This window comes from Oncorhynchus clarkii, chromosome 4 (assembly GCF_045791955.1).
Source record: "Oncorhynchus clarkii lewisi isolate Uvic-CL-2024 chromosome 4, UVic_Ocla_1.0, whole genome shotgun sequence".
Lineage (NCBI taxonomy): Eukaryota > Metazoa > Chordata > Actinopteri > Salmoniformes > Salmonidae > Oncorhynchus > Oncorhynchus clarkii.
The window spans coordinates 53,513,196-53,657,374 of NC_092150.1; the positions used below are offsets into that span (position 1 = coordinate 53,513,196).

General features: G+C 42.4%; 3 protein-coding genes across 10 annotated transcripts; all 3 read left to right on the forward strand.

The window, feature by feature from the left end:
* Positions 1-55,663: 55,663 nt before the first annotated feature.
* On the forward strand, positions 55,664-87,758 carry LOC139407723 (papilin-like). Of its 2 annotated transcripts, XM_071151572.1 has the most exons (12): positions 55,664-55,720; positions 56,123-56,232; positions 56,325-56,385; positions 56,482-56,584; positions 58,515-58,645; positions 65,629-65,937; positions 73,065-73,241; positions 79,016-79,166; positions 80,781-80,852; positions 84,151-84,298; positions 84,559-84,637; positions 87,369-87,758. In XM_071151572.1, exons 1-12 carry the CDS (start codon positions 55,664-55,666, stop codon positions 87,645-87,647), a joined length of 1,677 nt encoding a protein of 558 aa, XP_071007673.1. In that variant the 3' UTR covers positions 87,648-87,758. The 2 variants fall into 2 exon arrangements, with proteins under 2 accessions (XP_071007673.1, XP_071007674.1); XM_071151573.1 differs by lacking the exon at positions 80,781-80,852.
* Positions 87,759-88,528: 770 nt separating this feature from the next.
* LOC139407724 (enhancer of rudimentary homolog) lies at positions 88,529-94,388 on the forward strand. Its single transcript, XM_071151575.1, has 4 exons — positions 88,529-88,642; positions 92,204-92,291; positions 92,808-92,928; positions 93,435-94,388. The coding sequence occupies exons 1-4, from the start codon at positions 88,640-88,642 to the stop codon at positions 93,535-93,537; spliced, it is 315 nt and encodes a 104-aa protein (XP_071007676.1). The 5' UTR covers positions 88,529-88,639; the 3' UTR covers positions 93,538-94,388.
* A 2,774-nt stretch (positions 94,389-97,162) lies between these two features.
* On the forward strand, positions 97,163-117,894 carry LOC139406944 (serine/threonine-protein phosphatase 4 regulatory subunit 3-like). Of its 7 annotated transcripts, none has more exons than XM_071150131.1 (16): positions 97,172-98,206; positions 99,001-99,056; positions 99,257-99,355; positions 99,649-100,269; positions 101,827-101,904; positions 104,889-105,005; positions 105,270-105,386; positions 108,999-109,130; positions 109,539-109,641; positions 110,006-110,164; positions 110,463-110,629; positions 110,857-110,999; positions 111,987-112,201; positions 112,471-112,667; positions 112,907-112,940; positions 116,483-117,654. In XM_071150131.1, the coding sequence occupies exons 1-16, from the start codon at positions 98,056-98,058 to the stop codon at positions 116,506-116,508; spliced, it is 2,415 nt and encodes an 804-aa protein (XP_071006232.1). In that variant the 5' UTR covers positions 97,172-98,055; the 3' UTR covers positions 116,509-117,654. The 7 variants fall into 7 exon arrangements, with proteins under 7 accessions (XP_071006230.1, XP_071006228.1, XP_071006225.1 ...); XM_071150130.1 differs by having other exon boundaries at positions 110,463-110,632; positions 116,483-116,813; XM_071150129.1 differs by lacking the exon at positions 112,907-112,940 and having other exon boundaries at positions 97,163-98,197; positions 116,483-117,894.
* Positions 117,895-144,179: the final 26,285 nt, after the last annotated feature.

A 144,179-nucleotide genomic window follows, 5' to 3' on the forward strand; every position in this document is an offset into this window, starting at 1 on the left:
CATGCATAACTGTCCAAATCAAACCTAGGTGGTACCTGGAGAAGGCTAGGCCTGCTATGTTGGTCAGATGGGCATTTTAATTAAATCATTGATTAGTTCGTCGTCTGTGCCTCCTGCTCTGTTTGACGCAAATACTGCCCCCACATTCTAAACTCTCACTCAACTCCTCCCAAAATATTGCTAGCTATCGGTGGTAGCTAGAAACAAGACGGCGAAAATGTGCTTGCCAAAGTGTATTGGTTTACAAATTCATCATGGCCCGTTATGGTATTGCTTTTGATATAGCTAGGTAATTTAGTTGCTACAAACATTGTTCCTACTTTGTGAATTTTTACTCTGTCAATTTTGTGGCAAAGTCACAATTCTAGCAATGCTAGCTAACGTTATAGCTGCTAGTTAGCTTTGGCAAAAAACTCTAGCAAAGCAATAAGTTAGCTTTAGTCAGCTATCTAGTGGTACATATTTACTCAATATTTCAGTTTTTCAAATGAAATTGTCCTTGTTAAACACTACACTTTCATTCTGTTGTGAAAACTTGGTGATGGTCTATGCCAATGCAAGTCAACAAGACAACGATGTTGTGGTCATTCATCTACAACGCTGAATGCCGCACCATCCTAATAGAGAAATATTATTCTGAAGGAGAAAAAAACTGTTGTCAAGGTGAGACTAGTTAATGCAGGTGTTCTTTCAAACGGACCTAGCTACCTGCTCAGGACAGCAGCACTGACAAGAGGCCCATAGTAAGGGTTCTCTCTCATTGGCCATTGTGGATGTTATTGTTCCATGTTCTTTTGATCATTCCAGCAAATGTTGTTTTGCCTTTCAGTTACTTTTCACAAAGATGTTATTCAGTTGCTTGTTAATTAACTCCATGTTCTCCCCTTGCTAGTGTTCTGCAGAGCTGGAGGTTGTACACCCATCCAATACAGCCATAGAGCTGGAAAGGTGGATCGAAGAGATGAGGAGAAACGAGGCTTTGCCGGAGAGGTTCAATGTGAGTGTCTATCAGTAGCTAGTGCCAGTGCCCTGACTGATAGAAACCAATATCACACAAAGGTAAACACCATCTGTTGATATGCGTCTCTGTTTGAGTTAAAACGGAAGCCTTTTACACTTACCATATTCTTAAGCATTTATCTGAATGATCGATGGTGTATAGTTTTCAGTAGAGGCTTTATTACATACAAAGCAGAACCCATACAAACACACTGAATTGGTTACCTTTAGATTTTCCTAATGTCTTTGGCTGCATTGAGGCCTCACCTATATCACGTGACATGTCTAATTCGTTATAAAAAGTTTAGGAGGACAGGAGAAAGGCCAAACAGAGCGTGGCAAAACCAAAAGCAGTTATTCAGCTCATATCACCGACTTGTCGGACCAGTGGGATAGCCTCACCATCACTTTAATGAACCAGATGCCAACTCAGGTGTGTCTCCTATGAAGCTCACTAGGGGGAGACATTGCACTTCTTCTGACTCTTGCTACTGTAACCAGTGCCTGCAACCGGGTTCAGGTTATCAGTCAACCTACCAGGGGAGTTACAAACAGACAGGAATGAAATCTATTGATCACATATTTATTAAGGCTGCAGAAATGAGCTTGAAAGCAGTATCCAAACCTGGATATAGTAGCCATATCCAAGGTTGGGGAGTAACAGATTACAGAGTTGCAAAGAAAAAGCCATATCTCAGACGGGCAAATAAAAATATTAAATTAAGATGGGCAAAAGAACACAGACAGACACTGAACAGAGGAACTGTGCCTAGAAGGCCAACATCCCGGAGTTGGCTCTTCACTGTTTTTATTTCTTTCTTTTATTTCACCTTTATTTAACCGGGTAGGCAAGTTGAACAAGTTCTCATTTACAATTGCGACCTGGCCAAGATAAAGCAAAGCAGTTCGACACATACAACGACACAGAGTTACACATGGAGTAAACAAACATACAGTCAATAATACAGTAGAAACAAGTCTATATACAATGTGAGCAAATTAGGTGAGAAGGGAGGTAAAGGGAAAAAATGGCCATGGTGGCAAAGTAAATACAATATAGCAAGTAAAACACTGGAATGGTAGTTTTGAAGTGGAAGAATGTGCAGAGTAGAAATAAAAATAATGGGGTGCAAAGGAGCAAAACAAATAAATACAGTAGGGAAAGAGGTATTTGTTTGGGCTAAATTATAGGTGGGCTATGTACAGGTGCAGTAATCTGTGAGCTGTTCTGATGTTGACTCTGTTGACATGGAGACTGGTGTTTTGTGGGTACTATTTAATGAAGCTGCCAGTTGAGGACGTGTGAGGCGTCTGTTTCTCAAATTAGACACTCTAATGCACTTGTCCTCTTGTTCAGTTGTGCACCAGGGCCTCCCACTCCTATTTCTATTCTAGTTAGAGACAGTTTGCGCTGTTCTGTGAAGGGAGTAGTACACAGCGCTGTATGAGAGCTTCAGTTTCTTGGCAATTTCTCACATGGAATAGCCTTCATTTCTCAGAACAAGAATAGGCTGACGAGTTTCAGAAGAAAGTCCTTTGTTTCCTGCCATTTTGAGCCAGTAATTGAACCCACACATGCTGATGCTCCAGATACTCAACTAGTCTAAGAAAGGCCAGTTTTATTGCTTCTTTAATCAGCACAACAGTTTTCAGCTGTACTAACATAATTGTGAAAGGGTTTTCTAATGATCAATTAGCCTTTTAAAACCATAAACTTGGATTAGCTAACACAACATGTCATTGGAACACAGGAGTGATGGTTGCTGATAATGGGCCTCTGTACGCATATGTTGATATTCCATAAAAAATCTGCCGTTTCCAGCTACAATCGACATTTACAACATTAACAATGTCTACACTGTATTTCTGATAAATTGTTTGATATTTTAATGGACAAAAAAAAAAGCTTTTCTTTTAAAAACAAGGACATTTTTAAATGACCCCAAACTTTTGAACGGTAGTGTGTGTGTGTGTGTGTGTGTGTGTGTGTGTGTGTGTATATACAGTGGGTCAAAAAAGTATTTAGTCAGCCACCAATTGTTCAAGTTCTCCCACTTAAAAAGATGAGAGGCCTGTAATTTTCATCATAGGTACACTTCAAATATGACAGACAAAATGAGAAAAAAAAATCCAGAAAATCACATTGTAGGATTTTTATGAATTTATTTGCAAATTATGGTGGGAAAATAAGTATTTGGTCAATAACAAAAGTTTATCTCAATACTTTGTTATATACCCTTTGTTGGCAATGACAGAGTTCAAACGTTTTCTGTAAGTCTTCACAAGGTTTTCACACACTGTTGCTGGTATTTTGGCCCATTCCTCCATGCAGATCTCCTCTAGAGCAGTGATGTTTTGGGGCTGTTACTGGGCAACACGGACTTTCAACTCCCTCCAAAGATTTTCTATGGGGTTGAGATCTGGAGACTGGCTAGGCCACTCCAGGACCTTGAAATGCTTCTTACAAAGCCACTCCTTCGTTGCCCGGGCGGTGTGTTTGGGATCATTGTCATGTTGAAAGACCCAGCCACGTTTCATCTTCAATGCCCTTGCTGATGGAAGGAGGTTTTCACTCAAAATCTCACAATACATGGCCCAATTAATTATTTCCTTTACACAGATCAGTCGTCCTGGTCCCTTTGCAGAAAAACAGCCCCAAAGCATAATGTTTCCACCCCAATGCTTCACAGTAGGTATGGTGTTCTTTGGATGCAACTCAGCATTCTTTGTCCTCCAAACATGACGAGTTGTTTTTACCAAAAAGTTATATTTTGGTTTCATCTGACCATATGACATTCTCCCAATCTTCTTCTGGATCATCCATATGCTCTCTAGCAAACTTCAGATGGGCCTGGACATGTACTGGCTTAAGCAGGGGGACACGTCTGGCACTGCAGGATTTGAGTCCCTGGCGGCGTAGTGTGTTACTGATGGTAGGCTTTGTTACTTTGGTCCCAGCTCTCTGCAGGTCCTTCACTAGGTCCCCCCGTGTGGTTCTGGGATGTTTGCTCACCGTTCTTGTGATCATTTTGACCCCACGGGGTGAGATCTTGCGTGGAGCCCCAGATCGAGGGAGATTATCAGTGGTCTTGTATGTCTTCCATTTCCTAATAATTGCTCCCACAGTTGATTTCTTCAAACCAAGCTGCTTACCTATTGCAGATTCAGTCTTCCCATCTTGGTGCAGGTCTACAATTTGTTTCTGGTGTCCTTTGACAGCTCTTTGGTCTTGGCCATAGTGGAGTTTGGAGTGTGGCTGTTTGAGGTTGTGGATAGGTGTCTTTTATACTGATAACAAGTTCAAACAGGTGCCATTAATACGGGTAACGAGTGGAGGACAGACGAGCCTCTTAAAGAAGAAGTTACAGGTCTGTGAGAGCCAGAAATCTTGCTTGTTTGTAGGTGACCAAATACTTTTTTCCCACCATAATTTGCAAATAAATTCATTAAAAATCCTACAACGTGATTTTCTGTATTTTTTTCCCTCATTTTGTCTGTCATAGTTGAAGTGTACCTATGATGAAAATTACAGGCCTCTCATCTTTTTAAGTGGGAGAACTTGCACAATTGGTGGCTGACTTAAATACTTTTTTGCCCCACTGTGTGTGTATATGCGTGTGTGTATATTTATGTATTTATATATATATATATATATATATATATATATACTGCTCAAAAAAATAAAGGGAACACTTAAACAACACAATGTAACTCCAAGTCAATCACACTTCTGTGAAATCAAACTGTCCACTTAGGAAGTAACACTGATTGACAATAAATTTCACATGCTGTTGTGCAAATGGAATAGCCAACAGGTCGAAATTATAGGCAATTAGCAAGACACCCCCAATAAAGCAGGTGGTTCTGCAGGTGGTGACCACAGACCACTTCTCAGTTCCTATGCTTCCTGGCTGATGTTTTGGTCACTTTTGAATGCTGGCGGTGCTTTCACTCTAGACCAAAAAGCTCTATTTTTGTCTCATCAGACCACATGACCTTCTCCTATTCCTCTTCTGGATCATCCAGATGGTCATTGGCAAACTTCAGATGGACATGCGCTGGCTTGAGCAGGGGGACCTTGCGTGCGCTGCAGGATTTTAATCCATGACGGCGTAGTGTGTTACTAATGGTTTTCTTTGAGACTGTGGTCCCAGCTCTCTTCAGGTCATTGACCAGGTCCTGCCGTGTAGTTCTGGGCTGATCCCTCACCTTCCTCGTGATCATTGATGCCCCACGAGGTGAGATCTTGCATGGAGCCCCAGACCGAGGGTGATTGACCGTCATCTTGAACTTCTTCCATTTTCTAATAATTGCGCCAACAGGTGTTGCCTTCTCACCAAGCTGCATGCCTGTCCTGTAGCCCATCCCAGCCTGCTGCAGGTCTACAATTTTATCCCTGATGTCCTTACACAGTTCTCTAGTCTTGGCCATTGTGGAGAGGTTGGAGTGTATTTGATTGAGTGTGTGGACAGGTTTTTTTTTATACAGGTAACGAGTTCAAACAGGTGCAGTTAATACAGGTAATGAGTGGAGAACAGGGGGGCTTCTTAAAGAAAAATTAACAGTTCTGTGAGATCCGGAATTCTTACTGGTTGGTAGGTGATCAAATACTTATGTCATGCAATAAAATGCAAATTAATTACTTAAAAAAAAAACTATGATAAAAATTACAGACCTCTACATGCATTGCAAGTAGGAAAACCTACAAAATCGGCAGTGTATCAAATACTTGTTCTCCCCACTGTATATATACTACATTCTACACACAGTACTACACAGAGCCATGACTACATGGAACTCTATTCCACATCAGGTAACTGATGCAAGCAGTAGAATCAGATTTTAAAAGCAGGTAAAAATACTGTTACGTGTATTTTAACCTGCTATTTAATTCTGATTCTACTGCTTGCATCAGTTACCTGATGTGGAATAGAGTTCCATGTAGTCATGGCTCTATGTAGTACCCTGCGCCTTCCATGGTCTGTTCTGGACTTGGGGATGATGAGAGACCTCTGGTGGCATGTCTTGCGGGGTATGAATGGGTGTCCGAGCTGTGTGCTAGTATTTTAAACAGATTGCTCGGTACCTTCAGCATGTCAACACCTCTTACAAAAACAAGTAATGAGTAAGTCAATCTCTCTTCCACTTTGAGGCATGAGAGATTGACATACATGTCATTAATGTTAGTTCTCCGTGTACTTTTAAGGGCCAGCCGTGCTGCCCTGTTGTGAGCCAACTGCAATTTTCCCAAGTCCCTCTTTGTGGCACATGACCGCACAACTGAACAGTAGTCCAGGTGCCTTGTTGCTAGTGTTGTTAAGAAGGCAGAGCAGTGCTTTATTATGGACTTCTCCCCATCTTAGCTACTGTTGTATCAATATGTTTTGACCATGACAGTTTACAATCCAGGGTTACTCCAAGCAGTTTAGTCACCTCAACTTGCTCAATTTACACATTATTCATTACGAGATGTAGTTGAGGTTTAGGGTTTAGTAAATGATTTGTCCCAAATACAATGCTTTTAGTTTAGGAAATATTTAGGACTAACTTATTCCTTGCTACCAATTCTGATTCTAACTGCAGCTCTTTAGGTGTTGCAGTCATTTCAGTCGCTGTAATAGCTGACGTATATAGTGTTGACACACTGGCCTTACTCAAAGCCAGTGGCATGTCATTAGTAAAGATTGTGAAAAGCAAGGGGCCTAAACAGCTACCCTGGGGAAATCCTGCTTCTACCTGGATTATGTTTGTGTAGGCTTCCATTAAAGAACACCCTCTGTGTTATGTTAGACAAGTAACACTTTATCCACATTATAGCAGGGGGTGTAAAGCCATAACACATACATTTTTCCAGCAGCAGACTATGATCGATAACTTCTTTGTGACTGGGGGGCAGTATTGAGTAGCTTGGATAAAAAGGTGCCCAGAGTAAACTGCCTGCTACTCAGGCCTTTAAGCTAGAATATGCATATAATTAGTAGATTTGGATAGAAAACACGCTGAAGTTTCTAAAACTGTTTGAATGATGTCTGTGAGTATAACAGAACTCATACGGCAGGGAACAACCTGAGAAAAAATCCAACCAGGAAGTGGGAAATCTGAGGTTTGTAGTTTTTCAAGTCATTGCCCATCGAATATACAGTGTTTATGGGGTCATATTGCACTTCCTACGGCTTCCACTAGATGTCAACAGTCTTTAGAATCTTGTTTCAGGATTCTACTATGAAGGAGGAGGGAATGAGAGCTGTTTCAACCAGGTGTCTGACAGAAGGCCATGAGCTCAATCAGGCGCGCTCCCATGAGAGTGACCTGCGTTCCATTGCAATTTAAAGACAAAGGAATTCTCTGGTTGGAACATTATTGAAGATTTATGTTAAAAACATCCCAAAGATTGATTCTATACATCGTTTGACATGTTTCTACGAACTGTAACGGAACTTTTCGCCTGGTCCTAGTGCTTGCGCCTACTGATTTTGGATTACTGGGCTAAACAAGCAAACAAAAAGGAGGTAATTGGATATAAATGATGGACTTTATCGAACAAAACAAACATTTATTGTGGAACTGGGATTCCTGGGAGTGCATTCTGATGAAGATCATCAAAGGTAAGTGAATATTTATAATACTATTTCTGACTTCTGTTGACTCCACAAAATGGCGGATATCTGTATGGCTTGTTTTTGTGTCTGAGCGCTGTACTCAGATTATTGCGTGGTGTGCTTTTTCCGTAAAGGTTCTTTGAAATCTGACACAGCGGTTACATTAAGGAGAAGTGGATCTAAAATTCCATGCATAACACTTGTATCTTTTATCAATGTTTATTATGAGTATTTCTGTAAATTGATGTGGCTCTCTGCAAAATCACTGGATGTTTTGGAACTCCTGAACATAACACTCCAATGTAAGCTGAGATTTTGGATATAAATATGAACTTTATCGAACAAAACATATATGTAACATGAAGTCCTATGAGTGTCATCTGATGAAGATCATCAAAGCTTAGTGATTAATTTGATCTCTTTCTGCTTTTTGTGACTCCTCTCTTTGGCTGGAAAAATGGCTATGTTCTTCTGTGACTAGGTGCTGACCTAATATAATCATTTGGTGTGCTTTCGTCGTAAAGCCTTTTTGAAATTGGACATTGTGGCTGGATTTACAACAAATGTATATTTTAAAATGGTGTAAAATACTTGTGTGTTTGAGGAATTTATCCTAGAGAGGATAATGTCAAAAGCTGCACTGAAGTCTAACAAAATAGCCCCCGCAATCAGTTTATAATCAATTTCTCTCAACCAATCATCAGTAATTTGTGTAAAAGCCGTGCTTGCTGTATTCCCTATATGCGTGCTGAAAGTCTGTTGTCATTTTGTTTACTGTGAAATAGCATTTTATCTGGTCAAACACCATTTTTTCCAGAAGTCTACCAGGGGTTGGTAACAGGCTGATTGGCCGGCTATTTGAGCCATTAAAGGGTGCTTTACTATTCTTGTGTAGCGGAATGACTTTAGATTCCATCCAGACCTGAGGTCACACACTTTCTAGGCTTAAATTGAAGATGTGGCAATATCGTCCGCTATTATCCTCAGTAATTTTCCATCCAGATTGTCAGTCTCCGGTGGCTTATTGTTGACAAACAACAAAAAAAATTAACCTCTTCCACACTCACTTTACGGAATTACATTTTGACAGATATACTTGGATGTGTAGTGTCAGCACTTGTTGCTGCCATGTTTGTTTATCTTGCCAATGAAAAAGTCATGAAAGTAGTTGGCTCATTTATCACAAAACTATTGCCGTCTGATTCAATGAATGACGGAGCCGATTTGGCTTGTTTCCCCAAAATTTCATTTAAGGTGCTCTAAAGCTTTTTACTATCATTATATCGTTTTTGCTTCATAGTGTAGTTTATTCTTGTTTTTGTTCAGTTTAGTCACATGATTTCTTAATTTGCAATACCTTTGCCAATTGGTTGTGCAGCCAGACTTATTTGCCATTCCTTTTACCTCATCCTTCTCAACCATACAGTTTTTCAATTCCTCGTCAATTCACCGGGATTTAACAGTTTTTATAGTCATTTTCCCTCCAACACCACTTCCAGCAGCATCTGGTCTCCCATCCAGGAACTGTCCAGGACCAACCCTGCTTAGCTTCAGAAGCAAGCCAGCAGTGGTATGCTGGGTGGTATGTTGCTGGCGGTAAACTACTTTAATAATTTTTTTAATCGGCAAGATTAGCAAACTTAGTCATGACATGCCAGCAACAAACGCTGACACTACACATTCAAGTATATCTGACCAAATTATGAAAGACAAGCATTGAATTAATAATAATTGCAATTTGTTCAGAACTTGGATGTACACAGAGAGCAAATATTAATAATATGCATGTCAGTCTCTCCTGGCGTGGAGAAGAGACTGACTTCATCACTACTTGTATTTATGAGAGGTATTGACATGTTGAATGCACTGAGCTGTCTGTTTGAACTACTGGCACACAGCACGGACACTCATGCATACCCCACAAGACATCCCACAACAGGTCTATTCACAGTCGACAAGTCCAGAACAGACCATGGGATGCACACAGTACTACATGGAGCCATGACTACATGGAACTCTATACAATATCAAGTAACTGACGCAAGCAGTAGAATCAGAATTAAAAAGGTTAAAATACACCTTATGGAACCGCGGGATCTGTGAATCAACACAAACATAGGCATGCACAGGATAACATACCCAAATCATGAAATTATTTGAAATTCAATCAAATAAGACTGAGAAAGATTAATAAAAAGTTGACATGGATTAATTCCAGAATAATTCCAGAATTTTATTCATTCCATCCTAACAATACAGGCAGCCATTTCTAACTAAAGGGTGACAGCCATGGGTGATAATTTAGCAATTTAGGATAGTTTGTATACAGTATCACTATTGTTATTCCCATTAGTATCTCTACAAGTGGGGTGACATGTCACATGCAATTTCCCATCTGATGATCAATAAAGTTTTGTCATTTATTTATTCATTCATGCATTGGTTTATTCAATGCACCATCCAATATCCACTCTCCTATGTGTCATATAGAGAAGAACACCCGTTCGGTGGCAAAGCAGTCCAAAGGAGACAAAAGGCATCCCAAATCAGAGGATCAAGGGCTGCCTGGAGAAGTATGAAGAGGAGGAGGAGAATAGACATTTAGAGGAAGAGAGGCAGCTGATGAAATGCACTATTTGAGGTATGTGCTTTTACCAACACTGGTCAGAACTGTTGTATACTACTGTAGTTTATTGACAAGTTTATCTTGCCTTATGTTAGTTGAACCCATAACTTTGGTTTTGCTCAAGAAACAGAGGCAATCAAATAAAATCACCCCCTAACATTGACAAGGAAACTCCATCCCCTCACACAAGGATGAAGAAATAAGACCCTTGAAAAGGAAGCTGTGTAATGTACTAATGTGTGGTTGACATCAATGTTTGAGATCTGTAAAGCTTGGCTGTTCTGCTAATGTGTTTCCGGAAATGGAAACACATTCTATACAGCCCTGTGTGTCTGCTATAACACGAACATGTGTTTGTCAGCTTTCTGTCCTGACCTCAAACTGCAGTGATTTCTTTTCACCTTTTATAAGGTTCACTTTTTTAATGTGACTCTCATTAGGTGAAACTACTTTTGTTCATTATGACCTAGGCTGAGAGAACATTGACGTTCTCAATTTTTTTTAAACAATTCAAAACATCTACCCTTTGACATCATATCCTGTTTTAAATCCCTCTTGAACCTGCCTGCCATTGAGCTTCATGGGCTGTGTCCCAATCCAATAGTCCTCATCTGCTTCCTTTCCTCCGTGAGAAGTGGTATGCCAGAAGACAAGGTTAACACTATTAACTCCTTGTAGGAAAAGAGAGGGGGATATTTCAGACTTTCTCGACCCATATTCTAGTCATGTTTCTCTATACCAGCTGTCATTGCTGGACCAGCAATGAAGTGCAATGAAAACAGCATGTCAGCCACAAGGCTTAACTGCATAGCGCACTATCCCATTCTGAAGGGTAGGAGCTAGTGCTCTGCCACGTAGTGTAGTATATGCTAGGCTACTTTAGGGTCCCACAACTATATCATAGGGCCAGCAGCAGTAGTAGTAGGTATACACTATTGTAGAACCCACTGTTGATTGGTTGTTTGTATCCAATATTGTATTCAGTGTGTAGGCATTGATAACTTGATTATAATGCATTGGATTTGCAGCTAGTGCTGTTCTTGGTGCTCCTGGCGCTTTACATTGTATTGGGAGTACTTTCCTCGTCCACTGTTAATGTGAAGTACCCACCTGGATAATGCCATTGAATCCATTTTGTGCCAGAAATTTCACCATTAGGTCAGAGCGTAGAATTATTTTTATAGCAGTGAACAAAAACAATTGTTTCTTATTGGACAAGTTCACATAGTACCACCCCGTTTTACTCTGTTTTAGAGCATTTTCTTCTGTTTTGTCCCTTTTGAACACTGCCCAGCTAAAAGCAGACAAGGCCACCCCCGGAAAGCCTAAACACCCCACTTTAAGACACTTAAGTAACTGGCTTTGACAGTGGAATGGAAAAGAAGTTCAGGGATAGATGCTAATTATTCAACTGCAGCAGAGTTGCAATTTAGTACCCATGGTGATTGTGTAGTTTTGGACCATGCCCTCGGCTTGATCCCTTTGAAGGCACATTACTGCTGCAATCTGTTATTGCAAAATGTGTTGTCCAATTAATTCAATTGTGTTTACTATGCTTCAATTCACACAGTAGGCCTAGTGTTTTAGTTGTTGCACTCTGCTTGCTTGCATGTCTTTTGATATGATGCAATATACTGTTGGAAAACAATGAACAAATCATGCTGGCGGAGATTAATTCATTGGGTTGTCTGTTGCTGTTGCCTAGGCTGTGATTCCTAATTTGTACAGTTGGGTGTGCTGTTCCACTCAGAACAGGTTCTCTCCCCAACAGTTGTTTGAATTAGTCCAAGGCTATTCTACAGTTGTTGGTTTGAATTAGTCCAGGGCTTTTCTACAGTTGTTTGCTTGAATTAGTCCAGGGCTATTCTACAGTTGTTTGTTTAAATTAGTCCAGGGCTATTCTACAGCATTTGTTATATAACAGAACTTATGTAGCAGGCAAAACTCAGAGGACTAACCGTTCAGATTTTTTCAGTTCCTACCGCTTCCACTGGATGTCACCAGTCTTTGGAATTTGGTTGAGGTTATTCCTTTGTGCAATGAAGAAGTACGGCCATCTAGGAACTGGGTAACACTGTTGAAAGTTGCGCAAGACTTGAAAAGTAGCGTTGGTTTGTTGTCTTCCTGTATTGAACACAGATAGACCCGTCTTCAATTTGATCGATTATTAATGTTTAAAAATACCTAAAGTTGTATTACAAAAGTAGTTTGAAATGTTTTGGCAAAGTTTACAGGCAACTTTTGAGATATTTTGTAGTGACGTTGCACAAATTGGAAGCTGTTTTTTTCTGGATCAAACGCGCCAAATAAATTGACATTTTGGATATATATGGACGGAATTAATCGAACAAAAGGACCAATTGTGATGTTTATGGGACATATTGGAGTGCCAACAAAAGAAGCTCGTCAAAGGTAAAGAATGTTTTATATTTTATTTCTGCATTTTGTGTAGCGCCTGCAGGGTTGAAATATGCTACTCTTTGTTTACTGTTGTGCTATCATCAGATAATAGCTTCTTATGCTTTCGCCGAAAATCCTTTTAGTATCTTACATGTGTGATTTAATGAAAGTTAGATTTTTATATCATTTTATTTGAATTTGCCGCGCTGCATTTTCTCTGGCTTTTGGCCTAGTGGAACGCAAGCGTCCCCTATCCTAGAGAGGTTAACATAGGTATGTAACAATTCACCAATAAGCATTTGCCCCCAGTTAGTATTTTTAAGATAGAAGTGCATCGGTCTGCGGGACCCCGAAACGATCAAAATGAAGCATGCATAGGTCAGAAAATCAATTCAAACACTACGAATCATTGGTTCACAAATGTTTTTTGCAAATTACTTTCTTTCTATCTCCTGAAAGTACCTAATCTTTTGTGACAACTGATGTGTCCTCTCCTTCAGTGTTGAACTAAGCAAGTAACTGTGTTGACACTCAGTCACTGAGCTACAAGTCATTTTGTATGTTGAACAACCCCAGGCAATATCAGTAGCCTAGTCAAACTGCACACTGTGTGCAGCTTTGTGTGAGGCTGTTGGGCGAGATGTATACCCCTGATTTTGCACATCTGCGCACCTTAAGCATTAAAAATGCTTGTAAATGACTTCTGCAAAATTAGGCTTTATTATTACAACCAATGTAATTTGATAAGTTACTGTTATTAAATGTGCTGTTGAAAATTGTGTTTTACCAGAGTAAAAGTAAGCTACTGAAGAAACAACTCATCTGACTATAGATGGGTTGGTTGTTTGGCAACAAAACCGAGGTGTGCGCAATTATGGTGCAAAACAGTGTCATGACGTTGGCCTGTGGTTAAGGTTTATGATCCCCCCCCCATAAATACCTTTCTCCCCTCTCTCTTGACTCGACTGAAGGACTCTTGAATAGCCTTTGTTAAACATAGAGAGTCTGGGAACATCAAACGGTGGGGGGAAGGGAACCATATTTCGGTAATAGAACCAGTTGAACATATGCGTTGGTACTTAATGAATATGATTTCAGTTCGGTTGTCATCTGAGACATTATGACTGATGACAGGATAACAAACTGTATCTGGGAAAGTCTACACATTCTAGTTATCAGAATCACATGGAATTGTTGTGCAATTTAAATGTTTGAATAGGAAACTATTTGTGAAAAGATTAAATGTAATTTTAGCTTCCAAATGAGAGAATTGGGTTTTCATAAGGTTAGAGCTCTGCTCAATCAGTGGCCCGCCCCTGTGAAGAGACATGGATTATAAACTATGAAACACACCCTTCTCTCCATCCACTATATAAGCCCTTGATGAAAATGTAACCTTCTGTTCCGAGGATGTGAGGACGACGGTCCCACGTTAAAAGGACTAACATGTCAACTACAGAACTAAGCCAAACTCAGCGTGAGCTTTGGTTTTGAATGGTATGAACTTTGAACTCTTATTCACTACAGAAGTGATACCTCCTAGCCGTTGAGTTAGCAGCAGCCGTTGTAAACGTGGGCTATTAAAGGACGGACGACGTCTTCAGTCTAACACACAACGACGATACTACAACGTATCCAATTTACCACCAGATACATTCTTCCGAGAACAGGAAGATCTTTGTTGGCCAGCATCTACGACCAACCTACCGAAGCGCAGCTTTATTGCATTTTCCTTTTTCAAATGGCCTTTAATTTAGAATGCACAAGATACTGTATTTACGATAGCATGGCTTCTCTCTTTGTTCCTCAGTCTTCCCGCTCTTTCACTCAAACCCAACCCCCTTTCCTTTGTGTAACCAGAAATTGTCGGCTCCGTCCACCAGGGATGTTTTCTCTATGACATAATTTGCATTCTGTGTATATGTAATTCTGTGTGATTAGTTAGGTATTTAGAAAATAAATACTTAAACCCAATGTTGTATTGCTGATTCAACTTGTTAGCACGGGGGTTCCTGAAGATAACCAAGATTTTACAACTTTCAGATGAGACTGAAATAAGGTGACAATTAAAATTTACTGCTATTGATGCAAAATATTACTAGGTCTTTCAGAGTTTATTCGGAAGATAACAGCTCTATAAATACTCTTTCGTGGTGCCCCGACTTTCTAGTTAATTACAATTACATGATTAGCTCAATCAGGTAATATTAATTACAGAGAAAGGATTTTATAGAATAGCATGTCATATCACTTAATCCGGCATAGCCAAAGACACGACAACAGACTGTTATGGCTTAGATTGTTGACATGTAAGCTATATGTTTATTGAAAACAAATACAATTGCACAATGAGCACTTGTCTCTCAAATACATCGTGACAGTTGTTGGTTCGCTAGCTAGCGAATTTTTGCCATTTTAACATAGACATGAAATCAGTCAAAAGAGGTTTTCCAATGCCTCGCACAGACGGGGACAGAATAAAAATATTCCAAAACATGCATCCTGTTTGCAAAAAGGCACTAAAGTAAACCTGCATAAAAGTTGTCCTGAATTCAAAGCATTATGTTTGGGGCAAATTCAACACAGCACATCACTGAGTACCACTTTATATTTTCAAGCATGGTGGTGGCTGCATCATATTATGGGTATGCTTGTCATCGGCAAGGGCTAGGGAGGTTTTTTAATGATAAAAAAGAAACGGAATAGAGCTATGCACAGGCAAAATACTAGAGGAAAACCTGGTTCAGTCTGCTTTCCAACAGACACTTGGAGACAAATTCACCATTTAGCAGGACAATAACCTAAAACACAAGGGCAATTGCTTATCCACTGCTGTCTTTAATTACTTGTGAATTTTGTATCTCTTATTCTTATCCGTATTTGTTTGAAACTGCACTGTTGGTTAGGGGCTCGTAAGTAAGCATTTCACTAACTATTGGCTGTATTGGTCCAAAAATCAAATCTAAAGAAGTAGCTTCTCATATGAACAAGCACGGATGAGGTAAATGAAACAAAAGCAATCTACTTGAAAGTAATTGTCTCTTATCTGTGTTCATACATTTTGGGTGGTGAAAAGGCATGACAGTAGTTTGTTTATCATGTGAAATATAATGGTACATTTCAGACGAATTCCAGACCAGCCATTGCATTAATAACAGCCGCTATTGCATTAGCTAGATGGCCTCTGACATTCATCCTAGCTTTACTATCAACTGGCTAGCTTTATCAGGCAGCTTTAGATGCGAGGGGAAAACAGAAAATACAGTGCCTTGGGAAAGTATTCAGAGCCATTGACTTTTTACACATTTTGTTACTTATTCTAAAATGGATTATATAAAATGCTTGACTCAGCAATCTACACACAATACCCCATAATAACAAAGTGAAAACAACTTTTTAGAATTTAAAAAAAATGTATTAAAAATAACAAAGTTACCTTATTTACTTAAGTATTCAGACCCTTTGCTATGAGACTCAATTGAGTTCAGGTGCATCCTGTTTCCATTGATCCATTTTTAAATGTTTTATGTAACCTTTATTTAACTAGGCAAGTCTGTTAAGGACAAATTCTTATTTACAATGACGGCCTGCACCGGCCAAACTCCGGCGAGGTAGTGGCTAAAAAAACTCTAGAAAAGCCAAACCCTAGGAAGAAACCTAGAGGAACCAGGCTATGAGGGGTGGTCAGTCCTCTTCTGGCTGTGCTGGGTGGAGATAACAGAACATGGCCAAGATGTTCAAAAGTTCATAAATGACCAGCATGGTCAAATGATAATAATCACAGTAGTTGTCAAGGGTGCAACACCTCAGGAGTAAATGTCAGTTGGCTTTTCATAGCCGATCATTAAGAGTATCGCTACCGCTCCTGCTGTCTCTAGAGAGTTGATAACAGCAGGTCTGGGACAGGTAGCACGTCCTGTGAACAGGTCAGGGTTCCATAGCCGCAGACAGAACAGTTGAAACTGGAGCAGCAGCAAGGCCAGGTACACTGGGGACAGCAAGGAGTCATCATGCCAGGTAGTCCTGAGGCATGGTCGTAGTGCTCAGGTCCCCCGAGGAGAGAGAATTAGAGAGAGCATACTTAAATTCACACAGGACACTGGAGAAATACTCCAGATATAACAGACTGACCCTAGCCCCCCGACACAAACTACTGCACCATAAATACTGGAGACACTGTGGCCCCATCTGATACCCCCGGACAGGGCCAAACAGGCAGGATATAACCCCACCCACTTTGCCAAGCACAGCCCCCACACCACTAGAGGGATATTTTCAACCACCAACTTACCATCCTGAGACAAGGCCGAGTATAGCCCACAAAGATCTCCGCCACGGCACAACAAATTGGAAATGGGAAATCATCCAATTTATTTTTACAAACTTCAGTTTAGGCTTAGGTCCACTCCATAGATAGTAGATGTCCATATCTTGGTCTTCTGGTGGAAAGGGTATCACTAGACTACAGTTTCAGTCAACAGAGCAAATGGAGTGAAGACGTATGGAACACACACTGTGTAGATAACTGATCCTTCAGAGAAGTAATAACGTTTTAACAAGAACGAAGCGTTGGTTGTTATTGAAACGCCTGATAAGAGTTGGAGTGTGTCTCTCCCAAAGTTAAACAAAACTGAAGATACACAACATGCTCTTAAACAAATAACTTTAATAAATATTTTTGAGTAAGTATGATTAAACTGAAATGTCTTACGGTGAGGAGCCACTTCCTCACATTAACCAAATTAGCCTGTTGGGCATTGGCTCCTACTGATCTTCATGGTAAATGTACATGTGGTTGAACTCTAAGGCGCAGGGAAATTCCAAAAGTACCCCAGTAAATGATTAAACCATTGGACATCTACAACTATCAACTATTTATAGTTTTAGTTTGTTCAGGGGCCTATAGGGCAGCACTCCAAGATAAACATTTTTGTCGGTGAACTATGAACTTAATGTTGACTTAACCTACTTTTATTGCTTTTAGTATCAAAATATAAAATAGACATCTGTGTCTACGGTTTAAAGGCTCAGTGCAGTCTCAATTCTGTTTTTTCCTGTGTTTTGTATCGTATTGTACAACAGCTGATGAAACTAAAACTGTAAACATGTGAACATTTTATCAGTGTTATTTTGTGATATTTGCTGGTTGAGAATACAATTTACACAAGACTTTCTAATCAGCAGCTTTTGTATTGGTGAAGTTTTGGCTTGCCTGGTGACATTACCAGGCAGCATAAGTTAATAGACCAATAAGAAAGAGTTCCAAACCTCTCTGCCAGCTTCAGGTTAAATGTCCCTCACTCAGATCACTCCCAGACGGTCCTAGGAATTCTATCATTTTTTAAAACCATTTTAATGGTAAACGATTACAGTAAGGTAGTTGATTGTTACCCAGAAATGATTTCATACAGAGATAGAAATGCCTTAATGAGATCTAGGTTTCCCTAATCAGAAAGACTGGTAAAGTAAATGGCAGAAAGTAACTATAAAGGGGTGGAAACTCGGTGTAAATCAGTGACTCCTCACAACACATCCAGCCAATTAAATGCCTTGCTTGGGCGGAGCTCCAAAGGTGCTCTCTAGATTAGTGCCATAGGATCAACTGTGGGAGCAATTATTAGGAAATGGAAGACATACAAGACCACTGATAATCTCCCTCGATCTGGGGCTCCACGCAAGATCTCACCCCGTGGGGTCAAAATAATCACAAGAACGGTGAGCAAAATCCCAGAACCACACGGGGGGACGTAGTGAATGACCTGCAGAGAGCTGGGACCAAAGTAACAAAGCCTACCATCAGTAACACACTACGCCGCCAGGGACTCAAATCCTGCAGTGCCAGACGTGTCCCCCTGCTTAAGCCAGTACATGTCCAGGCCCGTCTGAAGTTTGCTAGAGAGCATTTGGATGATCCAGAAGAAGATTGGGAGAATGTCATATGGTCAGATGAAACCAAAATAGAACTTTTTGGTAAAAACTCAACTCGTCGTGTTTGGAGGACAAAGAACACCATACCTACTGTGAAGCATGGGGGTGGAAACATCATGCTTTGGGGCTGTTTTTCTGCAAAGGGACCAGGACGACTGATCCGTGTAAAGGAAAGAATGAATGGGGCCATGTATCGTGAGATTTTGAGTGAAAACCTCCTTCCATCAGCAAGGGCATTGAAGATGAAACGTGCCTTAGGTCTTTCAGCATGACAATGATCCCAAACACACCGCCAGGGCAACGAAGGAGTGGCTTCGTAAGAAGCATTTCAAGGTCCTGGAGTTGCCTAGCCAGTCTCCAGATCTCAACCCCATAGAAAATCTTTGGAGGGAGTTGAAAGTCCGTGTGCCCAGCAACAGCCCCAAAACATCACTGCTCTAGAGGATATCTGCATGGAAGAATGGGCCAAAATACCAGCAACAGTGTGTGAAAACCTTGTGAAGACTTACAGAAAACGTTTGACCTCTGTCATTGCCAACAAAGGGTATTTAATTGAGAAACTTTTGTTATTGACCAAATACTTATTTTCCACCATAATTTGCAAATACATTCATTAAAAATCCTTCAATGTGATTTTCTGGATTTTTTTTTCTCATTTTGTCTGTCATAGTTGAAGTGTACCTATGATGAAAATTACAGGCCTCTCTCATCTTTTTAAGTGGGAGAACTTGCACAATTGGTGGCTGACTAAATACTTTTTTGCCCCACTGTATTTAGATGGCAAGTTGGTCAGGATGATATCTAAGAGGGTACCCATGGTTACGGATTTAGGGTTGTACTTGGGCGGTTCCTTGATAATTTGTGTGAGATTGATGGCATCTAGCTTAGATTGTTGGACAGCTGGGGTGTTAAGCATGTACCAGTTTAATTCACCTAACAGTACGAACTCTGAAGATAGATGCGAGACAATTAATTCACATATGGTGTCCAGGGCACAGCTGGGGGCTGACGGAGGTTATAACAAGCGGCAACGGTGATGGCCTACGGTGAGTGCCTACAATGACAGCCTACTCCATCCAAATCCTAACCCGGATGACGCTGGGCCAATTGTTCGCCGCTTTATGAGACTCCCAATCACAGCCGGTAAGTGATGTAATTTGCCAGGGAGATATGTATACTGTAGCTAAGAAAGTTATACTAAGTGTATGTTGTGTATTAAGCTATCGGTAGCCCATGTACCTCACCATAATAATTTGATCCCTTTCCCCTCAGAACTCAGCCTACTGTTCTGACATGGTGGTGCACATGTAGTCTATAGCCTGTTTTAGAGAAATGCCATCATTGAATATTGTAAGAGCTTTCATTGTCTGCTTATATGCCCCCTTTATTTAACCTATTGTTCTGACTTGGTGTACAGGGAGAATACAGCCCATGTTCTGAATTCTGTCACTGTACATTTCAAAGTGCTGAACAAATATTTATATTGACTCCCAATACACACATTGTCATAGCTGTAGTATAAATCTGCAGGTAGCTAAACAGCTAACCAACTAGGTGCAATGTTAGCTAGCTAACATTAGGCTATAACTAGCAATGCAAATTATATTACTACACAGATCATACATGTAACATTAGCTAGCGAGCCAGCAAGCTAATGTTCGCTAGCTAGCTAATAGTACGCTTTGACTTGATATGAAAATGACTTTCTGACAAAAATAGAAACATATACTATCTGTAAATGTATCTAGACTCTCATTTAACTCTGTTTTGGTTCACACTGACACTGACTGTGGCGTGTGCAGACTGTGGTGTGTGTAGCCCATCACTTTTAATATCTGATCTGTCGATAGCACCTGCTAAATTCAGGGCATCAATGTTGTTAAGAAAAGTAGCAAAATTGTTGTAGTCCTTGATGGCTAATGTTATATCTTTCAAAAATGTTGCAGTAGAAAGGACTTTCAATACATACTGAGATGATCACATTATAGACAGAAGCATGCTATATGGCAGACCAATTCAAACTTATCCCCTGGCATGTCCAGCCCTTCCATTATGTCAGCCAATCATGGCTAGCGGGAAGGTTCCTGGCCTTTTCCGTAACTTAACCAACTAGGCTTGTGATTTAACAATTGTATTTGTATTTATGGCTGGAATGCAAGTTTGGTACTAAGAGCACGTGCACATGTTCCAGAAGGCATTTCTACCAAATAAACACATTTTGATTAAAAATAAATGTTTACGTTCAAATGCCTCTCTGAATTAGTGACGTGCGACACATGCCTAGTTTCCTGAAACGAGTCACATATTAGCCCACACAGCTACAGGGATGGTCCATGCTATCCGGCATCCTTGGAACGTCGCTACCCCATTAACATGTAAAATGGTTAAGGTTAGGGTTCGGTAAGGGCTATGGTTAAGGTAAGGGTTGGGGTTAGGGTTCAGGGTAGGGACGTCCCAATGATCCTGGATAGCACTAACCCTACAAGGATGTACTTTCATGCAAGGGTTAGGACCTCATATTGAAGCTTATAGATAACAACTGTTCTGTAGATCAGTTGGGGTTTCTTTGGTTTAGACGCATGATGAAACATATAACACAACTTTGTGAATATCAGTTTGTTGGACCTAATTTGCTTACCATGTTATCCATGTGGTTTCTTTCTTCACAGACTATGAAATGATGACCTCTTCCTTAATATTTGGTCACATGAATGATTTTACAGTATATATAGTTTCCTACAAACAAGGGGTGGCTCAACTAGCCGAACTGTTGGCCCGACTTAACCCTAGTATTGTCTTAAGGGTCAAAAATGACCCGCCACTATGTTTAACAGCAGAGAAAACCCCCTAAATGATGTTTTTGACTGCCCGCTGGCCCCTGATCATCATCGATAACATCAATCAACTCTAATTAGCATATGTAGGACAATATGAAAGTGTGTGTGCATGGACTTTGCAGATGTGTTTCTCACATGTGCAGCACATAGAATTTGTTTTACAGTGCACATGTGAGAAACACATCTGCAAAGTTCATGCACACACACTTGCATACTGTCCTACATGTGCTAACTAGAGTTGATTGATTGTTCTTCTCATTATTGTTTTATATCTATAATATTTTATTATTATTTGTTTTTGTTGTTTATACACCTTGTGGGTGGGGGCAATGGTTAAAACTTTTTATTTTGTAGTTCCTCATTCCTCATTGTACAGTATATAAGAATAAATCACTATGTTGCCAAAAACGTTCAAGACTGTTATTGTTTCCCTATAAAATGCATTTAAAACTACTTTCTGCACATTTATGCTACTTTCCTGGGCTATATAAGTGATATCTCTTGCTAAAAAAAATTTGTTTACACCTATGCAGTACCTTTAGCAATAATAATAATAATAATAATAATAATAATAAACCTCTACTTTAGTAAAGAAAACAATTATGACAGGTGTGTTGTAATAAAAACAATTGGTGTCCACTGATTAAATGCAGTCTTTCAGCATTGTGAAGAGGGAAAACCCAGATATTCAAAGTTTGTGATGAATGACAGGTTGTTTCTTCATGCTAAATAGATTTGGGGTTTAAAATTCAATTATGCTGATTTATTTCAGGGGTTTAGTGAAGGCGGGTCATTTTTATACAGTACCCAGAATGTTAAGACTACACAAGGGTTAAGCAGTGGGAGAATACAGATAATACTGTGAAGGTACCTCTGGACTTCTCTTGTTTATCTTATTCTAGCATGATGCCCAGGGAGATGGACCGCCAAGGTCTTTGATTAAAAGTTTTCATCTGTGCTCTGGGTTTTCTATCCGAGCCGTAAATTAGTGTATACATGATACAATTGTGTTAATATATTTCCTGACTTCCCTCGTTCTAAATGGGGTTTTGTTTTGAGGAAATCTGTGTAGCTTATGTATATTTACATATATGTATCCTTTGTTAAGCTAGAATAGAGGCTACGTTTTCTAAACACATTTTCAGATACATACAGTATCTCCTATGATTAATACACCGGAAGCATGTCATGAATCTTTGGCAATAATTAAGGAATTAGGGTTGTTGTTGAAAAACAAGCAATTACAGCAAGACCGCCTCATCAGAACACTCATGTTACAAAACTGTAGATGTGAATTTGAATCTAAGAGGCACCCAAATATGAACAAGAAACTAGCTCTCTGGCGAAAGTGGCCTCAACATCGAGAAAACATTACAGACTGGCAAAAATGTTATGTACTATCTATACCAGTGACCAATTTTTGATTGAAACCTCTTAGGGGAAAAATGTAATTGCAATTAGAGGAAGCAATTTAGTGCTCCTCTTTACAGGAGATTATCTATAGTATATTCCGTTTAAAGGGGATTGCGTGACTAGCTACCTTGTTTCCCCTCTACACTGTCGCCTTCCATGTAGCCGCCTCGTTAATTTGATGGGTTATTATGTCGACACGTGTCTCCTCTCCGAGTAAATATAGATAGATTTATAACTCTTAATCTCTTTTCATTTATAATCTCAGGTTTAATGTTTCTCCATTTTAAATAATAAAACGCCAAACTACCTTAAACATTGACCCTCTAGTAGCGAGTGGGTGATTTTATTTTTCATTGTTATTTTGTCCTCTTGGCCCACAGTAAAAGAGTCTCTGCCAGCTTTGCATTGTTATTTTGTCCTCTTGGTCCATAGTAAAATACTCTCTGCAAGCTCTGCATTGTTATTTTGTCCTCTTGGCCCACAGTAAAAGAGTCTCTGCCAGCTTTGCATTGTTATTTTGTCCTCGGCCCACAGTAAAAGAGTCTCTGCCAGCTTTGCATTGTTATTTTGTCCTCTTGGCCCACAGTAAAATAGTCTCTGCCAGCTTTGCATTGTTATTTTGTCCTCTTGGCCAAGAGTAAAAGAGTCTCTGCCAGCATGATAAAGCATGATAAAGCACTACAGAATAGTAAAGACCACACAAATCCTTCTGTCAAATCTTCAACCTAAAGTATGTTGAAAGGAGATGATAGTATGTGTTGTGTTCTTAGGGTAAAATTCACCTTAAATCACAATTACATTTGTTTTATGATATGTCATTGTCTGGCTTTTAATAACAATATGGTATACTTACAACATATGAGGTGCAAAGTCACTTAACAACATTAAGTGACTGTTTGTGTGAAATATAATAATTCTGCCTCTTAATTGAATTGTTTTGGCCAGCGTTTACCTTGGGGCTTAATTTAATTGTTGTGCCCATTGTTTACCCACAGGCTTAGAATAAGCCCAGACATTTTTACAAAATTCCTTCAAACAACTGTACCTGGCTACTCCGGGTTAGTCGAAGACACAAGTTGAGCTTAAATGGTCATTTCTGTAGAGATATACATAAATTACTGGACCAAGCTCTGTTTAACATCTGTTGTCCCAGTTTTACATGGGTGTTCTTTAAATGGACTGTAGGACACTGCTTGGAAGTATGGTCCCTAGCCACACAGCATCCTGGTTTATCCTGTAGTGTGATTCAGTTTAGTGTTCCCTAGGTTTAGTGTTCCCTGGGGTCATGCAGGGACAGCCCCTAAGACCTTGGCTGGTGGAAGGGTGTGTTTGTGTGTGTGTGTGTGTTGGAAGCAAGATGTGTGAGAGTGTTGGGAGCAGGTTGTGTATCTTTGTAAGCAGATTGTGTTTGAAGCAAGTTGTGTGTGTGTGTGTGTGTGTTTTGTCTATTTCTGTTTGTCTCTGTTTGTGTGTGTGTGTGGGGGGGGGGGTGTTATTTATGTTTGTGTGCATGTTATCTCTGTGTGTGGGTGTGTGGTGGGTGTCATGTCTGTGTGTCATCTATGTGTGTGTTGTCTATTTCTGTTTGTCTCTGTTTGTGTGCATGTTATCTCTGTTTTGGTGTGTGGGGGGTGTCATGTCTGTGTGTCATCTATGTGTGTGTGTGTGTGTGTTGTCTATTTCTGTTTGTCTCTGTTTGTGTGCATGTTATCTCTGTGTGTGGGTGTGTGGTGGGTGTCATGTCTGTGTGTCATATGTGTGTGTGGCTTTGTGAACATGCTGCTGCTCTGTGCGGCTCTGTGTGTGACTTTGTGTGTATTGTGTTCACAGGCAGCGTTGGGATTGGGATTTCGATGCCTATAAACCATTCGTTTCCACCTCGACACCTGCAGAGTTTAGGGCCCTAAAGAGGAGGAAGGTCTAAGCATTAGCCAGCAATCTACTCACAAGATTATCAGGCTTACATAAAACCCACCCAGTGATTAAATATTGAAAAGAGCCCGTTCTGTGGTTCTCTCACAGAAATCAAAAGTGATTGCAAAGGCCTTGGTTGCCCCCTTACTTCAGCCAGCCTTCTCTGTCCTGTGTGGCTTAGTTGGTAGAGCGTGATGCTTGCAATGACAAAGTTGTGGGTTCAACTCCCATGGGGGACCAGTATGAAGAAAAGTATGAAAATGTACGCACTCACAACTGTAATCCACTTTGGATAAGAGTGTCTGCTAAATTACTAAAATGTATTGTATAAATAGGTTTCTTTTCACCAGCCCTTGCTATGGGTGACACTATGTGCAGATGAAACCGTTGCTACTGAGACACAATGTTCTAAGTGACTCAACTGAGGTTGTTTTGAGCGGATGTCAATTTGAGTTTACATTTTAGAGGCTTCTCAACTAGTGGATGTTGATGTGTATTGTATGCTGTTGCATAGACATTGTATCGCTAAGGGATGAGAGTTAAGAGTGAGAAGGACTCCCTGGAGAACAGTGGCAAGTGTTACTGAGTGGACTAGTATCCTGGCTAAATAAATTGAATTAAATGAGAAGTGTCTAGCTTGCATCACTTGGGGTCCAAGAAGACACTAACAGTTGAAAGAGACTAGGCGCCATGGCAATTTTCATTTAGTCATTGATCATCCTTGAGATGTTTCTACAGCTTGATTGGAGTCCACCTGTGTTAAATTCAATTGATTGGACATGATTTGGAAAGGCACACATATAGGGTCCCACAGTTGACAGTACATGTCAGAGAAAAAACCAAGCCATGAGGTTAAAGAAATTGTCCGTAGAGCTCAGAGGTAGAATTGCATCTAGGCAGAGATTTGGGGAATTGCAGCATTGAAGGTCCAAGAACACAGTAGCCTACATCATTCTCAAATTGAAGAAGTGTGGAACCACCAAGACTCTTCCTACAGCTGGCTGCCCGGCCAAACTGAGCAATTGAGGAGAAGGGTCTTGGTCAGGGAGGTGACCCAAGTACCCGATGGTCACTCTGACAGACCTCCAGAGTTCCTCTGTGGAGATGGGAGAACCTTCCAGAAAGACAACCATCTCTGCAGCACTCCACCAATCAGGTCTTTATGGCAGAGTGCCCAGACGGAAGCCACTCCTCAGTAAAAGGCACATGACAGCCTTTTTTTTTAGGAACTCCCCAAATACAGGTGTGCCAAGCTTGTAGCATCATACCCAAGAAGAGTCGAGGCTGTAATCACTGCCAAAGGTACTTCAACAAAGTACTGAGTAAAGGGTCTGAATACTTAAGTAAATGTGACCTGATTCAGGAAACTAGACATATGTCGCAAGTCACGACTTCACACGAGAGCCTTTTAAGAATAATCCTGACTAATTTGTTCGGAGATGACTGCAATTCATTTTTTTATTACCTTGGGGTGTACCAGGAAGAGCATGCATATTCTAAGTGGCTCTGAACAAGAGCTCCTGCCAATGACACCATTGCATTTTTACCCAGATATTTGGAGGTTCTTGCCAGAATCCTAATTTTATGGTTCACTTCTGAGAACTTTTTGTGCCATACGCTACCCTCTAGCACACATACAAGATAATTCATAGTATTTTGCTGTGACTACTAAGTCACCTACTAACACCTTAAAATCCAGGAATTTCCTCAGTTTCCCTTTGGATCCGAACAAGATGGACTCTGTTTTTCCAAGATGAAGTGACACCTTATTGTCATATAACCCTTTACTGGCATTCAGAAGTTCAGAGGGCTTTCTCAACCACATTGTTGGCTCTGTGGGGAAACCAACATTGCAGAATCATCTGCATAGAGGAAAAGATCACATGTACAGGCAGATTTCAGAAAGAAAACTGGACCCAGCACACTCCCTTGGGGTACCCCGCACACCCCCTTGGGGTACCCCGCTGTTCAAAATTTTAGGTGAAGACAGGGTCCCATCCACATCCACCATCTGTTTCTTCCTTGCAGATAAGAACTAACCCATTTTACGGCTAATTTGTTAAAGTCCATGTCTTTGAGTTTGATCTTACTTCTACCCCCTCCTTTTTCGAACATTCTGTTAAAAATCGCGCAACTTTTCAGCGTCCTGCTACTCATGCCAGGAATATAGTATATGCATATGATTAGTATGTGTGGATAGAAAACACTCTGAAGTTTCTAAAACTGGTTAAATCACGGCTGTGACTATAACAGATCGTGTGTTTCATTGAAAAACGCAAGAAAAACTGCTCTCTGAAAGCTAAAAATAATTTCCATAAGTCACTTCCATGGGTTGTTAAAAGGGGACAAAATTTAATATCGACCTGCATGCAATTCATACAAATTCCACACGATGTCGCCATTGTCGTCATTTTCAATTGAATTTTTTGTTGGAAAATCCAACTATCTGGCTTCCGTTTCTTCCAGTCTCCACCAGGATGCTGGGAATGTGGACATTGGCAGCCATTGATTTGCAGACGAGGAGCTATTGAATATACATCGCCCTGTAATCATTTTGATAGATTATAAACGTTTACTAATACCTAAAGTTGGATTACAAAAGGATTTCGAAGTGTTTTGTGAAAGTTTATCGTCAACTTTTTTAATTTTAAAAAATGACGCAGCGTTTAAAAACAATGTTTTTTCTGAATGACACAGCTTCCATAGAAAGCTATTTTGGGTATATATGGACCGATTTAAACGAAAAAAAGACCCAATAGTGATGTTTATGGGGCATATAGGAGTGCCAAGAAAGAAGCTCGTCAAAGGTAATGAATGTTTTATATTTTATTTCTGCGTTTTGTGCTGCGTCGGATAAGCAGAGTCTTTGTTTACGTCGCATTCAGGCATTTTGAGGTGTTGCATGCTTTCAGATAATACCTTCTCATGCTTTCGCCGAAAAGCATTTTAAAAATCTGACTTGTTGGCTAGGTTCACAACGAGTGTAGCTTTAATTCAATACCCTGCTTGTGAATTTTGATCAAGGTTTGAGTTTTAACGAGTACATTTAGCATTTAGCGTAGCGCATTTGCATTTCCAGGTGCCTACTTGAGACATATGCGTCTCAAGTAGAATCAAGAAGTTAACAGAATCTCACGATCCACTATATCAAATGCCTTTTGGAGATCTAACATAAGCATACCACAAAATGTCCCTCCATCTACTTCCTTCCTGACGTGGTCAGTTAGATATAGTAGACAAGTGTTGGTGGAATGGGATTTCTTAACTAACCTCCAAATGAGCTTCAATGCCATACAACACTCCTTCCGTGGCCTCCAACTAGCGTCACTACTCGCTGCCTGCACCCGCCTGCCCAACTAGCATACACAACCGTTCACTGCCCACACCCGCCTGCCCAACTAGCATCACTACTCTGGACGATTCTGACTTGTGGACAACTACAAATACCTAGGTGTCTGGCTAGACTGTAAACTCTCCTTCCAGACTCATATTAAGCATCTCCAATCCAAAATTAAATCTAGAATCGGCTTCCTATTTTGCAACAAAGCCTCCTTCACTCACGCCACCAAACGTACCCTCGTAAAACTGACTATCCTACTGATCCTCGAATTTGGCGATGTCATTTACAAAATAGCTTCCAACACTGCACTCAGCAAACTGGATGCAGTCTATCACAGTGGCATCTGTTTTGTCACCAAAGCCCCTTATACCACCCACCACTGCGACCTGTACTCTGTAGTCGGCTGGCCCTCGCTATATAGTCGGCGCCAGACCCACTGGCTCCAGGTCATCTATAAATCTATGCTAGGTAAAGCTCCGCCTTATCTCAGCTCACTGGTCACGATAACACCACCCACCCGTAGCACACGCTCCAGCAGGTATATCTCACTGGTCGTCCAAAACTTCCTTTGGCCTCCTTTCTTTCCAGGTCTTTGCTGCCAATGACTGGAACAAATTGAAAAAATCGCTGAAGCTGGAGACTTATATTTCCCTCTCTAACTTTAAACATCAGCTATCTGAGCAGCTAACCGATCGCTGCAGCTGTACATAGCCCATCTGTAAATAGCCCACCCAATCTACCTACCTCATCCCCAGATTGTTTTTATTTACTTTTCTGCTCTTTTGCACACCAGTATTTCTACTTGCACATCATCATCTGCTCATCTATCACTCCAGTGTTAATTTGCTAAACTGTAATTACTTTGCTACTATGGCCTATTTATTGCCTTACCTCCTCACGCCATTTGCACACACTGTATATAGACTTTATTATTTTTCCATTGTGTTATTGACTATACGCTTGTTTATTCCATGTGTAACTCCGTGTGGCATTTGTAAATGAGAACTTGTTCTCAACTAGCTTACCTGGTTAAAGGTGAAATAAAAAAATACTCTAATGTCAGTGACGCATACAAGGCCCTCCCCCACCCTCCTTTCGGCAAATCTGACCATGACTCCATTTTGATCTTCCCTTAATATAAGCAGAAACTCAAACAGGAAGTACCCGTGCTAAGGACTATTCAATGCTGGTCTGACCAATCGGAATTCACGCTTCAAGATTGTTTGGATCACACGGACTGGGATATGTTCCGGGTAGACTCCGAGAATAATATCAAAGTATACACTGATTCGGTGTATGAGTTTTTAAGGAAGTGTATAGCAAATGTTGTACCGACAGTGACTATTAAAACCTACCCTAACCAGAAACCGTGGATAGATTGTGGCATTCGCACAAAACTGAAAGCTTGAACCACTGCATTTAACCATGGAAAGATGACTGGGAATATGGCCGAATACAAACAGTGTAGTTATTTATTCCGCAAAGCAAACAAACAAGCAAAATGTCAGTATAGAGACAAAGTGGAGTCGTAATTCAACGGCTCAGACACAAGATGTATGTGGCAGGGTCTACAGACAATCACGGACTACAGTTGTGGCCAAAAGTTTTGAGAATGACACAAATATTAATTATCACAAAGTTGCTGCTTCAGTGTCTTTAGATATTTTTGTCAGATGTTACTATAGAATACTGAAGTATAATTACAAGCATTTCATAAGTGTCAAAGGCTTTTATTGTCAATTACATGAAGTTGATGCAAAGAGAAAGAGTCAACATTTGCAGTGTTGACCCTTCTTTTTCAAGACCTCTGCAATCCACCCTGGCATGCTGTCAATTAACTTCTGGGCCACATCCTGACTGATGGCAGCCCATTCTTGCATAATCAATCCTGGGATTTTGTCAGAATTTGTGGGGTTTTGTTTGTCCACCCCCGCCTCTTGAAGATTGACCACAAGTTCTCAATGGGATTAAGGTCTGGGGAGTTTCCTGGCCATAGACCCAAAATATTGATGTTTTGTTCCCCGAGCCACTTAGTTATCACTATTGCCTTATGGCAAGGTGCTCCATCATGCTGGAAAAGGCATTGTTCATCACCAAACTGTTCCTGGATGGTTGGGAGAAGTTGCTCTCGGAGGATGTGTTCTCAGGCAAAATTGTGAGTGAGCCCACTCTCTTGGCTGAGATGCAACCCCACACATGAATGGTCTCGGGATGCTTTACTGTTGGCATGACACAGGACTGATGGTAGTGCTCACCTTGTCTTCTCCGGACAAGCTTTTTTCTGGATGCCCCAAACAATCGCAAAGGGGATTCATCAGAGAAAATGACTTTACCCCAGTCCTCAGCTGCCCAATCCCTGTACCTTTTGCAGAATATCAGTCTGTCCCTGATGTTTTTCCTGGAGAGAAGTGGCTTCTTTACACCAGGCCATCCTCCAAAAGTATTCGCCTCACTGTGCATGCAGATGCACTCACACCTGCCTGCTGCCATTCCTGAGCAAGCTCTGTACTGGTGGTGCCCCGATCCCGCAGCTGAATCAACTTTAGGAGACGGTCCTGGCGCTTGCTGGACTTTCTTGGGTGCCCTGAAACCTTCTTCACAACAATTGAATCACTCTCCTTGAAGTTCGTGATGATCCGATAAATGGTTGATTTAGGGGCATTCTTACTGGCTGCAAAATCCTTGCCTGTGAAGCCCTTTTTTGCAAAGCAATGACAGCACGTGTCTCCTTGCAGGTAACCATGGCTGACAGAGGAAGAACAATGATTCCAAGCACCACCCTCCTTTTGAAGTTTCCAGTCTGTTATTCGAACTCAATCAGCATGACAGAGTGATCTCCAGCCTTGTCCTCGTCAACACTCACACCTGTGTTAACGAGAGAATCACTTGCATGATGTCAGTGATTCTGCAATGAATGATTCTGCAATTAATTGCAATTCATCTGATCACTCTTCATATCGTTCTGGAGTATATGCAAATTTCCTTCATAAAAACTGAGGCAACAGACTGAAAATTAATATTTGTGTCGTTCTCAAAACTTTTGGCCACGACTGTACAAAAGGAAAAGCAGCCATGTCATGGACATCGACGTCTTGCTTCCAGACAAACTAAACACCTTCTTTGAGGATAATACAGTGCCACCGACGCGGCCCACTACCAAGGACTGTGGGCTCTCCTTCTCTGTGGCTGACGTGAAACTGAGGCTGCCTGCCCAGACAACATCCCTAACTGCATCCTGAACACATGTGCAGACCAGCTGGCTGGTGTTTACAGACATATTCTCGCTATCCCAGTCTGCTGTTCCCACATGCTTCAAGATGGCCACCATTGTTCCTGTACCCAAGAATGCAAAGGTAACTGAACCAAATGACTATCACCCCATAGCACTCACTTCTTTCATCATGAAGTGCTTTGAGAGACTAGTCAAGGGTCATATCACCTCCACCTTACCTGTCACCCTAGACCCACTTCAATTTGCTTACCGCCCCAATAGGTCCACAGATGATGCAATCGCCATCACACTGCACACTGCCCTATCCCATCTGGACAAGAGGAATACATATGTAAGAATGCTGTTCATTGACACAGCATTCAACACCATAGTATCCTCAAGCTCATCATTAAGCTTGAGGCCCTGGGTCTCAACCCAGCCCTGTGCAGTAGGGTCTTGAACGTCAGGACGGCCTCCAACTCAATCATCAAGTTGACACTCAATTCTCCATTTATTATAACCTACTGCAGGCCTAAAACCTATGGGTTTAACCTTCTGAATTAGTAGCCTAGGTCTACTCCCAACCGGTCACGTTGTATATCGCCATATTTTCCTAATATTAAAAACAGTCAAATGCATTCCTGAATTCAATCGCATTTGCTGACATGTTGAGGTTTATTCATTGTTTAAATATGCAAGGCTCCCTTTGTTATTTTATAACTAAATTGCTTGAATGTTTTTAAAGACATGGATGACCTGCATGTTGTGTGATGACATGTTCAAATGAATGAGTGATTGATTGATATACTGTATATTGAAGTAGGTCTTTATGCTAATAGTAAGTTATGCTAAAACAGCTCCAGTAAACAGGACTCTAACACAGAACCCAAACCGGCTGTGCGCGAGCACCATCGTGGGCTATCGTGCATAAATGTATTTTGCCCCCCCCCCCCCCACACACACACACACACACACACACCAAACGTGATCACGACACGCAGGTTAAAATATCAAAACAAACTCTGAACCAATTACATTAATTTGGGGACAGATCGAAAAGCATTAAACATGTATGGAAATTTAGCTAGTTAGCTTGCAATTGTTAGCTAATGTTAATTTGTCCTATTTAGCTAGCTTGCTGTTGCTAGCTAATGTTAATTTGTCCTATTTAGCTAGCTTGCTGTTGCTAGATAATTTGTCCTGGGATATAAACATTGAGTTGTTATTTTACCTGAAATGCACAAGGACCTCCACTCCGACAATTAATCCACACATAAAACGGCCAACCGAATCGTTTCTAGTCATCTCTCCTCCTTCCAGGCTTTTTCATCTTTGAACTTATATGGTGATCACATCTAAACTTTCATTGTATTACCACGACAACCGGAAACAAAGATCGTCTTTCAATCACCCACGTGGGTATAACCAATGAGGAGATGGCACGTGGGTACTTGCTTCTATAAACCAATGAGGAGATGACTTTCAGCGCGATCTGAGTCAGAAATAGGAACGACTTCTATTTTAGCCCTTGGCGTCGTAGATGCTCGTAGGTGCGCGCGAGCAGTGTGGGTGCAATATTTGAATAACATGGATTTCTACATTTATTTTGCGAAGCTCGCGCACACGACGTGTCCGGTCTGGTCAGCATGTTAGGCCTACAGCTCCATGTCATTTCAATAACTTAACCTTCTCAAAGATGCCCTCTGGTGGTCAAACTAGCATTAACTAGCATTAATGGCTGACACTTAAGTAACGATATAAATTCTGCCATAGAATTCTGCGGCAACATGCAAGTTGTGCTGCAGTATGACGCAATTTTAAAGGAAGAATGACTGTAGATCATAGCTAGACAGCAATTTTCAAGTCTTGTCATAGATTTTCAAAACAGTAACTTGGCCACTCAGGAACATTCACTGTCTTCTTGGTAAGCAACTCCAGTGTAGATCTGGCCTCGTGTTGGTAGGTTATTGTCCTGCTGAAAGGTGAATTCCTCTTCCAATGTCAGGTGTAAAACAGATTGAAGCACATTTTCCTCTAGTCTTTCGCCTGTGCTTAGCTTCATCCCGTTTCTATTTATCGTGACAAACATCTTTGCCGATGTGAAGCATACTCATACCATGATGCAGACACCACCATGCTTTAAAATAGTTACTCCGTGATGTGTTTTGTTGGATTTGCCCCAATCATAAGGCTTGGCATTTTTGCCAAAAAGTGTATTCTTTTGCCGTGTTTGTTTTCTTCATTATTACTTTAGTGTCTTGTTGCATACAGGATGCAAGTTCTGGAATAATTTGATGCTGTATATTTGTATTATTTTCACTCTGTAAAGTAGGTAATTACTATGGAGTCACTAAAATATTGTTGATCCATCCTCAGTTTTCTCCTATCACAGCCATTGAACTATGTAGCTGTTTTAAAATCACCAATGGCCTCATGGTAAAATCCTGCAGCTCAGTTCAGAAAGACGACTGTCTCTTTGTGTCTGTGTGGGTTAAAACATCATCCACAGCGTAACTGTTAACTTGACCATGCTTAAGTAAATATTCAATGTCTGATTTGTTATTGTTACCCATCTACCAATCTCTGCCCTTCTTTATGAGGCTTATTAAAATCTCCATGGTCTTTGTAGTTGAATCTGTGCTTGAAATTCAATACTTGACGAAGGGACCTTACAGATGTTGTATGTATTAGGAACAGAGGATGGGGTAGTCATTCAAAAATCATGCCAACCCCTATTATTTCACACAGAGTGAGTCATATAACTTTATTATGTGATTTGTTAAGACTTGCCTAAACAAAGGGGGTGAATACTTATGCAACAACTATATTTTAGTTATTAAAAAAATATATACATTTGTAAAAATGTGAAGAATGTTCTTTTCAATTTGACATTATGGAGTATACAACAAAATGTGAACAAATCAAAGGGGGTTGATATGATCTTGTATTCAATGTGCAATTTAATGTGAAATGCCCCAAAATTCTAAAACCATATTCTTCATGTGAACTCCTTGCTTCAGTGAACATTATTAGGAAATGTGTCAGCCTGTAAACTGTTTTCAATGTTATTGTCCAATGTCGTGTCTGCAGTTTGCAAGAAACCCATTTCATGGCCCATGGAAAATACAATAAGGTAACAGCTGTCATACTCTGTAATATCTAATACATTTTCTCACTAAGATCAATGTTAAGATCAATCCTATTTCAGGGGGGGGGGGGGGTAGTTGCCACCCGTAACACCCCTCTGAAATAGCCCCTACATATACCCTGGCCCTACATCAAAGAGTTGCAATCTACGTCTCTGGGGGAACCTTCTTAACCTTCTCTAAGGCATTGTGGTTTACTGGTTTGATTGGTTTGGTTAGTCCTCCATACAATCCCTTGAGGGCTCTGAAAGGTCCACAAACCCTTATGTTAATGATCTTATGGCCTCCCACAATGCCCTGCTTGTGTTTGTGCCATGTTGTCCAACAAGGCAGTTTCTGCTGCAGCTACGGTGGAGTTCATCCCAATTGGTGAAGCAATGTCATCCTGATGACAAATGTTCCCTGCCCCCACCATTCATCTTTATAGGACAAAATGACTGAATATTTTTGGAGAATAATAATCAATGGAGAAATCCGGCCAGGATAAAAATGTCCCAGACTATTTCAACCCTTGTCTTACTCTGTTTTATTTTCAGCACACAACCAGACTAAACTGAAGTAACACTATTATTTGTGACAGGGAATGGATGAGTTGTGGTCTGAGAAGAGGCATTTTGTATTACTTTCTGTAAATAGGTGAATGATGAAAAAGGCATCGAACATTCACTTCTCATCTCTTTGTCTGGCAGTACCATTAGCGAACCAGGAAAATAAAGTTAATGAAAGGCGGTTTTGGGCAATATGTCTTGTCAGAACAACTATGCACTGAAACTCTACTTGAGGCCTGACGTTTCAGGACTGTAGGCTAGGATCAGCCCGACACAGGGTTGTGTCCAATATGACATCTGTCAAAGCCCAGAGTGAGCCCTTAGGGTCAGGTTTGTAAACAGTTTGGCACCACTGATGATAAGCTATTAGGTTTGCAGGTGGGTACTTTAGTTCAACATGCAACCATTTCTAGGCCTACAGAAAGGCAATGTGGTGTAATGATCAGCTTGACACTTGCTGGCTTGGAGTTTCACATGAGTGAACACTATGGATTGTGAAAATGTTTGTGGTTGTCTTTGCCATTTATGATTATTAACCTAAATGTAAAAAGCTATAATATAATACTATTCATAGTTCTTATTCTCAAATTAGATGTAGCAAATAAATAAAGTATGTGGGTTAGCTCATTACTACGTATTATTATAAGATTGGATTAATGGTGCTGTTTACAGTAAAGTTGTGACTGTGTTTTTCTGGTGTACAAACACCTCTGTATGAACATTTGACCTTATTTTGATAATACGTGGATACTTTCCATAAGTGTGGTATGTTGGTTCGCCACCTGCCATGAAAAATAATTCCACGTACCAACAAGCAATATAAAATTGAAAAGTAGCCTATTAAAGACAAAGCAATCTTTCAGAGTATTAAAGATTTGAAATAATAAGGGGCAACTCTATTTGATACTTGAACCAGTCATGGTAGAAGTGGGTAATAGTGCGAAAAACAAAATGTTCTTGAAATAAGCTCACAAAGCATCATCTTAAATCATTTTTTTCTAAATAACCTACTAGCCTATAGTGTAAAGAAATGACCAACAATAAAAAAACAATATTATTCTCAAAGGGTTTTATTTTGTCTCTTGATATAGGCTACGTATTGCACATGGGTATTGTAAAAAGGAGGCTACATTTGGCTACAACATCAACATAGGCCGGTGCGCATCATTTGACTCCTACTAAAAAGATCATAACGCAGTGAATCTTGCTTTGAATCAAGTTTATATGGACATACCTGAGAGGGACTACATGTGTTTTCCTCTGCCAATCCATTCATGATATCATCTTATCATTGGGACATAACCTAAAGGCCTAAAAATAGCCAGCATTTGTGGAACCTATTTTCGTATAAGTAGCTTAGTATTTGTGTATTAGTCCGTTATCCTTGAGAATATGGCCCAATGTAAACAACACATACATGCCTATAGCTCAATCCAGACGAGTCAAATTACTTAGTTAATTTCCTCAACAGTAGACAATCGGGTCACATTTGAACTGAAGATATAACCTATAGAAATGTTGTGATGCCAACAATCCAAATAACGGTGCCAAATTAAGGTATCATTTGGAATATTTTAATTATAATTTCCCCAAAGCGTTAATGCATTATAAGAATATATAGGCCCTACACAACACTTTGTATGGTGTCTAAAAATCATGTGCGCTCTGGACATGTGTAGTTTTGACTGAGGCATCCCCGTTGTCCATGGTAACCAGCTCCTCCAGGAAGTAAGATGACCCTTCCGTTATTAAATCAGAATCACGTTGTGCATCAGTAAAGGTAACGAGTCCCCACGTACCCTGGGCCTGGTCAGAGGTAGAGTCTGTGCGCAAAGCCTGTTGGTCTGCGTTTGGAGCCGCTGAGGCTTCCGTGAGCATCACTCTTGTTCGAGAAGAATCCATAGCTTGACTCTCTTGGATAGAATCCAGCCCATATCCTTCCAGCGATTCCTGTTGTACTCCAAACACCCACCACGTCTCTTCTTGGTCCCTGGCTGTGTGCGTCGGCAAGTTCGCTGGATCCTCTTGAGTGACACTTGGAGACGCGTCTCTGACTTCTGTCGGCGTGGCCAATTTGTTCTGTGTGGCTGCGTAGCTTTGTGCGGTGACGAAGTGTACTATTGTTGGTCCTTCAACCGCTGTTGTGGGCGTATTGCCGTCTGAGGGGACCGTGGGACTTTTACTACTACTATCCAACCACTGAAATGCATTGGTCCCGGCGGTATCTGTTTTTATTGTAACAAGTGATGCCATGGACCTGGACTCATCGCGTGTAAAAGTGTCCGTCTTCTGCGTACCTGTGTGTATGGTATAATTTGGTACACTGGTGGTATTGCTCGTAGTATTTGCCGTTACGGTGGTCACAGCATTGGGTCTCGAAAATGATGATGAGGAGGAGGCAGACGTTGGTTTCCATATTAGGCTGTAATATATGGCCAATATGATAGCCCCCAGAGACACGGACAACACGTATGCGAAAACAGTGGCCAGTCTCACCCACTTTTTGTTGGTCTTCGCAGCCATTTTAGCCTTCTTGTCCCCAGTGTATGTGGCGGGTTTTCCCCGTTCTACGTTGGGCATGAAGTCCTTGTCCCTCATATTTGCCTTCCTCCCTCTGTGCTCCGCCACACCGTCCGTCTTGAATGATTAGATGCTATACACCGTGCAATAGAAGATACGTAGCCTGTTGGATGCTTAACACACACAATGTGTCCTTCACTGACGCTCATCTTGGCTAGAACACGGGCTTATCGCGTAAAACAATTCCACCATTCTGGTATTTATGAGGCATTTACTAGGAAGATAACGAGATGGTGCGCTATAGTCTCCGTGGTCAACGGGCTTTCAGATACACTCACCGCAATTGTTTACCCTGCCGGTGAAAGCTCGAATAGGCGTTTATGGATAGTCTCTGAGGTCCGGGCAGCGAGGTGGTTATTTATTAAATGAGGTAATGTAGCATATAAGGGCGCCTTCTCTCTTGTCCAGCAAATGAAGTGGACGTTCTGGTCTCAAAACATGCCGGGAGGCGGATCCAGGAGCGATGCAAGCCAATGATTCATTTCACTGTCCTCAAATGTCACGATTTAAAGTATTCTTTATATACCTCATGAATAAGAACTCCACTGTTTCTCTCTCTCGTTGCAGTAGCCTATAATTATTGCAAATGTATAAGGCTAGATGATTGCATGAAAAACAGGGGTCTTTCATTTTTTGCTTCCATGTGAAAAAACACATCTAAAAACCTACAATACTGGTTAATGACCACATGCAACACATTTTTAATGTTACCTTTATTTAACTAGGCAAGTCAGTTAAGAACAACTTCTTATTTTCAATGACGGCCTAGGAACAGCCTGTTCAGGGGCAGAACGACAGATTTGTACCTTTGTACCTTGTCAGCTCGGGGGTTTAAACTTGCAACCTTCCGGTTACTAGTCCAAAGCTCTAACCACTAGGCTACCCTGCCGCCCCAGACCCCTATCCCACGGAAAAAAAACACGTCATGAATTCACTACACGACTGGTTGCATATCTACAATTAATGAATTCCCCCAGTACCTATTTTGATTACCTTTTTGTTATTGTTCAGTCATCGTCGAATATTTGAATTAACCGCGTAGTAAAACCATTGTGACATATACAGGTATGACGGTGCAGAAGTCAGTGTGTTGGCAATTGTGATTGTATACAGGATAGCCATCTTATTGAAATATTTTAAACTCCAAGGATCTTGAATCTCCCTGGCTATCGAAGGCTAATTTAATTACATTTGAACGATGGAGGAATTGCTTGATGATGCCCTTAAAGCATTGTGCCATGAACGGAGGTTGGTGACACCTTACTTGGGGAGGACGGTCTTGTGGTAATGGCTGAAGCAGAATAGGTGGAATGGTGTCAAATACATCAGACACATAATTTCCATTCCATTCGCGCTGTTCCAGGCATTATTATGAGCTGTCCTCCCCTCAGCAGCTTCCACTGGTGCCTATATCCGTGTAGCCTACTTTTTAGTTACAGGCCTACCACTTTAATTGAGGAAGATTTCTATTCTTACCCTTCTATTTAGAAGTTATTGCGAATTTTAGCTTAACCAAATAGAGACCTAACTATGCTTTTAACCTTCAAATACATGCTCAGATCAGATGCTAATATTTCCATGTCGGCCTAAAATGAAGCCATATCGTCAATACAAAACACAGGGCTGAAACCCAAACAAAAAGAGTGAGGAGTACCTCGAATAAATAACACACGCGCACAATGATTAACACACGGGACGTAATCATCTGCTCAATCCACAATGTCACGAAAGCAAAAACACACAGCACAGGTACTCACACGCACCAATGGACATAGTAACAATAATCAACAAGACCATGGTGAAAAAGGGCACACACACTGCTCAAAAAAAATAAAGGGGACAATAAAATAACACATCCTAGATCTGAATGAATGAAATATTCTTATTAAATACTTTTTTCTTTATATAGTTGAATGTGCTGACAACAAAATCACACGAAAATTATCAATGGGATTCAAATTTAGCAACCCACAGAGGTCTGGATTTGGAGTGACACTCAAAATTAAAGTGGCAAACCACACTACAGGCTGATCCAACTTTGATGTAATGTCCTTAAAACAAGTCAAAATGAGGCTCAGTAGTGTGTGTGGCCTCCACGTGCCTGTATGACCTCCCTACAATGCCTGGGCATGCTCCTGATGAGATGGCAGATGGTCTCCTGAGGGATCTCCTCCCAGACCTGGACTAAAGCATCCGCCAACTCCTGGACAGTCTGTGGTGCAACGTGGCGTTGGTGGATGGAGCGAGACATGATGTCCCAGATGTGCTCAATTGGATTCAGGTCTGGGGAACGGGCGGGCCAGTCCATAGCATCAATGCCTTCCTCTTGCAGGAACTGCTGACACACTCCAGCCACATGAGGTCTAGCATTGTCTTGCATTAGGAGGAACCCAGGGCCAACCGCACCAGCATATGGTCTCACAAGGGGTCTGAGGATCTCATCTCGGTACCTAATGGCAGTCAGGCTACCTCTGGCGAGCACATGGAGGGCTGTGCGGCCCCCCAAAGAAATGCCACCCCACACCATGACTGACCCACAGCATTCAAAAGTGACCAAAACATCAGCCAGGAAGCATAGGAACTGAGAAGTGGTCTGCGGTCACCCCCTGCAGAACCACTCCTTTATTGGGCGTGTCTTGCTAATTGATTATAATTTCCACCTGTTGTCTATTCCATTTGCACAACAACATGTTACATTTATTGTCAGTCAGTGTTGCTTCCTAAGTGGACAGTTTGATTTCACAGAAGTGTGATTGACTTGTAGTTGCATTGTGTTGTTTAAGTGTTCCCTTTATTTTTTTTGAGCAGTGTACAAATACAATCAGTGGGAATAGGGGCCAGGTGTGTGTGTGATGAAAGTTCCGGAGGGACTCGTGACATTCTCCCTTTAGTGGTGATATTGTTTATATGCATGGGACAACCTCTGTTTTAAAACCTTGGACACAGTCTACCATTCAGCAATTAGTTTTATCACAGGGGACAATTTTAAGACTCATCATTGTAGTCTGTACAAAATGTAGGATGGACCTCTCTGTCTGTAACAAGAGAGCTGCATTCTCTCTTATTTATTTACAAAGTAATCTGACAGAAACTCCCTCTATATGTAACATAATTCATGAAGATAATAATCATAAGTTACCAAACCCGTTCATAGGAGTGGAAAACACTAGAGATTCCTACAGTCTCCACAGATTTGGAAAAATCTGCATTTAGTTTTTTTGCCCCGAATTTGTGGAACAATCTGCAGAGTTCACTGCAGCTAGATGTACAGTACCACTCAGGCAGTTTAAATGATTCATTCAGGACCTCTATGTAGTTGAACGTGATTGCTTTTATTAAATATGTTTATTTTGTTTTATTGTGCTGAATTATATTGTTTTATACATGTGTATGTTGTTTTAATATTCTGTTTTTATTGTAATGTGTACAGGGCTCTCTTGTAAAATAGATTTCTAATCTCAATGTGACTGCCAGTTCAAATAAAGGTTAAATAAAAATAAAAATAAAAGGTTCACGCAAACATATGCAAACCCAACACCTTCCACTTGTGTATGTTGCACATCTATGTGTATATGATCAGATGTCTTCATGAAATAGCAGTACTTTCATTAGAAAGTACTGCTATGTCTGCCTATGTCTGCACTATTGTTTGTGCCAACCACCTCACAGCTTAGGTTTGTGACTTTGAGAGTAGCTGTATATTTGAAAAGGGACATATTTTGCGCTCAGTAACCTTTTCCCCATTCCTTCTGGGATTGTATTAAATATGGATAGGTAATCTCCAGGGAGGTGGAGGCAGGGGCCATAGGGTTAATGTTGCTGACTGACAGCCAGGCAGTCAGTCAGTTTCTCCTGGTGACTGTCACTCCAACGGCGTCAGCCTCAGGCCCAAGTCTGTGTTCTTCAGCATTTCACCCTCTACCAAATGGTGTGTGTGTGTGTGTGTGTCAGTTTGTATCTGAGTGTATGTATGTTCCACACACACATTACATGCTTATTTATGCATGTGTGTGAAATATTAGGCCTATGTGTAATTTTTGCAGGTTTGCTCGTTTATCTATGATTATGCTCACTCATATGTAACTAGTGATCTGTGTGTGAGCGACTTATTTAACCTGTCACTGCATTTCTCTCTCTTATATCACAAGTAGCCATTTTGGTGCTAGGCAGGTGGCCTCCAAATCTGCTCTTAAAAATGGCCGCTATGACGACATATGACGACATATCATGACGTCCTCTTCAGAGCTATGTCAATACCCCATGTGACATGATTTCTTGTCTTTAGTTTTTACATCTTTGCCATCTTGTGACACAGTAAGTGTGTGTGTGAGCCCTGTTGGTCCTTGAGCAGCGGGGTTAGGTAATAAACTGGCATTGCTGGCACCAACAGCAGCAGCAGCTGGGCAATATAACAATTCTAGAGATAGAACGTTTTGTAATGTTACACATTTTGGCAAAATTATTATTTTGGGTTAAAAAGCACTCCAGGCCACTCTTGAAAGTCTAAAACTACATAGAAAGTATAAATTACCTGGTTACATTGTGCATGTTATGTCAAAGTGTGTCAAATATGTACGTTAAGTTCTAAACACTATGTTCAATGCATTGTTGTGTGTGTCCCTAATTTTGCCAACAAAAAACTGTGAATGGATCAGTGGTTCACCAATCAGAGCCTTGATGGGCTCGGCCACAGTAACAAGGGGTGTAGTCTAATGAGGAAACAATTGTTTTGTTTTTTTGGAGAACGTTTCTTTGGGAACATCAGCCTGACGACAGATACACAGGAATGTTCTTGCAATGTTCCCATGAATCGTGTCTAGAACATCAATTATGCAGTAAATCCTGAGAAACCGGGAATTATTGTGTGACAACTCCTGACAAGGGCTGTTCTGAGGCCCGAGGCTCACTCAAGAGTTACTGGCAGCCTAACATGGAGAACAGAACGCTCTGAAGTGCCATTTTTGTTGGCATCGATGTCAGTGGTGTGTTATTATGTGTTAATAACATTTAGACTACGTTACCCAGCAGGCTATGCGGGCGCGGGAGTTGGTTAAAGAATGCCTTGCATGGCTAAACATGGAGTTTTCTAGCTGAAGTATATGTTCATTAAATGTAGTTAAACCTACGCCCCGGTTTGTCATTATATAAGGAACAAACATAACATGGTGTCAGATTGGTAGTCGCTATGACGACACAGAGAAAAGGAGTAATTCTGCAAATTTCCGTAACGAAAATTGAACATTCTACCACAAGTCAAGTAACGTGAGTAGTCGAAGATGCTAGCTTGCAAGAGCGAGGACAACGAGCCGCAGCAGCGAGAGTGACAGCAGCCAGAGTGACAGCAGCGAGAGTGACAGCAGCGAGAGTGACAGCAGCAAGAGTGACAGCAGCGAGAGTGACAGCAGTGAGAGCGAGGCTGCAGTGGAATCTGTTGACGAGCAAGTTGATGAGCAACATACTGAAGTAAGGGAAATTGACACTGTTCCTGTTCTCCGTCATGGATAGGCTTAGTCCTCCTACTCCTATGCAGTTAACAGGAAATTTAGCTGATAATTGGAAACGTTTCAAGCAGAGATTCAATATCTACCTAGCAGCCAGTGGTGCAGGGGGAGATGATGACAAATTGAAAGCTTCCATTTTCTGCATGTTATTGGAGAGGATGCATTGGACATTTACAATAGCTTTCAGCAAGACGAGGCAAACTTGACATTGACTGTGCTAATGGCAAAATTTGAGGAGTACTTTGTACCAAGCCAGAACGTCACGTTTGAGAGATACAAGTTTTTCTCTCATGATCAGAAACAAGGAGTCAGTTTTGACCAGTATTTGACTGAGCTGAACACACTGAGAAAAACGTGTGAATTTGAATATCTGAAAGACTCACTAGTGAAAGACAGGATAGTCTGTGGCATACTTGATAATGGACTCAAGGAGAGATTGCTGCGTGAGCAATACTTAACTTTGGATAAAGCAGTGAATATGTGTCGAGCAGAGCAGCTGAAACCACCAGAGCACAAGCTAAAGAGCTGTGCAGGGAAGAGACGTCAGTGTATGCAATAAAAAGAGAGGAGCAATACACACAACGTCTTACAAAACAAAAACAAGCAAAAGAGAGAAATCAAAACACTACATGTGGAAAATGTGGATTTATCCACAAGCTAAAAAAATGCCCTGCATATGGCAAATCACGTAACAACTGTGGGGAAAATAATCATTTCTCAAAATGCTGCAACGCTGAGGCTACAAAGAAAATGGTTCACACAGTCGAGGAGATGGAAGAATTATTTGATTGTTGATTCTGTGGAAATATGCATGCAGTAAATGCTGAATGGATTGTGCCATTGACTGTGAATGAAACTGTAATACCATTCAAGCTTGATACTGGAGCACAGGTAAACCTGTTGTCGCTGGATGACTACAAAACACTGAAGGTGAAGAGCAAAATCCACCCGGTGAAAATGAAGGTTACTGGTTATACTGGGGAGAACGTACCAGTCAAAGGTAGCTGCATAGTAACTTTACAGCATAAAGGAAAACAGTTCAGAGCACAGCTGCTGATTGTGGAAAAGAGTGTACAGTCTATTATAGGAATCAATGCATGTGAAAAGCTCAATTTGTTGAAAAGAGTGTATGTAGTGACATCGCAGACTGAAAATGACCAAGAATCAATACTGGCTGAGTATGAGGATGTGTTTGAGGGTCTTGGATGTTTACCAGGAGAACACAAAATATGTACTGATGACAAAATTACTCCAGTTGTGCCTGCATGCAGAAAAGTTCCATTTGCACTTAAGAAAAAGCTCAAAGAGGAACTCGGACGCATGGAAAAGATGGATGTCATCACAAAAATGGATGAACCTACAGAATGGGTAAGCTCACTGGTTATTGTGGTGAAAAAGAACGTCGATCTCAGGATATGTCTAGACCCGAGAGATCTCAACAAAGCAATCAAGAGAGAGCATTTCAAGTTGCCAACCAGAGAAGAGATGATGTCGCAGTTTGCTGGAGCAAAGTGGTTCAGTAAGCTTGATGCCTCATCAGGATTCTAGCAAATGAAGCTAGACGATGCAAGCTCAAGGCTATGCACATTCAACACACCTGAGGGCAGGTACAGATTTCTTCGTCTACCATATGGGATTCTCTCAGCGCCAGAGGTCTACCACAAGACAATCCACACAATCTTTGAGCACATTCCAGGAGTGGAGACTATGATGGATGACATCATCATCTGGGGGTCCACAAAAGAAGAACACGGTGCGAGAGTGAGACAAGTGCTGGACCTGACACGGAAAGTCAACCTAAAACTACAAGGACAAATGCGAGTTTGGTGTGAAAACACTTACCTTCGTGGGAGATGTACTTCCAGAGGACGGAGTCAAACCAGACCCGAGGAAAACATCAGCCATCAACGACATGGAGCGCCCGAAGAACAAGGACGATGTGAGACGCTTCATGGGCATGATCACTTACCTTACAAAGTTCATACCTCAACTGTCAGCACAGTCCGCTCCACTCAGATGTCTTCTGGAACAGAAAAATGAATGGTAATGGTCCCATGAACAGGAAAACTGCTTCAAAAACCTAAAGAAGACAATCACAGAAGAGCCAGTGCTCAGGTTCTTATAATCCAGAGAAAAGCACAAGGATTTCTGCAGACGCGTCACAGTTTGGCCTGGGAGCAGTTCTTCTGCAACAGCATGACGAAACATGGCAACCCGTTGCTTATGCGTCCAGAGCCTTGACAGGCGCAGAGACAAGGTATGCACAAATAGAGAAAGAACTACTGGCAAGCACATATGCTTGCGAAAGGTTTCAGCAATACCGGAGACTTCGAAGTAGAAACCGACCACAAACCATTGGTGTCAATCATGTCATGGCTGGGGGGGTCAATGCAAACAGTCCGGGTGGCCATTTGATTTGATGTTCAGGAGTCTTAAGGCTTGGGTGTAGAAGCTGTTAAGAAGCCTTTTTGGACCTTGACTTAACGCTTCGGTACCGCTTGCCATGCGGTAGCAAAGAAAACAGTCTATAACTAGGGGGGCTGGAGTCTTTGACAATTTTTAGGGCCTTCCTCTGACACCGCCTGGTACAGTATAGAGGTCCTGGATGGCAGGAAGCTTGGCCCCATTGATGTACTGGGCCATACGCACTTCCCTTTGTAGTGGCTTGCGGTCGGAGGCCGAGCAGTTGCCATACCAGGCGGAGATGCTCTCTCAGGATGCTCTCGATGGTGCAGCTGTAGAACCTTTTGAGGATCTGAGGACCCTTGCCGTAACTTTTCAGTCTCCTGAGGGGGAATAGGCATTGTCATGCCCTCTTCACGACTGTCTTGGTGTGTTTGGACCATGATAGTATGTTGGTGATGTGGACACCAACAAGCTCTCAACCTGCTTCACTACAGCCCGTTGAGAATGGGGGGCGTACTCTGTCCTCCTTTTCCTGTAGTCCACAATCATCTCCTATGTCTTGATCACGTTGAGGGAGATGTTATCTGGCACAACAGTCCCAGGTCTCTGACCTCCTCGCTATAGGCTGTCTCATCGCTGTCGGTGATGTGTGGTCGGCAAACTTATTAATGGTGTTGAAGTTGTGCTTGGCCATGCAGGGGTGAACAGGGAGTACAGGGAGTACTGAGCACGCACCCCTGAGGGGCCCCTGTGTTGAGGATCAGCATGGCAGATGGGTTGTAAACTACCCTTACCACCTGGGTCCGGCCCGTCAGGAAGTCCAGGGTCCAGAACGCAGAAGGTGTCCCAGGGTCCTTAGCTTAGTGATGAGCTTTGAGGGCACGATGGTGTTGAACACTGAGCTGTAGTAAATTAATAGCATTCTCACATAGTTGTTCCTTTTGTTCAGGTGGGAAAGGGCATTCTGGTGCAACAGAGATTGAATCATCTGTGGATCTGTTTGGGAAGTATGCAAATTGGAGTGGCTCTAGGGTTTCTGGGATAATGGTGTTGATGTGAGCCAAGACCAGCCTTTCAAAGCAATTCATGGCTACAGACATGAGTGCAATGTGTTGGTAATAATTTAGGCAGGTTACCCTAGTGTTCTTGGGCACAGGGACTATGGTGGTCTGCTTGAAACATGTTGGTATTACAGACACGGTCAGTGACAGGTTGAAAATGTCAGTGAAGACACTTGCCAGATGGTCAGCGCATGCTCGGAGTTCACGTGCTGGTAATCCGTCTGGCCCTGCGGCCTTGTGAATGTTGACCTGTTTAAAGGTCTTACTCACATCGGCTACGGAAAGCTTGATCACACAGTCGTCCGGAACAGCTGATGCTCTCATGCATGTTTCAGTGTTGCTTGCCTCGAACTGAGCACAGACGTTATTTAGCTCGTCTGCTCGGCTCGTGTCACTGGGCAACTCGCAGCTGTACTTCCCTTTTGTAGTCCGTAATAGTTTGCAAGCGCTGCCACCTCTGATGAGCATCGTAGCCGGTGTAGTGCAATTCAATCTTAGTCCTGTATTGATACTTTGCCTGTTTGATGGTTCGTCGGAGGGCATAGCAGGATTTCTTATAAGCGCGAATGACAGGGAGTTTGATACGTCACAACCCCATACATACACAGAACAAAAATATAAATGCAACATGTAAAGTGTTGGTCTTATGTTTCAAGACCTGAAAAAAAAGATCCAGGAAAAGTTCCATACACACAAAAATCTTATTTCTCAACAATGTTGTGTATAAATGTTTACAGTGCCTTGCGAAAGTATTCGGCCCCCTTGAACTTTGCGACCTTTTGCCACATTTCAGGCTTCAAACATAAAGATATAAAACTGTATTTTTTTGTGAAGAATCAACAACAAGTGGGACACAATCATGAAGTGGAACGACATTTATTGGATATTTCAAACTTTTTTAACAAATCAAAAACTGAAAAATTGGGCGTGCAAAATTATTCAGCCCCTTTACTTTCAGTGCAGCAAACTCTCTCCAGAAGTTCAGTGAGGATCTCTGAATGATCCAATGTTGACCTAAATGACTAATGATGATAAATACAATCCACCTGTGTGTAATCAAGTCTCCGTATGAATGCACCTGCACTGTGATAGTCTCAGAGGTCCGTTAAAAGCGCAGAGAGCATCATGAAGAACAAGGAACACACCAGGCAGGTCCGAGATACTGTTGTGAAGAAGTTTAAAGCCGGATTTGGATACAAAAAGATTTCCCAAGCTTTAAACATCCCAAGGAGCACTGTGCAAGCGATAATATTGAAATGGAAGGAGTATCAGACCACTGCAAATCTACCAAGACCTGGCCGTCCCTCTAAACTTTCAGCTCATACAAGGAGAAGACTGATCAGAGATGCAGCCAAGAGGCCCATGATCACTCTGGATGAACTGCAGAGATCTACAGCTGAGGTGGGAGACTCTGTCCATGGGACAACAATCAGTCGTATATTGCACAAATCTGGCCTTTATGGAAGAGTGGAAAGAAGAAAGCCATTTCTTAAAGATATCCATAAAAAGTGTTGTTTAAAGTTTGCCACAAGCCACATGGGAGACACACCAAACATGTGGAAGAAGGTGCTCTGGTCAGATGAAACCAAAATTGAACTTTTTGGCAACAATGCAAAACGTTATGTTTGGCGTAAAAGCAACACAGCTGAACACACCATCCCCACTGTCAAACATGGTGGTGGCAGCATCATGGTTTGGGCCTGCTTTTCTTCAGCAGGGACAGGGAAGATGGATGGAGCCAAATACAGGACAATTCTGTAAGAATTGAACTCCTGATGGAGTCTGCAAAAGACCTGAGACTGGGACGGAGATTTGTCTTCCAACAAGACAATGATCCAAAACATAAAGCAAAATCTACAATGGAATGGTTCAAAAATAAACATATCCAGGTGTTAGAATGGCCAAGTCAAAGTCCAGACCTGAATCCAATCGAGAATCTGTGGAAAGAACTGAAAACTGCTGTTCACAAATGCTCTCCATCCAACCTCACTGAGCTCGAGCTGTTTTGCAAGGAGGAATGGGAAAAAATGTCAGTCTCTCGATGTGCAAAACTGATAGAGACATACCCCAAGCGACTTACAGCTGTAATCACAGCAAAAGGTGGTGCTACAAAGTATTAACTTAAGGGGGCTGAATAATTTTGCACGCCCAATTTTTCCGTTTTTGATTTGTTAAAAAAGTTTGAAATACCACTTCATGATTGTGTCCCACTTGTTGTTGATTCTTCACAAAAAAATACAGTTTTATATCTTTGTTTGAAGCCTGAAATGTGGCAAAAGGTCACAAAGTTCAAGGGGGCCGAATACTTTCGCAAGGCACTGTACTTCCCTGTTCGTGAGCATTACTTCTTTGCCAAGATAGTCCTTTCACTTGACAGGTGTGGCATATCAAGAAGCTGATTAAACAGCATGATCATGAAACAGGTGCACCTTGTGCTGGGTACAATAAAAGTCCAATCTAAAATGTGTAGTTTTATCCCACAACAAAATGCCGCAGATGTTTTGAGGGAGGGTGCAATTGGCATGCTGACTGCAGGAATGTCCACCAGAGCTGTTGCCAGAGAATTGAATGTTCATTTCTCTACAATAAGCTGCCGCCAACGTAGTTTTAGAGAAGTTGGCAGTACGTCCAACCAGGCTCAACCGCAGACCACATGTATGGCGTTGTGTGGACAAGAGTGTGTTACTTTGACTGCATTTGACAGAAATACACTTGTTATTAGGTAGAATTACTTGAAAACTAACTGCACCACTGTGCTTGCAGATGTACAATAATAATGTGCAAAGAACTTCATGTGTATATGGTTTTGTGCTGGATAATGTGCTGTTATAATTCTTAAATTGTAGTATATCCACTGGATTCTTGAAATAAAAACAGCCTTTAATTGTGATTATTTTTCTTCTGTTCATACAGTAACTGGAGGGATGGAATGGAAGCAGATTTTCATAATATGACATCCAAGTCGAACAAGACATTGTTTTCTCTCTAAACAAAAGAGAGATGGATTACTAAAATATCCTGTGTGACACCCAGGCATGTAGACCAGTGGTTCCCAACCAGGTGTACTAGGACCCCTGCATGTACTTGGCCTATTGGTTTATTTGGATCCCCATTGGCTTTTGCAGAAGCAGCAGCTACTGTTCTTGGAGTCGACAAGAAACACAAAACACAAAACATTACAAGTAACAACACACTGATACACTGATAGACAAGGACAGTCACAGACATTTTTCAAATAACGATATGTAAGCAATACAACAACAAAAATTGCGTGTGAGTGTGTTTTTGTGTGTGTGTCCCCTCACAGTCCCTGCCGTTCCATGATATGAAGTTTAGTCTGTAACTTTGCTGTTTGCTTGAGTAATTGAAGATGGAAGCGCGTTCCATGCGATCAAAACTCTGTATAATACCGTGCACTGCCATGAATTCGCTTTGGATTTTGAAACTGTGAAGAGACGCTTGGGTATGAAAGAGTGTCTGAGTTGCATGTTATTTGAGTATGCAGACAATCTGTCATTTTCATCACAGTAATATTTCTCATAAAAACTCAAAGAGAAGCAGTTAATCTCTCGTCAACCCTCAACCAGGAAAGACTATGCATGTTGTTAGTTCTGTATGTGCAGTTAAGGGCAAGGTGTCCTGCTCTGTTCTGAGACAGCTGCAGCTTTGCTAGGTCTTTCTTTGCTGCACTTGACCATATTACTGCACAGTAATCAACATGGGACAAGACCAGAGCCTGAACAACTAGTACAGTTGATTTTTGTGTCAAGAACGCAGAACATCTTTTTTTATGACAGATAAAGCCCTCCCCTTCTTCACAACAACTTTGCCCATGATAATTGATCATTGAATGTTCTACCTAGGAGTTTTTCCTCAACTTGCTCAATGGTCACACCCTTTATGTACAACTCCAGTTTAGGGTTAGTTCTTAGAGAATGCTTTGAACTAAATACAATGCTTTTCGTTTAGATGTATTTAGGACCAGTTTATTAATAATCACCCAAATCTGTAACTCCTCTATTTTTCATACATAGTCATAATAGCTTCATGTAAGACCAGTGGCAAATCAAATGTAAAAATAGAGAAAAGTAACAGCCTGAGGGATATCGTGCTGTACATATCTGATGTTAGAGAAGCTTCAATTGAAGAACAGGTGCCTGTAAAGCCATAGCAAAAGTGAATTTAGGTTGCATACTTATTGAATTTGTCTTTGACTAAATGTGACCGACATCCTTGATTCGGTCTTATGTAGCAAAATTTGAAGTAGTGTTTTTTACATTGGATAAAATCAGAGACAAAGAGCTACAAAATGGTATATTATACACTGCATTTGAGGAACAATGGGAAAGTAATTCTGCTTTGAAAGTTGATAAACTTGTAACCTTACTTATGAGAAAATGACCTTTGAATGTTTTTTGTCTACACCCGTTCTGCATCGTTCACACCCTCTTAAGCTTTAGATCAACCAATCACTTTAAGGGTTGATCCGAGCATTCTGTCCCAACAACAGCAGTCAAGCACCCAAGCTAACTGACTAACATTTGTCGCAGTGACATTCTATTGAAATGGATACTAGCATAGAGTCTTTTGTTAAGACATGTAGCTAGCTAGCTAAACAATTAACCATAATCACAACTCATGACGTTACTACCCTATCTGCAGGTAGCTAACCAACCAGGTTCAATGTTAGCTAGCTAACATTAGGCTATAACAAACAGAGCTAATGGCTCTGAGATACAAATAATAAGATCATACAAGTAATGTTAGCTAGCGAGCCAGCTAACAGTAGCTAGCTAGCTAGCTAGCAGTACACTTAAACTCTTTTCATTTCAAGTTAATGTCAAAATTAGTAACGTGTAATATCTGAAAATGTAGCTAGCTAGACTATCTTACCCGTGGTTAGAAATCGGAGTAGATAGCCTGAGCGAATTTAACAGCTACGTCTATCAAAAGGTGTCACAGTGACATTCTATTGAAATGGATACTAGCATAGTCTTTTGTTAAGACATGTAGCTAGCTAGCTAAACAGTGAACCATAATCACAACTCATGACGTTACTTCCCTGCATGAATCTGCAGGTAACCAACTAGGTTCAATGTTAGCTTTCTAACATTAGGCTATAACTACCTAAGCAAATGGCTCTGAGGTACGAATAACAAGATCATACACCTAACTTTAAGCTAGCTAGCTAACAGTACACTTTAAATGAAAACTAGTTTGTCAAAATTAAAATCTAATTCATAGGCTTTAGTTCTGCGGACTGGACCCACGGTAAATTGTGTCTCAGTTGAGAGGTCCCATCCTGTCCATCCTGTCCATATACAGTATGGGCTGATTTACAGTAGCATCTGTTCCCTATCATTACCTTTTACTCTCTGTCTTGCCCCTTTCTCAGTCCCTTTCTCTTGTGCTTTCTGTCTACCCGCCCCCTTTCCCTCTGTCCTTCTTTCTCTCTCCCTCCCCATTCTCCCCCCAGAATAGATAGCCTACTGATTAAATTAAAGTATATAGTCCAGCATTCCGTTTGGCTGTTTGTTCAACAGCAGAGACACAGTAATGTCTCCTCTTTCATCTGGTGAAAACGTGGCATGGGAACCACTACTAATGGTTCTCTAACATATAGAAACAGGATTTCTTCACCACCCTGGCATGAGTCTTCCTCTGTGCTTTCACACTGAAATAACTCATAAGTAACCTCTTAAGACTTGGCGACTCCAACTGCTCTTCTCATGTGATTTATCAGTGTGTGTTTAGTGGGATTGTGGTTGTGGGGTGTGCGAAAGGGACTTTCAGTGGTCAGAATGAACCACATACAAACCATTAAAGGACATCACTTGTAAGCTGTTTTCTCTGTACGTGTTAAACATGTATTTTTCAAATGTGACACTCTATGCTTTTATTGATGTGTGTGCACAGTACCAGTCAAATGTTTGGACACGCCTATGCATTAAGAAGGAAAGAAATTCCACAAATTCACTTTTAAGAAGGCACGCCTGTTAATTGAAATGCATTCCAGGTGACTACCTCGTGAAGCTGGTTGAGAGAATGCCAAGAGTGTGCAAAGATGTCATCAAGGCAAAGGGTGGCAACTTTGAAGAATCTCAAATCTAAAATATATTTTGGTTTGTTTAACACTTTTTTGGTTACTACATGATTCCATGTGTTATTTCATAATGTTGATGTCGTCACTATTATTCTACAATGTAGAAAATAGTCAAAATAAAGGAAAACCCTTGAATGAGTTGGTGTTCTAAAACTTTTGACGGGTAGTGTATACATGCATCGTCATCTCCTGATAAAAATCTAATACAATATGAAAGGCAAAGTGAGCGAAGGGGCAAATCCAAGTGGAAAGGATCCAGTGAACAGGATATAAAAGGTGTTCATTTCATGCAAGGAGTTAATTGTAACCTGACACCTGTAGCTAACAGCTTTGAGAGCTGAGAGGTGGAGAGTACAGATAACTGAGTGTCAGTCGCTGTCCTGTCTTCTGGGTGAGTGCACTTCCTTCTAGGATGCTGGGCAAGAGGCTTGGATTTAAACTACTATTGATATTGATAAGCTACTATTGAATGATGATCATATATTCTATTATCATATTCTCATACTCGTTACATTTTTGGAAACATTTTAGGGAATGTGTCTTTTGTGTTGACAAGTGGTTATTTTGTCTTCTCTGTGTATGTTAAAGCTGTCTGTGTGGCCTGTATGTAAAAGATACGCACCAATAGGATGTAGTCATTGGAACAATTAAATAAGGCGAATTACAATTTCAGCTTAGAGCGATTTCTTGGTCAATTATCACTGTCATTTTCAGTTAGACACTTATGTTATTATATATTATCATTATATACAGTACCAGTCAAAGTTTGGACACACCTACTCATTCAAGTGATTTTCTTTATTTTTACTATTTTCTACATTGTAGAATAACAGTGAAGACAGAAAGCTATGAAATAACAGATATGGAGTCATGTAGTAACAAAAAAAATGTTAAATGAAAATATATATAATATTTCAGATTCTTCAAAGTAGCCACCCTTTTCCTTCATGACAGCTTTGCACACTCTTGGCATTCTCTCAACCAGCTTCACCTGGAATGATTTTCCAACAGTCTTGAAGGAGTTCCCGCTTATGCTGAGAACTTGTTGGCTGCTTTTTCTTCACTCTGCGGTCCAATTGGGTTAAGGTCGGAGAATTGTGGAGGCCAGGTCATCTGATGCAGCACTCCTTCACTCTCCTTCTTAGTCAAATAACCCTTACACAGCCCGGAGGTGTGTTTTGGGTCATTGTGCTTCTACACCTTCCTTGCTTGCTGTTTGGGGTTTTAGGCTGGGTTTCTGTACAGCACTTTGTGACATCAGCTGATGTAAGAAGGGCTTTATAAATACATTTGATTGAATTTGATTGATTGTCCTGTTGAAAAACAAAGGATAGTCCCACTAAGCACAAACCAGATGAGATGGTGTATTGCTACAGAATTCTGTGTTGTAGCCATGCTGGTTAAGTGTGCCTTGAATTCGAAATAAATCACAGACAGTGTCACTAGCAAAGCAACCCCACACCATCACACCTCCTCCATGCTTCACTGTGGGATCTACACATGCGGAGATCATCCGTTCACCTACTCTGCGTCTCACAAAGACAAGGCGGTTGGAACCAAAAATAGCAAATTTGGACTCATCAGACCAAAGGACAGATTTCCACCGGTCTAATGTCCATTGTTCGTGTTTCTTGGCCCAAGCAAGTCTTCTTATTATTGGTGTCCTTTTAGTAGTGGTTTCTTTGCAGCAATTCAACCATGAAAGCCTGCTTCACATAGTCTCCTCTGAACAGTTGATGTTGAGATGTGTCTGTTAGTTGAACTCTGTGAAGCATTTATTTGGGCTGCAATTTCTGATGCTAAAGAACTTATTCTCTGCAGCAGAGGTAACTCTGGGTCTTCCTTTCCTGTGGTGGTCCTCATGAGAGCCAGTTTCATCATAGCGCTTGATGGTTTTTGCGACTGCACTAGAAGAAACTTTCAAAGATTGACTGACCTTAATGTCATAAAATAATGATGGACTGTCATTTCTCTTTGCTTATTTGAGCTGTTCTTGCCATACATTTATTTATCCTTCATTTAACTAGGCAAATCAATTAAGAACAAATTATTATTTACAATGACGGCCTACCCCGGCCAAACCCTAACATGGACGACACTAGGCCCCCTATGGGACTCCCAATCACAGCCGGATGTGATACAGCTTGGAATCGAACCAGGGTCTGTAGTGACGCCTCTAGCACTGAGATGCAGTGCCTTCGAACGCTGCGCCACTCGGACTTGGTATTTTACCAAATAGGGCTATCTTCAGTATACCAACCCTACCTTGTCACAACACAACTGATTGGCTCAAACACATTAAGAATTACATAAATTCCACAAATGTACTTTTAACAAGTTGGTTTAGAGAATACCAAGAGTGTGCATAGCTATCATCAAGGAAAAGGGTGGCTACTTTGAAGAATCTCAAACATGAAGTATATTTTAATTTGTTTAACAATTTTTTGGGTTACTACATCATTCCATGTGTTATTTCATAGTTTTGATGTCCACACTATTATTCTACAATGTAGAAAATAATAATTAAAAAATTAAACCTGGAATGAGTAGGTGTGTCCAAAACGTTTGACTGGTACTGTATATAATTGTATTAATCCGAAAGTTGATCAGATGTTAAATGAAACGCGTTAAAGAGACATTTCACAAATGTTTTCCTTCATATTCATCATCTCCAGCACCACCCCGACATAAACATTTGTGAAAATTGACTGTTTCTATGTTTTCTAGTAAAATAGACAGAAGAAGCTATTGACAACACCGGTGTACATCATGTGATTTTAACCAATTATGAGTAGGAATTGCATACTAATTGCCTACAAACATTCTTCTAATTAGTTGATGATATCATTGGAAACACATTCTCTTCCTTTATATTTTTTTACTACAAAACATAAAAATTGCATCATGTTCACATGCTGATGTTGGGGGAGATGATGAACATGAAGTTGAACATTTTAGAAATGTCCCTTTAAAAGGACATTGCTGTAAGGTCTTTACAATCTGTAGCTTTCTTCAATGCAGTACTATCATTGCACTTACTCCCTAGTAAACATGGGCATCCTACTGGCCCTGGTTCTCCTGCAGTTACTGGCTGTACCATCATTCTCTGTAAGTGATACTTATTTGATTGTATTATTCTGCAGTGTAAAAACAAGTACAAAGTACACACAGGAAATACAGTACATATGATAATCTAATAATACCACATACACAACATACACATAAAATAACAAAAATAATACAACACAACTCAATAGCATACAATACAGTTCAAGTTTACACTGTGAATGTACACACACACAAATAGTATGATTCTGTTTACAAAAACAGCTGGAATGTGGGGATTGTCTATCTTTACCGTACTGGTGTATAATAACGGTTTGTGTAATGATATGGAATGGTTTGTGGTGATAGGATGTTTTCCAGTTGCTATTCTGGTGTAGAGTACTGTGTGTACTAGTGCACAGTGGTGTCTCAGTGCTTGATGTGCTGGCTGCTGTTGTGTTCCAGCTAACATCGCCCAGCAATGACTACTGGGGGGAGTATGGGGCTTATGGGGCATGCAGTCGCCCCTGTGGCACTGGAGTAGCCATGAGGATCAGGCAATGTATCACTGCAAGGTAAAAGAAAGAGAGAGACAGCATGCAAGTGAGAGAGAGAGTGTATATGATGATTGTGTGTCTTTCTGACTCTACTTCTCTTTGACTTGCAGGACGGATGGAGGAAACAACTGCGTGGGATCTTCAAAATCTTACCGCATCTGTAATATGCAGGTGCACACAGGCACACACACACACACACACAATCTCTCTCTCTGTTTCCGATGTAAACACTAACAGACGGACATTGTCTGTAATTGCTCCATGCAGGCATGTCCAGTGGGATCCAGGGACTTCCGTGAGGAGCAGTGTGCCCAGTTTAGTAGGATGGACTTCCAGGGCAAACGTTACACCTGGCTGCCTTACCATGGAGGTGCAATACGGATTATATACTGTATTGCCATATAGTATTTTTTTAGCACTTTGATGCTATTTTCACAAGTATGTGGGGGAATTTTCTACACTCTTAGTACAAAACTCCAAACTGGCAACACTTGTAACGAAGCAAGTCTCATTTTCAAAACCTTTTATTTTGCATTTATTTTGTTTGGATACAACTTTAACATAGGGTGGGGGAAAAAGTACCCAACTGTCATACTTGAGTAAAAGTAAAGATACCTTAATAGAAAATGACTCAAGTAAAAGTTTAAGTCACCCAGTAAAATTCTACTTGAGTAAAAGTCTAAAAGTATTAAAAGTTAAAGTATAAATCATTTCAAATTCCTTTTATTAAGCAATCCAGAAGGCACCATTTTCTTGTTTTTCTTTATTTACGGAAAGCCACGGGCACAGGCCAACATTCAGACATAATTTACAAACAAAGCATGTGTTTAGTGAGTCTGCCAGATTAGAGGCAGCATGGATGACCAGGGATGTTCGGTTGATAAGTGCGTGATTGGACTAATTTCCTGTCCTGCTAAGCATTCAAAATGTAATGAGTACTTTTGGATGTCAAGGAAAATGTATGGAGTAAAAAGTACAATATTTTCTTAAGTTATGTAGTGAAGTAAAAGTTGTAAAAAATATCAATAGTAAAGTACAGATACCCAGAAAAACGACTTAAGTAGTACTTTAAAGTATTTTTACTTAAGTACTTTACACCACTGCTTTTACCACGCAACCTTTGATCCAAAATATGTTTACTGTGAAATATGAGCACGTTGATTTAATCACCAAAACACAACATCATGACATAATGATATATTCTCCATTTTGTTGTTTTAACAACCAGTCAATCCAATAGCAAAAAATGCAAGATACATGTTTAAAAATTGCCCTTACAATGGATTATGCTACAGTACTGTAAATTGCCAATGTTTACCGACACCGGCCATATTCAATGGGTGTTGTACACTTTAGCTTAAGACATGCAGCTAGCTAGGTAAACAATGAACCTAGTAAACAACGTGTAAGATCACACATGTCACGTAACTTTAGCTAATGAGCCAGCCAGCCAACGTTAGCTAGTTAAACAACAATGAGCACAGTGACAATTCAATTCACTACTACCCTGCATGAAAATGCTCGGAGCTAACCAGCCAGGTTCAATGTTAGCTAGCTAACAATAGGCTCTAACTAGAAAAGCAAACGGCTCTGGGATATGAATATGAATAATAACGTAAACTAGGGAGCCAGCCAGCTAATATTAGCTAGCTAGCTAACAGTACACCTTTGATCACACCTTAGATTTTTGAAGGGTCAATTCATGTAGGTGTTGCAAGTGTATTGCCTAATGTTAAAACAGTGTAATGTACTGTAATTTACAGTACTGTAGCATATTATATTCAAAGGGCAATTTTGAAACGTGTATCTTGTATTTTCTGCTATTGGATTAACTGGTTGTTAAAACAACTAAAATGTGAAAAAAATCATTATGTTGTGTTTCGGTGATTAAATCAATGATGTCGTGGTATTTCACAGTAAAATTATATAGACAATCACATCAAAAGTAATGTGAGCATTGCATTGTGATAAGCAGTCACTCTATATGAACACATATTCCAATGCGAAACCTGTATTTCTAGGTGTAAAAGTGACTATGATTTTGTGTGTTGTACTTAGTCAATTGAAATCGCTCTTAGAATTTGGAAACGACTGCCTTTATGATGATCTGTTTTGACTTTTGTACTAAGTGTTGTCAAAATGTACCACATACTTGTGAAAAGCTATTGAATAAAACTGTAATATTGATGCAAATAATAGTTTAACATTTCGCTATGGATTATTACCCATAACCACATTACCCATACACAAAGAAATACTAATGTACTTTGTTGTTTACCTGTTGTTGTTTACCTGTGAAGCCTCCAACCCATGTGAGCTGAACTGCGTCCCCCGTGGAGAGAACTTCTTCTACAGACACAGGCCTTCCGTGGTGGACGGGACACCCTGCTATGTGGGGCGCAGTGACATCTGTATCAACGGCATCTGCAGGGTTAGTAGTTAGTACTTTCCCACTGGGCACACTTTGGTTGAATCAACGTTGTTTCCACGTCATTTCAATTAAATTACGTTGAACCGGCGTGGAATAGACATTGAATCGACATCTGTGCCCACCGGGTAGGTAGGTACTTCAACTTGCTTGTTGAATTGGAAAATACATTAGAAATGTTATCTTTCTGATGACGGCAACACACCAAAATGCATGGGGCTGTTTTAGTGGGTAAAGTGCCAGCACCTTAAACACAAATGCAATACATGTCTTTGTATCTGTCTATCCCCTTTCACTGAAATGTAGAATTTTAAATGTTTAGGTCTCTTTTACAGATGAGCCATGAATTACATAAATTACAGAAAATACACACATCAACATAAATAAACACAAATGCAAGCAGAAAGAAAAATTTGCTTGTCTCCACCCCCTCCAGGTGTCGCTTATTATCCCCGGTGTATTTATCCCTGTGTTTCCTGTCTCTCTGTGCCAGTTCGTCTTGTTTTACCAAGTCAACCAGCATTTTCCTAGCTCCTGTTTTTCCCAGTCTCTGTTTTTTCCTAGCTCTCCTGCTTTTGACCCTTCCCTGTCCTGACGCCGAACCCGCCTGCCTGACCTCTATGCATGTTCTGACCTCGAGCCTGCCTATCCTCTTGTACTGTTTGGACTCTGATCTGGTTTTTGAACTCCCACCTGTCCCCGACCTGCCTTTTGCCTACCCCTTTTGTTATAATGAATATCGGAGCTCAACCATCTGCCTCCTGTGTCTGCATATGGGTTTCGCCTTGTGTCATGATAGTACGAACTGGCCATGACTGACCCAGCAGACTTGGACCAGCTCCGTCACATTGTCTCCCAGAAGGGAGCCACATTGGGAGGCATGAAGAGCTACTGAGGGACCTTTTGGAAGGGCTTCGTTCCGCCACGACCAAGGGTTCAAGGCTATTATGGAGTAAATCTGTGAATTAGCTCATAGGCAGCATACTACATCTGAGACCTCCCAACCACCCAGTAATCTTTCTACTACTAGTGGTTTTGTTCAACCTACCCTGGCTCCCTGAGAACCCCACTTACCTCCTCTGGAGCGCTATGTAAGCAATCCTGGTAGCTGCTGGGCATTCCATCCCCAATGCTCCCTCATTTTTGAACTCCAGCCCTCTTCATTCCTGTCGGACCGATCGAAGATAGTGGTTTTAATCACGCTAATATCTGGAAGGGCGCTTTCCTGGGCAACGGCTGTGTGGGAGCAGCAATCCGCGGTGTGCTATAGCTTGGAGGAATTCATGGCAGAAGTGAGGAAGGTTTTCGATTCTCCGGTGCCCGGGTGGGAGGCGGCTCAAACTACTGCTGGTACATCAGAACTCCCGTAGTGTGGCAGACTACGCAGTAGATTTTTGCACATTGGCCGCCAAGAGTTCCTGGAATCCAGAGGCTCACACCTTCCTCCATGGACTGTTGGATGGGATAAAGGACGAGCTCGCAGTTCAGGAAATACCACGGGCCCTCGATTCCCTCATCGTCCTGGTGATTAGGATTGATGGGCGCCTACGAAAATGCCGGTGTGAAAGGACGATGGGTTCGTCTGCTGATGCTGGCACACATCCTAAGGAAACCGTAAATCCCCTACGTGTGTATTCCAGGGAAGAGCTCAAAAACACTCGAGGTTCCCCGAGAATCATCGGCGACGAGTGAGTTGGATACTCCTGAGCCCATGCAACTGGGAAGAGCTAGGTTATCGGTGGGGGAACGCTCACATAGGCTGAATTCTAACTGTTGTCTATACTGTGGAGGGGTGGGACATTATATAGCCACTTGCCCTGTTAAGAAACCATTTTCTTTAGTGGGTACAAGTACTCTGGTGAGCCAGACTGGGAGTCCCCTAATTTAGTCACCCGCCCACCTTTTTTTGTGATTCTGCTGTGGGAAGACCAGTCTAAGTCTCTCCGGGTGCTCATTGACTCTGGGGCTGATGTACAGTGGGGCAAAAAAGTATTTAGTCAGCCACCAATTGTGCAAGTTCTCCCACTTAAAAAGATGAGAGGCCTGTAATTTTCATCATAGGTACACTTCAACTATGACAGACAACATGAGGGGAAAAAATCCAGAAAATCACATTGTAGGATTTTTAATGAATGTATTTGCAAATTATGGTGGAAAATAAGTATTTGGTCAATAACAAAAGTTTATCTCAATACTTTGTTATATACCCTTTGTTGGCAATGACAGAGGTCGAACATTTTCTGTAAGTCTTCACAAAGTTTTCACACACTGTTGCTGGTATTTTGGCCCATTCCTCCATGCAGATCACCTCTAGAGCAGTGATGTTTTGGGGCTGTTGCTGGGCAACACAGACTTATGGATGCTAGCATGGTTTCGGAATGAGGTATTCCCACTCAACTTCTCTTTGTCCCCATGGATGCAAGGGCACTGGACGGCTGCTATATTGGAAGAGTCACCCATAGCACAGTGCCCGTTCATATACGGATATCAGGAAACCACAGTGAGACCATGCAGTTCCTCCTCATCAATAATTTTAAATTATTATTATTATTATAAAACATTTTCCTGTGGTTTTGGGATTCTGTTATTGACTGGACCACGAGCTCCATCCTGTGTTGGAGCCCGTTTTGTCATTCTCAGTGCTTTAAAGAGGCACAGCCGTCCTTGAGACGTCACCCTCGGGATGTTAGCAAAGCCTCAGATGTCTCTGCCGTTCCCACTGAGTACCATGACCTGGAGGTCTTCAGTAAGGCACATGCCTACTTCTCTTCCCCCACACCATCCTTATGATTGTGCCATTGATCTCTTCCCTATCCGGCCTGGAGACCAAGTCCGTGGTGGAGTACATTGAGGATTCTCTGGCTACTGGAGGCATCCATCCATCTGCATCTCCTGCCAGTGCCGGTCCTTCTTCTCTTTGTGGAGAAGGACAAAACCCTGCATCCGTGCATTGACTACCAGGGTCTGAATGATATAACAATCAAGAATCGTTACCCCCTACCACTCCTCTCCTCGGCTTTCAAACCTCTCCAGGTGGCCACCATTTTTTCCAAGCTGGACCTTCGGAATGGCTACCACCTAGTTCGGATACGCGAAGGAGATGAGTGGAAGACAGCATTTAGCACAGCCAACGGACATTATGAGTACCAGGTCATGCCATTTGAACTCACCAAGAATTCTGTCTTCCAGGCCCTGGTAAACGATGTGCTCCGGGACATGCTAAACCGTTTTGTTTTTGTTTACCTTGACAACATCCTATTTTTTTCCTGCCCAAGAACATGTTCTTCATGTCAGACAAGTCCTTCAGAGCCTCCTGGAGAACAAATTGTTTGTGAAAGCCGAGAAGTGAGTTCCACCGCTCTACAATCTCCTTTCTGGGATATGTCATCGCTGATGGAAATGTCCAAATGGATCCTGAAAAGTGAAAGCAGTGGTAGATTGGCCTCAACCCAAGTCCAGGGTGCAGTTACAACGTTTCCAGGGATTCGCTAACTTCTACCGCTGTTTCATTCTGGGCTACAGCACCCTAGCGGTCCCCCTCTCTGAACTCACGTCTCCCAATGTACCGTTCACATGGTCTCCAGCTGTCGACTGAGCCTTCGTGGACCTGAAGCAGCGGTTCATCTCTACCACCGTCAATTTGTGGTAGAGGTCGAAGCTTCTGATGTTGGAGTGGTGGCCATCCTGTCCAAGCGATCTGCCCAGGACCAAAAGCTCCATCCGTGTGCTTCCTGTCCAATCGTCTCAATCCTGAAAAGAGGAACTACGAAGTAGGCAACCGAGAACTCCTGGCGGTCAAGTTGGCACTGGAAGAGTGGAGGCACTGACTGGAAGGAGCCGAACAGCCTTTCATGGTTTGGACCGACCTTAATAATTTGGAATATCTACTTACAGCCAAGAGCCTTAACACCAGGCAGGCCCAGTGGGCCTTATTGTTTACAAGATTCAACTTTACCATTTTCCAGGGTTCAAAAATGTGAAGCCTGATGCCCTCTCCCGCCTATACAGTTCCTCTGCCACACCATTGTCTTCTAAACCCTTCTCCGTGCCTTGTCGCTTCAGTGGGTTGAGGTATTGTAGCCTTGGTCCGCAAGGCACAACGTTCCCAGTCTGAACCTGAAGAGGGCCAAGCTAACCGGTTGTTTGTCCCTATCTCACACTGGTCCCGGGTCCTTGAATTGGCTCATTCCTCCAGGCTGACCTGTCATCCAGGTTGCCGTCGTACCCTAGCCTTCCTCCGACAACATTTCTGATGGCCCACAATGGTTCCTGACGTCTCTGCCTTCGTCACCTCGTGCACTGTCTGTGCTCAGAACAAGACTCCACAGTAAGCTCCTTCTGGCCTCCTTCAGCCACTACTAGTCCCTCATCGTCCCTGGTCCCATATCTCTCTGGACTTTGTCACTGGGCTTCCTCCGTCTGATGGCAACACTGTCATTCTGACGGTAGTGGATCGGTTCTGCAAAACCACCCATTTCATCCCTCTCCCCACACTACCCTCTGCCAAGGAGACAGCCCAGTTTATGGTGCAGCACGTCTTCCGGATCCATGGACTCCCGGTAGACATGGTCTCCTACCGGGGTCCTCAGTTCTCGTCTCAGTTCTGGAAGGCGTTCTGCACCCTTATTGGGTCATCGGCCAGCCTGTCCTCCAGATTCTATCCAATCCAACGGCCAGTTGGAGCGAGCTGACCAGGACCTGGAAACCACCCTAAGATGCCTGGTCTCAACCAACCACACTAACAGGAGCCAACAACTGGTCTGGGTGGAGCATGCCCGGAACACCCTTCCCTGTTCAACCACGGGACTCTCCCCTTTTGAGTGCTCTATGGGGTAAAAGCCTGCACTCTTCCCAGAACAAGAGCAGGAGGTCAATGTACCCTCGGCCCAGATGTTTGTCCGCCGCTGTTGACGTACCTGGAGAAGGGCTCGGGCGGCACGTCTCAAGACCAACTCCAGGTATCATCAACAGGCGGACCGTCGCCGGACTCCAGCACCCCTCTACCGCATTGGGCAAAGGGTATGGCTCTCCACACAGGACCTGCCCCTTCGGGTGGAGTCCCGCAAATTGTCCCCCCGTTTCATTGGCCCTTTTCCCATCTCTTGAGTCCTTAGTTTCACTGCTGTCCATCTTTTGTTACCCCGTACCCTCCGTATTCACCCTACTTTCCATGTGTCTTAAGCCCGTGACTCACAGCACTTTGTCTTCTGTCTCCAGGCCCACCCCTCCTCCCATGTCATCGATGGCCATCCGGCCTACATGTTGAAACGCCTCCTGGGTGTTCAGCCACAGGGCAGGGGTTTCCAGTACCTGGTTGACTGGGAGGGTTACGGCCCGGAGGAGAGGTGCTGGGTTCCTGCGAGAGACATCCTGGATCCAGCACTCATCACCGACTTCCACCGCTGACACCCTGGTCAACCAGGTAGCGCCCAGGTAGGACGCCAGGTGGCGCCCGCTAGAGGGGGGTACTGTCACGCCCTGATCTGTTTCACCTGTCCATGTGCTTGTCTCCACCCCCTCCAGGTGTCGCTTATTATCTCCAGTGTATTTATCCGTGTTTCCTGTCTCTGTGCCAGTTCGTTCAACTAGCGTTTTCTTAGCTCCTATTTTTCCCAGTCTGTTTTTTCCTAGCCCTCCTGGGTTTGACCCTTGCCTGTCCTGACTATGAACCCGCCTGCCTGACCACTATGCCTGTTCAGATCTCAATCTGTAGACATATTGAGATAAAAGAACAGACTCTTTGCCAGAATTCAGCCAGCCTTCCCAAGACCATAGCCTAATAATCCCCAGTTTACAATTGGCTCATTCATCCCCCTCCTCTCCCCTGTAACTATTCCCCAGGTCGTTGCTGCAAATGAGAACGTGTTCTCAGTCAACTTACCTGGTAAAATAACAGATAAATAAAATAGCATAATAGCAAATAGATATTGAAACATGTTCCCTTCTGTGTTTAACACCTCCAGCAGAGGAAGTACATTTCAGAGTGCATGATATTCAGTTTCACTGGCATATAGTACGTTCTATGGATGGTCTTAAACTGCAGTAATTTATGTCTCAGATATGAACATGACTAGGCATTCTAACATATCTGTATCCATTCATCATCATTAGCTTCTCTCAGGTCTTCCTCACATTTTTGTTTTACATGTTTTGTGTCACCGAGAAAAGCCTCTATCAACCCTTGATACAGTTTTGAAATCAACTTTAGAGGTTTGTCACACTGCCTTAAATGTGTTTCAGTCTTTGAAACTTCTTGCTTGTCCAGTGTTTGCTGCACAGAGAGAATAAAGTGTTGCATCTGCAAAAGTTCACTTCTGCGCCGTCAGAGACGGGTCTTCCCTGGTTCTCCGACCCTGCTGTGATCCCTGTCACCATCTGATCCTGTTCAGATGAGGCATGACAAAGAAATACTTGTGTACATTTATACGTTATATTATCCAAGAATAGAATCAATGGTTCAACAATTGAAATGACCATTATTCCCAGATCCCAGATTGTAGCCTACACATTAACCTGATCCTACTAAGACATTATGAGCATAGTGTTGTTTACTGACTTTTCACCATGACAGTGTAGAGCTGTTTATACAATGTCAGTGTGAAAGTAGGGAATTAGCTAGGGAAACTGTCAGATCAATAACATTACTATACTGACTAAAAACAAACAGTGCGTTGAGAAAACGTTTGGCAGCTGGTTTCATTGTTTGATTCAGGTCTAGTGTGATTAAGCAAAAATAGCTAAAGTTAGTGTGTGGAGTGGCTGCCAAAGATCCATTCTGGGTGTGTACAGGAGGACTTGGCGTGGCTCCTGTTGCAGGGTTGGGGCTGCCATCGGGGGCAGGAGTGTCCCGGGCCTGTCCTGGGGATGGGAGTAGGGAGGATAACCAAAACTAGCATGGGAGGGAGGTTGTGGGGGCGCATATAACTGTGTCATCTGTTCAGGGATGTTGTTTGACCATGTAATCCTCCTATATTTTCCTTCTCTAGGCTGTGAGAAATGGAGAAATCATTGGTATGGACCGCGATGTGGCGCCTGCCATTCCCGCTCCCGCTGCCAACCTCCGCTACCGCGAGCCCCTCACGTATGCCTACACATACAGCGCCTGGTCCGAGTGCTCGGCCCCCTGCAACAGTGGCACCCAGCACCGCAGCGTGCAGTGCATGGTGCAGGACTCGATGGCACCCCATGTAGTGGATGACTCTTACTGCGTCTCCCAGCAACTGCCCAGGCCGGAAAGCCAGCAGGCCTGCAACCAGCAGGGATGTGCCGAGTACAGCGTGTCCAGCTTCAGTGTGGTGGGTACCTGGGGGGACCAGTATGGTCGGTGAGACTGTTACCAGTATTATTACTAGTATGATTATAAGACTAAAGGGTGGCTGTGGAAGTGTGGGGGGTTACCAGTCAGACCTGGGTCGAATACATAATGTATGTCAAATACTTTCAAATACTTTGAGTTGCAATGGATTTAGTTTAGCCGGTACCAATGGAATAGCCCCAAAAGTACATACTCCAAACTAATTCAAGGACATCTAGTCTCAAATACTTTCATGTATTTGACACAGGTCTGGTCCCAGTATGGTCAATAGAGGGGCCTGAAATGACTTATATGCTTTCTAAATATAGTATAATCAAATTATAAATCCACTAACTACAAGATTTCACCTTCCTTATAACTGAAAAATACATATTTGCATGTTTAGTGTTAGAGAAAATGTACATATTTTCTTAAGGTCCCTCTTGATCAAAACATCTGATCCCACCGCTGTGAATGCTACACTGAGGTCTAGTTTGGCTTCCTGAACTCGCTAGGAACACATCTTTCATTTCATATTATACTTATCCATCAATGACAAACAAAGATTTTTTAGTTGTTTAAAATCGAATCATATTTTTTTTTATTTATGGCTATAAATCGATCTCTGAATATGCTATAATGATCAAGCCACTCTCTCCTGCTGTGTTAAGATGTAAGGATTTGTCTGTGGCTGTGACATAGGGTTTAATCAGGAGTTGATGGACAGTCTCAAGTAGTTTCCCAGCCTCAAGTAGTTTCAGATTTCACATCCTACATCACACAGACGAACAAAATATTTTACTGTGGCTGTTGCAATCAGGGCAATTGCTCAATGCAGGCCATTTCCATCTACAGTGTCCACACATCAATTTATACGCCAGAATGTCAGTCGGAACCGGTACCAGAACCACGGAAAATATTGTATGCTACAGATTGGAAAATAAATCAAATGTGACTCTGGATGACAACATAATGATGTTTGCTTCCAACATTAGAGCTGTTTTCCTAAAGAATATCAATCCGCTTCGTGTTTTGTTTCCTTACCACGATACTACCAAGTATCGCAATAATGGTATTGTCACACGAAGCCAGTAAAAAAAGGCATATTACACCCTGTTGTGATAATTGTCTTGTTTGCACTATAACCCATTCGTTCATGCGCCACCTTGATATACAATAAGGCCAAGACAACAGTCACACAGTGGTGATATGAATTCAACTACACCTATATTTGTTTCATAACAAAACCGGAAGGGCAAAATCTGTACTGTGAAGTCAACAAAGCAAATAAATATTGCATGTAACAAACAGTTACATGGCCTACAGCATGGTCAAGCAAGTTAATGTTTCTGCCATTTTACTAAACAACTACTAATTTAGAACCATGGAGTTAAGCAAGTCAGCACAAAGGAAACAGGAGCATTGCCTCCGCTATTCCAGCATTTCCTCTTAAACATTGAAACATCATCAAATCAACAAGGTTGTATGCAATGTATGCTTAGTTTAATACAGTGAAAACAAACTTAAATATACCAAAAACTATTTAGTCCAATCAACAAACTATACTGGAAACAATAAAACACTATGAAAAATCAGGGAAACCTGGCCTGGTATTCAAAGCTGACTTTGGAAAGACTTTTGATAAAGTATGACTGGAATTTATATATAAATGCCTGGAATATTTACATTTTAGAGAATCTCTTATACAATGTGTTAAAGTTATGTATAGTAATCTTAGGTGTAAAATAGTAAATAATGGCTACTTCTCAGAAAGTATTAAACTGTCAAGAGGAGTAAAACAAGGCTGTCACCTATCAGTATATTTATTTATAATGGCCATCGAAATGTTAGCTATAATATCAACTATAATATCAAGCGGCTAGAAATCCAGGGTTTAAAAGTTGTCATTGTATGCTGAGGATTCATGTTGTTTTCTTTTAAATCCACAATATGGATCCTTTCACAGCCTCATCGAAGATCTTGATATTTTTCCTAACCTCTCTGGATTACAACTAAATCATGATATGTGTACTATATTATGTTTTGGATCACAAAAAAAGTAACTTTAACAATACCATGTAGTTTACCAATAAAATGTTCTGATGGTGATGCGGACATACTCGGTATTCATATCCTGAATATGATCACACTACAATACATTTGTATAGGAAAAAAATCTCCCTGATTAACTCTTTAGCCATATCCCAGTTTACCTATTTATTTATGGCCTTGCCTACACCTAGCGAAAAATATGACATTTTCATTTGGAATGTCAAGCCAGACAAAATTGAATGTATTTATATAATGAATATTAATTCGGAGGGCAGAAATTATTCAATATTAAAGCATTAGTCCTCTCACTAAAGACTTCAATCTCACCCCATATTCAGATTACAGCAATAGAAAGTTGGTTGCAATTTAAGTTTAATCCACCAGAAAAGACAGAACAAACAATACTACAAATACTATGGTTCAAATATACACTACTGTTCAAAAGTTGAGTCACTTAGAAATGTCCTTGTTGACAGAAAATCATTTTTTTTGTCCATTAAAATAACATCAAATTGATCAGAAATACAGTGTAGACATTGTTAATGTTGTAAATGACTGTTGTAGCTGGAAACGGCAGATTTTTTTCTGGAATATCTACATAGACATACAGAGGCTCATTATCAGCAACCATCAATCCTGTGTTCCAATGGCACATTGTATTAGCTAATCCAAGTTTAGCATTTTAAAAGGCTAATTGATCATTGGAAAACCCTTTTGCAATTATGAATGATTTTAAGAATATAGATATTTATTACTTGCCAAATAAAATGTATATTTCCATGGAAATACATGGGTAGCCATGAGAAAGACCCCCCTCATAGCGATCGACTATCGCTTTGGGGTGCAATCGGGCGATGTAGGCTTGTACACAATCGACCAACCTTAACACAAACCCCCTCTTTGTGTATGGTTACAGTAGGCAAACGCATGTTAATGGTTTTAGGAACAGCAGTAACATCAGGCAGGATTTAGGCTACCAACTGCCTAGCCAGTTGTAGCTCAAGCTTGGGTGCAATGATCACGTTCCCGGCCTGGCTGACTGTGTGGATTCTCATCGATTTAACGTTACGTTAACCTACATGTTACACTAGTAAAGTTATAAATTATATAACGTTAGCTGTCGGCTATATTAGCCATGAATTACCATTCTTTGTGCAGCTTCAAATGTCAAACAAAGTTGGAAGTTGTTGCACCTCGGTCTGTAATTTTCTTCCCGCATGTTTTGCAAGTTGCAACCGTATTTTTTTTGTTGATACAGCGTAGTCTTTATTTCCAAAAATAATAATTTGGGGTAACATCTTTCCAAGGGTTCCATCTGAATTCACCCACCGACGTTCCTCTGCACTGCCACGTGCAACTTTTTCCCAGCTGGCACAATTTGATTGGCTGTTGTCCGATTCAACTGTAATCTGTTAAATGAAGAGTTGATGCGCTGCACACTTTTTAAAGCGCATATTCTTTTATATTTGGGCTTGGGGAGGGTATCAAGTCAGTTCGAGTCAAAAGGCTCAAGTCCAAGTTGAGTCACGAGTCACTGGTGTTAAAGTGAAAGTTGAGTTGCAAGTCATCATATTTGTCATGTGACTCGAGTCTACACCTCTGCCTTGTAGTAACCCATTTATTTTTAAACAAATCCAAATATATTTTGGGTCCTTCAAAGTAGCTGCAGTGAGGCAAAAAAGTATTTAGTCAGCCACCAATTCTGCAAGTTCTCCCACTTAAAAAGATGAGAGAGGCCTGCAATTTTCATCATAGGTACACTTCAACTATGACAGACAAAATGAGAAGAAAAAAATTCCAGAAAATCACATTGTAGGATTTTTAATGAATTTATTTGCAAATTATGGTGGAAAATAAGTATTTGGTCAATAACAAAAGTTTATCTCAATACTTTGTTATATACCCTTTGTTGGCGAATGACAGAGGTCAAACGTTTTCTGTAAGTCTTCACAAGGTTTTCACACACTTGGCCCATTCCTCCATGCAGATCTCCTCTAGAGCAGTGATGTTTTGGGGCTGTTGCAGGGCAACACGGACTTTGAACTGCCTCCAAAGATTTTCTATGGGGTTGAGATCTGGAGACTGGCTAGGCCACTCCAGGACCTTGAAATGCTTCTTACGAAGCCACTCCTTCGTTGCCCGGGCGGTGTGTTTGGGATCATTGTCATGCTGAAAGACCCAGCCACGTTTCATCTTCAATGCCCTTGCTGATGGAAGGAGGTTTTCACTCAAAATCTCACGATACATGGCCCCATTCATTCTTTCCTTTACACGGATCAGTCGTCCTGGTCCCTTTGCAGAAAAACAGCCCCAAAGCATGATGTTTCCACCCCCATGCTTCACAGTAGGTATGGTGTTCTTTGGATGCAACTCAGCATTCTTTGTCCTCCAAACACGACGAGTTGAGTTTTTACCAAAAAGTTATATTTTGGTTTCATCTGACCATATGACATTCTCCCAATCTTCTTCTGGATCATCCAAATGCTCTCTAGCAAACGTCAGATGGGCCTGGACATGTACTGGCTTAAGCAGGGGGACACGTCTGGCACTGCAGGATTTGAGTCCCTGGCAGCGTAGTGTGTTTCTGATGGTAGGCTTTGTTACTTTGGAACCAGCTCTCTGCAGGTCATTCACTAGGTCCCCCCGTGTGGTTCTGGGATTTTTGCTCACCGTTCTTGTGATCATTTTGACCCCACGGGGTGAGATCTTGCGTGGAGCCCCAGATCGAGGGAGATTATCAGTGGTCTTGTATGTCTTCCATTTCCTAATAATTGCTCCCACAGTTGATTTCTTCAACCAAGCTGCTTACCTATTGCAGATTGTCTTCCCAGCCTGGTGCAGGTCTACAATTTTGTTTCTGGTGTCCTTTGACAGCTCTTTGGTCTTGGCCATAGTGGAGTTTGGAGTGTGACTGTTTGAGGTTGTGGACAGGTGTCTTTTATACTGATAACAAGTTCAAACAGGTGCCATTAATACAGGTAACGAGTGGAGGACAGAGGAGCCTCTTAAAGAAGAAGTTGCAGGTCTGTGAGAGCCAGAAATCTTGCTTGTTTGTAGGTGACCAAATACTTATTTTCCACCATAATTTGCAAATAAATTCATTAAAAGTCCTACAATGTGACTTTCTGGATTTTTTTTCTTCTCTTTTTGTCTGTCATAGTTGAAGTGTACCTAAGATGAAAATTACAGGCCTCTCTCATATTTTTAAGTGGGAGAACTTGCACAATTGGTGGCTGACTAAATACTTTTTTGCCCCACTGTATCTTTTGCTTTGATGACAGCATGGCACACTCTTGGCATTCTCTCAACCAGTTTCAACTGGAATGCTTTTCCAACAGTCTTGAAGGAGTTCCCACATATGCTGAGCTTTTCCTTCACTCTGCGATCCAACTCATCCCAAACCATCTCAATTGGGTTGAAGTTGGGTGATTGTTTAGGCCAGGTCATCTGATGCAGCACTCCATCACTCTCCTTTTTGTTTAATTAGCCCTTACACAGCCTGGAGGTGTGTTGGGTCATTGTCCTGTTGAAAAACAAATGATAGTCACACTAAGCGCAAACCAGATGGGATGGCATATCACTGCAGAATGATGTGGTAGCCATGCTGGTTAAGTGTGCCTTGAATTCTAAATAAATCACTGACAGTGTTACCAGCAAAGCAACCTCACACCATCACACCTCCTCCATGCTTCACGGTGGGAACCACACGTGCAGAGATCATCAGTTCAACACTATGCGTCTCACAAAGACAAGTGGTTAAGAAGGAAAGAAATTCCACAAGGCATACCTGTTAATTGAATACATTAATCTGGTTGAGAGTGTCAAGAGTGTACAAAGCTGTCAAAGGCAAAAGGTGCCTAACTTGAAGAATCTAAAATACACTTTTTTGGTTACTGCGTGATCTCATATGTGTTATTTCATAGTTTTGATGTCTTCACTATCATTCTACAATGCAGAAAATAGTAAAAGAAAGAAAGAAAAACCTTTTAATGAGTAGATGTCCAAACTTTTTACTGGTATTGTCTCTATGGGGGATTGGAAATGATGCAGACAAATACATGGATATTAAAGCTGATATACCCCTTACAAAAATTGGTCCAATCAATGTGGCTGTCAGCTGTACTGATTTCTGTCTCTCTCTCTGTGTGTGTGTGAGTGTGCATAGACTAGATGAAAGCCGATGTTCATGGGTCTGTTCATGGGTCTGTCATATAGTACGCTTTTTTGTCATACTTGTTGTCATACTTAGGCTTGCTAGCCTAAGTTCCTCGCATGGGCAACAATGAATCAGCTAAGTTAGCTAGTTAACATGAGCCTACATATTACATTTCAATCGTCTCAGTGGCACAATATATGAATTCATGATTAGATTCGCCGTCAAAATCATTGGCCTGTACAGAGTGTTAGGTCTAAACCACAAGTCCAAATCCCCATCTCCATCCATGACTTAAGAAAAGGCTGATTTAGTAAGCTAGCTTCTGCAGGACAACAACACAAGCTGATCAGAAACACGTTTCTGACAATGACGTTTTGCTTTGGATGTGATTTGATTGGTGTGAAACCAAATCCAAACTGGCCTCTCTTGGGGTGTTTTGCTGCATCAGGACAACCCACAGTTGAGCTCAGCTCAACGCTGATTGGCTAAATGCTTGCTGGTATCAATCAAAGGGTACGGCGACAACGTCATACTCTTTTGATCCAGACAGCATCAGATACAAGGGCTACACATACTGAAACAGAGGGGCGCTGTTTCCCTTGTTCGGATGATTTCTCCGGTGAGATTGAGACACTTTGAAAACACAGATGAAAGATACATTTTCATTGGTGAAATATTTGGGGAAGCCTGGCTTTCCATGGCAACCACGAATACACGCCACTGCTCGTTTGAATCCCTGAGCCGACAAGGTGAAAAAATCTGTCAATGTGCCCTTAAGTAAGGCACTTAACTCTAATTTCTCCAATGTAAGTTGCTCTAGATAAGAGCGTCTGATAAATTATTAAAATGTCAAATGTAAGAGTGAGCCATTGATCTTGTTTTGATGCCAAGTTTCCCTATTATATATTTCCCATTCCCAGTGTTCGGTGACCTGTGGGGACGGCCAGCAGACCAGAGAGGTGGTTTGCGTGGGGGCAGGAGGGGAGCGCTTTGGTGACCAAGCCTGCAGTGGTCTGGTACGCCCACCTGCAGTCCAAGCCTGCCGCAAGCCAGCCTGCCACATCCACATCAGCTGGCACGTCCATGACTTCGGACTGGTAACAGAGAGATACATTTAGTTGTTTGTTAAATTGTTCCACATTGTTGCTTTGGCAATACATACAAGTCATTTTGTCATGTCAACAAAGCATTTTGAATTGGAGAGGGATGTTCGACCTCATACTACACCAGAGGAGGCTGGTGAGAGGAGCTATAGGAGGACGGACTCATTGTAATGGCTGGAATCAATGGAACAGCGTCAAATGTGGTTTCCATATGTTTGATACCATTCCACTTACTCCATTCCGGCCATTACAATGAGCCTGTCCTCCTATAGCTCCTCCCACCAGCCTCCTCTGTACTATACCCTTATGTAGCATCTCTGTAACAGAGACACAGGAATACAAAACAGGAGTAGTCTAAACATGAAACCATACCACCTAATGGGTGATAAAACGGAGTGCTAGATAAAGTTGAAGTAATCAGGGAGTGATGAAGTCCAGGTGTGACCGGTGGTAAGTAGACAGGCGACGTCAAGTACCAAAGGGGGAGTAGACGTGACAGTACACCCCCCCCCCCCCCCCCCCCCCACACACACACACACACACACGTACGGCTCCAGTCGCAGGACGACGCCGGCCATGGGGACTGCCCCGAAGGCAAGGAGTGGGCTGGTCTGGTCAGTGAAGGTGGAAATCTGAGAGGATGTTGGGATCTAGAATGTCGTCCCCCGGAACCCAACACTGCTCCTCTGGATTGTACCCCTCCCAGTCTACCAGGTACTGGAGCCTACCCTCACGATGTCAGGAGTCCAGGAGGGATCTGACAGCATAAGCGGGGCTTCCCTCGATGTTCGGGGGAGGTGGGTCGTGGGGGACGGAATCAGCCAGGGAGCCAGGAACCACCGGCCTGAGGAGGAAAACGTGAAAAGAGGGTGAGATCCAATAGTTAGTGGGAAGCTGTAATCTGTATGTTACCTCATTGACCCTCCGGAGCACTTTGAATGGCCCCACAAACCGAGGGCTCAGCTTCCGGCAGGGCAGGAAGAGCAGGAGGTTCCTGGTGGAGCCAGATGTGATCACCAGGATGGAACACAGGCGCCTCACTGCGGTGACGATCCACCTGCTCCTTCCAGCGGAGGACGGCGCATTGAAGCCTCATGTGGGCAGCGGGGTGAAGTTGAATCTGGTAAAGAAAAGGGCCCTTCTTGCTTGGCGCGGGTTCAGCCGCCTCGCTTTTCATATGTACTCCAGGTTCCGATGGTCGGGGAGGATGAGAAATGTGTCCGTGGCGCCCTTCGACCAGTATTTCCACTCCTCACTGCAAGGAGCTCCCAATCACGGACCATGGTTCCTTTCTGCAAGAAACACTTTTTTAGAGTAGTATGCACATAGTATGCACATGGATACAATTTTTGTGGATTACATTGAAGTTGTGACAGGTCGGCCCCCACACCCACTTCTGGGGCGTCCACCTCCACCATGAATGGAAGCGTAGGATCTGGGTGGTGAAACGGTGCAGAGGTGAAACGCCCCTTCAGTAGATGGAAGGCCTCATCGGCTGCAGAATTCCACACCAACTTACGGGGACAACCTTTGAGGGGACTCCAAAAACCGTTGTAGTCTGGTGGTTGGGACTGGCCATGACCTGACTGCAGCTACCTTCCTCTCCTCCAAAACCACTCTCTGCAGGCTGATCCTATATCCCAAGAAGGAGACGGCAGCTTGAGGAAGCTGACATTTCTCCGCTTTGACATACAGTTGGTTCTCCAGGAGGCGTTTCAGGACTACCCGGACGTGGGCGATATGCTCCTCCAAGGTGGACAAGTAGATCAGGATATCACTGATATACACAACCACCTAACGCCCAAGCATTTCTCGAAACACCTCATTCACTAATGCCTGGAACACTGACGGAGCATTAGCTTATCCATAAGGCATCTCTAAGTACTCATAGTGCCCAGATATCATGCTGAAGGCCGTCTTCCATTCATCCCCCTCCCGGATGCGGATCAAATTGTAGGCATTCCGCAGGTCCAGCTTGGTAAAAGAATAATAAAAAACACTGTTGGAGAGCCTCCTGGATGTTGTTTTCCTCCATAGCCTTGATTTCAACCACTGATGGGGGTTAGATGCAGCTGCGCAAAGGCGCATAGTCTGTTAGCAGGTCGATGGCACAGTCCCAGGGGCAATGACGAGGGAGACATGGGGCTTGGGAAAAAACTCCCAAAGATCCTGGTAAACCTCCAGGATGTCGGCCTGAAGAGCAACCACCAGGGTCACGGCCCAGGCCGTGATCGCCATTCTCAACCAGGAGCTGGTGTGGTCGTGGCGTTGGAGCCACAATATTCTGAGGATGACTTTGTGTACGGGTGCCTGGATGATGAGGAAGGGAAGGTTTTCTTGGTACAGGGGTCCAAAGGGTGATGGTGAGTGGTCCTGTGATGTGTGTCCCAGATCCCAGTGGTCAGTTATCCTGTTTGGGATAGGGGGCTGCATTTTCACATTCGGATGAAAAGCGTGCCCAGAGTAAACTTCCTGCTACTCTGTCCCAGAAGCTAATATATGCATATTACTAGTAGTATTGGATAGAAAACATTTGACATTTCTAAAACTGTTTGAATGATGTCTGAGTATAACAGAATTCATATGGCAGGCGAAAACCTGAAAATCCAACCAGGAACCGGGAAATCTGAGGTTTGTAGTTTTTCAACTCATTGAATATACAGTGTCTATGGGGTCATATTGCACTTCCTAAGGCTTCCACGAGATGTCAACAGACTTTAGAACCTTGTTTGAGGCTTCTAGTGTGAAGTGGGGGAGAATGAGACCTGAATCAGCCACGAGCTGATCATGCGTGCACACAGCCACTTTAATAATGGAAATTAATGTAAAAATATATCACTATCCACTTTAAACGATGCTACTTAATATAATGTTTACATACCCTACATTACTCATCTCATACAGTGGGACAAAAAAGTATTTAGTCAGCCACCAATTGTGCAAGTTCTCCCACTTAAAAAGATGAGACAGGCCTGTAATTTTCATCATAGGTACACTTCAACTATGACAGACAAAATTGTATTTTTAATGAATTTTGTACTCCTCTCTTTGGCTGGAAAATGGCTGTGTGTGTTTTTGTGACTAGGCTCTGACCTAACATAATCAAATGGTGTGCTTTCGCTGTAAAGTATTTTTGAAATCGGACACGATGGGAAGATTAACAAGAAGTTAAGCTTTAATTTGGTGTATTGCACTTTTGAATGTATGAAAGTTACATATTTCCCCCCCCCAAAATTTGTTTTAGCGCACTGCCTTTTCAGCTGAATGTTGTCGAGGGGTTAGCCTCGACAACATTCGGAACCTAGCCAAGGCCAGCATACAAGGCCAGCATCCCCTAGCCATAAGAAGTTATACAGCTCTTTAACCGGAAAGGAGAGCAGGTATGATGTTATTTTCAGGGAAGAGGCAAGGGCCTGGTCAATAAAATTCCCAGTGGCATCGGAGTCCACTAGAGCTATAGGAACGACACGAGGGACAGTCTGCTAGTGAAATCGGTACTAAAAAGGATTTGGTGGAGAGTGATGATGATGGAATACTCACACCTACCCCAGGAGACGGGTGAACACGGGACCGTCCCTCTGCTCTAGTGGCTCCCGGGTTGGGACGTTGTGGACACCGTTGAATCTGGTGCCTCGCTTGACCACAATAGGGACAGAGCCCCAGCTGTCTCCGACGGTGTTGCTCAGCCGCAGGGAGGCGTTTGGCCCCTACCTCCATGGGTTCAGACTCTTACTCAGATCGGTCAACGAAGGAGGGAGAGAGGCGATGAGTGCCACCACTCTCGAAGGAGTTTATGCAGATGGATGGCCATCGTGATGAGTGCATCTAATGAGAGGGTGTCAACTCGGCATGCCAGCTCCGTCTGGACCTCATCACACAATCCGCATCTGAATAAGTAGCGGAGTGCAGGCTCATTCCATCTGCTGAATGCTGCCACTGTACGGAAGGTAAGGGCGTACTCAGCAGCAGTCTGGTCCTCCTGCCGTAGTTGGAGTAGGTGCTCACCCCCCTCTCTGCCCTCCGGTGGATGATCGAAGTCTCCTCTGAAAAGAGCCATGAACCTCCCATAGGAACCCAGTTCCTCCTCTCCCCCAGACAGCCGTAGCCCACTACAACACCTGCCCGGTCAGCAGGGATATAACAGTGGCAACCTCGGACCTCTCGGTGGTGGGGGCTCCCGTTTGATGAGAAAAATAGAGGGCGCACTGGAAGAGGAGGCCATGGCATTTGGATGGAGTCCCGTCATATGTCTGGAAGGGACAAACTGACCTGGGCAGAATGTTGAATGAGCTGGGGTGTTGGTTCGACTCATTGTAGAAGATCCTCCACTCGTTGGGGGGGGGGGGGGGGGGGGGGGGGGGGGGGGGGCGTCCTTTGAGGTGCAGTCGGTGAGTTTAACCTCTCTGGGATAGGGGGACGCAAATGTCCCACTTGGTCAATAGCCAGGGAAAATGCAGAGCGCCAGATTCAAATAAAATACTATAATATTCAAACTTTCATTAAATCACACATGCAGGATAGCAAATTAAAGCTACACTCATTGTGAATCCAGCCAACATGTCCGATTTCAAAAATACTTTTCGGCGAAATCATAAGAAGCTATTATCTGATGATAGCACAGCAGTAAACAAAGAGAGTAGCACATTTTTACCCTGCAGGCGCTACACAAAATGCAGAAATAAAATATAAAACATGCCTTACCTTTGACGAGCTTCTTTTCTTGGCACTCCAATGTCCCATAAACATCACAAATGGTCCTTTTGTTTGATTAATTCCATCCATATATATCCAAAATGTCAATTTATTTGGCGTGTTTGATCCAGAAAAAAACTGCTTCCAATTTGCGCAAAGTTACTACAAAATATCTCAAAAGTTACCTGTAAACTTTGCCAAAACATTTCAAACTACTTTTGTAATACAACTTTAGGTATTTTTAAACGTTAATAATCGATCAAATTGAAGACGGGTCTATCTGTTTTCAATAGAGGACGAGAAGAAACTAACGCTACTTTTCAAGTCTTGGTCAACTCTCAACAGCGTTACCCAGTTCCAAGATGGCCGCACTTCTTCATTGCACAAAGGAATAACCTCAACCAAATTCCAAAGACTGGTGACATCTATATAAGCGGTAGGAACAAGTGCAACTGCAAACAAGTCCCTAAGAAATATTGTTTCCCCATGAGAACTCACTGAACAGACCGAGACCTCAAAAAAAAACAATTCTGAACGGTTAGTCCTCTGGGTTTTGCCTGCTACATAAGTTCTGTTATACTCACAGACATGATTCAAACAGTTTTAGAAACTTCAGAGTGTTTTCTATCCAAATCCACTAATAATATGCATATCTTATATTATTGGCATGAGTAGCAGGAAGTTGAAATTGGGCACGCTATTTATCCAAAAGTTGAAAATGCTGCCCCCTATCCCAAAGAGGTTTTAATAGGAAAGACCATGGAGTGAATACAAAAACAGGAGTAGCGTCTAAACATGAAAACAAGAAACAATACTACCTAATGGGTGACACAACGGAGTGCTAGATGAATGGGAAGTAATCAGGGTAGTGATGAAGTCCAGGTGTGCTTCATGATGGCGCACAGGTGTGCGTAATGATTGTTGCCAGATGTTCGTAATGATGGTTTGCCAGGACCGGTGGTTAGTAGACCGGCGATGTCCTACAATTTTCTCTTATATTTACACAGAAGTAGAAAGGATATCTATCATGCTCTCTCTGTCCTCTCTTTCTCTGCTCTCTCTCTTCCTCCCTATAGTGCTCTAGGAATTGTGGTGGAGGGGTGCGGGAGAGGAGGGTAATGTGTATGGACACAGACCAGAACCCATATGAGGAAGACAAGTGCACCCCCCACCCTAAACCTGCTACTGTGGAGCACTGTAACACCCAGGCCTGCCATGAAGCCCAAAGTGAGTCAAATTCCAGTGTGTGTGTGTGTGTGTGTGTCTATATACACTACCATTCAAAAGTTGTGTCACTTACAAATGTCTTTGTTTTTTAAAGTAAAGCAAAAAAAGTATATTAAAATTACATCAAATTGACCAGAAATACTGTGTAGACATTATTAATGTTATAAATGACTATTGTAGCTGGAAACACTTGATTTTTTTATAGAATATCTACATAGGTGTAGAGACCTGGAACACAGGCCACTCCTGTGTTCCAGTGGCACATTGTGTTAGCTAATCCAAGTTGATCATTTTAAAAAGGTAATTGATCATTAGAAAACCCTTTTGCAATTATGTTAGTACAGCTGAAAACTGCTGTTCTGTTTAAAGAAGCAATAAAACTGGCCTTCTTTAGACTAGTTGAGTATCTGGAGCATCAGCATTTGTGGGTTCGATTACAGGCTCAAAATGGCCAGAAACAAAGACCTTTCTTCTGAAACTCGTCAGTCTATTCATGTTCTGAAAAATGAAGGCTATGCCATGCGAGAAATGGCCAAGAAACTGAAGATCTCATACAACGCGGTGTACTACTCCCTTCACAGAACAGCGCAAACTGTCTCTAACCAGAATAGAAAGAAGAGTGGGAGGCCCCGGTGCACAACTGAGCAAGAGGACAAGTACATTAGTGTCTAGTTTGAGAAACAGACGCCTCACAAGTTCTCAACTGGCAGCTTCATTAAATATTACCCGCAAAACACCAGTCTCAACATCAACCTTTGAAAAGGCGACTCCGGAATGCTGGCCTTCTAGAAAGAGTTGCAAAGAAAAAGCCATATCTCAGACTGGCCAATAAAAAGAAAATATTAAGATGGGCAAAAGAACAGACACTGGACAGAGATATGGCTTTTCTTTGCAGCTCTGCCTACAAGGCCAGCATCCCAGAGTCGAATGAGAGTGTGCAAAGATGTCATCAAGGCAAAATATGGCTACTTTGAATAATCTAAAATATATTTTGATATGTTTAAAACTTTTTTGGTGACTACATGATTTCACATGTGCTATTTCATAGCTTTGATGTCTTCACTATTATTCTACAATGTAGAAAATAGTAAAATCTTTGAATGAGTGGGTGTGTCCAAACTTTTGCCTGGTACTGTGCATATATATACATACTGAAAACAAATCAACAACTTGTAAAGTGTTTTTAATGAGCTGAAATAAAAGATCACAGAAATGTTTTATATACACCAAAAGCTTATTTCTCTCAAATTTTGTGAACAAATTTGTTTACATCCCTGTTAGTGAGAATTTCTCCTTTGCCAAGATCATCCATGAGGAGTATTTCTGTATGTAATAAAGCCCTTTTGTGAGGAAAAATTAATTCTGATTGGCTGCGTCTGGCTCCCCAATGGGTGGGCCTATGCCCTCCCAGGCCCACCCATGGCTGCAACCCTGTCCTGTCATGTGAAATCCATAGAATAAGGCCAAATTAATACATTTCAATTGACTGATTTCCTACTTTGAACTGTAACTCAGTAAAACCTTTGAAATTGTTGCACGTTGCTTAGATATTTTTTGTTCAGTATATGTATGTGGGGTGGTTCTATTCATGTATCATTGTCTCTCTCTGTTTAGGTGTCCCAAGTATCCATGACCCAACTGGACATGACAGCACTCTGAGAGGATATGTGCCTTATGACTCTTCAGGTACGAGTGTGCGTTAGGGATGTTTTTGTCTCTATGCATGCATGGGCATGTGTATCAATTTGTGTGCGTAATTATAATCATATGTGTGTAGATTGACTTGGGATAATTAAAATACTTCTTAGGGCTAGGCGTCCCGCTAGCGGGACAACTTCCTGTGAAACTGGAGGGAGCGTATTTCAAATAAATAATCATACAAATGATTGTCATTAAACATTTTTAGGTAAATATAAGTGTCTTTCGGTTGAAAGCTTAAATTCTTGTTAATCTAACTTCATTGTCCGATTTACAGTACCTATTATAGCGAAAACATGCCATGCGATTGTTTGAGGACGGCAGCTCATGTCAAAATATTTTTCCTCCAGCACAGGTTTCATAAATTCACAAATAGCCATTAAATATTCACTTACTTTTTGAAAATCTTCCCATGATTTGTCATCCAAAGGGTCCCAGCTATAACATGTAGTGTCGTTTTGTTGGATAAAATCCTTCTTTATATCCCGAAAAGTCTGTTTAGTTGGCGCCATCGATTTGAGTAATCCACTCGTTCAACTTGCAGAGAAAGGAATCCGAAAATCTACCCCTAATCTGTGTCAACAAGTCAAAATATATTTCTATTTACTCCTCAGATACCCTAAAATGTAATCAAACTATAATATTTCTAACGGAAAGAAGTATGTTCAATAGGATACCAATTTTAGCAGTTGTGTCCTGTCTTCATGGCGCATGCAAACACAAATTTCCAAGAATGTGTCCCTGTACTAAAACTGATATTTCTTATTTGTTTTGGAAGTTACAAGCCTGTAACATTGAACATAGACTGACACCCTGTGGAAGACATAGGAATTGCATCTTGGGAGTAAATTTTAGGATGCTCTTACACTTGCCATTGTAAGAGGATGGTCTCTCTCCAAAAAAATTCTGGTTGGTTTTTCTTTGGATTTTCTCCTACCATATATAGTGTTATATTCTCAAACATTATTTTAACATTTCTACAAACTTCAAAGTGTTTTCTTTCCAATGGTACCAATTATATGCATACCCTGGCTTTAAGGTAGAGACAGAAATAGCTTAACAAAACAAGAATTTGAAAATTAACTTTTCTATCTCTCCTTAAGCTAAAACACCTCTCTTATAGTATGTTCCATTCTCTGTCTAGACAGTGTTGTAATCCATCAAAATATTATAACTACATATCGACAAGACAGGATCCACTAGTCAAAGTGGTATATCAACATCTGAAAATATACTCTCTGGCTAAACATAACTATGGAATTCCTAAATATACGATAGCAAAAATAAACACCTTCAAAACATGTATTATTTACATTTTTATCCATCTACACTACTGTTCAAAAGCTTGGGGTCACTTAAAAATGTCCTTGTTTTTTTTGAAGAAAAGCACATTTTTGGGCAATTAAAATAACATCAAATTGATCAGAAATACAGCGTAGACATTGTTAATGTTGCTACTATTGAAGCTGGAAACGGCTGATTTTTAAAATTGAATATCTACATAGGCGTACAGAGGCCCATTATCAGCAACCATCACTCCTGTGTTCCAAATGTTGTGTTCGCTAATCCAAGTTTGTAATTTTAAAAGGCTAATTGATCATTAGAAAACCCCTTTGCAATTATGTTAGCACAGTGAAAACTGCTGTCCTGATTAAAGAAGCAGTAAAACTGTCCATCTTTAGACTAGTTGAGTATCTGGAGCATCAGCATTTGTGGATTCGATTACAGGCTCAAAATGGCCAGAAACAAAGACCTTTCTTCTGAAACTCGTCAGTCTATTCAAGTTCTGAAAAATGAAGGCTATGCCATGCGAGAAATTGCCAAGAAACTGAAGATCTCATACAACGCGGTGTACTACTCCCTTCACAGGACAGCGCAAACTGTCTCTAACCAGAATAGAAAGAAGAGTGGGAGGCCCCGATTTTCTCCTGAAACTCGTCAATCTATTCTTATTTTGAGAAATTAAGGCTATTTAATGTGAGAAATCACCAAGAAACTGAAGATCTGGTACAATGCTGTGTACTACTCCTTTCAAAAAACAGCACAAACTGTCTCCAACCAGAATAGAAAGAGGAGTGGGAAGCCCCAATGCACAACTGAGCAAGAGGACAAGTACATTAGAGTGTCTAGTTTGAGAAACAGACCAAGTCCTCAACTGGCAGCTTCATTAAATAGTACCCGCAAAACCCCAGCCTCAATATCAGTGAAGAGGCGACTCCGGGATGCTGGCCTTCTAAATCAAATCAAATGTATTTATATAGCCCTTCGTACATCAGCTGATATCTCAAAGTGCTGTACAGAAACCCAGCCTAAAACCCCAAACAGCAAGCAATGCAGGTGTAGAAGCACGGTGGCTAGGAAAAACTCCCTAGAAAGGCCAAAACCTAGGAAGAAACCTAGAGAGGAACCAGGCTATGTGGGGTGGCCAGTCCTCTTCTGGCTGTGCCGGGTGGAGATTATAACAGAACATGGTCAAGATGTTCAAATGTTCATAAATGACCAGCATGGTCGAATAATAATAAGGCAGAACAGTTGAAACTGGAGCAGCAGCACAGTCAGGTGGACTGGGGACAGCAAGGAGTCATCATGTCAGGTATTCCTGGGGCATGGTCCTAGGGCTCAGGTCCTCCGAGAGAGAGAAAGAAAGAGAGAATTAGAGAGAGCATATGTGGGATGGCCAGTCCTCTTCTGGCTGTGCCGGGTGGAGATTATAACAGAACATGGCCAAGATGTTCAAATGTTCATAAATGACCAGCATGGTCGAATAATAATAAGGCAGAACAGTTGAAAGAAACTGGAGCAGCAGCACGGCCAGGTGGACTGATGACAGCAAGGAGTCATCATGTCAGGTAGTCCTGGGGCATGGTCCTAGGGCTCAGGTCCTCCGAGAGAGAGAAAGAGAGAATTAGAGAACGCACACTTAGATTCACACAGGACACCGAATAGGACAGGAGAAGTACTCCAGATATAACAAACTGACCCTAGCCCCCCGACACATAAACTACTGCAGCATAAATACTGGAGGCTGAGACAGGAGGGGCCAGGAGACCCTTCTAGGCAGAGATCCTCTGTTCAGTGTCTGTGTTCTTTTGCCCATCTTAATCTTTTCTTTTTATTGGCCAGTCTGAGATATGGCTTTTTCTTTGCAACTCTGCTAAGGCAAAAGCCAGCATACTGGAGTCGCCTCTTCACTGTTGACATTGAGACTGTAGGTACATTAAGTATATAGGCTATTTATATAGATTATCTAAAGATTTAGCCATATGTCTGTGTTTGCTCTCTCTAGCCACTAACACAGTGTATGACCCCTATTCCACCGCTGTGGTTGGTCCTCACTGCTCCCAGTCATACTACGGCTGCTGCCCCGATGGCCACACTTCCTCCGGTGGGCATAGAGGAGAGGAATGTCCTGCAGATGACTGCGTACGCACCCGGTAAGACCTAGGTGGCATCTGTTCAGTTGGGTGCAACTTTACATAACTTTAAAATAGAGATAACATTGTGTAAAACAGACATGGCATGCAGAGGCAGATTAACTTTGTTACTTTGACAGTCCAACTAGTGACATTCACATTCATGGATGCTGTCTGAGTCCATGTTTCTGTCTCACCTACCTTTGTGCCTTTCCATAACAGCAAAACATCGTTTTTTTGTCTACCCCTATACCTTACCTGTGTTTGTCTCCGGTTGTCAGGTACGGCTGCTGTCTGGATGGGGTGACTCCTGCTCAGGGTCATAGAAGGGCAGGATGTCCTGATTCCCACCCACTTGCGGTAAGAGCTGCCCACTACCCACTGTGTCAAGACCACTCTTTTTCTTTCACAATCAAAAGCAGTCTATCCATCCCTTTAGATTGGAAAATCTCTCTCTAAGTAGATAATAAATAATAAACAAAAGTGAAATAAACAATACAAATTAACAGTAAACATTATTTTAGAACTTCTGTGAGTGTAAAGACATTTCAAATGTCATTATGTCTATATACAGTGTTGTAAAGATGTGCAAATAGTTAAAGTACAAAAGGGACAATGAATAAACAGAAATATGCCTCTCTCTCTCAACCAGTCTTTTTCCAATTCAATGTAAGGGCTTTATTGGCATGGGAAACGTATGTTTACATTGCCAAAGCCAGTGAAATGGATGATAAACAAAAACATTTTTTACAGTAAACATTACACTTACAAAAGTTCCAAAATAATAAAGATATTTCAAATGTCAAACTATTATTTATATATGCAGTGTTGTAATGATGTGCAAATAGTAAAAGTACAAAAGGGAAAATAAATAAACATAAATATAGGTAGTATTAACAATGTTTGTTCTTTACTGGTTGCCCTTTTCTTGTGGCAACAGGCCACATATCTTGCTGCTGTGACTGCACACTGTGGTATTTCACCCAATTGATATGGGACTTTATCAAAATTGGATATGTTTTCAAATTCTTTGTGGGTCTGTGTAACCTGAGGGGAAATACACTGCTCAAAAAAAATAAAGGGAACACTTAAACAACACAATGTAACGCCAAGTCAATCACACTTCTGTGAAATCAAACTGTCCACTTAGGAAGCAACACTGATTGACAATAAATTGCACATGCTGTTGTGCAAATGGAATAGACAACAGGTGGAAATGATAGGCAATTAGCAAGACACGCCCAATAAAGGAGTGGTTCTGCAGGTGGTGACCACAGACCACTTCTCAGTTCCTATGCTTCCTGGCTGATGTTTTGGTCACTTTGAATGCTGTGGGTCAGTCACAATGTGCATGTGTCTGTTCAAACGGTCAGAAACAGACTCCATGAGGGTGGTATGAGGGCCCGACGTCCAAAGGTGGGGGTTGTGCTTACAGCCCAACACCGTGCAGGACGTTTGGCATTTGCCAGAGAACACCAAGATTGGCAAATTCGCCACTGGCGCACTGTGCTCTTCACAGATGAAAGCAGGTTCACACTGAGCACATGTGACAGACGTGACAGAGTCTGGAGACGCCGTGGAGAATGTTCTGCTGCCTGCAACATCCTCCAGCATGACCGGTTTGGCGGTGGGTCAGTCATGGTGGGCCGCACAGCCCTCCATGTGCTCGCCAGAGGTAGCCTGACTGCCATTAGGTACCGAGATGAGATCCTCAGACCCCTTGTGAGACCATATGCTGGTGCGGTTGGCCCTGGGTTCTTCCTAATGCAAGACAATGCTAGACCTCATGTGGCTGGAGTGTGTCAGCAGTTCCTGCAAGAGGAAGGCATTGATGCTATGGACTGGCCCGCCCGTTCCCCAGACCTGAATCCAATTGAGCACATCTGGGACATCATGTCTCGCTCCATCCACCAACGCCACGTTGCACCACAGACTGTCCAGGAGTTGGCGGATGCTTTAGTCCAGGTCTGGGAGGAGATCCCTCAGGAGACCATCCGCCACCTCATCAGGAGCATGCCCAGGCGTTGTAGGGAGGTCATACAGGCACGTGGAGGCCACAAACACTACTGACCATCATTTTGACTTGTTTTAAGGACATTACATAAAAGTTGCATCAGCCTGTAGTGTGGTTTTCCACTTTAATTTTGAGTGTGACTCCAAATCCAGACCTCCATGGGTTGATACATTTGATTTCCATTGATCATTTGTGTGATTTTGTTGTCAGCACATTCAACTATGTAAAGAAAAAAGTAATTAATAAGAATATTTAATTCATTCAGATCTAGGATGTGTTATTTTAGTGTTCCCTTAATTTTTTTGAGCAGTGTATGTCTCTCTAATATGGTCATACAATTGGCAGGAGGTTAGGAAGTGTAGCTCAGTTTCCACCTCATTTTGTGGGCAGTGTGCACATAGCCTGTCTTCTCTTGAGAGCCAGGTCGGCCTTCGGCGGCCTTTCTCAATAGCAAGGCTATGCTCACTGAGCCTGTACATAGTCAAAGATTTCAGGTATTCTGCCAGTGTGTACTCTCTGTTTAGGGCCAAAGAGCATTCCAGTTTGCTCTGTTTTTGGTAAATTCTTTCCAATGTGCTAAGTAATTATCTTTTCGTTATCTCATGATTTGGTTGGGTCTAATTGTGTTGCTGTCCTGTGGCTCTGTGAGGTCTGTTTGTGTTTATGAACAGAGCCCCAGGACCAGCTTGCTTAGGGGGTTCCTCTCCAGGTGTACTTCTCTGTAGGTGATGCATGAATTGCTTCCTTTTAGGTGGTTGTAGAATTTAACGTCTCTTTTCTGGATTTTGATAATTAGCGGGTATCGGCCTTATTCTGCTCGGCATGCATGATTTGGTTTTACGTTGTACACAATATATTTTTGCAGAATTCTGTATGCAGTCTCAATTTGGTTTTTGTCCCATTTTGTGAATTCTTGGTTGGTTGTGCAATGGGTTCTATAACTGATTCTAGTATTTTAGCCAAATCCTAATTGGTATGTCACATTTTATGTTAATTTTGATGGCATAGAAGGACCTTCTTGCCTTGTCTCTCAGATCGTTCACAGCTCTCTCTCACTCTCTTTCTTTCACTTTCTAGGACCACTCCGCTCCTGCTCAGTCTGGCCCTATGTGTTCCCTGTCACATGACGCTGGACCCTGTGCCATTTGGACTTCCCGCTTCTACTACAACTCAGCCACTGGCAGTTGCACCCAGTTCTGGTTCGGCGGATGCCAGGGTAATGCCAACAACTTTGTCTCCAGGGACCATTGCCAAAGGAAGTGTGGCGGTGCCGTCGTGACACCAAGAGTGGCATCCCCACACGCACGGTCCGTGAGGGTGAGCACAAGGGCGAGGGCATACCGTGTCCGGTCTTAAGAGACACAAGAAGAATGTGTTTCAGTGACACACATTATCCTTACAGGGGAAAGGAAAAATATGAAGCAATATGATTTACCTGTTTAATCTGTGAATGAATGTCTTCCAAAATTTGACCTGCACCATTTCTCTATTCTTTCTGTCATTGTTGATATCAATAAACTGAACAGATCTGTTGAATCAGGGTGTCCTTCTTGTATCATACTTTTTATTTCCTTTTTACAGGGGTGGAAAAAGTACCCAATTTTCATACTTGAGTAAAAGTAAAGATACCTTAATAGAAAATAGTAACCCAGTAAAATACTACTTGAGTAAAAGACAACATTTGGTTTTAAATATACTTAAGTATCAAAAGTAAATGTAACTACTAAAACATAATTAAGTATCAAAATTAAAAGTATAATTTAAAATTCCTTTAAGAAAACCAGATGACGCTATTCTTGTTTTTTAATTTATTTACAGATAGCCAGGGGCACACTCTTATCACTCAAACAAAATGTACAAACAAAGCATGTGTTTAGTGAGATCAGGGGCAGTAGGGATGACCAGGTATATTCTCTTGATAAGTGTGTGAATTGGACCATTGTCCTGTCCTGCTAAGCATTCAAAATGTAAGGAGTACTTTTGGTTGTCAGGGAAAATGTATAGAGTAAAAAGTACATTATTGTCTTTAGGAATCTAGTGAAGTAAAAGTTGTCAAAAAGAAAGTAAAGTACAGATACCCCCCAAAACGACTTAAAGTATTTTTACACCACTGCCTTTTTACATTGAGACTGACCCCAGTCTATTTATGTTAAATAAAAACGTACAAAACACTTTTTTACAAACTGGTGCTTTTACTTTGAAGTAGACATTTACCTTTTACTACCGGAAGAGAATCTACCTTTACTTCCTTTCTTTCCTTAACAGCTGCATTGCACGGGGATAGCAAAGCAGTATAACAGCAAATTAAACACTGAATCTGCAAGTCTAGCTTGGACACCAAAACAAACATGGTAAGAGTGATTGTTTATGGGGGGTTTTTTCTTCATATATTGCATGAAACTTTTATTCAATCATTTGGCTTTTGCTAAGATAGCTTACTGTGGCTAGCACTAGCCCGAGCTCGCGACTTTACTAGCAACTTCTATAGTTGCTAATTTGTCTAAATGTTATGAGCTAAACGTAGCTACTAATGTTAGCCTGTGCATTATTAGGTAGGTCATGTTAAGGGGAAAAGCCACTCAGACGATCTTTTGTTTTTCACGGTTGATACAGTCCTAGTCTGACTTAATCAGGCTGTAATACACAATTAATTGGCATATACAGCAGGAAACTAATGACTGCAAAATCTTAAATGTTCCTTTCGAGGAAGAATGTTTAATAAAATGACATTTGAACGTACTTTACCTGCTGTGGTGTTGGTCCTTCAGATGGTCAAAATTTGATACAAAAAAATCCATGCGTGCATATACTAACTGAAGTCAGCGGGTATTTATATTGTATTGCGCGTGTGCCTGGTGATAGAAATGTCTACTTCAGGACCAGCACTCTAAAAAGTAATAAATACATTCCTGTTGATATTGTCTCAATTTCAACCATCTTAAGGACATGGTTTTGTAGTCATTAGTTTCCGGCTGTATATACCAATTAATTGTGTATTACAGCCTGATTAATCAGGCTAATAGAGGAGAAGATGGGGGAGGAGCAGGCGGCCGAGAACGGAGAATAAACACAAGGAGATCAAAAGATAACTCATCCCAAGGGCTTTGACTTCTCAAACATGACGCCCCATCACCTTATTCATTCAATAACTTACTTAGATAACTATTGTTGTGACTATACTTTAATTAATCTGATGACTGCTATCTCTAAATAACAAATGTTTAATTGTTACCCGATGTTTAATTTAATCATGTAACAATTAACTCATTAGGATTTGGTGCACCACGAGAGGTTATTTAAAGAGTTACCATCTCCCAAATTAAACTCTAGAAGGTATATTTATTACATTGATGAACAGTCATCTAATTAATCATTACCTCGTATCATTATCATTCTGAACAGGCGTAACCTTCTTGGATCTGCAAACATCCCAGCTTTGCTCATGATTCGGTTCTAGACAAATTGGCTTATTTATTTTCTAGCTAATTAAATAACACAGAATAAACATACACCCTTCATATATGAGAAACGGGTCCCTAGCGGATTCTTTTCATATGACGGCTTGTTATGCAGAAAATTAAGTGGGGGGAGAGAAAGAGGGACACTTATCGTGGATACATTTTAGAACTTTTCCCACAGTAATCATATACTTTGCACACGAACAGCCAACCGTTTGGAATAAGAAGTCATGAATGAATTTACGTGCGAGTACCTTTGTTTGCCGTCTCAGTCTGAACCAGGCCGCCTTAGGATGTGGGTTGGCCTTTCAGCGGCACGCTTGTAAGGCTCTGATTGTCCGAAAGGTTCTACTGTTGTTCACTCTGAAAGGTAGCCAGCCGTGATGATGGTAGGAGAATACTGTGATTTGAAGAGTAATAGGATGGTGTGAAGAGCACGCTTGTCTAGATGTTTTTGTATGGCTGAAAGTAAAGTAAAGCCAAGACACTATCAAGCAAGGCAGTTACAATGACTGTCTAGGAACAGTGGGTTAACTGCCTTGTTCAGGGGCAGAACGACAGATCTTTAACTTGCTAGATCGAATCCCCGAGCTGACAACCTTTCAGTTACTGGCCCAATGCTCTAACCACTAGGCTACCTGCCGTGTGATATAGGTTGTACACTCTGCAAACAATATGTCCACTCAGACAATGACAACAGCAAGCTTGGAATAATAATAATAATAAATGCATTAAAATAAATGACCGTAACCAAAGTAAAACATTGTAGATTATAAATGATAGGAATTAACAGTAAATGTCCTACTGGTGATATGCAATGGGGAATTTATATACACTAACAATCAAACGCAAACAATTCACACAATGAATTTATGAAACAATGAATGTGCACAATTTTGCGGGAGAGTGCATTCTGGAGAGAGAAGTGCATCTGGGCACATGGTCAATCCAACATCTGCATTGGCCATGCAGCATTTACGGTGATGTGGCCTCAGCTAAAGTCAGGGCATTCACAATTATTGCATTTCGCAGACCAGTGCAGCGCTGTTGTCAAGGAAGTGAGTTTGTTTATACAGGATGTACCGCCCCCACCTACCGTCAACCAATCATGTCTTCAGTACAGCTTTTGACATAATCGACCAGTCTGCTGCTGGAAAATCGTATGTGTTATGGCTTTACACCCCCTGCTATTATGTGGATAAAGAGTTACCTGTCTAACAGAACACAAAGGGTGTTCTTTAATGGAACCCTCTCAAACATAATCCAGGTAGAAGGAATTTTCCAGGATAGCTGTTTAGGCCCCTCAAACGGCTTGTCTCTGCGTGACCCAGAGGCCACAGTATGTCCAAAGCGTCACTACTAGTCATGCTTCATTCCGGGCCTGCTATTTGCACGGTCGCTGCGGTCAGACAGAGCTACTGTCAATGTTTACTAACGACATGCCACTGACTGAGTAAAGGCAGTTGGTCTATGTATGCGGATGACTCAACACTATACACGTCAGCTACTACAGTGACTGAAACTACAAACACTTAGAGCTGCGCTGCCTTAACACTGAACAAGGCAGGTCCAACAGGCCCTGGTTTTGTCGCACCTGGACTACTGTTCAGTTGTGTGGTCGGATGCCACAAAGAGGGACTTGGGAAAATTGCAGTTGGCTCAGAACAGGGTAGCATGGCTGGCCCTTGAGTACACGGAGAGCTAACATTAATGATATGCATGGCTCAAAGTGGAAGAGAGATTGACTTCTTCATTACTTGTTTTTGTAAGAGGTGTTGACAAGCTGAAGGTACCGAGCTGTCTGTTTAAAATACTTGCACACAGCTTGGACACCCATTCATACCCCACAAGACATGCCACCAGAGGTCTCTTCACAGTCCAAGTCCAGAACAGACTATGGGAGGCACACAGTACTACATAGAGCCATGACTACATGGAACTCTCTACCATATTAAGTAACTGATGCAAGCAGTAGAATCAGATTTTAAAAGCAGGTAAAAATACACCTTATGGAACAGTGGGACTGTGAAGCAACAAACATAGGCACAGACACATGCATACTCACACGTGATAACATACACACTATACACACACGTACACATGGATTTTGCATTGTAGATGTGTGGTCGTGCAGTATGGGCCTGAGGGCATACACGAAGCGTGTTGTGAATTCTGTAACAAATGTATTGTTGTACGGTGTGGTACAGAGCTTGATCTGGACTCTGCATGTCTCTGTAGGCTCTGCAGTTGCATCACATCCTCCATATGAAGCCTCCAACCACATTTTCGAATCAAGCTAAAATGGGCTTTTAGTCAAGGCCTCCAATGGATTAGTTCACTGAGATGGGCGCAAATATGTTACTGCTCGAGTCAACAATCTCGGTCGACCAAACTATCGACCAGTTGGGGTCAGCCGTAGTCTGTGATAACTCTTCTTGTTTCTCTGTTTTGCAGTCACACACAATTCTGCTTGTCCAGCCAACAAAGAGACCAGAGGGGAGGACATATGCCGACTACGAGTCAGTCAACGAATGCATGGAGGGTGAGAGTCAATCTACAGACAGAGTGCGACAGTTTTTAAACCAAGAGTTCCAACTGGCTAATACTTCCGGGAATGCCTTGAGAAGCAGACCCCACAGACCAGACCGTGGTTTGGGAAGTGGATGGTAGAAGTTACATTTGTCCTTATTTGTTCATTTTTTTCAATCTAAAGGCACAACCTAGATTTGAGCCAATTTCTAATGTAACTGAGCATGTCATTACTACAACCTCGTGAAAATGACAAACTGACACTTTCGTCAAAAACGACATTATAGCAAAGGAATGCCTTTGATTTGACGACCTGCACGTGCGCGACACAACCGGTAGATCAGATGATGTTTCTGCACATGAGCTTAGCTAGCTAACGTTGCCATTATGCTACAGTGTGCCCTTTTGAACACGACCCTAGTGTAAAAAAAATAAAGCTTTTAATGGTTTGTTGGCGAGGTGTTTTGTCTGTAACTTAAGTATTTTCCCATGTAGTTCTATGTCTCACCCTGTGTCCCTCTTGATCCAGGTGTGTGTAAAATGTACGAGGAGCACCTGAAGAGGATGAACCCCAACAGTCCCTCCATCACCTATGACATCAGCCAGCTGTTTGACTTCATTGACGATTTGGCGGACCTCAGCTGTTTAGTGTAAGTAGTACTGTACAACCTCACTGTTAAAGGGATAGTGCAGTACAATTTATGTCTGCCTGCAGTTTGAAGGAAGGTTGTTTCTGGGGCCATTGCTAATTAGCATTAGTGTAATGACAAAGTCTACAGGAACAGCTAGCATGCTACACCTAATGGTTTAGCCTTAACTTCACCGTCCAGTAGGCTTTTGACAATAAGGCTTCATCTCATGAGAACAAAGTTACGTTAATGACATGTCTCTCCTGGGTCGTATTCAAAATGTTGTGTGATAGAAAACTAGCGTTTCTTATTGGACAATTCAATGGGTTTAACCATTACTCATAACCTTTTCAAACAGTTGCAATTTGCAATGACAACGAGAGTTTATATTGGACAAATTTAGGTAGGTTATGTCTCCCTGTTATGTTTGGCTCCTAGTGAATACACCCCAGGTATTTCCTCTCAAATGTCTTTTTTTTTCTTGCATTTGTTGTCTAATGAATACGAACCACCACCTCTCGATCCAGATACCGGGCGGACACTCAGACATACCAGCCATACAACAAAGACTGGATCAAGGAGAAGATCTACGTGCTGCTGCGGCGTCAAGCCCAACAAGCTGGGAAGTAAAGACAGGGAAGGGAAGGAGCTGAGAGGTTGCCCCCTTTGCACAGCTCTAGGATCAGTTTACTCCACCCTGAAATGAAAATCACTAGGAAATGAAAAGCCCAAACTGATTCGGGACCAGTACATAGGGGCAACTTCATCCTTGGCTTTTTGGTAGAGGTTGTGAAGAGGGAGGGGGACAGTGGCCCTTTTCGAATACACAACGTGCATTCACCCTCCCTTGAGATAATCATAGATGAGAACAAGGTTATCAACCTATTGCTTTCACCAATTCGACTGAATCTGATCATTGATTACGCCAAGGAAGGGAGGAAAGTATTTGAACGGCGACAGTGATCTATGGGCGGGAGACAAGCCTATAATTTGTTTGGGTCTATTCTTTGTGGAAGTGGTTAGTTGATTGAAGGACAAATGTATTGGTAAAGATGGGTCTTTTGAACAAAATAAACTAGACAAGGTTACATGAACTAAAAACAGGACAACTATTTTTGTTTCTTTCATTAAATGTCCATTTCTGTTCAAGGAAGAGGGTTATGAGGAGTGACTTTGCTTTGTTTTTTAATGAAAATTATGGGAGAGTTGAATTGAAACATGCCACTGATGGTGTTAAGGGTGTAATTTGGTAATTTTGTAACATTGACGAATGTGATTTACCTTAAATGCTGATTATTAATTTAGGGTGAATTATGTCAGCTTTATTTTCCACATTTGCACCTCTTACTACCATTTTTATTTTAGACCTGTGAAATCCTGTTTTTGTAAACTTGATATTTGGAATTTCTGACATCTAATTTCATGTTTTCTCTGGTAATTGTTTTTTCTCTGAATACAGGAAATAAACTTTTCAGATTTTATTTGGTGTGTTTTACTGGAACAAACACACTACTGCATCTGTTTATTTACTGAGAAAATGTGAAGAAGTTCTACTACACCGGCTCTGACGCTCGTCGGCTGTGGCAGGGCTTGCAAACTATTAGACTACAAAGGGAAGCACAGCCGAGAGCTGTCCAGTGACACGAGCCTACCAGACGAGCTAAATAACTTTTATTCTCGCTTCAAGGCAAGTAACACTGAAACGTGTGAGAGCATCAGCTGTTCTGACGACTGTGCGATCACGTGTCTGTCTAACCAGACACCTAGGTATTTGTAGTTGTCCACATATTCTAAGTCAGAACCGTCCAGAGTTGTGATGCTAGTCGGGCGGGAGGGTGCGGGCAGCAATCGATTGAAGAGCATGCACTTAGTTTTACTTCCATTTAAAAGAAGTTGGAGGCCTCGGAAGGATTGTATGGCATTGAAGCTCGTTTGGAGGTTAGTTAGTGTCGAAAGTTCCAGATGTATACAGAATTGTGTCAACTGCATGGAGGTGGATCAGAGAATCACCAGCAGCCAGAGTGACATTGATATATACATAGAAAAGAGTCAGCCCGAGATTTGAACCCTGTGGCACCCCCATAGAGACTGCCAGACGTCCGGACAACAAGCCCTCCAATTTGACACACTGAACTCTGAGAAGTAGTTGGTGAACCAGGCGAGGCAGTCATTTGAGAAGCCGATAAGAATGCAGTGATTCACAGAGTCAAGCCTTGGCCAGGTCAATGAAGACGACTGCACAGTAATGTCTTATCGATGGCGGTTATATCGTTTAGGACCTTGAGCATGGCTGAGGTGCACCCATGACCAGCTCGGAAACCAGATTGCATAGTGAAGAAGGTATGGTGGAATTCGAAATGGTCGGTGATCTGTTTGTTAACTTGGCTATCGAAAATTTTAGAAAGGCAGGGCAGGATGGATATAGGTCTATAACAGTTTTGGTTTAGAGTGTCTCCCCCTTTGAAGAGGGGCGTGACCGCGGCAACCTTCCAATCTTTGGGGATCTCAGACGATACGAGAGGTGGAATAGGCTAGTAATAGGGGTTGCAACAATTTCGGAAGATAATTTTAGAAAGAGGGTCCAGATTGCCTAGCCCAGCTGATTTGTAGGGATCCAGATTTTGCAGCTCTTTCAGAACATCAGGTGTCTGGATTTTGGTGGAGAAGCGAGGGGGCTTGGCCAAGTTGCTGCAGGAGGTGCTAAGATGTTGGCCAGGTTAGGGGTAACCAGGTGGAAAGCATGGCCAGCTGTAGAAAAATGCTAAATGAAATTATCGATTATAGTAGATTTATCGGTGGTGACAGTGTTTCCTATCCTCAGTGCAGTGGTCAGCTGGGGTGCTCTTATTCTCCATGGGCTTTAGTATCCCAAACATTTTGGACTTAGTGCTACAGGATGCAAATTTCTGTTTAAAAAAGCTAGCCTTAGATTTCCTAACTGACTGAGAATATTGGTTCCTGACTTCACTGAAAAGTTGCATTTCACAGGGGTTATTCGATGCTAATGTACAATGCCACAGGATGTTTTTGTGCTGTCAAGGGCAGTCAAGTCTGGGTTGAACCAAGAGCTATATCTGTTCTTAGTTCTACATTTGTTTTAATGGGGCATGCTTATTTAAGACTGAGGAAAGCACTTTTAAAGAGCAACCAGGCATCCTCTACTGACGGGATGAGGTCAATATCCTTCCAGGATACCCGGGCCAAGTCAATTAGAAAGGCCTGCTCGCTGAAGTGTTTTAGGGAGTGTTTGACAGTGATGAGGGGTGGTCGTTTGACCGCGGAACCATTACGCACGCATGCAATTGTAACAGTATAACTTTAGACCGTCCCCTCGCCCATACCCAGGCGCGAACCAGGGACTCTCTGCACACATCAACAGTCACCCTCGAAGCATCGTTACCCATCGCTCCACGAAAGCCGCGGCCCTTGCAGAGCAAGGGGGACAACTACTTCTAGATCTCAGAGCAAGTGACGTCACTGATTGAAACGCTATTTAGCGCACACCGCTAACTAAGCTAGCCGTTTCACATCCGTTACACAATGATCCTGGTGTAGACAGCAGAGGAGTATTTAGAGGGCAAGTTGGTCAGGATGATATCTAAAAGGGCTCCCATGGTTACGGATTTAGGGTTGTACCTAGTAGGTTCCTTGATCATTTGTGTGAGATTGAGGGCATAAGTGTTGGGTGTTAAGCATGTCCCAGTTTAGGTCACTTAACAGTACGAACTCTGAAGATGGATGGGGGCAATCAACTCACATATTTTCATAACTGTATGGTTGGCTAAGGGCTTGTAAGTAAGGATTTCACTGAAGTGTCTACACCTGATGTGTTCGGTGCATGTGACAAACACAATTAGATTTGATTTGAAGTGCATTTAAGACTCACAAATGAATTAAGAGATGGAGGAACATATTTGAATTGGTAAACTACCAGAGGATGAAAAATGGCATTCTCCAGGGAAGCCTGAATCTGAAAATAGTATCTTACAAATAATGTTTAATATTTTCCTATTACTTGCAGGGTATATGTAGTAGTTATGAGTCCTTACCATTAGCTGGATATTTCTTCATATTCTGTATTTTGCACCAAGTGCAGGGCCGCTTACAATTGTTCCAGGGTCGTCATGTTAAAATAAGAATTAGCTCTTAACTGACTTGTCTAGTTAAATAAAACAATGCTTAGGCTCGTCTCATCTTTTGAAAACTGTACTGTTGCTTTAAAATGTGTCAGGCTGCCCTGTTGTTGCTGTGCTGGAAACCCCGTACTTTCTGAAGGGACCCAAGATGGCTGAACGCACACAGGGGGGGTAGTTGGCAATTATCTGTGCAATATGATGGACATTAATGTTAAATAACGTTAGTATGTGAAACGTAACATTGATGGAGTTATACGATTACAGCTGGTTGATCTGCCTAATTTTTGAGTGCAAGAATACCTCGTAAGGAGAGAGACGGGTCTCTCTGCGGCCCAGAGCCAGAACATGGCGGAACACTTGGGAAAGAAATAGCTAGCAGCTAACGGTATTATCAAGAGACACCTAGCTAGCTGATCCGAAACGTCGGGGGCTACATTGGACAACACTGGTTGTAAACGGGCAATAATATAACCGGTGCATAGTATTTATCGCTATTTAACAATTTACTGTTTTCATACGATGTTTAATGTAGCTAGGCAGTTGGCTGACTAGCTAACTTGCCTAGCTAACTTGCTAGCCAGCGATCTAGCCCACTACGGTAGTTACAGTAGCTAGCATACAACAATCATCTCACTGTAGCTGAAGTCTGAGGATATAGCCAGGTGATCTTACCTGAATGTTTACCTTTGAAACATACTCGTCATAATTATTAGTTAGTCTGTGCTGTTTCTGGAGGAGAACGCGAACCTAACTAGCAAGTCGGTTATGTTAAACAGCGCGACTTGATCATGCGTCGTGCATTTCTAGTCTGGCGAAAGACATGTTTTGCGGAAGCCAGCTAAGGTTAGTTATCTGTAGGACGTTACAATTAGCAAACAGCCAAACCCAAGTAATCTAGCTACTTTATTTGAAAGCGAAAGTGGATCTAGTTATCCTCATACAAGGAAGTCGGTAGAGTTGCGGCGCAAGGTAAATACATCGGCGGGGGAAGCGGCCACGACCACCTGCCAAGATGACGGATACCCGCCGCCGAGTCAAAGTTTATACTCTCAACGAGGACAGACAATGGGATGACCGCGGTACGGGACACGTCTCCTCCGGTTATGTGGAGAGGCTGAAAGGCATGTCTCTGCTGGTGCGAGCGGAGAGCGATGGTGAGTCAGGTATAAGTATTGTTGCTACTCTAATACCCTCAACCATTGGTTTAACTCTTTGTTCTGATTATTTCATGAATCATGTTGTTGATAACACCTAACTTGTTAGCAGTAAACAAACTATATCGTTTGTGTGAACTATTATGGTAGTTTTTGTGTACTCTTATTTAGACTGTCAAAAAATGAGCCTTGATATCTAGTGAGTGGGGGGTCCATTAAGCCCATGACATCATAAACAAGGCACTAACCCTAAATCCCCATATTGTGCACTGAAAGACGAAAAAACATAGCTTGACTAGATCATGGAATGTCCCCCATCTATTTCCTCCAGTTGTATTGAGCCATCACGCTGTTGTAAACTTTCTCAGTCCAAGAAGTCTGTCATCGCCTTGCACTTATGCCTTGTTCGAAACAACTGAAGTCTAAAAAAATAGTGATATTCGGGGCGGAAAGTGGGAGCTCTAGAAAAAGGCCGGAGTTCCCGAGTTGGGATTCCAAGTTGGATGACGATTCAAATCAAGTTTTCACAGCGGGAACAAAATTTTTTTCAGAGTTCCCAATTGTTTTGAACGCGCAGAACTGAGATTTCGAGGTCCCAGTTGTTTTGAATGTGGCATTACATAACCACACTGTCCTCACAGCCTCCCAAAGAGGGTTTTGAGATACTCAACTCCCAATTTAGCACCTCTACTGTCCTGTTTATAGCAGTAACCTGCCTCCCCTTTCGAAGTCTTTGTGCAAACTGCGAAACTGCACGTTCGTTGTTAGTGTAATCACATACTGTGTTTTTTCTCATCCCTCAGGTTCCCTACTGCTCGAGTCGAAAATCAACCCAAACACAGCCTACCAGAAACAACAGGTCAGTCACTTGCTTGATGAAGACACTTGAATATAAGCATTATGTGGTCTATGACCTGGTCCATGTTCATTAGGCACCAAATGGAAGAAACTGGGAGGAAATTCCTGGAGCTGGTCACATAAGAAACATCTGTGTTTTCAGACACCGCATGCCCTGATGAACACGTTGCTAGCTTTTTTCCCCTTCTCTTGTCCTTTCAGGACACATTGATAGTGTGGTCGGAGGCTGAGAACTATGACCTGGCCCTCAGCTTCCAGGAGAAGGCCGGCTGCGATGAGATCTGGGAGAAAATCTGTCAGGTTGGTAACCTTATATTCCTGTGTGTATGTTCAGTGTATGTATAAGTTGAAGGTGAATCATGCTCAACTCTGTTTTTTGTCCAGAAGCCCAAAATCCCCTAATAATGAAGGAAAATGGGTTAGCACTCACTTGACAAAGTGACAGCAGATACTTTGATTTCAAAAATCAAAGTATGTTTTAAAAGTAGGATCATGCTTGTTCTTGTTTAACAAATTTCTTCATGCATTGTGTTTTGACTTGTCTCACTGTTCTGTCCCTCATGTTGTGTTGTTATAACTCCGATCTCCAACAGGTCCAGGGCAAGGACCCGTCAGTGGACATCACACAAGAGCTGGTGGACGAGTCGGAGGAGGAGCGCTTTGATGACATGTCCTCCCCAGGCCTCGAACTCCCTCCCTGCGAGCTGGGCCACCTTGAGGAGCTTGCCGAGCTCGTGGCCTCATCCCTCCCCTCCCCCTTACGCCGCGAGAAACTAGCCCTGGCTGTGGAGAACGAGGGCTACATCCGCAAGCTCCTGGAGCTCTTCCGCCAGTGCGAGGACCTGGAAAACGCAGACGGCCTCCACCACCTATACGAGATCGTCAAGGGCATCTTCCTGCTAAACCGCACGGCCCTCTTCGAGGTCATGTTCTCTGAGGAGTGCATCATGGATGTGATTGGCTGCCTGGAGCATGACTCTGCGCTGGATGGGTTGCCGCGGCGACACCGCGACTTCCTCACCAAGACGGCGCGCTTCAAGGAGGTCATCCCTATCGGTGACCCCGAACTGCGGGCCAAGATCCACCAGACGTACCGCGTGCAGTACATCCAGGATATGGTGCTGCCCACGCCGTCGATGTTCGAGGAGAACATGCTCTCTACGTTGCACTCGTTCATCTTCTTCAACAAGGTGGAGATTGTGGGTATGCTGCAGGTGAGGTCGGGGCGTAGGGAGCATAGTAGAATACACATGCAAGTAAGGTTGGGAGGTATCCAGATTTTCATACTGTTCTGTTACCATACTGGGATATACGGGATTACCGTCAGTGTACACAAGGGGCGCTATTTCTTTCCAAAAGTGTTTGTGCATAGCCATCTCTATGGAAACGCAAGAGTGTTTGGTAAGTGAGTTAAGACACAGATGGCACAATGAGCCAGATGTTTCACCGGATGTATAAATCTGAAGCATCGGTTTGGCATTTCCACTCGCCACCAAATATGGTGATGAGAGGAAGCCAAGTGGCCGGAAGTGGGAGAAGATTTGTTTTGTTCGACATTCTGCTCATTTTCTCAATACAGTTTTGTGTTCCCAAAACTAGAATTTGTTAGTTATTAACAGAGTGGACTAAGTTTTTTGTAGACTTTTAAAGTTACATTTTTTTTGCATTGTTTAGATGTGCAAGGGCCAATTGAGTTATTGCACTTGCACACTTCAGAGTAGGCGTTCCCTAACGGAAATATACAAATACATGCAAGAATGCACCAATAGGATCTTGGCTCTGCCCACCACCTTGCTTGTTCTTCCCACTGATTAATTTGCTCCCATTGGAAACAACAGACGTGGTCTGTCTTGGGTTACTTATTTAAAAAAATCTTTGGTTACGTTGCTTGATGGATACGTAGACAGGTTGGTTGTTTTGCAACAAAACTGATGTGTGCGCAACAATGGGGTAAAACAGACTGGGTTGGTTTCAATTGGTTTACATGTTGTCAAAAGTGATCCCAGAAGTGTTCCATATGCACAAATTGCTTTTCTCTCATTTTCTGTTCAACTTTTGTTTAGTGAGCATTTAGTGAGCATTTCTCCTTTGCCTAGATAATACATACACTTGACAGGTGTGGCATATCAACAAGCTGATTAAACAGCATGATCATTACACAGGTGCACCTTGTGCTGGGAAAATAAGGCCACTTTTAATGTGCCGATTTGTCACACAATGCAACAGACGTCTTAAGTTCTGAGGGAGCGTGCATTTGGCATGCTGACTGCAGGAATATCAGCCAGAGCTGTTAACACGATACAGCTACACACTATGTGAAGGTCTGACTGAAACGGAAAATGGTCAAACTGTCATAAAGACTTCTCAAAGGTCCTTTATCATGGCTCTAACCTGGCCAGTCTGTCACCTGCAAGTCAGGGTTGTGTTCAGAAGGCACAAAAAACAACAATGTGTTCGTATTGGACAGGGACAGATAGTACATCCTGTTTTTCAAAATGTTTTCTCCTGTTTTGTGCCTACTGAAACAACCCCAGGGAGTCGGGCATGGTGGGACAGCTAAACAGCAGACCAACTGCCAAAATGCCTGAAATTAAACACTATAGTGCAGTGATGCAAGCGACAGCTAGAAGTTGCCTTCATAGGCACAGCTCTAGGATCAGCTTACCCGTTTCCAACCATAACCGTTTGGGAGTCAAAACAAAGAATTGGCCGTATATCAGTGTCCATCTTTCATGTTCTCTTCTTTTTTTCCTTTCCCCTCCCTCGCTCAGGACGACGAGAAGTTCCTGACGGACCTCTTTGCACAGCTCACAGATGAGGCTACCGACGATGACAAGAGACATGAACTGGTACGCCAACTGACAGCAGCGCAGGCACAAATGTTTTTTTTTTACACCTGACGAATATCCCCACCTTCCTTACACAATGTAGTCTTTCTCCCCGGCTGATTTTTCTGGGCTAACAATGGTAAGAAATAATACAAAATACTGCAAAGTTTCCTAAGGCCGAGAAGTGTTTTATTAGACCTATGGTTCTAGGGATGTAACGATTCCCTCGGTCCTCAGTTCCAATGTTTAAGATCCAATGCATCGGTCTGCGGGAGCCCAATCCCATCCAAATGTGAAGCATGCATCGGTCAGAAAACCCATTCAAACATTAAGAATGTGCACACCGCAGAGTGCGTGAGACAGCTGCTCACCCCAACGAGAGGCCTATCCCTGTTCTAGGCTATTTGTACATCTGCGGGGCACCTTCAGAATTGCTGCTTGTAAAATGGCTTTTGCATTGTCAAATCATGGGTTTTTGTTATTTGAGTGACAACCAACGTAATTTGCTGAGTCATTGTTACCTTTGCCAAATGCACTGTAGAAAATAGTTTTTTTACCAGTGTTGTGTAGCCTACCGGAGTGGATACAACTCACATCCAACTGCTGATTGGGGTTTTCAATCATTTAGATTGTTCAGGTTTGCCATAAGATGTTGATTTGCTTTAAACAGTGTATTTGGTCCTTTTTACCCGAACAGGGTAGGACATCAATGATTTTTGTGAGCTGTGCATGGTCACATTCATTGGTCAGAGTGGGATAAAAGACAGGGTAAAATCCAAAGTTGCATTTGATTAATTAGTTACATTTCTGAAGATAAATATGGACATAGTACTAGCTCTCAAAATGTTTAATCTGTAGGAATGTTCAGTTAATCAAGTAGGTGATGATGATTTCAGAAGAAAACTATGGGGGGACAAAAGCCTAAATTGCCCCCACCCCAGGGGTGGTAGCTGCTCAGCCTGCCCTATGGCTCAGCTCAGGTGCCTACACACAGACACTGAGGGCCACGCAGCTTAAGCTGAAAGTACACTACAGACTTTGTCCCCGATTTTAGCTGTCCCAGACAAGTTTTTGAGATCGGAGACAAATTACCCATGTTGTTGCCAACTTGAGACTCTCGGTCGTCACTGACACTTATTTAATGTGATCGGGTCAGAGACGCAATCTGAGGGCTACCGATCCTGTCTTTAAGCAGTCCCAGACGTCCCGATGTTTTCAAACCTGTTTGATTTCAAACCTGTTTGATTTCAAACTTTGCTTCTACACCTGCATTGCTTGCTGTTTGGGGTTTTAGGCTGGGTTTCTGTACATCACTTTGAGATATCAGCTGATGGAAGAAGGGCTTTATGAATAAATTTGATTTGATTTTATCGGCACAATCTGCAATACTCTTGGGTTACGCATCTCGCACTTCAAATTTTTGGCAATGGTGATCAGCAATAGCCACTTAGAGCTCACCAGAGAAGAAGCCAGTGGGGAGATGTTTCGCTTCACCCAGAATGTGTTTACTCAAGCATGACACCAAGTATGCCTTTGTCAGTAATGTAAAGTACTTAAGTAAAAAATACTTTAAAGTACTAAAGTAGATTTTTGGGGTATCTGTACATTACTAATTATATTTTGGACTACTTTTACTTCACTACATTATTGAAAAAATATATTGTACTTTTTACTACATACATTTTCCTTGACACCCAAAAGTACTTGTTACATTTTGAATGCTTAGCAGGACAGGAAAATGGTCAAATTCACACTTATCAACTGAACATCCCCGGTCATCACTATTGCCTCTGATCTGGTGGACTCACTAAACACACGCATTGTTTGTAAATTATGTCTGAATACTGGAGTGTGCCCCTGGCTATACTTGTCTTCTAGTTTTCTTAATATAAGGAATTTTAATTATTTATACTTAATACTTAAGTATATTTTAGCAATTACACTTACTTTTGATACTTAAGTATATTTTAAACCAAATACTTTTAATCAAGTAGAATTTTACTATGTGACTTTTATTTGAGTCATTTTCTATTAAGTTACCTATATATATATATATATATATAGTGTTATTCAATTCAAAATGTTGGCTACAAACTTTTGAGGCTGCTTTGAGCCGCCACTCGTTAACGTAGCTACAAATCTAATCACATGTCATTGTGTTCGTGAGACAGTGTGGCGGTATGGCGAATCCTCACGACTAAGTGAAGAATCTTGTCGTGTGTGTGACACCCCCGTCTGCATCTAGATGCGTATCGAATCGTTCATGAAAGGAGAGTTGCACATCCTTAATGCTTCCTGGTCCTGGGAATCCAAAGGGGATGCAGCACGTGTTTGTTTTTTCCCCTTCCACGCACACACTTCGTTCAAATGATCAACTCATCTTTAAGCCTTTAGTGAAGGGGTGTCAAACGCATTCCATGGAGTGTTTGCAGGTTTTCCCTTGTACTTGATCAATCATTTAAGGTGATTGATTTGTTAGGAACTCCCCGTCACCTGGCTGTCTAGGTCTTAATTGGGCACGAATTGAAAGGAAATAACAAAAACCAGCAGACACTCGATGGAATGTGTTTGACACCCCTGCTTAAGTTCAATCAGCTGTGTTCGTGCTAGGGCGAAAACAAAAAACTGGGCTTGGAGACACTGCATTAGACAATTAAAAGAAACGCACATAGCAAATGAGACATGCAAATGAAATAATTGAGGATGATGCCAAAAAGTCTTACTTAGGATAGTCCTATTTTTAATTTTATTTAACCTTTTTATTTAACTAGGCAAGTCAGTTAAGGAATTCTTATTTACAATGGCCAAACCCGGACGACACTGGGCCAATTGTGCACCGCCCTTTGGGACTCCCAATCACGGCCGGTTGTGATACAGCCTGGATTGGAACCAGGGTGTCTGTAGTGACGCCTCTAGCACTGAGATGCAGTGCCATAGACCGCTGCACCACTCGGGAGCCCAGTTAGTTAGCCAAAGACTAACACAAAGCATTGTTTTCCCCGCAGGTAAACTTCCTAAAGGAGTTCTGCGCCTTCTCACAAACGTTACAACCTCAAAACAGAGACACCTTCTTCAAGACTCTGTCAAACATGGGAATTCTCCCTGCACTAGAGGTTATACTGGTGAGTGCCCACACACACACAAGCCCTAGCCCACAAGCACAAGCCCTAGCCCCAACCTGTGTAAATTCCACCTAGCCTATTTGAGGGCAAGGTGGACCTTATTGCTTATACCAATTACCTACACAGTTATTTAAGGTCTACATGGATGGAATATTGTACTCAATCTCACTGCTTTGTATTCCTTAGCTGTCATTTCCGATGTTATTCTCCTCTGTTCTGATTGTTCATATTGGATTCCGTTGTGAATATTGTGTGTGCCGTCAGGGGATGGATGATGTGCAGGTGCGCGGCGCAGCCACCGATATCTTCTCCTATCTGGTGGAGTACAACCCCTCTATGGTACGAGAGTTTATCATGCAGGAGTCCCAGCAGAACGACGATGTGAGTACAGCTCTTTTACCTGCACACCTCCCTCATGCAGTAGGACAACAGAGATAGGAATCTGAGTTTTAGACTATGGACGTGGGACATATATCTAATGCAACAAAACAAACAGACTTCTGTAGGCTACAGACAGACACATTTTGGCAGGTGAGATGTCTTTTTCACCAGCAACGTTGGTTGGTGATCCTGGCTCCACAGTGTGAGCATTTCACAGTCAAGTATGATCACATTTTGTAAAATGAATGCTACAGGAGCTGTTTTCAAAGTATTTTGATGGTGAGTGCAGTTTTTTGTTTCATAGCTGGTAAATTAATCTCCGTCAAAGAACTACGAATCCTATATAGCCTGTCCCATCTCACACTGCAATCTCACAGGCACAAACGAGCATTTTACCATGGTAACCTCGCGCACTTAAAGGGCAAGGTGAACATTTTTGTCTCGTCTTTGATATTTTGGTTCAAAGGAACAAAAAATGTAACTAAATACTATACCACATTTACTTATTACTTGAAATGCATGTTATTGTTTTTGATACATTACAGAGCATGCTCATCAGTTATGTTGGTTTAATTATAGTGAGATATTTTAAAATATATATATTTAAAAAAAAATAAAAAAAAATCTGAGTGTCTGGTAGATTTTTATATCTACCTGCCACAGTGGCTAATGAAACAAAAAGTACATTTTAGGCCCTGAATGTAAATGCTGCTTGTGTGTGCTAAAGCACATAATACATTTACAGTATTCATCTAGGCCTACATTAAAATGTATGTAAACATGCAATCAGTATTTATTATAAAGTTAAGTGAATTTAAGTTAATATTTCAGTGTTCTGATCAGCGATCTACCTCCATTCCCGACGTGTTCATATCTCTGAGGTCCTACCGTATGGTAATTTAAGCAGTTTCTAACGAACATCTTGCTTCTGCCCTTTGAGGCGTTGCAGTCTGACTGTATGTCGCCAAGCCTGTGTCATGAGGAGCGGAGAGTGACAGGGCTTAATGTAGGTGCCACAATACTTTATTTTTCCATAGGAAAACACAAAGCAGACTAAAAAAATATATATATAACTGCTTGATGTCAAATGTAATGTAAATATAAATAAACACATGTGATTCTGAGTGACAACCTAAGGCTTCTTATTTCCAACATTAGGATTGTTTTCCTCTGAAATATTGTCTGCTTCATGTTTTGTTTCCTTGCCAAGAAACCTTTTTGAGTATCGCAAAACTGGTACCAGGTCCTAGAACAGTGGGGCTCTGAGTGATTGACAGAACAATCACATGACCATCTGAGAAAATAACTTAATTTTTAATATTTTATAAACACGAAAGGACCTGGGCTCAGTCCTAAACTTAACCCCAACCTTGGATAGTTAGTGGTCTTGTTTTGTGGCTTCATTGTATTCTTTAATCAATGTTTCATTCAGATCTTAGTGCACGATTGTCACAAAGGTGTCAGGAATATTTCTGCCATTGAAATCTTTGGGAGGGCCATCTTAGCATTTCAGTTAACAAGTGTGCCTTGTTAACAGTACATTTGTGGAATTTCTTTCCTTAATCGTTTGAGCCAATCAGTTGTTGTGACATGGTATACAGAAGACAGCCCTATTTGGTAAAAGACCAAGTCCATATTATGGCAAGAACAGCTCAAATAAGCAAAGCGAAACTTTGCTTTAAGACATGAAGGACAGGGACAATTGGCTTAGCGTTGTCCGGGATATCCTTGTCTCATCGCGCACCAGCGACTCCCGTGGCGGGCCGGGCGCAGTGCGCGCTAACCAAGGTTGCACGGTGAATCTTCCAACACATTGGTGCGGCTGGCTTCCGGGTTGGATGCGCGCTGTGTTAAGAAGCAGTGCGGCTAGGTTGGGTTGTGTGTCAGGAGGACGCATGACTTTCAACCTTCGTCTCTCCCGAGCCCGTACGGGAGTTGTGGCGATGAGACAAGATAGTAGCTACTAACAATTGGATACCACGAAATTGGGGAGAAAAAGGGGTAAAAAAAAAAAAGGACATGAAGGACAGTCAATCCTGAAAATGTCAAGCACACTCGCAAAAACCATCAAGCACTATGATGGAACTGGCTATGATGAAACCATCAAGCACTATGATGAAACTGATGAAAGCCACCATTGTGTATGATGCAGGCAGCTCATCATGCCACAACGAAACCAGATGTCATTGTTTTCGTTTTGAAATATTTTTCATTTGGCTTTTTTTTGCTAACAAAAAGAATACATAGACAAACACAAACGACTTAATGTTTACATACATTCATCTAATTGTTGTTTGTCTAGACAATTTTTTTTTCTTCCAAAATATTTAAATGATAAAACATTTGATTCTTTCATTCTCTTAAAGTTGGATCAATTGACTTCTAGTATTTATGTAATGACTTATTCAATACAAGTGACAAAAATAATATTGTAATATTGTACAACCCCGATATGCCTTGCCTTGGAAGTATGCTGACAGATGGATGAAAAGCACACTTGCATTGTAAAACTTCTGACAGCCAGCTTTCTAACTCTGCCCTTAACTTTTGGACTGGCTCAAATAGGATTCCCTCGACATTGCTCTGATGTCCAAAAGCTTTCAGGGCAACATTTTGTGAAACAGTATAAAACTTAAGTTGCATATATTTGAAAAAGTCTACATTGGTCAGTCCAAAATTGCTTTTTAATTCTGTCATGGAAATAATTGTATTGCCTATTACTGGTTCGTTTACGGTTTGTTTCTATGCCTTTAGTTTTCCATATGGGCCAATTTGTCTGTGAATTCTGAAAAGCTATCCAAATATATTTCCAAAGGGGGTGTTTTTAGGGAGTGATATTGGTTCTTGTAGAATCCATTTAATTTTCTAAACTGTAAAGTTGTTCATGTTCTTAGCTCCATCCTTTGAAACCAGACACGTGAAAAGATTCTGGGGATGAGCATGCGTATCTTCAATATGTACCCATTGTTCCTCTTTAGTGCATTTAACAATATGACGCAAGTAAATAAAAAAAAAAGCCTTGCTTGGTGAAAAGATACAATTCCAAATCTGGAAGGTTAAAACCACCTTTAAATTTAAGGACATGTAAAACTTTCCTATGAATTCTCTTATGGCAGAGTATATTTTTTTTAAAGAATGTTTTCGGTGGGGTAATTGGTACTACTGAAAATAAGTATTAACTTTGGGAGCCATGCCATTCTAGGGGTTTGTTCCGCATGTATGTTTTATGGGGATTATTCCATTTAATTATATCTGATTTCAATGTTTTTAATGAGACTGATGGCAATTTTGTATTTTTACCTTTTGACGTCTCACACAGATGTTAGGCCTCATGAACAGTCTTCACTTAGAGTCTAGCTAAGAGGTTTTGAGGTTTAAAGTACCATATTCATTCAGTTTGAAATTCTGGACATAAGCTAGCATGCTCTTCAAACCGGCCAGCCAGGTAAACTACCAAGCAACAAAGGGTAGTCCACAATATTTCATGGCATCCGGGGCGTCTTCCTACAAGTCGCCTATGTGTTTTGAATGCTAGTGGCGAATTTGCTTCTAGACTCTGATCTTCAGCCAGTTTTACATTTCCCCCACCAATGGTCCCTTGGTGTCTCCCAGGACATCCTGCTGATCAACCTGATCATCGAGCACATGATCTGTGACTCGGACCCGGAGCTGGGCGGCGCCGTACAGCTGATGGGTCTGCTACGCACCCTGGTGGATCCTGAAAACATGATGGCCACCGCCAATGTGAGTAGAGTGGCTCGCTTCTGACCTTTTTCCTTACCCCTTTCACCCTGATAACATGCTGGTCATGGCCAATGTAAGTCTTACAATGCCCTCTCACCCCCCCTGAGAGAGTGGCTGGAATTTGAATCGACCCTTAGCTCCTAGTCCTTGGGCAGGATCTAAATCCCACCAGGCATACTTCCTAGAGGCTCCGCTACTGTTTTGTGACTTCACTTAGGCACCACACCTAGGGCTTCGCACAGAGATTTCGCTGCATTCCATCATTTGAAACTAAGGAGATCACTTGGTAGAGTGTAAACCAAACCCAACTTACTCTCTAGGCACTTCCTTCAGGTCATGTGTGTTTTGGTGAAACCCTTTTCACTTGGAGTGTTAGCATCTCATGGTTTGACTCTCCTCCTCCTGCAGAAAACGGAGAAGACAGAGTTCCTGAGCTTCTTCTACAAGCACTGCATGCATGTCCTCTCTGCTCCTCTACTGGCCAACACCACGGATGACAAGCCCAGTAGAGGTGTGTCCCCTGTGTGTGTGCAGAGAAACAATGTTTTACCTGCATCCAAATGAACCAGAAATACACTATAAGATATATGTGTGTGTGTGTGCCCTGTTATTGTCAGGATGACTGGCACACTCACTTAAAGTTCTATATACAGTATCTGATGCGACCATGTACAATTTAGCGTTCTGTCACACGTACGCGCATGCATGCACACCCGAGATGAGCCACCATATGTCAGTGCTCTGAGTGAATGAATGACCTCTTACACAAGTATACACACACACACACACCATATGAGCCACTGTATGTCTGTGTGAGTGCTTCATGTTTGTTATGAACACCCACATCGTTAACCACCTCCCTGTATCCCCTCCAGATGACTTCCAGACGTCTCAGCTGCTGGCGCTGATCCTGGAGCTGCTGACGTTCTGTGTGGAGCACCACACCTACCACATCAAGAACTACATCATCAACAAGGACATCCTCCGTAGGGTCCTGGTGCTCACTGCCTCACAGCACGCCTTCCTGGCCCTCTGTGAGTCCTCTATACACACACACACACAACATAACGTTCAGCTCGCCAATAACCCGTCACTATATCCTCACCAAGCCTGTGTTTTATCTTTCTGCATCACCACCACACTCTAGACCTTTAAAACACCTGTCCTTTTCTCTTTCTATTCCAATATCTCACACACACTTGCTGAGTCTCTCTCTGTGCTGACACTCAGGAGAGAACTGTAACGTCTGCACACTGTACGAGTTGGTTGGAACATTGTTTCTGTATCAACTTGATCACAGTGAGAAGGTGAATGTGTGTCAAACTCCTCCAGGCGCGCTGCGCTTCATGAGGCGGATCATCGGACTGAAGGACGAGTTCTACAACCGCTACATCATGAAGAACTTCCTGTTTGAGCCGGTGGTCAAGGCCTTCCTCAACAACGGCGCCCGCTACAATCTCATGAATTCAGCCATCATCGAGATGTTTGAATATGTCCGCGTGGTGAGCATTTCTTCGCTTCCAATGTCTCCTGTGTTTGTGTTTGAACTTTTATTGTAAAAAAAAATTATATCACGAAAGAAAGTATAAATGGTAACCTACTCCTAGCGGCCTTACTTTTGACAATATCACCTCTGCTTAGACAGAACAAAACCTAAGCTGAGCAAGAATGGTATGGTCTTTCTCTCTCTCCTCTTTCCTCCTCTATACGCTACCGTTCTCCCCAGGAGGATGTGAAGTCCCTGACGGCCCACATAGTGGAGAACTACTGGAAGTCCCTGGAGGATGTGGACTACGTGCAGACCTTTAAAGGACTGAAGCTGCGCTATGAACAGCAGAGGGAGAGGCAGGACAACCCCAAACTGGACAGGTTCATATATTGTTTTTGTGTTTATTGTCATGTGTTCATTGTTTTTACAATGTGCTGCAAAATGAATTGCACCTCTGGGATAAGAAAGACCACTCTAAGACTGAGGGGGAAGGGTGATGGGATCAAATCATATCACATTTATTTATATAGCCCTTTGTACATCAGCTGATATCTCAAAGTGCTGTACAGAATCCCAGCCTAAAACCCCAAACAGCAAGCAATGCAGGTGTAGAAGCACGGTGGCTAGGAAAAACTCCCTAGAAAGGCCTAAACCTAGAGAGGAACCAGACTATGTGGGGTGGCCAGTCCTCTTCTGGCTGTGCCGGGTGGAGATTATAACAGAACATGGCCAAGATGTTCAAATGTTCATAAATTACCAGCATGGTCAAATAATAATAATCACAAGCAGAACAGTTGAAACTGGAGCAGCAGCACGGCCAGGTGGACTGGGGACAGCAAGGAGTCATCATGTCAGGGAGTCCTGAGGCATGGTCCTAGGGCTCAGGTCCTCCGAGAGAGAGAGAGAATTAGAGAGAGCATACTTAAATTCACACAGGACACCGGATAGGACAGGAGAAGTACTCCAGATATAACAAACTGACCCTAGCCCCCCGACACATAAACTACTGCAGCATAAATACTGGAGGCTGAGACAGGAGGAGTCAGGAGATGGCTGGATGGATAGATGAAATACATATTCTGCTAGTGATGTTTGGGGTTGGTAGTGGGCGTTCTGGCTGTAGTTTTGAAATGGCTGCCATTAGCTACAGAATGAGTGGGTTGTTGTCTTTGGCTTTAAACGATTCCAATTGGCTAGTGATACGGTCTTCTTTTGGCTCGACTCAAGCTGATTGGCTTTATGAATGATTGTCCATTTTTTACCTTTGGAATCCACGGGCTTCTATCAATTTGCTATCCCTCATTTGTCTGTAACTAAACTCTGCAGTCATGCTCAAGTTGAACTGTTTGCCAACTCTCCTTACACAGCATGCGGTCGATCCTGAGGAACCACCGGTTCCGGCGTGATGCGCGAACGCTGGACGACGATGAGGAGATGTGGTTCAACGCGGACGAGGAAGAGCTTGAGGACTGCGAGGCGGTGGTGCCCCCCTCGGACAGCAAGATCACCAAAGCGAGCGGTGGCGCCGGCGAGAATGAAGACCTCATGGACCCCATCAGCAAGTTCATGGAAAGGAAGAAACGTAGGTCGCAGGGAAAGAATGCATGAATTACTGACAGAACTGGGTCAAATGCATATGTGAAGTGCTGTTTTTTAAGGGGAGTTTAGATGCACTTGTTTTGGTTTGGAATTTGTACTTTTTTTTCGGTGCTCCGGGGAAATTAAATGAAGTGCAGTTGAGGGTTGCTGATATACTCTGTACTGAGAAGAAAATAAGTTGTCTTGCGTCTTTAGAAAAAAGTAAAACTGACAGTCCACAACTGTCTGGATCTTTGTCTTTCTGTCGAACAGTGAAAGACTCCGATGACAAGGAAGTCCTGGGCAAGTCCAGTAGTCTGTCAGGCCGCCAGAGCCCCAGCTTCAAACTCTCCTTCTCCGGCTCCACCACCAAGACCAGCCTGTCCAGCCCGCCCGCATCGCTGCGCCCCGGCTCACCTGGGTCAGGGGCCAAGGGCTCGCCCCCGACAGCAGCCACAGTCACCACAAAGGTGGGTAGAATCACCAGACTAGTCTCCACGGGGACCTGGGAAGTGTTCATTAGGGCACAACAGAAAACATTTCAAATGTAAAATTGTTATTGGACAGTTCAAGTTTGTCTGTTTTCTTCATTCTGTGCCTAAGAATGGAATGATTGTTTGGGGGTCGGAGTTTAGTTCTTACAAAAACACAGGGATCGTTTACCCAAAGTATAAAATTGACACATTTTGTTTCCTTACCTTGAAATCAGTCCGGAGAAGGACAGACTGCAATCCACACTTCGGGTTTGTTTGCCGAACCACTGCTAACAACCATTCACTTTTAACATTTGCAAGTGAAAAACCATTAGAAGTCAATTTACCCCAATCGCACGCTCCCTCTGAACTTGAGACATCTGTGACATTGTGTTATGTAACAATTCTACTGCCCGATGTTTGTCTATGGAGATTGCATGGATGTGTGCTCGATTTTATACATCTGCCAGCAACAGTTGTGGCTGAAATATCCAAATCCGCTAATTTGAAGGGATGTCCACATGTATGTGGACAGTGCATTCGGAAAGTATTCAGACCCCTTGACTTTTAAACATTTTGTTACGTTACAGCCTTATTCTAAAATGGATTAAAACAAATGTATCATCAATTGACACACTACCCCATAATGACAAAGCAAAAACAGTTTTGCTTAAAAAAAAAAAATGTATTTACATAATTATTCAGACCCTTAAAATTCAGACTTAAAATTGAGCTCAGGTGAATCCTGTTTCCATTGATCATCCTTGAGATGATCAATTGATTGGACATGATTTGGAAAGGCACACACCTGTCTATATAAGGTCCCCCTGTTGACAGTCCATGTCAAAGCACTGCAGCACTCCACCAATCAGGCCTTTATGATAGAGTGGCCAGACTGAAGCCACTCAGTAAAAGGCACATGACAGCCCGCTTGGAATTTGCCAAAAGGCAACTAAAGACTCTCAGACAATGAGAAATTAGATTCTCTGGTCTGATGAAACCAAGATTGAACTCTTTGGTCTGCGTCACGACTGGAGGAAACCTGGCACCTTCTCTACGGTGAAGCATGGTGGTGGCAGGATCATGCTGTGGGGATGTTTTTCAGCGGCAGGGACTGGGAGAGTAGTTAGGATCGAGGGATAGATGAACAGAGAAAAATACAGAGTGAAGAATAGAGATCCTTGATGGAAACCTGCTCCAGAGCACTCAGGACCTCCGACTGGGGCGAAGGTTCACCTTCCAACAGGACAACAACCCTAAGCAACCCTAAGCACAAGATAACTCAGGACTGGCTTCGGGGCAAGTCTCTGAACGCTCTTGAATGGCCCGGACTTGAACCTGATCGAACATCTCTGGAGAGACCTGAAAATAGCTGTGCAGCGACGCTCCCCATCCAACCCGACAGAGCTTGAGAGGATCTGCAGAGAAGAATGGAAGAAACTCCCCAAATACAAATGTGCCAATCTTGTAGCGTCGTACTCAAGAAGACCTGGTTGTCTGCTTTCCAACAGACACTGGAAGACAAATTCACCTTTCAGCAGGACAATAACCTAAAACACAAGGCCAAATATACACAAGTTGCTTACCAAGATGACATCAAATGTTCCTAGTGGCCTAGTTACAGTTTTGACTGAGCATAGATTTTCAAGCCGATTTAAGACTTAAACATTTTCAATTCAGGTTGTAACACAAAAAAATTTGGAATAAGTAAATGGGTATGAATACTTTCTGAAGGCCCTGTGTGTGTATATACTGTGTGTGTGTTTATATTTTAACTCAGCAAAAATAGAAACGTCCCTTTTTCAGGACCCTGTCAATCAAAGATAATTTGTAAAAATTGCAAATAACTTTACAGAGCTTCATTATAAGGCGTTTAAACACTGTTTCCCATGCTTGTTCAATGAACCATAAACAATTAATGAACATGCACCTGTGGAACGGTTGTTAAGACACTAACAGCTTACAGACGGTAGGCAATTAAGGTCACATTTATTAAAACTTAGGACACTAAAGAGGCCTTTCTACTGATTGAAAAACACCAAAAGAAGATGCCCAGGGTCCCTGCTCATCTGCGTGAACGTGCCTTAGGCATGCTGCAAGGAGGCATGAGGACTGCAGATGTGGCCAGGGCAATAGATTGTAATGTCTGTACTGAGACGCCTAAGACAGTGCTACAGGGAGACAGGATGGACAGCTGATCGCCCTCGCAGTGGCAGACCACGTGTAACAACACCTGCAAAGGATCGATACATCCGAACATCACACCGGCGGGACAGGTACAGGATGGCAACAACAACTGCCCGAGTTACACCAGGAACGCACAATCCCTCCATCAGTGCTCAAACTGTCCACAATAGGCTGAGAGAGGCTGGACTGAGGGCTTGTAGACTTGTTGTAAGGCAGGTCCTCACCAGACATCACTGGCAACAACGTTGCCTATGGGCACAAACCCACCATCGCTGGACCAGACAGGACTGGCAAAAGGTGGTCTTTACTGACGAGTCGCGGTTTTGTCTCACCAGGGGTGATGGTTGGATTTGCGTTTATCGTCGAAGGAATGAGCGTTACACCAAGGCCTGTACTCTGGAGCGGGATCGATTTTTGGAGGTGAAGGGTCTGTCATGGTCTGGGGTGGTGTGTCACAGCATCATCGGACTAAGCTTGTTGTCATTTCAGGCAATCTCAACGCTGTGCGTTACAGTGAAAACCTCCTCCCTCATGTCGTACCCTTCCTGTAGGCTCATCCTGACATGACCCTCTAGCACGACAATGCCACCAGCCATACTGCTCGTTCTGTGCGTCATTTTCTGCAATGGAATGTCAGTGTTCTGCCATGGCCAGCGAAGAGCCCGGATCTCAATCCCATTGAGCATGTCTTGGACCTGTTGGATCGGAGGGTGAGAGCTAGGGCCATTCCCCCCAGAAATGTCCGGGAACTTGCAGGTGCCTTGGTGGAAAAGTGGGGTAACATCTCACAGCAAGAACTGGCATATCTTATGCAGTCCATGAGGAGGAGATGCACTGCCGTACTTAATCCAGCTGGTGGCCACACCAGATACTGACTGTTACTTTTGATTTGACCACCCCTTTGTTCAGGGACACATTATTCCATTTATGTTAGTCACATGTCTGTGGAACGTATTCAGTTTGTCTGTTTTTGAATCATGTTATGTTCATACAAATATTTACACATGTTAAGTTTGCTGAGAATAAATGCAGTTGACAGTGAGAGGACGTTTCTTTTTTTGCTGAGTTATATGTATGTATGTAGGTGGGTGGGTGTGTGTTTACACATACACTACCGTACAAAGTTTCGGGTCACTTAGAAATGTCCTTGTTTTTGAAAGTAAAGCAAAAAAAAAAATCCATAAAAACAACATTGATCATAAATACAGTGTAGACATCGTTAATGTTATAAATTACTATTCTGATCAATTTGACATTATTTTAATGGACAAACAAATAGCTTTACTTTAACAAACAAGGACATTTCTAAGTGAACCCAAACTTCTGAACGTGTGTGTGTGTGTGTGTGTGTGTGTGTGTGTGTGTGTGTGTGTGTGTGTGTGTGTGTGTAGGTTTTCACTCAAGGATTTCAATGGCTGAAAAGTCCTTGAAGTCCTCTTAAGGGGCTGATTCTGATGGGAATCAGACATCAGTTTGGGGGCTCTGAGATAGTAGCTTTCAGGCCTTAAGTTTTAGACCTCTGTTATGGTAAAGAGTTAAGTAGTTATTTTCTGTAATAAATATAATCAAGATCAGATCTGAATACATGAATGACCTCGCCCCCACTTTCTCTTGCTCTTTCTCAGGTGGGGCTGGTGGACTACCCCGATGACGACGAAGAAGACGAAGAGGAGGTGGGTAGCGAGAGTAAAGAAGAGACTCCGCCCTTGTCCAAGAAGTCCAAGCTTAGCTCCTAATAAAAATACATTGTTAATGACTGCTTTCCACCGATCCCACGATAGACCCTGTGTGAGGATGGAACAAACTCTGCTCAAACTGTTAAAACGAATACACGAACCCCCCCTTGGTTTTCAATGGGTGCTTCTGTTAAGGAGCGGACTATGGATGGAAACGCGTCTCCTCCAACTAATCCCAATATACAAGTGCCAATTGGGAGGCCGCAGAGCTACGAACGAACGAACGGAAAAGAGAAAGGCGGAGATGGAAGACTATTACCGATAGCGGCGTCAGATAAGAGGCAGACTGACGATTTGTAATCCAACAAAGCTAAAATACAGCGGGAAATGACCACATGAACACACACATTCATCCACACACAGACTTAAACCCCAAAGAGCTTGCGTGCTCGGACCATGACCCCCAAACCCCCCCCACTCAGGGAAGGACATCACAGCCCCCCCCCCCCTCCCCCAATGGGGCCGACCAATCAAGATGCAGAACCACTCACCCCCTACGCTGACTTCTCCACCCACTTCTGTTCATTTCTCTCTTCTCCCTCCACTACTCCCCCCCCTTTCTCATTTTTTTGGTTCGTTTTTAAGGTTATTTTTTTTTTAAGATGTTAGTTTCTAGGACCAGACGGGAGACTGCAGACCAACGGCGAAATCGCTGTCGTTGTTTTTCATTTTGATGATGTCATCAGTGCTGTCGTCGTTGCTCAGCGGAAGTTCTTCCTCTCAATAGAGAAAAGCCAGCTGTTAATTTTTTTCTCCCTTTTTAATCACTCTCTCTCTTCTGTTTTTGTAAATGACAACAAAGAGACCTGCCTTTTACATGTTCAGGAACTTCTGTCTCACTTGAACAGGTTTTTAAAGACCGCAGTCGTTTGAGCTAGTTTTACCCTTTTTTTGCCCTTTGAAACTGCAGATTTTTTGGACAAAATAATTTGTAATCCTGTCTTGATTAAAGATTGAGTGGAATTAGATGTGATCAATTTTATCATATCTTCACTTTTTTTTGAGTTTTGTTTTCCATTGTTCAGAAATATTTGGGACCATTAAAAATGATCTTTGCTGTATGATGTCCAACTACCTTTTGTGAGACTGAGATTGTGTTCTCTGCACTGCTATGTTGCAGTAGCCTAGTCCCAGATCTGTTTGTGCTGTCTTGTCAACTCCTATGGTGGCGTGACCATGACCATCAGAATCGGCAAGACTTTTCACTTTACACTTTTCATTTTTTGGGATGTTGAAAGGTGTAGTAGAATATTTTATTGTGAATGTGAAGTTTTTATAATTCATAAACCCATTTTTAGCAATTTTGTAATGGTTTGACTTGATAATGAGGTCACTTATCTTTTTACAAGGGTGAACCTCAGTTGTTGTATGTCTGCACTGTCTCCACCAGGTGGTGCTCTCGTATCACACAATACATGGAAAAGAGAAGAATTGTGGCTATATAGTCCTGTAAGGTCTTGAGGTGCACCGTTTGTCCGTTCCGTTTTCTTTCTGCACCGGTTTTCTTTCTTTATAACTTATCTTAAGGTTCAGAATTCTACCAAAGTTTGTCATCACTAAAGTTCTACCAAAGCTCAACATTTTTTTATATTTTCAATTTTGCAGGGAGTCTATGGGTGAGTTTAATGCTATAAATTCTATTCATCCCCAAGGGGAAATTATTGATGGTATCTACACTTAAAAAAAAAAAATGTTTTTATTTAAATGGTAAAACCAAGGATAGACCTGTGACTGACCATTTATATTTATGCTACACATCGATTAGTCATGTCTCTATCCCCATTTCTATCTGTGCCTCGGCAGGTGCTGGAAGAATTCCCAAAAGCAAACAGCGACATGGGGTCACCTTAGCGCAGGTCGTATTATCCCACCTCATCACTTCAATAGCAGTCGGCTATCAAACCTCTGCTATTAATTAAAACCATCTGATTTAAACGCATCTGATCCCCAGAGGCTCAGTGGGCCCTATTCACTTATTCACGCTGCCTATTTAAAACTCCATTCACTACAAAGCCTTTTACAGACTTTGGAGTGAATGGACTTTTCAAAATTACCCCCCCCCCCCCACCAATGCTATGTCTATTCTCCAGCATGATGGTGTCAGTGTTTGTGAGTGACTGTGTGTTCTCCCTCGACTCCCTACCGGACTGGAGCGAGAGGGGCAGTCTGGTAGTAGCCAGGAGATGCCAGGTCTACTCGTCCGAAAGGCATGCCATCCCAACGCAAGGTTTTTGCCAAGACTCTTGCCCCCTTGCGTTGCCCGCCTGTGTGTCTGCCAGCCTGAAGGCATCCCCACTGGCGGAACTGCTAGCGTGCCGTGGACTTCCTGGCGTGGCACTGAATACCCTCTTTGACAGCTCTTTTGATTGGCACGACACCCATCTTCTCCTGCCTTGCTGCCTCCAGTTTCGTAGGCTGGGATAGTCTGACTGATCAGGAGCTGTTCGATAGTTTGACGTGTCAAGGATGAACAAGAACAGGAATGCATGTAACCCACAACACAACATACCTGGTTCACTTGTACACTGTCTCCTAGGCCCTTTAGACCAGTGCTTTTCCTCTAATTTCCAGGTGGGCCCCCAAAGCAACATCCAGGCCCTCGTCTGGCATCACAATTATCAATTGTAGCCAAAGTCTTTCAGGCAGGGGAAAACCGGTGTACACTTATTGTCAGATCATCATCCTGTATCCAAACTACCCGAGCAGTGGTCCACAAACTTTTGGTAATGTAGCGTATCCTCATAATTCCCTTGCCAATAGGTTTGAAAACGTGGTCTCAAGGGTCCCTGCTGAGGGAAATGTAAGCAAATGTTACTGTCATTTGGTTGAGGTGAAACTAGATGAACATACAAAATGTTATTATGACAGTGGTAATTTGTGTTTGTAAATTAGTAGGAATTGAGCATCATATACAGGCAGGTGTTCAAATGAGGGGGGGGGGGATTCTGGGATTTAAATAATTTTGTCATGAACAAAAATTATAAGGTGAATTCAAGGATTTTATATGAGTGATTTTCTACCCCTGGTATACAGGTTGAGAGTTAGGCTAATTCAATATTACTTGATCCAAGATGGCGTAGCAGTCGGACGTGTGTCTTGTCCTGTCCCGTGTAAATATTGTTTTCCTTGTTTTTTTTCTCCCCGGTTATATTTCGTATACATTTTAATTTCCATCTATATTCCATCTACGGACTCAATATACTCTCCGCCTCACCCAATGTGATACAGATCTGCTATTTTTGAACCAGAATCCCCCATCAGAAGCTAGCCAGCTAACTAGCTAGTAGTCAGTTAGCCACTGCTAGCGGTCTTCACCGTCAACTCGGACACCAGCCAGCCTCAGCTCGGTCAATACCTGCCAGTCTGCACAGCGCGATATCAACCCAGAGCATATCGGACTGCTTTTTCTCTACCACATCTCCGAATTCCTACCGCAAGCTCTGAACCTTTACACTGGATCATTGCAACTAGTGGCTACTCCTGACTAACGTCTCTGTCCCAAAGCAAGCACCAGCTAGCCTCGAGCTAGGCCTATCTCCCAGCTAGCCGAAGAGGTTCACCAGCTAATTCTTGGGCTACAATACCTCTTTTACCTATTGGCCTGGACCCTTTACTGCCGATCCATCATGACTGGTTTGTTGACGTAATCGTCCGAGGGGGTTTCAACAGGCTCTTCCGTTGTGACGTCGCCGAAGGCACATCTGCTAGCCCCGGCCCGCTAGCTGTCTGAATCGCTGTGTCTCCAGCTCGCCTAGCGTAGTAGCGACTACTGAACGGCTCCCTGACTAACCTATTGCTACTCATTGGACCCTATGATCACTCGGCTACACATGCCTCTCCCTAATGTCAATATGCCTTGTATATCGCTGTTTTGATTCGTTATTATTGTCTTATTTCACTGTAGAGCCCCCAGCCCTGCCCAATATGCCTTAGATAGCCCTTTTGTCCCACCCTCCACACATGCATTGACCTCAGCTGGCTTAAATGGTGCCTCTAAAGACAAAACCTCTCATCACTCAATGCCTAGGTTTATCTCCACTGTACTCACATCCTACAATACCCTTGTCTGTACATTATGCCTTGAATCTTCCACGCCCAGAAATCTGAACGCACTAGACGACCAGTTCTTACAGCCTTGAGCCGTACCCTTATCCTACTCCTCCTCTGTTCCTTTGGTGATGTAGGGTTAACCCAGGCCCTGCAGCCCCCAGCACCACTCCCTTTCCCCAGGAACTATCATTTGTTGACTCCTGTAACCGTAAAAGCCTTGGTTTCATGCATGTTAACATCAGAAGCCTCCTCCATAAGTTAGTTTTTTCACTGCTTTAGCACACTCCGCCAACCCTGATGTCCTAGCCATGTCTGAATCCTGGCTTACCGAACTACAACATTTTCCGACAAAATGGAACTGCCAAAGGGGGCGGACTGGCATTCTACTACAGCGAGAGCCTGCAGAGTTCTGTCATGCAATCGTGGTCTGTGCCCAAATCATTTGAGCTTCTTCTTTTTTTAAATTCACCTTTCCAGAAACAAGTCTCACCGTTGCCACTTGTTATAGACTCCCCCCAGCCCCCAGCTGTGCCATGGACACCATATGTGAATTGATTAACCTCCCCATCTATCTTCAGAATTCTTACTGTTTGGTGACCTAAACTGGGATATGCTGAACACCCCGGCCTTCCTTCAATCTAAGCTAGATGCCCTCAATCTCACACAAATTATCAAGGAACCTACCAGGTACAACCCTAAATCTGTAACTACCCTCTTAGATATCATCCTGACCCCCTTGCCCTCTAAATACACCTCTGCTGTCTTCAACCAGGATCTCAGCGATCGTTGCCTTCGTGCGTAATGGGTCCGTGGTTAAACGACCACCCCTCACCACAGTCAAATGCTCCCTTAAAACACTTCAGCGAGCAGGCCTTTCTAATCGACCTGGCCTGGGTATCCTGGAAGGATATTGACCTCATTCTGTCAGTAGAGGATGCATGGTTGCTCTTTAAAAGTGCTTTCCTCACCATCTTAAATAAGCATGCCCCATTCAAAAAAAAATATAGAACTAAGAACAGATATAGCCCTTGGTTCTCTTCAGACCTGACTGCCCTTGACCAGCACAAAAACGTTCTGTGTCGTTGTGCGTTAGCATCGAATAGCCCCCGCGTTATGCATCTTTTCAGGGAAGTCAGGAACCAATATACACAGTCAGTTAGGAAAGCTAAGGCTAGATTTTTCAAATGGAAATTTGCATCATGGAGCACTAATTCCAAAATGTTTTGTGACACTGTAAAGTCCATGGAGAATAAGAGCAGCACCTCCCAGCTGCTCACTGCACTGAGGCTAGAAAACTGTCACCACCGATAAATCTACAATAATCGATAATTTCAACAAGCATTTTTCTACGACTGGCCATGCTTTCCGCCTGGCTACCCCCACCCCGGCCAACAGCTCTGCACCCACTGCAGCAACTTGCCCAAGCCCCCCTGCTTCTCCTTCACCCAAATCCAGATAGCTGATGTTCTGAAAGAGCTGCAAAATCTGAATCCTTACAAATCAGCTGGGCTTGACAATCTGGACCCTCTCTAAAATGACCCGCCAAAATTGTTGCAACCCCTATTATTAGACTGTTCAACCTCTTTCATATAGTCTGAGATCTCCAAAGATTGGAATGCTGCCACGGTCATCCCCCCCCCCCCCCCCCTCTTCAAAGGGGGCGACACTAGACCCAAACCGTTATAGACCTATATCCATCCTGCCCTGCTTTTCTAAAGTCATCAAAAGCCAAGTTAACAGATCACCGACCATTTTGAATCCAACTGTACCTTCTCCACTATGCCATCTGGTTTCCAAGCTGGTTATGGGTGCACCTCAGCCACGCTCAAGGTCCTAAATACAATATCATAACCGCCATCGATAAAAGACAGTAATGTGTGCCGTCTTCATCGACCTGGCCAAGGCTTTTGACTGAATTCACTGAATTCTTATCAACCAGTACTGAGTCAACGTGCAGAGGCATTTGAGGTGGATACAGTATACACATACTGTATAACTAGGAATGAAGTGACATAATACACAGTAGCAGCAGCATATGTGATGAGTAAAAAATTGTTTGCATAAAGGGTCAATGCAGGTAGTCCTGGTAGCTATTTGGTTCACTATTTAACTAAATATTAAGCTGTCATGGCTTAGGGGTGAAAGCTGTTCAGGGTCCTGTTGGTTCCAGACGTCATCGGTAGGAAAGAGAACAGTCTATGACTTGGGTGCCTGGTGTCTTTGTAAATGTTTACATACAGTGCCTTTAGAAAGTATTGACTGTACACATTTTGTTGTTGCAAAGTGTGATTTAATTGGCTTTTTTATCAACGATCTACATAAAATACGCTAATGTAAAAGTGGAAGAGACGTTCTAAAATTTGTAAAACAATTATGGAACATAAAACGCTTTCTTGTCTAGATAAGTATTCAACCCGAGTCAATACATAATACCTTTGGCAGCGATTACTGAGTCTTTCTGGGTACATTTCATCAAGGTCTGTCAATATGGTTGTTGATCATTGCTAGACAGCCATTTTCAAGCAGATTTAAGTAAAAACTGTTAGTCCACTCAGGAACATTCAAAATTGTCTTGGTAAGCAACTCCAGTGTATATTTGGTCTTGTGTTTTATGTTATTGTCCTGAATTAATCTCCCAGTGTCTGTTGGAAAGCAGACTGAATCAGGTTTTCCTCTAGGATTTAGCCTGTGCTTAGCTCTATTCTGTTTATTTTTATCGTAAAAAAACTCCCTAGTACTTGGTCATAACAAGGTAAGACGAGGGGCGGGGTGTGTGTCTATTCGTCAATAACAGTTGGTGCGCAATGCCTAATATTAAGGAAGTCTCTAGGTATTGCTCGCCTGAGGTAGAGTACGTCATGACAAGCTGTAGACCACACTACCAGGAGAGTTTATCTATACTTTGCGTAGCCGGCTATTTAACACCACAAACCGATGCTGGCAGTGACTGCACTCAACGAGCTGTATAAGGCCATAAGCAAAAAAGAAAATGCTCATCCAGAAGCGGCACTCCTAGTGGCCGGGGACTTTGATGTAGGCAAACTTAAATCCGTATTACCTCATTTCTTCCAGCATGTCACATGGGGAAGAAAACCTCTGGACCACCTTTACAAAGCTCTCACTCGCCCTCCATTTGGCAAATCTGACCATAATTTTATCCTCCTGATTCCTGCTTACAAGCAAAAAGTCCAGCAGGAAGTACCAGTGACTTGCTCAATACAGATACGTTCTGGGATTCATCCAATGTCGTTGAGGAGTATACCACCTCAGTCCCCGGCTTCATCAATAAGTTCATTGACGATGTTATCCCCACAGTGACTGTACGTACATATCCCAACCAGAAGCCATGGATCCGCACTGAGCTAAAGGCTAGAGCTGCCGCTTTCAAGAAGTAGAACACTAATCCTGAAGTTTATATGAAATCCAGCTATCCCTTCAGATGAACCAGCAAAAAGGCAAAGCTTCAATACAGGATTAAGACAGAATTTTACTACACTGGCTCTGACGCTTGTCAGAGCCAGAAGTTGTCCAGTGACTCGAGCCTACCAGACAGGCTAAATGCTTCTTATGCTTGCTTCGAAGCAAGCAACACTAATGTATGCATGAGAGCCCCAGATGTTATGAACGGGCAGTTGCCATACAAGGCAGTGATGCAACCGGTCAGGATGTACTCTGGTGCAGCAGTAGAACTTTTTGAGGATCTGGAGACCCATGCCAAATCTATTCAGTCTCCTGAGGGGGAAAAGGCATTGTCCTGTCCTCTTCATGGCTGTCTTGGTGTGTTTGGACCATTGTAGTTTGTTAGTGATGTGGACACTGTCGACCCGCTCTACTACAGCCCTGTCGATGTGAATGGGGGCGTGTTTGGCCTTCTTTTTCCTGTAGTCCACGATCAGCTCCTTTGTCTTGCTCACTTTGAGGAAGAGGTTGTTATCCTGGCACCACACTGCCAGGACTCTGAGAACGACCTCTCTATAGGTTGGGAACGACCTATAGAGAGGTGGTCTCATCGTTCTCAGTGATCAGGCCCACTACTTTTGTTGTTTTCAAAGTTATTGATTGTGTTGGAGTTGTGCTTGGACACGCAGTCATGGGCAGACTGAGTACAGGAGGGGACTAAGAATGCACACGTGAGGGGCCCCCGTCTTGAGGATCAGCATAGCAGATGTGTTATTAGCTACCATTACCACCTGGAGGTAGCCCGTCAGGAAGTCCAGGATCCAGTTGCAGAGGGGAATGTTTAATCCCAGGGTCCTTAGCTTAGTGATGAGCTTTGTAGGCACTATGGTGTTGAATGCTGTAGTCAATGAACAGCATTCTCACGTAGATGTTCCTTTTGTCCAGGTGATCGCATAGTAGTCCGGAACAGTTAGTGCTCTCATGTATGGTTCAGTGTTTCACTCAAAGTGATTTATAGAAGGCATTTAGCTAGTCTGATAGGCTCGCTTCACTGGACAGCTTGCGACTGGGTTTCACTTTATAATCTGTCTTCGTTTGCAAGTCCTGCCACATCCGACAAGCATCAGAGCCGGTGTAGTAGGATTGGATCTTAGTCCTGTGTTGAAGCTTTGCCTGTTTGATGGTTCGTTGGAGGGCGTAGTGGAATTACTTATAAGCACCTGGATTAGTGTCCCTCACCTTGAAAACGGCAGCTCTAGCCTTTAGATCAGTGCGGATGTTGCCTATAATCCATGGCTTTTGGTTGGGATACAACAGGATAACATCGATAGCCACACAAATACAATAAATAAAATGTGCATATTTTTAACACATTGTCTGATGTGGTTCTGGTATGGTCACGATGTCGTCAAAGCACTTATTGATGAAGCCGGTGGCTGATGTGGTATAGTCCTCAATGCCACCGGATGAATCCCAGAACATATTCCAGTCCATGCTAGCAAAACATCATCAGACCACTTCAGTATTGAGCGAGTCACTGTTACTTCCTGCTTGAATTTTTGCTTGTAAGCAGGAATCAGGAGGATACAGTTATGGTCAGATTTGCCAAATGGAGTGTGAGGGAGAGCTTTTGTATGCGTTTCTGTGTGTGGAGTAAATGTGATCTAGAGGGGTTTTTTTGTGCTTTTTTCTTCCCCGGCTCTAGTTGCACAGGTGACATGCTAGTAAGACAGATTTCAGTTTTCCTGCATTAAAATCACTGGCCACTATGAGTGCACCTTCTGGATGAGCATTTTCTCGTTTATGGCCTTATTCAGCTGGTTGAGTGTGGTCTTAGTGCCAGCATTGGTTTGTGGTGGTAAATGGACAGCTATGAAAAATATAATCTCTTGATAACTAGTATGGTCTACAACTTATCATGAAGTATTTTAACTCAGTCGAGCAGAACCTCGAGACTTCTTTAATATTAGAGATTGTGCACCAGTTGACAAAAATACACTCCCCCTTGAGCTTACCCAAATAGGCCATTCTGTTCTGCTGATGCATAGAAAAACCAGCTTGTTGAATATTGTCCTTGTTCAGCCACGACTCCAAGAAACATAAGATATTACAGTCCTTCATGTCCCATTGATAGGATAGTCTTGAATGGAGCTTGTCCAGTTTGTTCTCAAGTGATTGTACGTTTGTTGTTCACCTGTGAGAGAGAGGGAAACATATTAGAGTTTGGTCGAATGCCGGTAATTAGTTTGGCGAGAAACTTTTGGTTGTGCGTCTCCAGCTAATATAACTATCTATGCATGCATTGTGATCACAAGTTGACATGTATAATGTGAGCATGTTTAGCAAGCAGCAATTAACGGGGTTCACGGGATGACTGAAAGGACACGAGCAGTTGGCTAACAAAGCAAGCACTCAGTTCCTACATGACAATCTTCCTTTATGTGTAAATAGTCAAAGCATTATGATGTTTCAGGGTTTCCGTTATGAAAATGTGGCACTGGACATTTGACCGGCAGTATTTTAATTTACCCGATATTTGAGACATTTACCGGACCCATAGGCTTATGAATTGAATCCGTAACCTGATTAGAGAGTGTGTGTAAAACATGTGTGTGTTCTACTTTAGCACACCGTATGAATGGAGCATAATGTATTTACTGTTTCATTCACGTTTCAAGTTCTGGTGACAAATCGTGCATTCTGATTATTTCATAGACTGTAATGTACATGTGTGTAAAATACTCTTTTGAAGATTGTACTGATTATGATGAGCTAATTCTAAGCTATTTGCCAGCTGTAAATTTGTATGTTTGTTGACATCATACAAAGCATTCTGGTTGTCACGTAAGTTTCTGTCAGACATTGTAACAAGATATAGTTCACTCGACTGACTTGCAGTGCATTCAGAAGGTATTCAGACCCCTTGACTTTTTCAGACTTTGTTACATTACAGCCTTATTCTAAAAAATCTATCACATTTACATACTGTAAGTATTCAGACCGTTTATTCAGTAATTTGTTGGAATACCTTTGGCAGTGATTACAGCCTCGAGACTTATTGGGTACGATGCTACAAGCTTGACCCACTTATTTGGGCAGTTCTCTCATTCTTCTCTGCAGATCGTCTCAAGCTCTGTCGGGTTGGATGGGGAGCGTTGCTACACAACTATTTTCAGATCCATCTAGGGATGTTCGATTGGGTTCAAGTCCGTGCTCTGGCTGGGCCGCTCAATGACATTCAGAGACTTGTCCCAAAGCCACTCCTGCATTGTCTTGGCTGTGTGCTTAGGGTCATTGTTCTGTTGGATGGACCTCAAACCCAGTTTGAGGTCCTGAGCTCTCTGGAGCAGGTTTTCAATTAGGATCTCTCTGTACTTTGCTCCATGCATCTTTCCCTCGATCTTGACTAGTCTCCCAATCCCTGCTGTTGAAAAACATCCCAACGGTATGACCCTTCCCTAGATCTGTGCCTCAACATAGAGCTCCGAGAGCGCATTAAGGCCAATTCCTTCTACCTCATGGCTTGGTTTGTTGCTCTGACATGCACTGTCAATTGTGGGACCAATCTTGGTTATATCAGACCAGAGAAGCTTGTTTCTCATGGTTTCAGAGACTTTAGTTGCCTTTTGGCAAACTCCAAGCAGGCTAACTTGTGCCTTTTTCTGATATATATGATGTCAAATCATGACGTTAGTGAACTTTCTGGTGGGAAGGTCGGCGCTCTAGAAAGTGACCCGAGTTGGATGGCGGTTCAAAACTATTTTTCTCAAGTCAGAGCTAATTTCTTTCTGCGTTCCAGTTGTTTTAATGTGGCGTCAGATTGTAACTATGATACCTCCAGGGTTGCAAGCTCAGACCCCCCTTTCCATAAATGAAATTAAACGCTCCACAAACCCTCCTAAAATGGTGTCTTCCCTGTTTAGCTTTCGCGCTATGGTCAGGCTAGGCATTAGTCTTGTATTTGGGGTGATGATCTTTGAGGTGAAAGCATTTTATTTTGTCGTTTTTAACAAGTCATGTGCTCTGGTCGAGTCCTGTGTTGCTCAGTTGGTAGAGCATGGCGCTTGCAACGCCAGGGTTGTAGGTTCGATTACCACGGGGGGAGAAAATAAATAAGGAAAACGTATGCACTCACTACTGTAAATCCCTCTGGATAAGATTATCTGCTAAATGACTAAAATGTAAATGTTGTATACACTGTAACAAGTACATCAAAGATTTGTAATAGTTTGACCACTTTTCAGAATAAGTTCTTATTTTTCAGGCGATGGGCACAGCCAACTTTCATTTTGACTTTGTTTATTTACGTTTTATAGTAAAAGGCATTCTGGGATTAGGGAGTTTTCACTTTTCAAACGTAAACAAACATGGCTGCCATCATAAAGAATTTAGCTCCTGTTAGCTTAGCTGACACCTGAATTCTAAACAATTCTTAACAATATTACATTTCTCCCCTGTGCTCTGCAGAGATGTGGTATGTTGTAAACAAGTCTAGCTGTTAGGTCACTAACTTATGTTTAGTTTTTCTGTCAGTGCATTCTGTTATTTAGACTGGTTTATGGAAAAGTGTTTGACTGGTTGTGTTCTGTGTCATGTTTGGATGATAAAGGTCACATTTGTCTTTTACAATAAAAGGTGAACTTGAGGAATAAAGTTGTGAAGACCTTCATTTCCCATCAGTACACAACATTGTTTAAATGCTTTTCAGACAACAATGCTGTTTAGACACGTTTGTTGCATCGTACGTTCTGTTGCTACTGTTCCAATTACATACTTGCGATGGTATGCTGCAGGGAACACTCCACAATGATCACAAATATGTGATCGTAAGGGGTAACAGAACATGCAAGTCGAGGATTTAATGACGTGTGTGTGTCCTTCTTAACCTTTTGCGTGTAGAGGGCAGTATTTTCGTTTTTGGCTAAAAAAACGTACCCATTTGAAACGGCCTATTTCTCAGCCCCAGAAACTAGAATATGCATATAATTGTCAGATTAGGATAGAAAACACTCAAGTTTCCAAAACTGTCAAAATATTGTCTGTGAGTATAACAGAACTGATATTGCAACCTGAGGAAAATCCAATCAGGAAGTGCCTCTTATTTTGAAACCTCTCTGTTCCTATTCATGCCTATCCTCCATTTAAAGGGATATCAACCAGATTCCTTTTTCTGTGGCTTCCCTAAGGTGTCAACAGGCCTTAGACATAGTTTCAGGCTTTTATTTTGAAAAATTAGCGAGAAAGATCACATTGTGTAGGTGGATAGGCTGGGGCTCTCAGTGAGTTTTGCGCTACAGAGTAAAGCGGCCATTGTTTCTCCCGGTCCTATTGAAAAACCTACACTCCCGGTTGAAATATTATCGAATATATATTTTAAAAACAACTTGAGGATTGATTATAAAACAGTTTGACATGTTTCTGTGGACATTAAGGATATTATTTGGAATTTTTGTCTGTGTTGTCGTCACCGCTCTTTCCTGTGAATTTCTAAACAACGCGACAAACAAACAGGTATTTGGATATAAAAATTATCTTTATGGAACAAAAGGAACATTTGTTGTGTAACTGGGAGTCTCGTGAGTGAAAACAACCGAAGATCATCAAAGGTAAATGATTAATTTGATTGCTTTTCTGATTTTCGTGACCTAGCTACTTAATGCTTAGTATACATAATGTTTTGTTGTGGTATCGATAAACTTAAACGCTTGGATTGCTTTCGCTGTAAAGCATAATTTCAAAATCTGAGACGACAGTTGGATTAACAAAAGGCTAAACTGTGTTTTGCAATATTGCACTTGTGATTTCATGAATATGAATATTTTTTAGTAATATTATATGACTGTGGCGCTATGCTATTCAGCGGTTGCTGATGACAATTATCCCGCTTAAGGGATGGGTAGCGTCAAGAAGGTAAAGAGCACTTGGAGATGTTAGATGCATCCCGCAAAGGCGGAGGTGTTGCTAACATTTACGATACCAAATTTAAATTTACCAAAAAAAAAAAAGTTTTGTCTTTTGAGCTTCTAGTCATGAAATATATGCAGCCTACTCAATCACTTTTTATAGCTACTGTTTACAGGCCTCCTGGGCCATATACAGCATTCCTCACTGAGTTCCCTGAATTCCTATCGGAACTTGTAGACAACACAAAGATTCCTTGATGCCCTTCCAGAATCCCTCAGCCTACCAAAGGATGTCAGAGGACAAAAATCAGTTAACCACCTATCTGAAGAACTCAATTTAACCTTGCACAATACCCTAGATGCAGTTGCACTCCTAAAAACTGAAAACATGTGTCATAAGAAACTAGCTCGCTTGTTTACAGAAAATACCCGAGCTCTGAAGCAAAGTTCCAGAAAAAAGGAACGTAAATGGCGCCACACCAAACTGTGGAAGTCTTCCGACTAGCTTGGAAAGACAGTACCGTGCAGTATCGAAGAGCCCTCACTGCTGCTCGATGATCCTATTTTTCCAAATTAATTGAGGAAAATAAGAACAATCCAAAATTTATTTTTGATACTGTCGCAAAGCTAACTAAAAAGCAGCATTCCCCAAGAGAGGATGGCTTTCACTTCAGCAGTAATAAATTCATGAACAACTTTGAAGAAAAGGTCATGATTATTAGAAAGCAAATTACGGACTCTATGTATCTGCGTATTCCTCCAAAGCTCAGTTGTCCTGAGTCTGCACAACTCTGCCAGGACCAAGGATCAAGGGAGACACAAGTGTTTTAGTACTATATCTCTTGACACAATCATGGCCTCTACACCTTCAAGCTGCATACTGGACCCTATTCCAACTAAACTACTGAAAGAGCTGCTTCCTGTGCTTGGCCCTCCTATGTTGAGCATAATAAACGGCTCTATATCCACCGGATGTGTACCAAACCCACTAAAAGTGGCAGTAATAAAGCCTCTCTAGAAAAAGCCAAACCTTGACCCAGAAAATATTAAAACTATCTGCATATATCGAATCTCCAATTCCTCTCAAAAATGTTAGAAAAAGCTGTTGTGCAGCAACTCACTGCCTTCCTGAAGACAAACAATGTATAAGAAATGCTTCAGTCTGGTTTTAGACCCCATCATAGCACTGAGACTGCACTTGTGAAGGTGGTAAATGACCTTTTAATGGTGTCAGACCGAGGCTCTGCATCTGTCCTCGTGCTCCTATCAGCTTGTCTCTGTAGATGGTTTGTCCTCTGACAAATCAACTGTAAATTTAGGTGTTCCTCAAGGTTCCGTTTTAGGACCACTCTTGTTTTCACTATATATTTTACCTCTTGGGGATGTCATTCGAAAACATAATGTTAACTTTCAATGCTATGCGGATGACACACAGTTGAATATTTCAATGAAGCCCCAAAATTGCCCTCACTGGAAGCCTGTGTTTCAGACATAAGGAAGTGGATGGCTGCAAACGTTCTACTTTTAAACTCGGACAAAACAGAGATGCTTGTTCTAGGTCCCAAGACACAAAGAGATCTTCTGTTCAATCTGACAATTTTATCTTGACGGTTGTACAGTCGTCTCAAATAAAACTGTGAAGGACCTCTGTGTTACTCTGGACCCTGATCTCTCTTTTGATGAACATATCAAGACTTTCAAGGACAGCTTTTTTCCATCTGCATTGCATTGCAAAAATCATAAACTTTCTGTCCAAAAATTATGCAGAAAAATTCATCCATGCTTTTGTTACTTCTAGGTCAGACTACTGCAATGCTCTACTTTCAGGCTAAAGCACTAAATAAACTTCAGTTAGTGCTAAATACGGCTGCTAGAATCCTAACTAGAACCTCTCAACACTGGCTTCCTGTAAAGGCAAGGGCTGATTTCAAGGATTTACTGCTAACCTATAAAGCATTACATGGGCTTGCTCCTACCTATCTTTCCGATTTGGTCCTGCGTACAAGTACGCTGCGGTCACAAGACTCAGGCCTCCTAATTGTCCCTAGAATTTCTAAGCAAACAGCTGGAGGCAGGGCTTTCTCCTATAGAGCTCAATTTTTTATGGAATGGTCTGCCTACCCATGTGAGAGATGCAAACTCGGTCTCAACATTTAAGTCTTTATTGAAGACTCATCTCTTCAGTAGGTCCTATAATTGAGTGTAGTCTGGCCCAGGAGTGTGAAGGTGAACGGAAAGGCACTGGAGCGACGAACCCCCATTGCTGTTTCTGCCTGGCCTGTTCCCTTCTCTCCACTGAGATTCTCTGCCTCTAACCCTTTTACAGGGGCTGAGTCACTGACTTACTGGTGCTCTTCCATGCTGTCCCTAGAAGGGGTGCGTCACTTGAGTCGGTTGAGGTGCTGACGTGGTCTTCCTGTCTGGGTTGGCGCCCCCCTTGGGTTGCGCCCTGGCAGAGATCTTTGTGGGCTATACTCGGTCTTGTGTCAGGATGGTTAGTTGGTGGTTGAAGATATCCCTCTAGTGGTGTGGGGGCTGTGCTTTGGCAAAGTGGGTGGGCTTATATCCTGCCTGTTTGGCCCTGTCTGGGGATATCATCAGACGGGGCCACAGTGTCTCCTGACCCCTCCTGTCTCAGCCTTCAGTATTTATGCTGCAGTCATTTGTGTCGGGGTGCTATATCTGGAGTATTTCTCCTGTCTTATCCTGTGTCCTGTGTGAATTTAAGTATGCGCTCTAATTCTCTCTCTAATTTATCTCTATCTCGGAGGACCTGAGCCCCAGGACCATGCCTCAGGACTACCTGGCATGATGACTCCTTGTTGTTCCCAGTCCACCTGGCCGTGCTGCTGCTCCAGTTTAAACTGTTCTGCCTGCTGCTATGGAACCCTGACCTGTTCACTGTGATTACTATTATTTGACCATTCCGGTAATTTGTGAACATTTGAACATCTTGGCCATGTTCTGTTAATCTCCACCCGGCACAGCCAGAAGAGGACTGGCCACCCCTCATAGCCTGGTTCTTCTCTAGGTTTCTTCCTAGGTTTAGGCCTTTCTAGGGAGTTTTTCCTAGCCACCGTGCTTCTACACCTGCATTGCTTGCTGTTTGGGGTTTTAGCCTGTGTTTCTGTACAGCACTTTGATATATCAGCTGATGTAAGAAGGGCAATATAAATACATTTGATTTTGAGTAACAAGTGCAAAATCACTAGCCTATTTCACCTTAAAATACACCGTTATAATAAAGCATTCCATGCATCATCACATTAGCAGGCTTAGCCTACTACTTGTAATGCTTTGAGAAGATTGTATAGTCGTAATTTAGGCTAATAATATAACTCAATCACTGATCGCAAAATTGACTGCTCAATGCATGGCTGAGTGCTTGTAGCGTCGAGGCCTGGGCTATATCAGATACGCTTCTTTCTTTGCAAGGGAAAGATGATGCCTTTTAATGAACATATTATATTTAATTCTACTACATGCAGACATTAGCAGACCATTTTTTCTGTACAACAAATGACATGGCTTTTACGCCAAACATAACGTTTTGCATTGTTGCCAAAAAGTTCAATTTTGGTTTCATCTGACCAGAGCACCTTCTTCCACATGTTTGGTGTGTCTCCCAGGTGGCTTGTGGCAAACTTTAAACGACACTTTTTATGGATATCTTTAAGAAATGGCTTTCTTCTTGCCACTCTTCCATAAAGGCCAGATTTGTGCAATATACGACTGATTGTTGTCCTATGGACAGAGTCTCCCACCTCAGCTGTAGATCTCTGCAGTTCATCCAGAGTGATCATGGGCCTCTTGGCTGCATCTCTGATCAGTCTTCTCCTTGTATGAGCTGAAAGTTTAGAGGGACGGCCAGGTCTTGGTAGATTTGCAGTGGTCTGATACTCCTTCCTTATCAATATTATCGCTTGCACAGTGCTCCTTGGGATGTTTAAAGCTTGGGAAATATTTTTGTATCCAAATCCGGCTTTAAACTTCTTCACAACAGTATCTCGGACATGCCTGGTGTGTTCCTTGTTCTTCATGATGCTCTCTGCGCTTTTAACGGACCTCTGAGACTATCACAGTGCAGGTGCATTTATACGGAGACTTGATTACACACAGGTGGATTGTATTTATCATCATTGGTCATTTAGGTCAACATTGGATCATTCAGAGATCCTCACTGAACTTCTGGAGAGAGTTTGCTGCACTGAAAGTAAAGGGGCTGAATAATTTTGCACGCCCAATTTTTCAGTTTTTGATTTGTTAAAAAAGTTTGAAATATCCAATAAATGTCGTTCCACTTCATGATTGTGTCCCACTTGTTGTTGATTCTTCACAAAAAAATACAGTTTTATATCTTTATGTTTGAAGCCTGAAATGTGGCAAAAGGTCGCAAAGTTCAAGGGGGCCGAATACTTTCGCAAGGCACTGTATACACCTATTCTGAAAGGCCCCAGAGTCTGCAACACCATTAATCAAGCAGCACCATGAATAACAAGGATCTCTCCAAACAGGTCAGGGACAAAGTTGTGGTTGGGTTATAAAAATATCTGAAACTTGGACCATCCCACGGAGCACCATTAAATACATTATTAAAAAATGTAAAGAATATGGCACTACAAAAAAAAACAGGCAAGGGCATTAATCAGAGAAGCAACAAAGAGATAACCCTGAAGGAGCTGCAAAGCTCCACAGAGGAGATTGGAGTATCTGTCCATAGGACCACTTTAAGCCGTACAAATGTACACACAGATTTTCAGAGCTGGACTTTATGGAAGAGTGTCCAGAAAAAGCCATTGCTTAAAGAACAAAATAAGCAAACACATTTGGTGTTCAACAAAAGGCATGTGGGAGACTCCCCAAACACATAGAAGTAGGTACTCTGGTCAGATGAGACAAAAAATGTAGCTTTTTGGCCATCAAGGAAAACTCTATGTCTGGCGCAAACCCAACACCTCTCATCACCCCGAGAACAACATCCCCACAGTGAAGCATGGTGGTGGTGGCAGCATTGTTGTCACTTTGGATAAGTGTCTGCTACGTAAATAGCATATATTCTGGTATTATAGTACTGTATTGCCACTGCTGTAACATCTGCTAGTCTGTGTACAATACACTTTGATTTTATTTGATTTGATTTGATTTGTTACATACAGTACATCTCTGATCTTGTGAATATCAGATTTTGTGTAAACTTACTAATATCATAAGTCATCATCATAGTAGTATATTTAAGCAATACGGCTGGAGGAGGTGTTGTATATGGCCAATATACCACGGCTAAGGGTTGTTCTTATGCACAAAGCCATGCGGAATGCCTGGATATAGCCCTTAGCCATGGTATATTGGCCGTATACCACAAACCCCAGAGGTGCTTTATTGCTATTATAAACTGATTACCAACTTAATTAGAGCAGTAAAAATAAGTATTTTGCCTTATAAGGTCTGATATACCATGGTTGTCAGCCAATCAGCATTCAGGGCTCGAACCACCCATTTATAATGGAGTATATATCATACTTTATATGTTTCTACTTTACAGACATACATTTTCATTATGTACTTCTCAAAGTGTGTACTAGACTCAAAAAATGTCTCATAACAAAAGAGAAGAGAATCATATCAAAAGCACTGCATTGTGAAAGGCAATTACTTTACATGAACATGTATTGCAATGTGAAACGCATTTCTAGATGAAACACTGATTACGTTTGGTGAGAAAGTGACTGATTTTGTGTGTTGTACTTAGTCAATTGAAAATGCGCATAGAGTTTTGAAACAACTACCTTTTTGATGATCTGTTTTGAGTACTAAAGGGCCGCCCTTCTTGCTCCCCATATCTAGCTGCAAAATAGGAAACGTAGCCTCTACGAGGAGGAAATCCATGGCCTTGCACTGAGAGGTTGTCGAAACAAGCCCCTCACAATGTACACTTTAATGTCCGCAAAATAGACCCAGGCGTCGTGGCCGCTACAGACTGACAATGACCTGTGTACTCGTGCACAAAGTGTCCTCTCTCCCTCTGTGTCTGTGGTGGCTCCCCGGCTCTAATAGATGTGATTTGGCCACTCGGCAGAGCATGTCCAAGCGGGTATGATTAATCAAAAACAGCCAGGTCTGGTGTGCTGTGTGTCCTACAGGGGTGTGAGAGCGGCGCGGGGCTCCGAACAGTCAGGGACCGCCGGTGGCTTTGAGACGCTGTTAGAACCATGTGCGAGGACACAGCAACTCAGTCCGCATGCATTCTTCGATAGCTGTGATAAAAGACCAGGAGAAAAGTCATCCGTTTTGACCATGTGTTTTAGATTAATGCTGCGGCCGGGAGAGGAGAGGCCTCATCGTAGCACTACACTGCTGGGTTTCTGCCAGCATTGTTGATGAGAGACGCGTTACAGACAGACTCCCTCGTGATAACTTGGTTCACACACACTGTAAAGGTCAGATATAGACCTACTGGATGAATTCCCCTTGTTATTGCATATAAAATGTGTAGTTTTACCCTTTGCAGTAGCCTACTCTGTATTTTGAATTGTGCCAAGCATTATCCATTATGTAGGCCTACAGTGTGTGTGTAAATATGTGTGCGTGTGCACATGCGTGTGTTGCTCACTTGCCTGCATGCGTGCGCATATCACTTCTAACCCTTATCTCATCCACTGTAAAACAATTGTCCATGTGTTTTGCATCTGTGATTTCATGTGCAACACTACTTAACTTCTACGGGATCGGTGTGTGTGTGTCCCGAGACGGTTGAGCTAACGTAGGCTAATGTGATTAGCATGAAGTTGTAAGTAACAAAAACATTTCCCAGAACATAGACATATCTGATATGGGCAGAAAGCTTAAATTCTTATTAATCTAACCGCACTGTCCAATTTTCAGTAGCTACTACAGTGAAAGAATACCATGCTATTGTTTGAGGAGAGTGCACAATTATGAACTTAAAATGTATTAATAAACCAATTAGGTACATTTGGGCAGACTTGATACAACATTTTGAACAGCTATGCAATGGTTCATTGGATCAGTCTAAAACTTTATGATCCCAGATGACCAGACACTAGTACACTGAACAAAAATAAAAACGCAACATGTAAAGTGTTGGTCCTATGTTTCATGAGCTTAAATAAAAGATCCCAGAAATGTTCCATACTTACAAAAGGCTTATTTTGCCCAAATATAAAAAATCCCTCTTAGTGAGCATTTCTCCTTTGCCAAAAATAATCCATCCACCTGATAGGTGTGGCATATCAAGAAGTTGATTAAACGCCCTGATCATTACACAGGTGCACGTTGTCCTGGGGACAATAAAAGGCCACTCTAAAATGTGCAGTTTTGTCACAGATGCTGACTGCAGGATTGTCCACCAGAGCTGTTGCAAGAGAATTGAATGTTCATTTCTCAGCCATAAGCCGCATCCAATGTTGTTCTAGATAATTTGGCAATAAGTTCAACCGGCCTCACAACTACAGACCACGTGTAACCACGCCAGCCCAGGACCTCTACATCCAACTTCTTCACCTGTGGGATTGTCTGAGACCAGCCACCCGGACAGCAGATGAAACTGTGGGTTTGCACAACTGAAGAATTTCTGCACAAACTGTCAGAAACAGTCTCAGGGAATCTCGTCGTCCTCACCAGGGTCTTGATCTGACTGCAGTTCGGCATTCGATAGCACGCTGGAAAAGTGTGCTCTTCACAGATTAATTCTGGTTTCAACTGTACCGGGCAGATGGCAGACAGCATGTATGACATCATGTAGGTGAGCGTTGTGAACAGAGTGCCCCATGGTGGCGGTGGGGTTATGGTATGGTCAGGCATAAGCTACGGACAATGAACGCATTTTATCGATGGCAATTTCAATGCACAGAGATACCGTGACGAGATCCTGGGGCCCATTGTCGTGCCATTCATCTGCCGCCATAACCTCATGTTTCAGCATGATAATGCACATGCCACATGTCGTACACAAGTCCTGAAAGCTGAGAATGTCCCAGTTCTTCCATGGCCTGCATACTCACCAGACATGTCACCCGTTGCGCATGTTTGGGATGCTCTGGATCGACGTGTACGACAGCCTGTTCCAGTTCCTGCAAATATCCTTCGCACAAACATTGAAGAGGAGTGGGATAACATTCCCCCGGCCACAATCAACAGCCTGATTAACTCTATGCAAAGGAGATGCTGCACTGTATGAGGCAAATGGTGGTCTCACCAAATACTGACTGGTGTTCTGTTCCACAGGTATCTTTGACCAACAGATGCATATCTGCATTCTCAGTCATGTGAAATCCATAGATTATGGCCTACTGAATTACTTTCAATTGACTGATTTGCTTATAAATCAAACTGTCACAGTGATAAAGAGCGCACCTCTGCACCGGGAATGTGTGTTGTGTGTGTGTGTGTGAGAGAGAGAAAGAGAGGGAGGGATCATGTGTGAGTAGGAAGTGTACCCTCGGGGGGGGGCGCACTTTAAATCCTACTCATCATGAGCAGACGACCAGTCCAAAATAAACCTCTATGGCTTACACACACACAATCTCTCTCTCTCTCTATTTTACTGTGACCGCAGGTCTCATTCACAGTAATACAACAATCTCTAAGGATTCTATTTTTCACCGCTCTTACTATTTGAAGTCACACATTGACTACAGATAAAACCTCCACCTCCAATTTCTCCCCCCATTAAGACACATAAAACACACTGAATGGAACGCAGAGTTAAAACAGCCCCCAAGGCTTTCACAGTATAGCAGACTATTCAGGAGGTGTTATTGAGGAATGAGACTGGGGAACGTTCAGGAACACAACGGCTCTTCTGAATGCAGGCCAAAGGCAGAGAGAGACAGACATCCTGACAGGGGTTGTATTCATTAGGGCATGCCGTAGAAAAATGTTTTGCAACGGGATATGAACATGAGCGTTTGGCATTGGGAAGTTCAATGTAGTTCCGTTTTCTCCCGTTTGGTACCTAATGAATGCGACCAGGGGCAAGCTAACCTCATTCACAGCCATGTAAAATCCCCCGGGGCATAGAAGTGAATGGCCAACAACCAACCGTGATGCAGCTATTGAATTCACTTCATTCACTTTGTGTTTAAAGCCGACTCAATAAACAGGGGAATTAGACGTCAAGGACCTCAACGTTCAACTGGAGTTTGAACATGGGGAGCGAGTCACAGACTCGCAGCCAAACCGCAGCCACCGGTAACAGGATTTACACTGTGATAGTCTGTGTATGTTCGACTCACATTTAACTCAACATGTAACTCAACAAATCAAAAAACGGTTGCCGCTATGTTCATTTCTTGGCACCTGCCAGGTTTTGCTTGTAATATAAAACAAACCAAATATGACTTGTGTTATACACACAGTAGTGGTCTAAACATTGTTTGACATTCACACTTCCCTTCCAAATTTTCCACAGACAGAATGGTCATTTTTTTTTGATACAGCGGACTATCAGCTCCAAAGATGTCGAATCAGGGCCATCAAGCCAACATGGTGGCCCGCTGAGGTGTCTGGAGGATTGTGGCGGCGGCTCTTTGTCATGGGGCGATGGCGTCTGTACCCTGCCAGTTGCACTGCGCCTGGCCTGCTGTGTCTGTGGTCATCGGGGAACTGGGTGGCCATGGGGGAGAGAATGGAACCAGGTCAAAGCCAAGCCCCTGCTAGCTTAACTCATCCTTTCCCCATCTGTCTGTCTGTTGCTCGCTCTCTATTCTCTCTCGCACTATCAATCTCTCTCCATTCCTCGCCATTGCTATATTTTCTCTCTCATTCTCTCACTTTCTCCATTCATTCTATTCGACTGCTCCTACTCTCTTTTCCCTGTCCATCTGGCATGTGCCCGCTCTCGTACACATGCACACACACATGCCACACACACACACCGCTCCCTCCCGCCCTCTCTGTGGCCTAGGGGCATGTGGTTTACTTGGGCAAGAGATAAGAGAAGTGTGTCAGCTGGTGGTTGTGAACAAACCCATCTTTAATTTCTTCTTTTCAGCTCTCCTGTTTGGACTCCTCTCTCACTTCTCCACCCCACTCCCAACCCTCTCCTCTCTCCCTTTCATTTCCCCACTATTTCCTCTCTTCCTACCTTCTCTCTCTTTCTCTCTCTCTCTCTACCTTCCTTACCCCACTTATCTCCTTCCTGACCTAACCCCTCTCCTCCCTCTCTCATTTGTCTGGGCACAATTGCAAGAAGAAAGAGCAGCATTTTCTTGGTCTTCTTGTGTGATGAAGAGAATGGACTTCAAATGCTCTCCAGGATAGAGAGGGGGGGAAGACAAAGGGATGAGAGAACGAGACACATCTCCTCACGCTGAATGAAAATAAGTCTTCTTCCTCTCTCACTCACTCGGGACGTCCGCTATACATCAGAGGGCAGAGGCACACACCCCTCTTTCTGGGCGAGTGATTTCCACCAGCCTCCTTTCCCTGCCCACACACACACTGGGGGCGCTTTGATTTCCTGATTGCCTTGGTTTCTTTGGCGGGCCAGTTAGGTTACAGTTCAGACTCAGTGCCAAGGTGTGTGTGTGTGTGTGTGTGTGTGTGTGTGTGTGTGTGTGTGTGTGTGTGTGTGTGTGTGTGTGTGTGTGTGTGTGTGTGTGTGTGTGTGTGTGTGTGTGTGTGTGTGTGTGTGTGGAAAAGAGGGCTAAGAATAGCAGCTAACGATTGCCTCCACTGGCTCTTTCTCTCAGACACACACACACGATTTTGCAACATTTGCCCATTATTATTTTCATAACTTCTTCATGCTCTGTCAAATTGGATGTTGATTATTGCTAGACAAACATTTTGTAGTCTTGCCATAAATGTTAAAGTAGATTTAAGTCAAAACTGTAACTCAGTGGTTCCCAAACGTTTTATATTCCCGCACCCCTTCAAACATTCAGCCTCCAGCTGCGTACCCCCCTAGCACCAGAGTCAGCACACTCTCAAATGTAGATTCTTTGCCCTCATTTTAATCCTGCCACACACACACTATACGATACATTTATTAAACATAAGAATAAGTGAGTTTTTGTCACAACCCGGCTCGTGGGAATTGACAAAGAGCTCTTATAGGACCAGGGCACAAATAATAATATAATAATAATACATTTACATATAAAACATTATTTGTTCATCGAAAATTGTGAATAACTCACCACAGGTTAATTAATGAGAAGGGTGTGCTTGAAAGGATGCACATAACTCTGCAATGTTGGGTTGTATTGGAGAGTCACAGTCTTAAATAATTTTCCATACACAGTCTGTGCCTGTATTTCGTTTTCATGACCATATCCCCCGTGCATCCCGCAAAGGCGGAGGTGTTGCTAACATTTACGATAGCAAATTTCAATTTACAAAAAAAAATGACGTTTTGGTCTTTTGAACTTCTAGTCATAAAATCTATGCAGCCTACTCAATCACTTTTTATAGCTACTGTTTACAGGCCTCCTGGGCCATATACAGCATTCCTCACTGAGTTCCCTGAATTCCTATCAGACCTTGTAGTCATAGCAGAAAATATTCAAATTTTTGGTGATTTTTAATATTCACTTGGAAAAGTCCACAGACCCACTCCAAAAGGCTTTCAGAGCCATCATCGACTCAGTGGGTTTTGTCCAACATGTCTCTGGACCTACTCACTGTCACAGTCATACTCTGGACCTACTCACTGTCACAGTCATACTCTGGACCTAGTGTTGTGGATCTTAATGTTTTTCCTCATAATCCTAGACTATCGGACCACCATTTAATTACGTTTCCAATCGCAACGAATAATCTGCTCAGACCCCAACGAAGGAGCATCAAAAGTCGTGCTATAAATTCTCAGACAACACAAAGATTCCTTGATGCCCTTCCAGTTGCACCCCTAAAAACTAAAAACATTTGCAATAAGAAACTAGCTCCCTGGTATACAGAAAATACCCGAGCTCTGAAGCAAGCTTCCAGAAAATTGGAACTGAAATGGCGCCACACCAAACTGGAAGTCTTCGGACTAGCTTGGAAAGACAGTACCGTGCAGTATCAAAGAGCTCTGACTGCTGCTCGATCATCCTATTTTTCCAACTTAATTGAGGAAAATAAGAACAACCCAAAATTAATTTTTTATACTGTCGCAAAGCTAACTAAAAAGCAGCATTCCCCAAGTGAGGATGGCTTTCATTTCAGCAGTAATAAATTCATGAACTTCTTTGAGGAAAAGATCACAATCTTTAGAAAGCAAATTACGGTCTCCTCTTTGTATCTGCTTATTTCTCCAAAGCTCAGTTGTCCTGAGTCTGCACAGAACTGCCAGGACCTAGGATCAATGGAGACACTCAAGTGTTTTAGTACTTTATCTCTTGACACAATGATGAAAATAATCATGGCCTCTACACCTTCAAGCTGCATACTGGACCCTATTCCAACTAAACTACTGAAAGAGCTGCTTCCTGTGCTTGGCCCTCCTATGTTGAACATAATAAACGGCTCTGTATCCACCGGATGTGTACCAAACTAACTAAAAGTGGCAGTAATAAAGCCTCTGTTGAAAAAGCCAAACCTTGACCCAGAAAATATAAAAAACTATCTGCCTATATCAAATCTTCCATTCCTCTCAAAACTTTTTCGCAGCAACTCACTGCCTTTCTGAAGACAAACAATGTATACGAAATGCTTCAGTCTGGTTTAAGACCCCATCATAGCAGTGAGTCAGCACTTGTGAAGGTGGTAAATTACCTTTTAATGGCGTCAGACCGAGGCTCTGCATCTGTCCTCGTGCTCCTAGACCTTAGTGCTGCTTTTGATACCATCGTTCACCACATTCTTTTGGAGAGATTGGAAACCCAAATTGGTCTACACGGACAAGTTCAGGCCTGGTTTAGATCTTATCTGTCGGAAAGATATCAGTTTGTCTCTGTGGAGGGTTTGTCCTCTGACAAATCAATTGTAAATTTCGGTTTTCCTCATGGTTCCGTTTCAGGACCACTATTGTTTTCACTATATATTTTACCTCTTGGGGATGTCATTAAAAACATAATGTTAACTTTCACTGCTATGCGGATGACACACAGCTGTACATTTCAATGAAACATGGTGAAGCCCCAAAATTGCCCTCGCTAGAAGCTTGTGTTTCAGACATAAGGAAGTGGATGGCTGCAAACGTTCTACTTTTAAACTCTGACAAAACAGAGATGCTTGTTCTAGGTCCTACAAAACAAAGAGTTCTTCTGTTGAATCTGACATTTAATCTTGATGGTTGTACAGTCATCTCAAATAAAACTGTGAAGGACCTCGGCGTTACTCTGGACCCTGATCCATCTTTTGACGAACATATCAAGACTGTTTCATGGATAGCTTTTTTCCATCTACGTAACATTGCAAAAATCAGAAACTTTCTGTCCAAAAATTAATCCATGCTTTTGTTACTTCTAGGTTAGACTACTGCAATGCTCTACTTTCCGGCTTCCCGGGTAAAAGCACTAAATTAACTTCAGTTAGTGCTAAATACGGCTACTAGAATCCTGACTAGAACCAAAAAATGTGATCATATTACTCCAGTGCTAGCCTCCCTACACTGGCTTCCAGTTAAGGCAAGCACTGATTTCAAGGTTTTACTGCTAACCTACAAAGCATTACACGGGCTTGCTCCTACCTATCTTTCCATACCATACCTACACGTACGCTACGGTCATAAGACGCAGGCCTCCTAACTGTCCCTAGAATGTCTAAGCAAACAGCTGGAGGCAGGGCTTTCTCCCATAGAGCTCCATTTTTATGGAATGTTTTGCCTACCCATGTGAGAGATGCAGACTCGGTATCAACCTTTAAGTCTTTACTGAGGACTCATCTCTTCAGTAGGTCCTATGATTGAGTGTAGTCTGGCCCAGGAGTGTGAAGGTGAACGGAAAGGCTTGCTGTCTCTGCCTGGGCGGTTCCCCTCTCTCCACTGAGATTCTCTGCCTCTAACCCTTTTACAGGGGCTGAGTCAGGGGCTGGCTTACTGGTGCTCTTCCATGCCGTCCCTAGGAGGGGTGCGTCACTTGAGTGGGTTGAGTCACTGTTGTGATCTTCCTGTCTGGGTTGGCGTCCCCCCCTTGGGTTGTGCCTGGGCGGAGATCTTTTTGGGCTATACTCTGCCTTGTCTCAGGATGGTAAGTTGGTGGTTGAAGATATCCCTCTAGTGGTGTGGGGGCTGTGCTTTTGCAAAGGGCATCAGTGTCTTAACAGCGCGATTTGCCAAGGCAGGATAC

Excerpts from the sequence above, each read along its gene's own strand:
- LOC139407723 (XM_071151572.1), top strand. The coding sequence starts at position 55,664 with ATGGGCATCCTACTGGCCCTGGTTCTCCTGCAGTTACTGGCTGTACCA. Across the intron at positions 55,721-56,122 it reads TGGCTGTACCATCATTCTCT|CTAACATCGCCCAGCAATGA; the intron begins GTAAGTGATACT and ends GTTGTGTTCCAG. Across the intron at positions 79,167-80,780 it reads GGCCTGCCATGAAGCCCAAA|GTGTCCCAAGTATCCATGAC; the intron begins GTGAGTCAAATT and ends CTCTCTGTTTAG.
- LOC139407724 (XM_071151575.1), top strand. Across the intron at positions 92,292-92,807 it reads AGTCAACGAATGCATGGAGG|GTGTGTGTAAAATGTACGAG; the intron begins GTGAGAGTCAAT and ends CTCTTGATCCAG. Across the intron at positions 92,929-93,434 it reads GCGGACCTCAGCTGTTTAGT|ATACCGGGCGGACACTCAGA; the intron begins GTAAGTAGTACT and ends CTCTCGATCCAG.
- LOC139406944 (XM_071150124.1), top strand. The coding sequence starts at position 98,056 with ATGACGGATACCCGCCGCCGAGTCAAAGTTTATACTCTCAACGAGGAC. Across the intron at positions 100,270-101,826 it reads AGATTGTGGGTATGCTGCAG|GACGACGAGAAGTTCCTGAC; the intron begins GTGAGGTCGGGG and ends TCCCTCGCTCAG. Across the intron at positions 112,668-116,482 it reads CAGCCACAGTCACCACAAAG|GTGGGGCTGGTGGACTACCC; the intron begins GTGGGTAGAATC and ends GCTCTTTCTCAG.